Here is a 136,999-nt window from a genome sequence, read left to right as displayed (position 1 = left end):
ATTAAAAAATGGCATGGATAAGACCAGGGGTTCAAAAGTTAGTAAAAGTATCTTTTAAAACCCCTAGCTTTCCAGCTCAGACTGTTTTTTACAGAGCCTTCTCTGTGCTGGAGAAGTAATCCAATTATCTCCAGCACAGAGACAGACTCCATTAACCACATGGTTACAGAAAGACATAAAACACTTTAAAATACAGAAAGTTACTTTTTATCCATAACACACAGACATTTCACATATCCCCAGATAGCTGGGATCTGAGCGCACAAAACTACCGAATAGCGCGCAGATCCTATTCACACAGTACAATTGCCATGGAGCTAAAGTCTTTCCCATAGTCTTTCATTATATGAATAGGCTCCATGGTATGGCTATCTGGGGTATCACATTCCCATAAAGTCTGGTCCATAGTCCAAAGGCAAGAGGCGGGCAATCAGCCCCCTCCAAGGACACGTGGCGAGGTCGGTTTCGCCACACCCTGACACTCTTCTCCTGACACCGCCTGGCACCCTGCCATCCAGTGGCCAGCTGTGCGATGTACCTTACATGCCCATTCAACGTATGAGTCCCCAGTTGTTTTAGCAGTGTCTCGGAACCTCCTCCGGTATGCCTCGGTGTAACGGCATACCGGGAAAGTAAAGCTTCCCTGACGGTCACATAATCCCCGATCTCCTCATCAGGAATGGCCCGAAAAGCGTCGTTGGCCTGGCTGGATAACTTGCCAGACAGTATAGCAACCCAGTCTTCCAGGGGTACCTTGTGCAGGGCACATTGCCGCTCAAAATCAGCAAGGTACCCATCAATCTCTCCTTCTGTCTCACTGAAGGCTTTAAATGCTGCAAATGGCACTTTCTTTTTGTCCCCCGGGTTTGCTGTGACTGGGGCTGCTGCAGCACTGTTTTGGCGTAGCAGGTTGGCCTCCACAGCGGCTTGAACCTGGGTGATAATCTCTGCAGAGGGGTTGGGGCCATAATGGGCCAGCCTAATTCTTACCACCCGGTCAAATCTTGCCTCCTCGGGGTTCTGTCGTCTGGGATGGGTCCATTGGTTCCCTCTGCCGCTGGTACTCCATCCATTTCCAGCAATAAAGCAATAATGTCCCTCTTCTTGAGGTTACTGGCCTGTCCGCCTCTTTGTTCTAATAAGTCTTTTAGGGTAGCTCTTCTCAGGTTTTGGTATTGTAGTTCCATTTAATCCTGGTCGTAGTGGTCTCTTTGGGCGCTGAGGATCATCCCGTCGCTTGCCACCAGTTGTTACGGTACCGTCTTCCGAGCTCCAATCGTACGAATCGCCACTTACAGCCGAACAGCAATAGGACCTAAGCGGCATATAATCCCCATAAGCAGTCTTTAGTCGCTGGTAATACCGGTTCCCCCAATAACGAGACCAAGCTCCATTATGAGGGTAAAACATGAACTGTGGACTGGCTCATCCAGCCTGGCTTTTATTACAATAATACACATACAGGCCACACCCAGGGGGAGGCATAAAATCACCAATCACATACATGGTTCAGCCCACACATCCCCTCCCCTCAGATAACATTAAACCCAATTATCCGGTACACTTTTTCAGCCAAGTTCTGGATGTACCCCAAAAACCGGGGGTACACCTTTAAATCCAGCATCGCTGGATAGCCCTTATTCAGGGGGAAACATATCCAAAATTCAAGTCATTCGGATGAACAGTTCGGGAGATATGGGGTTCCAAAGATTTGACCGACCGCATGGGTAAAGTATCCGAAAACAGTTCCATGCATTTTGGCCCTGCGGTCGGTCACAGAAAATGGAATGAAACAGACAAATTACTGGTGTTATAGAGACTAAGGGGGATTCGCATGAATCCCTAGTTCGTGAGTTTCTTTCTACCGAACGGCGGGCCATTCGGTAGTTTCCCCACGAAATCCTGGAAGTCTGGAGGTCTCAGCGGTGTTTGCCTAGTCGAGTGTCCGATTTCAGTTCCAGACACTCGACGGCAAAACACCGCTGTTCGGTAGTTTAAGATGGCCGCCGCCACGTGTTCGGCTCCCGAATGGCGGCCACCCAGAGGACACAGACCACACTGCACTGATTGCCAATTACCTGTTTGCAACATTGTTGAAAACGGTAATTGGAGGCACACTCTATCCTGGGTGGTCTGGTTGTTCGGTAGTTTCACTCAATATACTGAATGGAGTGATTCTACCGAACAATCAGATGAATGCTGCATACAAATCACCCAAGATAAACTTAACACATATATAAATACATATATAATATTACAGGCAGTACACTAGAATATGCTTCACAGTCTTAAAGGGACAGTAGTCCCAAAAGTCCCAATGTGTCCATAGATGCTGTTAAAAGGGCCAGTAGCAGCAATATACAGTACAATATGCCCCAAATAACCCATGGGCCATAGTCAGCAGGTAGGAGGCTAGCAAACAGGCTTCTCCAGGGCCCAGTGGCGAGGTTGGTTTCGCCACAGTACCAATCCTTTACATTATCTCCCAGGGACCATAAGCACTGGGCAAAGCAGACGAACCCAGTATGTTTAGTCCAGACGGATGGGTCTGTCACAGTGAGATTTGTGTAAGGGTTATTGGCAAATCCCACTTGAGCCAGAGGCCATTGCTAAGTCAGGCTCTACCAGTTTAAGGTTATGCCATTCGGGATGAAGAATGCCCCGGCTACGTTTCAGCAAATGGCTGACCGTCTCTTGGAGGGATTTCAGGACTTTGCATGTGCGTATCTAGATGACATAGAAATCTACAGCTGCACATGGAAAGACCATCCCCAACACTTATCTTTGGTACTTGGGAGAATTCAGGCAGCGGAGCTTACATAGAAGCCCAACAAGTGCCATACTGGTATGGCCGAGGTACAGTACCTCGGCCATAGAGAGGGCTTTGACCACCAATGGCCTAAACCGGCTAAAGTAGAGGCCATAGCGAACTGGCCACAACCCTGTACCAAGATCCAGGTAATAGCTTTTCTAGGGACAGCCGGCTACTAGCGCAAGTTTGTTCCTGTGTACAGCGCCCTGGCCAAACCCCTCACTGATCTTACCAAGAAATCCCTTTTTAGACAAGTAGTGTGGTCCCCGGAGTGAAGCACCTGTGTTGGCTGCCCCGAACCATACAAAAAAGTTTCTCATCCACAAAGATGCCTCTATGTTTGGGCTGGGAGACATGCTAAGCCAGGTGGGGGACGACGGAATCAAACACCAATTGGCATAGCTCAGCTGAAAACTTTTACTCTGAGAAGTCAGCTGTGCCACAGTGGAGAAAGAGTGCTTGGCCCTTGTATGGGCATTAGAGAAACTGCAGCCTATCTCTATGGATGTCCCTTCACTCTAAAGACTGACCACAACCCCCTCATCTTGTTTAACCAGGTAGCCGGGAATAACCCCCGCCTTCTGTGCTGGAGCCTGGCCCTCCAACAGTCTCATTTAACCATGTAGCACAGACCAGGGAAACAGAACAGCATTGCGGATCACGACAGATGGAATTGGAGCCCTAATTCATCCTCCCGGACATCCCCCAGCCAACCCGTCGGGGAATGCCGCAACATGGAACTGGGGGGGAGCAATGTGACAAACTGCCATGACACCCTGTTATTTTTCAATGCCCAAGTTATATTCCCTTGGATTGTGTAGTACTATCTACCGAACGCAGATCACCCCCTGGCTCATTATCTTCAGAGTAACCACAAAGTTAAGTGCTCTCTCTGGGCAGCCGCCGTTCGTATCACCGAAAGACACGTGTTCTGGAAAACGGCGACCATCTTGTTTCCCGAATGCAGTCAGTGGTACTTGGTCGTTGACTGTCTGGAACTCTAAGACGGATACTGTAACTCTAACTCTGTAGTTTGGGACACCTGGAAAAGCGTCCTGCAAGATGCATATGTCAGCACGTCGGATACCAGCCCCTACAGAGGGCCGGAGACGCATCATAGGAGTACGTGCACCTCTACATGTGGGATGGACAGCCACTGGGATCTATGTGGAAGTGGATGTGTCTGTGGCGAAACCAACTTCGCCACTGTGAACTGGAGAAGCCTGGTTGCTAGCCTCCTGCCCGCTGACTATGGCCCCTGGACATATTGCACTTTAAAGACTATATTTGGGCATGTAATAATTTATATTGCTGCTACTGGCCCTTTAAAATCAGCGATGGACATTTTGGGACTACTGTCCCTTTAAGACTGTGAAGCATATTCTATTGTACTGCCTGTATATTGTATATGTATTTATGTATGCAGTTAACCTGGGTTATATATATATGCAGCCTTCATCTGATTGTTCGGTAGAATCACTCCATTCCTTGTATTGAGGAAACTACCGAACAACCAGACCACCCAGGACTAAGTGTGCCTCCAATTACCGTTTGCAACAATGTTGCAAACGGGTAATTGGCAATCAGTGCAGTGTGGTCTTTGTCCTCTGGGTGGCCGCCATTCAGGAAACTAACACGTGGCGGCAGCCATCTTTAACTACCGAACAGCGGTGTTTTGCCGTCGAGTGTCTGGAACTGAAATCGGACACTCGACTAGGCAAACACCGCTGAGACCTCCAGACTTCCAGGATTTCGTGGGGAAACTACCGAACGGCCCGCCGTTCGGTAGAAAGAAACGTACGAACTAGGGGATTCATACGAACTCCCCTTAGTCTCTATAACACCAGTAATTCGTATGTTTCATTCACCTGTTTGTGACCGACCGCAGGGCCAAAATGCATGGAACTGTTTTCGGATACTTTACCCATGCGGTCGGTCAATACTTTAAAGTCCCATAACTCCCGAACCGTTTATCCGAATGGGCTGATTTTAACGTATGTTGTTCTTCCAGACTAGGGCTATCTGGAGATATTGGATTTGTGGATGTACCCCAAGTATTTAGGGTACATCCAAAACTTGGGTAAAACTATGTCCCTGTTAATTGTGTTAACAGATATGTTGGAGGGAGGAGATGTGTGGGTTGTACCTTAAACTGGATTGGTGTACTGTAAACCCCTCCCTTGCATGGGAGAATCTCATATAAGCCTGTGTGTGAATAAATCAGTGTTGTTGCTGTTTAACCCTGAAGCTGGAGTGTGTCTCTTTCTTCAGTATGCCGACTGCCAGGAGTGTAAGCTGTTCATATTGCTTTTCCTGTTCGGCTGCTTCCAGGGTTAGTGTGTCTGCTGTTCGAGAGTTGGTGAATTCGTGCAGTTTGGGAGTTCGGGAAGTTGGTGCTTATGGTAGCTGCTGGTCTATCTAAAGGGGATTATCGCCTAAACGGATTTTTCCCCTTTCATGCTGAAACGGTCCGTTACAGTGTCCTTTATAGAGATGCGCGGCTATCTTGGTTAGGGCATGTGCAACTTCATTATGTCCAAAACCCGATGTATTGCCATCATAGTGATACCGGAGAAACTGACGGAAGCCAAGCACAGAGAGATGGACACAGGTTTCTTCAGGAAGGAAGAGATTCTTTATTCGGTTCACCGATCGGGACTCAGAGGGACTAATGTCACCAAAATACAGCAAGTTCTGAGCCCCGGACAATAGTGCAGGCTCCTTATATAGGCACATAACTCCTCCCATAATAAGCTCCACCCGCACATTCTCTTGACCAATCAATACAAATAAGAATTAACTTCCTGCTTGACCGCATGGCCTGTCCAGCACAATGGAGGAGGGGAATACTACATCCTGTATTCTTGCACATGCTCCGTACACTACTGATCGTATCTTGCCTCATGCAACCAACTGATCGATACGTCAGCATATGCACGTACACATGCCACGTGGTAATCTCGGCCTACTAAATTTATTTTTACCGAGATTCCACCACATTCCCCCCTTTGATGCCTCTTGATATTTCACAATTACTTGAGGCATCACTTAACCTTGGTTTGCATATACCTCAGGTTACCATGAACCAGACCAGACTTTTCCTAGGATGTGAATCCCTTAACACTCCTCTTCCTGCATTGGTTCTCCCTGATCTAGAGCCTCATATTTATATATGGCCATTATCTGTGCTGCAGCCTTCCTTTCTGCTATATTTTCTATCAGGCTTTGCACAGACCTAACTACTAAGGGGATAAGACATGGCAGGAGTAGACACAACATTAAAATCAGTAGGACTCCGCCTACCAATGCCTTAAGCCCACCAAACCACTCATACCAGCTACCAAACCAACTACTTGGATTATACCCTTTCCATACCTGAGTAGGCACATGCGCTAGTTTAACCATATGGCTAGTAAGCTCAGCTATTGCTTGCCCTTCGTCATCTATTTGAAGACAGCAATTGCTCAGGTTAAACTTCCCACATACACCTCCCTCTACTGCCAATAGGTAATCCAAGGCTAATCTATTTTGGTATACTGCTGTCCTCATCCTGGTATTATGCTTCGCTAGAAGATTGAGCGCTTGTGAGGTCTCGTTAGTAATAATCTCAACCACCGCCTGTAATCTTATAATACGGTTGAGCATATAAATTGGGGTTCTATATCCAAAAGTACCATCATCTGGCCACGTGGCTGGCCCATAGTAATCTATAATACGCTGGGGAGGCCATTCATCATCTTCCCAGGCACCTATCTCTATGGGTCCCCTTTTCTTCCTATGATTCACATCATACACTTTAACACCTAAAGTCTCACCTGTTTCAATAGGTAACAAGAAGAAGGATGGTTTGAGCATACCCAACACACATGCCCCTTCCCAGTCCTGTGGCAACTCCGAATAGGCTTTCTTACCACAGATCCAGTACAAATTTGCTGGGGCTCTCCAACTAGATGTGATGGATAAATCAAACCATACGTCCCTTAAATTGGCATATCTTGCAAACGGGTTAGATGGTTCTGAGACATTTGAAGCCGACCACCAAGTTGTATTCTTTGTATCATCATCATAAGCTTTTTGCCCTAGACAAGTTAACTCTCCTACAGAAGTATTATACATCATTCCTTTCCTTGCTATGCAAACATAACCTATGATGGAGGTCTTTAATCTCCACTCAGATTTACCTCTAACACTCATCTGATAATCGGCTTGTGAAGATATTAATTGTTCAACTGCCTCAGAACCGGACATTACCTCCTTTGCTTCCCAAGGCCATTGGTCTCCCATGTTAGTACCTCCACACACATAGCAGTTGGTAACATTAAGACTACCGGCAATACTTTCAGCTAAATCAATGAACAGGTTTTTAGCGTTATGGGGGATCTTATTATCTATACTAATTTCTTCATAGAAGGAATCGTATACCTGATGAGTTTGGGAGGTTACCGTATCAGTCTCTATCCCTATAAATAATATTGTCCCAGGGTCTAAACCCGTCCCGTATATTTGAAACCCAAATAAATTACCATATTTATCTAAGAACTTGTCGGGGTTATTTATAAGAATATGGACCGGATTGCATTCCATAGACTTACAGTATGGATTGGTAGGCAACTTAGTCACAATCATGTCCTTGTCTGCTGTCTGTCCCCAAGTTGCCCACCCCACACAAGACCAATATGGGCAAAAGTTATAATCTCTATTTGGGCATCTAGGACTCACATACTTATTTTTACTGCTGGGACAAATATATTTATCATTAGACCCATACGTTCTCTCCCATCTAAGATCCCCACATACATTCCACGGCTTTCTACCACTTGATATCGCCTTACATGCATCAAATAGCAGAACACCCGAAGAATGTACGGATTCTAATATCGTTTTATTAATTAGGGTCCCCTGAGGATCTCCATTCCTGAGAGTCAACCAAATTGTACTGGGTTGATACTCTGGACTGAAGCACTTAGGTTCTCCTACTCCTAAATGGCACACACTATATTCTATATTTAAGTATCTACATCTTGATACATCTCCTTTACACTCGTATTGCGAATGCCAAATTAGGGTCTGGGAAATATGGTTACCTGTTCTTGTAGTCTTAATGCATACCTCACAGCTAGGAGTGTCGGTACCTCTACCTTCCTGAATATAAAAATACATATATAAAAACATTATCAGAAACACATCTTTCGTCAGCATCCTCAGTCTTGGTCCGTGCGATGGCACCTCAGCTTCCAGGATGTAAGGGCTGCAGGGAATGGAGTTCTGCTCGTCTTCACAGGGGTCTCTTCAAGACTTTTCCTGACTTATACACTGCACGTCGGTGAGCGGACAGGCTTTATTATGGCCTTCTCACTCACTTACCAATCTCTGAAACAATAAAATTTGTAATCCACAAGGTTCCTCGTCACTCCGACTGAGTCGTGCGCTTTAACCGGATCTTGCAGGGATTCTCTGGATCTGCTGTAGCATGCCAAGAATCGACCGCTGCTGGTTTAACCCTGGAGTGATGTATCCACGGAGTCACTTCGGCCACTTTTATCGCTGTATGGGTAGACAAAAGAACAATATAAGGACCTCTCCACTTGGGCCCTAACGGTACATTATTCCACTCTTTAATCCACACTTGGTCTCCTGGGTGGTAACTATGAACTGGGGGATAAATATTCACAGGTAATCTATCTTGTACCCATTTCTGTACCTCCTCCATAGTCTTAATTAACTCTACAACCTGCTGCCGAGTAATTCCTTCTCCCAACTGACTCAAATCCCCCCTTAAGTTACCAAGTACGGGAGGTGGTCGCCCATACATGATTTCAAAAGGAGAGAGGCCCATCCTTCTGGTAGGTGTACTGCGGATTCGCAATAGAGCTATGGGCAAAAGAACGTTCCACTTAAGTTGGGTTTCCTGACACATTTTAGCCAACTGGTTCTTAATAGTTCTATTCATTCTCTCTACTTTACCAGAACTCTGGGGTCTATATGCCGTATGAAGCCTCCACTTTATACCAAGCATATGAGTCAGTTGTTGTAGGCACTGATGAACAAAAGCTGGACCATTGTCCGATCCTATAGAGCAGGGTAGTCCATATCGGGGTATTATTTCTCGTAACAGGAATCTCACAACTTCTCCTGCTTTCTCTGTACGAGTAGGACATGCTTCTACCCAGCCTGAATAGGTGCACACAACTACCAGTAGGTAGCGATGTCCACCAGATTTAGGCATTACTGTATAGTCAATTTGTAGATCGGACATGGGGAGTCCCCCCATAAACTGGACTCCTGGTGGCTTTACTGGTCCTTGCCTTGCATTATTTTTAGCACACGTTACACATCTCCGTACCATGGCTTGAGTCAAGTTGGACAATCTTGGTATGTAGAAATGTTTTCTGAGAGATTCTTCTGTGCTGTCTCTCCCAGAATGTGTCCCGTTGTGATAGTTTTGGACAATTTCTACCGCTAGTGATGCTGGAATAACTATTCTCCCATCTTCTAACTGATACCATTTGTTTTCCAAATACTTTCCAGGTTCAGTCTTTAACCACTCCTCTTCTTGAGTTGTATAAACTGGAGTCCATTGAGACAGTGGAGTTGGTATAAGAGCAGCTATATGCTCCACATATTCCTGTCTTTCTGATTCAGCGGCACGCTTAGCTGCATTATCTGCCATCCGATTTCCTTTGGTTACATCACCATCTCCTCTCAGATGCGCTCGACAATGTATGATACCGACTTCTTTCGGTTCCCATACTGCTTCCAATAGTTGTAGGATTTCAGCTGCGTACTTGATTTCTTTGCCCTCTGAATTCAATAGTCCTCTTTCTTTATACAAAGCTCCGTGGGCATGAGTGGTTAAAAACGCATACTTGGAGTCCGTGTAGATGTTCACTCTTAAACCTTCAGCCAATTGTAACGCTCGTGTCAGTGCTATCAATACTGCTTTTTGTGCTGATGTTCCTTTTGCCAGTGGCCGAGCTTCTATCACCTTGTCTATTGTTGTTACTGCATATCCTGCATAGCGGATCCCTTCTTTCACATAACTACTGCCGTCGGTGTAATATTGAACATCGGGGTTCTGGATGGGAAAATCACGAAGATCTGGTCTACTTGAAAATACTTCATCCATCACTTCCAAACAATCATGTTGACTTTCAGTAGGTTGTGGCAAAAGGGTAGCTGGATTTAAGGTATTAACAGTCTCTAAATGCACTCTTGGGTTTTCACACAACATTGCTTGATACTTGGTCATACGGCTGTTACTAAACCAATGATTTCCTTTGTAATCCAACAACGTCTGTACTGCATGTGGAACTCGTACATAAAGTTCTTGACCCAGAGTGAGTTTATCGGCTTCAGCTACCAGCAGGGCGGCTGCAGCTACGGCTCTTAGACATGGTGGAAGTCCGCTGGCCACTGCATCCAGTTGCTTAGACATATAGGCAACAGGTCTTTGCCATGATCCCAAGTACTGTGTCAATACTCCCACAGCCATTCTTCTTTGCTCGTGTACATACAGGTAGAATGGTCGTGTGTGATCAGGTAGACCTAATGCTGGGGCACTCATCAAAGCCTTCTTCACATCTTCAAATGCCGTTTGTTGCTCTTGAGTCCATAAGAAGGGGTCGTGCTCTGTACATTTGATAGCTGCATACAGAGGTTTTGCCAATATCGCGTAACTGGGAATCCATATCCTACAGAAGCCTGCTGCCCCCAAGAATTCTCGCACTTGTCTTCTATTCTTGGGTATCGGTATTTGGCACACAGCTTCTTTTCTCTCTGGCCCCATAATTCTTTGACCTTCAGAGATATGGAATCCCAGATATTTGACAGTTGGCAAACACAACTGAGCCTTCTTTCTAGACACCTTGTATCCTGCCTTCCAGAGAATGTGGAGTAGATCGTGTGTTGCTTGCTGACATATTTCCTTTGTAACTGCTGCTATCAACAAGTCGTCTACATATTGTAATAGTACACACTCTCCTGGGATGGACTCGAAATCCAGTAGATCTTGACTTAGAGCTGAACCAAATAGGGTAGGTGAATTTTTAAACCCTTAGGGCAGTCTTGTCCAGGTCATTTGGCGTTTCGAGCCCGTTACAGCGTTTTCCCATTGGAAAGCGAAGATACATTGGCTTTCTGCGGCAATTCGGAGGCAAAAGAAGGCATCTTTGAGGTCTAAAACTGTAAAATAGGTAGCCCCGCCCGGAATTAAAGCAAGCAGGTTATACGGATTGGGCACAACTGGATGTATACTAACAACCGCATCATTGACTGCTCTCAAGTCCTGCACAGGTCGATACTCATCTGTACCGGGCTTTTGAACAGGCAGCAATGGGGTGTTCCAGGGGGAAGTGTCAGGATCGGGACAGGGATCCAACACGCAGAGTACAAACAGTAGCCAGATACGTATACCGGACCTTAGAATGGCCGGACTAACGTAAGTAGTACAGTATAGAATGGTCAAAGACAAGCCGAGGTCGAGGGTAACAGAAGACAGGTAAGCGAGAGACAAGCCGAATCAAGGGTAACAGAGATAAGCAGAGTAAGGTAAACAAGCCGGGTCAAAACCAAAAGGGATAATAGAATACACAAGCACTGAGTGACTAGAACAAGCTAGAACCACGACAGGGCAATGAGCTAATGAAAGAAGCTCTGTTAAATACCCTGTTCAGAGCAGTAACCACGCCTCCAAGGCGTCCTGATTGGTCCTGCAGCCATTGACTGACAGGTTGTTCCGGGGGAGTGTCCTGATGACTACTTCCTGCCTAGATGCTGTAAAAGGCAGTCACTCCCTCGCGGCCGGCCTAGCATGACCGGATAGACCGCGGGGAAGGGAGCCATCAGACCGTCTGGATGGAGGAACAGCTAAGTCTCTACCTCTTTCGGAGGTAGAGACCACAGGTACCCTGACAGTACCCCCCCTCTCAGATACGCCCACCGGGCGGAATGAACCGGGACGAGATGGGAAGCGAGAGTGATACGCCCTGCGGAGACGGGGAGCATGAACATCCTCCTGAGGTACCCAACTCCTCTCCTCAGGACCATATCCCTTCCAATCAACCAGATATTGTACTCTCCCCCGGGAGATTCGAGAATCAATAATAGAGTTAACCTCATACTCCTCCTGACCCTCCACCTGAACGGGGCGAGGAGGGGCTATTGTGGAGGAAAATCTGTTACATATGAGTGGTTTCAGCAATGAAACGTGAAACGAGTTCGGGATGCGTAAGGTATTAGGAAGAGCTAAACGATACGCAACTGGATTGATACGGGTCAGCACCCTGTAGGGTCCAATATAACGAGGACCGAACTTCATGGAGGGCACTTTTAAACGGATGTTCCTCGTGCTCAGCCATACCCTATCACCTGGAACAAAGACCGGAGCCGCCCTTCTACGTTTATCAGCGTGTTTCTTGACCAACATAGAGTTGTGCACAAGGATTTGTCGAGTTTGATCCCACAACTTCCTCAAATTGGCAACATGAACATCAACCGACGGCACCCCCTGGGAAGGGGAATCCGAAGGAAGAATAGACGGATGAAAACCATAATTCATGAAGAAGGGGCTTGAATGAGTAGAATCGCAAACGAGATTGTTGTGTGCAAACTCCGCCCAAGGAATCAAACCGACCCAATCATCCTGGTGTTCAGAAACAAAGCATCGTAAATATTGTTCGATTTTCTGGTTGGTACGTTCAGCAGCTCCGTTAGACTGAGGATGATAGGCAGAAGAAAAGTTTAATTTAATACCAAGTTGAGAGCAGAAGGACCTCCAAAAGCGGGAAACAAATTGGGAGCCTCTGTCCGATACAATTTGAGAGGGTATCCCATGTAGGCGAAAAATCTCCTTAGTGAATATCTCTGCCAATTCGGGAGAAGACGGGAGTTTAGGCAGGGGAATGAAGTGTGCCATCTTAGTAAACCTGTCAACCACGGTGAGGATAACAGTCTGTCTTTTAGAGATAGGTAGATCGACAATAAAGTCCATGGCCAAACAGGACCATGGTTTTTCTGGAACCTCCAAGGGGTGCAGGAATCCACATGGAAGCGTATGGGGTTGTTTGGTTTTAGTACAAACTTCACATGCAGCGATGAACTCCTCAATATCCCTCCGTAAAGCAGGCCACCAGAAGTCCTTAGAGATCAACGCGTACGTTTTGCGAATACCAGGATGTCCCGCCATCTTGCTATTATGTAAACACTGTAAAAGTTCCAGTTGAAGAGCAGGAGGAACGAAATGACGGCCCGCAGGAGTCTGTTTAGGTGCTAGATGTTGCAACTTAATGATCTCGGCCAGTAATGGAGAATGAATCCTGAGATTCGTATTAGCAATGATATTGCATTTCGGAACTATAGAAGAAAGAACTGGTTCAGGTACAGTAGAAGGTTCATATTGGCGAGATAATGCATCGGCTTTAGAGTTTTTAGAACCAGGTCTGTAAGTCAGTACATAATTGAAGTGAGTCAGGAATAAGGACCAACGAGCTTGTCTAGAGGATAAGCGCTTAGCCTCCCCAATATAGGACAAGTTTTTGTGGTCCGTCAAAATCGTAATAGGGTGTAGGGTCCCCTCCAACAAATGTCTCCACTCCTTTAAGGCTTTAATGACTGCTAACAGTTCCCTTTCCCCGATGTCATATCTGCTCTCAGGCCCAGAAAATTTCTTAGAGAAAAAACCACAAGGGTGTAACGGTTTATCCACCCCTAACCTTTGAGACAGAACAGCCCCAACTGCTGTCTCAGAGGCATCGACCTCGAGCAAGAAAGGCAGAGTCGTATCAGGATGGACTAGAATGGGAGCCGAGGCAAAAAGTTCCTTGAGAGTCTTGAAAGCACCAAGAGCTTCCTTAGACCAGAACTTAGTATCAGCCCCTTGTTTGGTCATATTGGTAATAGGCGCAATGATAGAGGAGTATCCTTTAATGAAGCGCCTATAGTAGTTGGAAAAACCAATAAACCTTTGGATAGCCTTGAGTCCTTTGGGCAAGGGCCAGTCTAAAATAGATTGGAGTTTTACAGGATCCATTTTAAAACCCTCTCCAGAAATCACGTATCCAAGAAAGTCTACCTGAGACTGATCAAAACTGCACTTTTCCAATTTGCAATATAGACCATGTTGCAGCAGCTTGTGTAATACCTTTCTGACCTGTCTATGGTGAGTCTCAATCTCCTTAGAGTGTATTAGTATGTCGTCCAGGTAAACAATAACACAATCATGCTGAAACTCCCTAAGTACCTCATTAATCAAATCTTGAAATACTGCAGGAGCATTGCATAGTCCAAATGGCATAACAGTGTATTCGTAATGGCCATACCGGGTATTGAATGCCGTCATCCACTCGTGACCTTGCTGGATTCTCACCAAATTGTAAGCCCCTCTGAGATCTAACTTGGTGAAGATTTTGGAGCCCTTAAGACGATCAAATAACACGGTAATCAGTGGGATAGGATAGGCATTTCTGACAGTTATTTTATTCAAGCCTCGGTAATCGATACAAGGTCTCAGCGTGCCATCCTTCTTCTTAATGAAAAAGAACCCAGCCCCGGCCGGAGAAGAAGACCTCCTGATGAATCCCTTTTCTAAATTCTCCCGAATATACTCCTCTAGAACCGAGTTTTCCTGAACAGACAAAGGATATACATGGCCCCTCGGAGGCATAGTGCCGGGTAGCAGCTTAATCTTACAGTCAAATGACCTGTGTGGAGGCAAAGAATCGGCATTCTTCTTGTCAAACACTGCCCTTAAGTCTAGGTAAAGGTCTGGGATCTGTCTTTCTGTGGACTGAGTAGGATTCTCCGGTATGTTAATATTAGCTAATGGAGAAACCTTGCACAAACACCGATCCTGGCAGCCCTGGCCCCACGAGAGTATCTCTCCTAACTCCCAATCGATAATAGGGTTATGTTTTTTCAACCATGGGTACCCCAGAACTATGGGAACGGAAGGAGACGAAATGAGCAGAAGAGATAAATTCTCCACGTGTAGGATACCAACATTTAAATCAATGGGTACGGTCTCACGAAAGATAACAGGGTCTAGTAGTGGTCTACCATCTATGGCCTCAACGGCCAAAGGTGTCTCCCTTAGCTGGGATGGAAAATTGTTCTTACTAGCAAAGGCTTGGTCGATAAAATTCTCAGCAGCACCGGAATCTATCAATGCCATAGCCCTTACTACTTCCTTCCCCCAAGTTAAGGAAACTGGTAGCAGAAGCCTGTGATCCTTATAATTAGGAGTAGAGGACAAAATAGAAACACCCAAGGCCTGTCCTCTAGAGGGACTTAGGTGCGAGCGTTTCCACAATACATACACAAACCCTCTCTTCTCCTGTGCTGTCTTTCCTCCTCAGAGAGGCGGGTATACCCTATCTGCATAGGTTCAGTAAGCAAAGATATCGTGGAGTCAGGACTTGGAAAAGCAGGAGCTAACCTAAAAGAAGGTCTCTGGTTCCTCTCTCGAGTGTTCTGTCTCTCTCTTAGACGTTCATCTATACGAGAGATGAACGAAATTAAATCCTCTAAATTCTCAGGGAGTTCTCTGGTAGCAACCTCATCAAGGATTACATCAGATAGGCCATTCAAAAATACATCCATATACGCCTGCTCATTCCACTTGATTTCTGCCGCCAGAGACCTGAACTCTAGTGCATAATCCACCAGTGTTCGGTTCTCCTGTCTCAGGCGCAACAGTAATCTGGCTGCATTAACCTTTCTACCTGGAGGGTCAAATGTTCTTCTAAAAGCAACTACAAATGCGTTATAGTTATAAACTAATGGGTTATCGTTCTCCCATAGTGGGTTGGACCATCTCAGAGCTTTCTCAATGAGTAGGGTGATAATAAATCCTACTTTTGCCCTATCTGTAGGATAAGAGCGAGGTTGCAATTCAAAGTGGATACTAATTTGGTTTAAAAAACCACGACACTTCTCAGGAGCCCCACCATAGCGTACTGGGGGGGTAATGCGAGAAGAAGCACCCACTGTGGTTACCTCTAGACCTGAACAGACAGGAGAAACAGGGGTATTACGTATCTCCTCTGGTGGGTTATTGGCACAAGCTAATAGAGCCTGTAGCGCAAGCGCCATCTGATCCATTCTGTGATCCATGGCTTCAAACCTAGGATCAGGAGCAGCCAGCTGACTGTTTGTACTTGCAGGATCCATTGGCCCTGTCGTAATGTCAGGATCGGGACAGGGATCCAACACGCAGAGTACAAACAGTAGCCAGATACGTATACCGGACCTTAGAATGGCCGGACTAACGTAAGTAGTACAGTATAGAATGGTCAAAGACAAGCCGAGGTCGAGGGTAACAGAAGACAGGTAAGCGAGAGACAAGCCGAATCAAGGGTAACAGAGATAAGCAGAGTAAGGTAAACAAGCCGGGTCAAAACCAAAAGGGATAATAGAATACACAAGCACTGAGTGACTAGAACAAGCTAGAACCACGACAGGGCAATGAGCTAATGAAAGAAGCTCTGTTAAATACCCTGTTCAGAGCAGTAACCACGCCTCCAAGGCGTCCTGATTGGTCCTGCAGCCATTGACTGACAGGTTGTTCCGGGGGAGTGTCCTGATGACTACTTCCTGCCTAGATGCTGTAAAAGGCAGTCACTCCCTCGCGGCCGGCCTAGCATGACCGGATAGACCGCGGGGAAGGGAGCCATCAGACCGTCTGGATGGAGGAACAGCTAAGTCTCTACCTGACAGGAAGTACAGAATTTTAGGATACCATACCGTATGAACTTATCCAGATAAGATTGAATGTTCTTCTTAGCCTTCTGTGGGTGTGATATTGTCGTAGGCTCACTGGATAAACCCCAAGTTTTAGTTCGATTTTAATAGGTGGAATATTGCGGGCCAGTCCTGGTGGGTTGTTCTCTGCCCAAACTCCTGGTATGTTGAATAAGGATTCATCACTCCTAGGGTTTTGGCTAGTCAACGCTGTATAAAGTCGCCACTCTTCTTCCTTTGGTACGGATAATGTCATAATACCTGAAGGTCCATTAAACTTTAAGGATGTTGTTCCGTTTGGTAGGAACGTAATCTGCGCTTGTAATTTGGAAAGCAAATCACGTCCCAACAATTGGACTGGACATTCAGGCATGTAAAGGAATTGATGTTTTACTACGTGGCCTCCCAATGTACAGAGTCGACTTTTAAGAACCGGTTTTGCAGCACTTCTTCCAGTTGCTCCTATTACGGTAATAGTTCTTCCAGATGGAGGAGCAACTAGGTTAGTCACCACCGAATGTTCAGCACCAGTGTCGATCATGAATGCACTCCTTTTTCCCCCTATTGACACATCGACCATAGGCTCCGCTCGACCAAGGGGGGTGGAGCCCGGTCGGTATCAATAGTCCTCCATGACCGTGTCAGCCAATCCTACGAAGTCCCTACCTTCTCTATCGCGGGACCTTTGCGCTGCGGGATAGTACCTATCCTCTCTTACACTTCCTCTGTTTCCATTACTTCCTCTATTACCATTACTCCCTCCGGGGCCTCCTCTACCTCTCGCTCTGCCTCTAAAGTTTCCATAACCTGCCCTGGGTGGGTCTCTCTCGTACTGCTCTCTTTGCGGACACTCGCTTCTCCAATGCCCTTCTTCCCTGCAATACGCACACTGATTCCTACTCAGGGGCTCCCTATTCCACCTACTATCGCCTCTATCTGGGCCCCGTCTATCTACGCCTGCGATCGCTACCGCTAGCATATCAGCCTTTTTACGCATCTTGCGCTCTTCCTCTTTCTTACTTTCTGATTCCCTATTCATGTACACCTTATTTGCTACCTCCATTAGTTGGGTGATGGACATTCCTGCAAACCCTTCTAACTTTTGTAGCTTGCGCTTAATATCTCCGTAAGCTTGGCTGACAAAGGCAGAGTTTACCATTCGGGAATTATCAGCGTCTTCCGGATTAAAGGGGGTATACAAGCGGTATGCCTCCAATAATCGGTCATAAAAGACACTGGGCGCTTCATCACTTTTCTCAATCACCTCAACTGTCTTCGACATGTTTATGGCTTTCTTCCCTCCGGCTTTCATGCCAGCAATTATAGCGTCTCTATAGGCTTTTAGTTGACGCATGTCTGCGCCATTAACGTTCCATTCGGGATCGGTATTAGGATAATGCGTTCCGGCCCATGCTGCTGGATTGGCTTGATTTAAAGTACGGGCTTCTTCCTCTAGTGCTTTAATGGCCGCTTGGTTAATCCTAGTCCTTTCCTCATTATTGAACAATGTCATTAATAATTGCTGGCAATCAGCCCATGTCGGATTATGTGTCTGAACTATCGAGGTGAACAGATCAGTCATAGCTTGTGGTTTCTCAGTGTACGAGGAATTGTGGGTCTTCCAATTCAAGAGATCGGTAGTCGTGAACGGGACATATACGAAGACTGGGTCAGCATATACCATTTGACCTGCGGCATCGAGATAGGCTGACCCAGGATTCAAACGAAGAGGCATCTGATAATGTTTGGGTTGTTGGGTACCGGTCAGTTGTCGGGTTAGTATAGGGCTACGTGGAGGGGCGTCGGTTATGGGTTCCGGTCGGGGGGTAGTAAGACGTGGGGATGTAGAGGCTCTATTGTGGGGAAGGCCGGTGAATAAAATATTCCAAGCCGAGCTAGAAGAAGCTTGACCGGAAACTTGAAGTGGCGCCAAATCAGGATAATGGGATCTAACGGGGGTTGGTTCCGGAAGGGGAGGTTTAGTACGACGGGGGGTGGATTCTGAACTGGAGGAGGAAGCGGAAGCGGATGGGGACAATGGGGGAAGGGGTGTAGAACTTCCTGTACTTGTATCACTTCCTTCTACAGGGAAGTAAGGGGGCGGCATAGGGATCTCGGACTCAGGGGGCGTGCCCAAAATGGGCCTAACCGTAGTCCTAGTGGACAAACAAGTTCTGGCCACCATGAGGCGACATTGCTCCTCGTGGCATATCCGAATCCATCTTGGCGAGTCGTTTACGGCCTGTCTCCAACAATCAATATATGGAAACTGTCCGTAAAGTTCAGGCCTACCTGATACAGCCACGTGTACACGCTGTACCAGAGTTGGATCCAAACTGCCACGTGACGGCCATGCCGCAACCAAAGTAGGCCACTCCCTAGTGCACAAAGTGACCAAACGTACAGGGGACATTTTAACCCCAAAATCACATGTTGTAAATCCCTTTTTAAAATTCTTTACCATACAACCTAAGGGATCCAAAATCGTCGACTCCGACGCGCCCATACTTATCAATGGAGCGTCGTTGACAACGAATACTATGCACACGTTCTATTCAACAGTCACACCCGTTTCTTCCGGCAACAGCACCACGTGGTACAGTTACCAAGTGAAACGTACACAATAACACAATGAACACTCAGGGAATTCCCGTACACACACAGCTGTTACACCAGTCACTAAGTAATCGATATTATGCCCTTTGGCGAAACTATACAGTCACCCACGCTATAATTCTCTATATATGAATTACCCGTCTATAACACACCCCAGTAACATCGTCTTTTACAAACAGCGGTTACAGTACGGTTAGCATAGGTCAAAGCACAATTTAAGGTCACAATACAATTATTAGTGGTTATGGTGTTAAACATGCAATAGACGACAATGATTAGTACTTATATACAGTGTCAGTAAATATACAGGGTTATGGTACAGTGCACTATAATACAGCAACACACTATTAACACTCTCGCTAGACGGCTGAGCTCGCACTATCTAACAAGATATACACTTTACTAACAATCTTTAACACATATACAATCCCAACTAAACTATTGGCCAGTACCTTGATGGACTACCTAAAACTATCTACATCCGTTTTGGTTAGCCACACTGCCCAAGCACCACATATAGCGAACTAGAGGGCGGAATTTACAACAGAACCCTTTTAGTCTTTCTACTCTATCAATAGTCTAGTGGGTTCCAAATTTACACGCCTTCCCACTTAGCCAAGATAGGTTGAGATCTAGCAAACGATAATGTACATCAGAGTCTGCTTAGTCTCCCGGTCCCTCCGACCTAGCAAACGAATTGTACACCCTAGAACGCTAGTCTAGACAAGACACCGGTGTCCGGCTAGGGCTATTTACACAGAACCCCGCCTGACTCCAAACCAAATCAAACGTTCTTACTAAAGAGCGTTCGATTGAGCGGTGCGCCTTCGCTCCTTCCCTCCGACAGAGGGGGCAGATTCCATACACAGATTTAAACCCCTTATGGGCCTACCGCACAATCGGTATACCCCTAGTGGGTCCGCCGTCTAAAACAGCGGTCGTCTTACCTCCTCGTTCCTGAACCTGAGTTCACACTCATCGACGGGGACACCCCAGCACTTCTTACGTAGAGGCCGATGATCTCCTGGACAACAGACCAGTGGCGCCGAGACGAAGGGAGGTCCACGCAGAAGTTCAGGGGTGCAGCCATAGAGAACGTGGGCAAAGATAGACCGTCTCACGCCTCTGCCTCTCAGCTACCGTTGAACGATGAGCGTCCCGGCCAATGCACCAAATGATACCGGAGAAACTGACGGAAGCCAAGCACAGAGAGATGGACACAGGTTTCTTCAGGAAGGAAGAGATTCTTTATTCGGTTCACCGATCGGGACCCAGAGGGACTAATGTCACCAAAATACAGCAAGTTCTGAGCCCCGGACAACAGTGCAGGCTCCTTATATAGGCACATAACTCCTCCCATAATAAGCTCCACCCGCACATTCTCTTGACCAATCAATACAAATAAGAATTAACTTCCTGCTTGACCGCATGGCCTGTCCAGCACAATGGAGGAGGGGAATACTACATCCTGTATTCTTGCACATGCTCCGTACACTACTGATCGTATCTTGCCTCATGCAACCAACTGATCGATACGTCAGCATATGCACGTACACATGCCACGTGGTAATCTCGGCCTACTAAATTTATTTTTACTGAGATTCCACCACAATAGTGGGGGCGATTTGTATCCCATTCAGACCATATATGGACAGAGGAACTATTTAGGTAATTAATACACCTGTATTTACAGAGTATTTAAGCTCATATTGTGAGTATTGCTTTAGATTATATCTGAGGAAGACCTATAGGGTTGAAATGCGTTGTGCTTGTATTTTAATATTTTTGAATACAAATATATGGAATAAAGTGTGTTTACAACTACTGCAACTACTTTGTTCCTGCTTCTTCTGGATATTACATCCTCTCAACAAAGATTCCAGCTATCCCAATAGTGGATAAAAGGCAACAATAGCTCAGAGCCAATCTCTAAACTGGCTCTGTAAAATGTGTGTCAGGATCCTCATAGACAACTGTTCTAGTTTTGTTTATTTCTGATCCTTTAAAGGGACACTCCAGGCACCCAGACCACTTCTGCCCATTGGAGTGGCCTGGGTGCCAACTCCCTGCAAGTGTAATTATTGCAGTTTTTTTTATAAAATGCAATATTTACCTTGCAGGGTTAACTCATCCTCTAGTGGCTGTCTACTAGACAGCCACTAGAGGACATTTCCGTGTTTATAGCACAGGTTTTGAGGACGTCCAGCGTCGCTCAATTCCCCATAGGAAAGCATTGAAAGCATTTTCAATGCTTTCCTACGGAGAGCTCTAATGCGCGTGCACGGCATTGCCGCACACGCGCATTAGGTCTCCTCAACCGGCGGGGGGGATCAGTCTCACCCACCGGCTGACGTAAGGAAGAGGAGGAGCGGCGGCAAGCAGAAACCACCGCCGAGGGACATCGGCGGGGGTCTCAGCAACCGGGGATCGGGGGTGGGAGGGAGAGGGGACCTGCAGTGCCAGGAAAACGGATTGTTTTCCTGGCACTGGAGTGTCCCTTTAAATCATGTTCCAGCTCTCCACCACTAGTTGCCTCCCTAGCGACTATTCACCAGAGTCTCTCACCTGCATAGCATGAAATCAAGTTCTGCTATAAAAGGCCACACCCGACAAAGCAAGTGGCCTTCACATTGAAGTTGATGTTCTTACTGAAAGACTTCAGATCCTGACTCCTGAGAAGCAACCTGTGACTTGCGTTTATTGCTTCCAACCTGGTTTACTACCAACCCTGCTCCATACCAACCTGGATTGTTTACAACTCTACTTTATCCTGCCAACCTGATTTACTTCCCACCCTGCTTCATACCAACCTGGATTGACTGCAACACTGCTTTATCCTGCCAACCTGGTTTATTTCCAACCCTGCTCCATACCAACCTGGATTGCCTGCAACCCTGCTTTATCCTGCCTACCTGATTTACTACCAACCCCGCTTCATACCAACCTGGATTGACTGCAACACTGCTTTATCCTGCCAACCTGGTTTATTTCCAACCCTGCTCCATACCAACCTGGATTGCCTGCAACCCTGCTTTATCCTGCCTACCTGGTTTATTTCCAACCCTGCTCCATACCAACCTGGATTGCCTGCAACCCTGCTTTAGCCTGCCTACCTGATTTACTACCAACCCCGCTTCATACCAACCTGGATTGACTGCAACACTGCTTTATCCTGCCAACCTGGTTTATTTCCAACCCTGCTCCATACCAACCTGGATTGCCTGCAACCCTGCTTTATCCTGCCAACCTGGTTTATTTCCAACCCTGCTCCATACCAACCTGGATTGCCTGCAACCCTGCTTTATCCTGCCTACCTGGTTTACTACCAACCCTGCTCTATACCAACCTGGATTGCTCACAACCCTGCTTTATCCTGCCTACCTGGTGTATATAAACCAGCATAACCCCTATCTGGACATTGCTGCTTACTCTTATTTACAAGGTGTTGTTTTCTTTCCCTGAAACCTTATTATTCTTCCTATACTGTTATTTGAAAACCACCTGTTTATTATATTTATAGAGTATATTGCCTTAAAGTTTATTTCTCTCACTTCCATTCTCCCTATTATTTCATTCAATAAGTTAAAGGGACACTATAGTCACCAAAACAACTTTAGCTTAATGAAGCAGTTTTGGTGTATAGAACATGCCCCTGCAGCCTCACTGCTCAATCCTCTGCCATTTAGGAGTTAAATCCCTTTGTTTATGAACACTAGTCACACCTCCCTGCATGTGACTTACACAGCCTTCCTAAACACTTCCTGTAAAATCATCTAATGTTTATACTTCCTTTCTTGCAAATTATGTTTAATTTAAAAATTCTTATCCATTGCACTGTTAATAGCTTGCTAGACCTTGCAAGAGCCTCCTGTGTGTGTGATTAAACTTCAATTTAAGAAGCAGAAGATCCAAACTTTCAAAGTAAATTACACCTGATTTGAAAGTGAAACCATGTTTTTTTTTCATCCAGGCTGTGTGAGTCACAGCCCGGGGAGGTGTGGCTATGGCTGCATGGACAGAAACAAAAGTGATTTAACTCCTAAATGGCAGAGAATTGAGAAGTGAAACTTCAGAGGCATGATCCATACAACAAACCTGCTTCATTAAGCTAATGTTGTTTTGGTGACTTTAGTGTTCCTTTACCCCTTAAGGACACACGACATGTGTTACATGTCATGATTCCCTTTTATTCCAGAAGTTTGGTCCTTAAGGGGTTAAAATGCTGTTATGTCAAAACCTGCCAATAAAGCCTCTTTTGTTAACTCTGGCCAAAGCCTCCAATCTGACCGGAACAAGATCATGACTATGTATACAATGTATTAACCCGGGATATTAGCAGGAGATAGCGACGCTGTATACAATGTATTAACCCGGGATATTAGCAGGAGATAGCGACGCTGTATACAGTGTATTATCCCGGGATATTAGCAGGAGATAGCGACGCTGTATACAGTGTATTATCCCGGGATATTAGCAGGAGATAGCGACGCTGTATACAATGTATTAACCTGGGATATTAGCAGGAGATAGCGACGCTGTATACAATGTATTAACCTGGGATATTAGCAGGAGATAGCGACGCTGTATACAATGTATTAACCCGGGATATTAGCAGGAGATAGCGACGCTGTATACAATGTATTAACCCGGGATATTAGCAGGAGATAGCGACGCTGTATACAATGTATTAACCTGGGATATTAGCAGGAGATAGCGACGCTGTATACAATGTATTAACCCGGGATATTAGCAGGAGATAGCGACGCTGTATACAATGTATTAACCCGGGATATTAGCAGGAGATAGCGACGCTGTATACAATGTATTAACCCGGGATATTAGCAGGAGATAGCGACGCTGTATACAGTGTATTAACCCGGGATATTAGCAGGAGATAGCGACGCTGTATACAATGTATTAACCCGGGATATTAGCAGGAGATAGCGACGCTGTATACAATGTATTAACCCGGGATATTAGCAGGAGATAGCGACGCTGTATACAATGTATTAACCCGGGATATTAGCAGGAGATAGCGACGCTGTATACAATGTATTAACCCGGGATATTAGCAGGAGATAGCGACGCTGTATACAATGTATTAACCCGGGATATTAGCAGGAGATAGCGACGCTGTATACAATGTATTAACCCGGGATATTAGCAGGAGATAGCGACGCTGTATACAATGTATTAACCCGGGATATTAGCAGGAGATAGCGACGCTGTATACAATGTATTAACCCGGGATATTAGCAGGAGATAGCGACGCTGTATACAATGTATTAACCCGGGATATTAGCAGGAGATAGCGACGCTGTATACAATGTATTAACCCGGGATATTAGCAGGAGATAGCGACGCTGTATACAATGTATTAACCCGGGATATTAGCAGGAGATAGCGACGCTGTATACAATGTATTAACCCGGGATATTAGCAGGAGATAGCGACGCTGTATACAATGTATTAACCCGGGATATTAGCAGGAGATAGCGACGCTGTATACAATGTATTAACCCGGGATATTAGCAGGAGATAGCGACGCTGTATACAATGTATTAACCCGGGATATTAGCAGGAGATAGCGACGCTGTATACAATGTATTAACCCGGGATATTAGCAGGAGATAGCGACGCTGTATACAATGTATTAACCTGGGATATTAGCAGGAGATAGCGACGCTGTATACAATGTATTAACCCGGGATATTAGCAGGAGATAGCGACGCTGTATACAATGTATTAACCCGGGATATTAGCAGGAGATAGCGACGCTGTATACAATGTATTTGTAACGGACCGTTTCAGCATAAAAGGGGAAAAATCCGTTTAGGCGATAATCCCTTTTTAGATACACCAGCAGCTACCATAAGCACCAACTTCCCGAACTCCCAAACTGCACGAATTCACCAACTCTCGAACAGCAGACACACTAACCCTGGAAGCAGCCGAACAGGAAAAGCAATATGAACAGCTTACACTCCTGGCAGTCGGCATACAGTCCCCTTTCCCCCAAGAAAGAGACACACTCCAGCTTCAGGGTTAAACAGCAACAACACTGATTTATTCACACACAGGCTTATATGAGATTCTCCCATGCAAGGGAGGGGTTTACAGTACACCAATCCAGTTTAAGGTACAACCCACACATCTCCTCCCTCCAACATATCTGTTAACACAATTAACAGGGACATATTTTTACCCAAGTTTTGGATGTACCCTAAATACTTGGGGTACATCCACAAATCCAATATCGCCAGATAGCCCTAGTCTGGAGGAACAACATACGTTAAAATCAGCCCATTCGGATAAACGGTTCGGGAGTTATGGGACTTTAAAGTATTGACCGACCGCATGGGCAAAGTATCCGAAAACAGTTCCATGCGTTTTGGCCCTGCGGTCGGTCCCAAACAGGTGAATGAAACATACGAATTACTGGTGTCATAGAGACTAAGGGGAATTCGTATGAATCCCCTAGTTCGTACGTTTCTTTCTACCGAACGGCGGGCCGTTCGGTAGTTTCCCCACGAAATCCTGGAAGTCTGGAGGTCTCAGCGGTGTTTGCCTAGTCGAGTGTCCGATTTCAGTTCCAGACACTCGACGGCAAAACACCGCTGTTCGGTAGTTAAAGATGGCCGCCGCCACGTGTTTGTTTCCCGAATGGCGGCCACCCAGAGGACAAAGACCACACTGCACTGATTGCCAATTACCCGTTTGCAACATTGTTGCAAACGGTAATTGGAGGCACACTTAGTCCTGGGTGGTCTGGTTGTTCGGTAGTTTCCTCAATATAATGAATGGAGTGATTCTACCGAACAATCAGATGAATACTGCATATATATATAACCCAGGTTAACTGCATACATAAATACATACATGACATTAAAGTATCAAAGGCAGGATTACTGTAATACGCTCCACAGTCTTAAAGGTACAGCATCCCAAAAGTCACCATAGATCCACGGATGGCCCTTAAAGGCCCAGTAGCAGTAATATACATTATTTCCTGCCCAAATATAGTTTTTCCAGTACAATATGTTGAGGGGCCATAGTCGCAGGGCAGGAGGCTAGCAACCAGGCTTCTCCAGTTCACAGTGGCGAAGTTGGTTTCGCCACAATTCTCCCCTTTACCAATTAGACTAACAGGGTACCTGACCTCCGGCCGGTCAGTGCCCTGGTTAGTCCAGCAACCCACCCACAAAACAGAAGTAGTAGAGCAGCCCACCCATAATACACAGTTACTACCTCTGGGGGAGGGAGAATCTTGTCTGGGTTCAGGTGCCTCACCACGGCTGTGAGGGGCACTGGTAGGCTGCCTTGGTGGGTTGCTGAGGGGGCAGAGACCAGCAGTACTCTGTCCTGTTGCCAGCACTACCACGGGAGTAGTCTGGTGGGAGCCTGGTTGCTGGAGACCGACTGTCTCCCCTTTAGATATATCGCTCTGTGGCTGGGGAACAGGACCGACCGTCCCTACCCCTGGTGCTGTAAGTGCAGAGACTACGGTCCCATCTGCACAGATGTGGGGCTTAACATCTCCCCTTGGTGGGTTAGGCTGCCGCTGGAGAGAGGGTGTAACCAGCTCCTCTCTCTGGACGGTAAACTGCCGCTGGGGCGGGGGGTTAGCAGGCTCCTCTCCCTGCCACTCTCTCTGCTGGTGGAAAGGGGGACCAGTTGTCTCCCCTTTCATTCTCTTGTCCGGCTGCTGGGGTGCGAGACTGACTGTCTCTGCTCCCTGCAGGACACACTGCCGCTGGGGAGGATGTACGACACCATCAGCTCCCTGGGGTACACACTGCCGCTGGGGAGGAAGGACGGCACCTTCAGCTCCCTGGGGTACACACTGCCGCTGGGGAGGAAGGACGACACCTTCTGCTCCCTGGGACAGACACTGCCGCTGGGGAGGGAGGACGCTGCTCTCCTCTCCCTTCACTTCACACTGCCTTCTTGGCATATCACTTTGCTGCTGGGGGGCAGGAACAACAACCTCTGCCCCCTGTAACACAGCCTGCCGCTGGGGAGGAAGGACTGCACCTTCGGCTCCCTGGGGCACACACTGCCGCTGGGGAGGGAGGACGCTGCTCTCCTCTCCCTTCACTTCACACTGCCTTCTTGGCATATCACTTTTCTGCTGGGGGGCAGGAACAACAACCTCTGCCCCCTGTAACTCAGCCTGCCGCTGGGGAGGAAGGACGACACCTTCATCTCCCTGGGGTACACACTGCCGCTGGGGAGGAAGGACGACACCTTCATCTCCCTGGGGTTGCTCACAGGACCAGTCTAGGAACTCTGCTACCTCGGGTACTGCTGGTTGCTGTTGGGCGGGAGGACCGGTTGTCTCTTCCCAGGCCTCATTGATGAGTCGCAGGTAATCCCCCTCCAGGTTCCATTCCTTGGTGACCAAATATCGTAGGTCTGCCTCGAGGTCCATAGCGCCAAAGAGACCCAGCATGTTCTCTCGGATGCCGTACAGGTCCCAAAAACGATAGTCGGTATCTTCCCCAAAGTCCTCGTCACCACTATTATCCCAAAATAGACCGGGGCCAGTGTATTCTCCGCCTTCTGGGAACTCATACTCTGCCATCCTGGGGACACACTGAGCCGCGTACCACTGTAGCGCCTGGTACGCGTTGTCGAGCGTCAGTTCTGTGTATACTAGAATCTCGAGTCTAGTCACCCACTTTCCTGTGGTCTGGTTTCTCAGGAGGGGCATCCGCTCTGCCATTCTAGCCAGGATTTGCTGCCTTCTGCTGCGGCGCCGCTCCCCTCGTGAATACGGTACTTCTTCCATGGCTTTGTCCCACAATTCGGCTCTGGCCCTCTGTCTGTACATCAACCTGAGCTCCTCTGGGACTACTCCAGACCACAGGCCTACGTAACTGGACATTTCATCCTGAAGCTTCTTCTCCATTTTCTGAGTTCCTTTGTAGATAGGGTCGCTGTACGGATACTAGCGTTGCCCTCAATTTGTAATCCAGAAATAGTGTTGTCTGTAGCTGTCCCTCTGGTTGTAGGAACGATCCCACCGCTGCCACCAATTGTAACGGACCGTTTCAGCATAAAAGGGGAAAAATCCGTTTAGGCGATAATCCCTTTTTAGATACACCAGCAGCTACCATAAGCACCAACTTCCCGAACTCCCAAACTGCACGAATTCACCAACTCTCGAACAGCAGACACTCTAACCCTAGAAGCAGCCTAACAGGAAAAGCAATATGAACTGCTTACACTCCTGGCAGTCGGCATCAAGTCCCCTTTCCCCCCAAGAAAGAGACACACTCCAGCTTCAGGGTTAAACAGCAACAACACTGATTTATTCACACACAGGCTTATATGAGATTCTCCCATGCAAGGGAGGGGTTTACAGTACACCAATCCAGTTTAAGGTACAACCCACACATCTCCTCCCTCCAACATATCTGTTAACACAATTAACAGGGACATATTTTTACCCAAGTTTTGGATGTACCCTAAATACTTGGTGTGGCAAACCTAGCCACTTCTGAACTACATTCAGTACAGGTTGTCCGTAGGCTGAAGATATACTGTGTAACGTTAAATGTATATGTATTGTCCTATGGCCGTTCGCATGCTGGCAGCCGTATGCTGCCAGCATACAAAGCATTCATACGACAAAACACGGCTATCCTGGCCGTTCGCCGTACGAATGTGGACTCCCCAGGTAGACCACACATTCACAGGTCGTGTGGCACCAATTAACCGGTTGCAACATTGTTGCAATCGGTAATTAAGGGCTCTCCTAGGTGGCCGTCGTTCGACTACCGACCATGCGGCGGTCGGCCATCTTGGATCCTTTGTCTCTGCAGCGGTGTTCGGTCGTCGAGAGCCTGGAACTGAAAACGGCTACTCAATGATCCGAACACCGCTGGACTTCTAGAGCGTTCGGGAGTTCCGCGTTCGGTACATTATGTGTCCCGTACTTATTCGGTACTTTTAAACCCACTTTAATGTTTAACTGTATTATGTGCGGCGTTCGGTCAATTCAGCTGGGATCAGAGCGGTATTCTCACAAAGTGTGCGCTCCGACCCCAGCTATCTACCGAACGTTCAGTTATTCCGAAGTACCGAATATTGTGTGAATTATAGATTTTAAAGTCAATTGTCGGTTTTGCTGCACGAGGGGATAATCCACTTAATCGTCCATTTTAGTGGGAGTATCCTTCTCGTGCAGCAATGCCTGTTGGGAAAGTCACAGTGCATGTTGGGAGAAATCCCCTGGAATTACTGTATGGAAACCCCTTGCATGGGGAACTGTATAAATATGCTGCCTGTGAATAAACCGAGTTAGTTGACTCCCAAACTGTGTTTCGTCCGGTTATTGGGAGGATTGGGAATATTGCCGTGCTTTCTATTCTGACTGTGGATTTCCTGGATATACCAACGGATATCGTATGCTATTACACTGCATTCCGTTACAATTGGTGGCAAGCGACGGGATCCGAACCTTACAGCCGAAAAAGCAGCGTTCGTGTAAACTGGAACTACCGAACAAGGAAAGCAAGGGCAATTCGTATGGAGATTGATTATACCATACTAAAACGACAGACTTTAAAAGAGCTACTGGAAGCCAGGGGTAAGATAGCCAGCAACAAATCTAAGGCTGTGCTGATCGCTGAACTGATGGAGGGAGACAGAGCCCGCAGCGCTACACCCCCACCAGCCATGGAAGAGACCCCATTCCAAAAAGAGCTACGAACCAGGTTGGCGTTCCTACCGCAACCAGTACCGCTGGAAATATTGACCGTGATGGTATCGGATGTACAGGATTATCTGATGGCGACCAGCACACCAGCGACACCGCCTAGGGCAGAGTCTGTTACTGCCTCCACCTACGGACAGGTAAAGCCCAAAGTCCCACATCACGCATTTAAAGCGTTTTGTGAAGAAAAGGACGAAATTGATGGGTATTTGCAGGACTTTGAGCGGCTGTGCGATTTGCACGATTTGGAACCCGCAACATGGGTGCCGCTGCTGGCAGACAAATTATCGGGTAGGGCGGCTGAAGCCTACCGTGCTGTACCCCGAGAGGACAGCAAGGATTACCCTAAAGTAAAGAGGGCGATCTTGGAGAGGTATGCTATTACCCCAGAGGCATACCGGCGGAAATTCCGGGGCTTGCGCAAGCCTGAGAAAGATTCTCATGCAGAATGGGCGCACAAGCTGGACCAAGCATCACTAGGCTGGATACAGGCCAGCAACGCTACTAACATGGAGGAGTTGAGGCAGTTAATGCTACTGGAACAGTTTTTTAATGGTTTGTCCCCAGAAGCACAAGAATGGGTGAGAGACCGTAAACCACTCACCCTACCCGAAGCCGCTAAATTGGCGGCTCAGCATTTTGATGCCAGGAGGCATCACGGTGCCCAAAATAAGTGCCTCGGATTACAGGGCCCCCCAATAATTTTATCCCTACCGGCCCCACCGCACCCCTGCACAGGCCGGCACTGAATACTCCACCACCCCCCTCCCGATACAACGGCCGGGCTAACATTCAGTGTCACACCTGCAAGCAGTGGGGACACATTTCTCGAGAGTGCACCCAAAACCGGAGCCGACAAGCTTGGAATCAGGTGCGACAAAATTTGGCACCCAGGGCTGCTGCGCACCATTACCAGGTAGCACCCGCCACCCAAGAATTGCTGAGCGCTCAAATTGAGGAGCCTCTAGGGGTTCTGCACGAAGTAATGTCAGTCCGAGCCACCGACAACCGACAACATCATCGGCAGTTAGTAACCCTGGAGGGGAAGGAGGTACAAGGGCTCCGGGATTCGGGAGCCACTTTAACTTTGGTTGCCCCACATTTGGTACCAGGCGCAACCCACACTGGCGGCTCCGTGGCAGTACGGGTGGCCGGGGGAGCAGTATACCGGCTACCTACTGCCAAAGTTCATTTGGATTGGGGTGTGGGAGAGGGGACCGTAGAAGTGGGGCTGATGCAGAATTTACCTGCCGATGTTGTACTGGGGAATGACTTGGGCCAAATGACTTCCGCTTTTATCCCCCAGGCTCCGTACCAGGAGGCCCTCCCCGTAACCACCCGGCAACAGGCTCGCACCACGGCTACACCGATACACTCTGAGGCTCAGGTAAGAGACCATGTTCCCCAACTGACCACCATGTCCTGGGATACCCCGACTACCTTCGCGACCGAAGTCCAGACCGATCCCACTCTCCAAGTATATAGGGACCGGGCACAAACAGACCAAGCAGGGTTAGAGGGGGAGCGTTTCATCTGGGAGAAAGAGTTGCTATACCGTGTCACGGCAAAAGATGTGGGGGGGTCTGTCACCTTAACTAATAAACAGCTAGTGGTACCCCAGAAGTATAGACAGGAGCTGCTGAGGATTGCTCATGACATCCCCTTGTCAGGACACCTAGGGATGACCCGTACCCGATACCGTTTGACACATGCCTTCTTCTGGCCCGGGATCTCTCAGGATGTGCGCCAGTATTGCACCTCCTGCGACGTCTGCCAGCGTGTAGGTAAACGAGGGGATCGCCACAAGGCCAGGCTATGTCCCCTACCCATCATAGCAGAACCCTTCAGCCGAGTAGCGGTGGATATCGTAGGGCCCCTGCCAAAACCCAGTCCCTCTGGCAAAAGATATCTTAACTATAGTGGACTACGCCACCAGGTACCCCGAAGCTGTGGCCCTCTCTAATATCCACGCTGAGACCGTAGCGGAAGCATTAATGAAGGTATTTTCCCGAGTAGGGTTTCCCCAAGAGATAATCTCAGACCGAGGGACCCAATTTACGGCCGAAGTTACCCAACATATGTGGAAGGTGTGTGGCATTAAGCCAATAGTTAATTCCGCCTACCACCCCCAGTCCAATGGGCTATGTGAGAGGTTCAACGGGACACTGAAGCAGATGCTTCGGACGTTCGGGGAAACCCACAAAGACTGGGAGAGGTTTCTGCCTCACCTACTCTTTGCCTATAGAGAGGTTCCCCAGGAGTCGACAGGATTCTCCCCGTTTGAACTACTATTTGGGAGGAGGGTGCGGGGACCCTTGAACTTGATTAGGGAACACTGGGAGGGGGAGAGTACCACTAACGAAACCCCTATCATATCATACGTCCTGGAGTTCAGGGACCGTCTGGAGGCGCTAACTCAGGCCGTACACACCAACCTCCAGGCGGCCCAGCAACGCCAGCGACGCTGGTACGATAGAGGAGCCAGGGACCGCAGCTTTCAGGTGGGACAGAAGGTTTTGATCTTAAAGTCCGTCCGCACAGATAAGCTGCAGGCCATCTGGCAAGGCCCATATCAGGTAGTGGAGCAGCGATGCGACACTACCTATGTGATCGGCCCCTGCTCAGGGGTAGGGAAGAGGCGCATGCTCCACGTGAACATGCTCAAGCCCTACCATGAGAGGATCGAGGATGTGACGGCAATCTGTGCCTCCTCCTTAGAGGATCAGGAAAACTTACCCTTACCCGACCTACTAGAACCCGAGGAACAGATAGAGCCCTCCCGGGGAGTTCAGCTGGGGGAGCGGCTAAGCCCCCAGGAGCGTGCCCAGGTACAGGAGCTGATTGTAGCCAAAGGGACTACCTTCTCCAATTTACCTGGATACACTCTGCTAGCCACCCACCGAGTGGAGACCCCGGGACAGCTACCTATGCGCCAGGCTCCATATAGGGTTCCGGAATCCGTCCGTACCCATATGAAAGCCGAACTAGACGAAATGTTGCAGCTAGGGGTTATCGAACCCTCCGATAGCCCCTGGGCATCGCCGGTAGTCCTGGTACCTAAAAAGGATGGCACCACCCGATTCTGTGTTGACTACCGGAGGCTAAATGACAAAACGGTGTCTGATGCCTACCCGATGCCCCGAATAGACGAGCTGTTAGATAAGATGGCACGGGGCCAGTATCTCACTACCATTGATTTGTGTAAGGGGTACTGGCAGATCCCACTAGCCGATGATGCCATTCCCAAGTCGGCGTTTGTCACTCCGTTTGGCCTGTACCAGTTCAAGGTCATGCCTTTCGGGATGAAAAACGCTCCGGCTACCTTTCAGCGGATGGTAGATCGGCTACTGGACGGTTTTCAGGAGTATGCCTGTGCCTATCTGGATGATATAGCCATCTTTAGCCAGACCTGGGAAGACCACCTACACCACATAGGGGCGATCCTAGATCGCATTGGGGAAGCTGGGTTAACACTAAAACCTAGCAAGTGCCACATAGGTATGGCCGAGGTGCAGTATCTGGGCCACCGTGTAGGGTGTGGGCAGCAGAGGCCCGAGCCAGCCAAGATTGAGGCCGTAGCCAAGTGGCCTACCCCCAGGACTAAGACCCAGGTGCTGGCGTTCTTCGGGACGGCCGGCTATTACAGAAAGTTTGTTCCCGACTATAGCACCCTGGCCAAACCCCTAACCGACCTGACGAAAAAGAACCTTCCCCGACTGGTTGTCTGGGCCCCAGAGTGTGAGCAGGCATTCCAACGACTCAAGACAGCTCTCACTAATGCTCCTGTGTTAACTGCTCCTGATCCAACTAAAAGATTTCTTGTTCACACAGACGCTTCAATGTTTGGATTGGGGGCAGTACTGAGCCAAGTGGGAGCCGATGGCGGAAAACACCCCGTAGCCTATTTAAGCCGCAAGTTGCTGCCTCGTGAAGTGAGCTACGCCGCCATCGAGAAAGAATGCCTGGCCGTGGTGTGGGCCCTTAAAAAGTTACAGCCATATTTGTACGGACAACCTTTTTCCTTACTCACAGATCACAACCCGTTAGTGTGGCTAAACCGTGTGTCTGGAGACAATGCCAGGCTGCTGCGCTGGAGCTTGGCGCTGCAGCCCTTTGACTTTACTATCCATTACCGGCCAGGAAAACAAATCGGTAACGCTGACGGGTTATCCAGACAGACTGAACTCGAGAAGTGATCTGTGAGTACTCTCCCGGACATCCCCAAGCCGATCCGTTGGGATCAGACTGTGTATGCCGGCTTGGTTCTGGGGGAGCATTGTGGCAAACCTAGCCACTTCTGAACTACATTCAGTACAGGTTGTCCGTAGGCTGAAGATATACTGTGTAACGTTAAATGTATATGTATTGTCCTATGGCCGTTCGCATGCTGGCAGCCGTATGCTGCCAGCATACAAAGCATTCATACGACGAAACACGGCTATCCTGGCCGTTCGCCGTACGAATGTGGACTCCCCAGGTAGACCACACATTCACAGGTCGTGTGGCACCAATTAACCGGTTGCAACATTGTTGCAATCGGTAATTAAGGGCTCTCCTAGGTGGCCGTCGTTCGACTACCGACCATGCGGCGGTCGGCCATCTTGGATCCTTTGTCTCTGCAGCGGTGTTCGGTCGTCGAGAGCCTGGAACTGAAAACGGCTACTCAATGATCCGAACACCGCTGGACTTCTAGAGCGTTCGGGAGTTCCGCGTTCGGTACATTATATGTCCCGTACTTATTCGGTACTTTTAAACCCACTTTAATGTTTAACTGTATTATGTGCGGCGTTCGGTCAATTCAGCTGGGATCAGAGCGGTATTCTCACAAAGTGTGCGCTCCGACCCCAGCTATCTACCGAACGTTCAGTTATTCCGAAGTACCGAATATTGTGTGAATTATAGATTTTAAAGTCAATTGTCGGTTTTGCTGCACGAGGGGATAATCCACTTAATCGTCCATTTTAGTGGGAGTATCCTTCTCGTGCAGCAATGCCTGTTGGGAAAGTCACAGTGCATGTTGGGAGAAATCCCCTGGAATTACTGTATGGAAACCCCTTGCATGGGGAACTGTATAAATATGCTGCCTGTGAATAAACCGAGTTAGTTGACTCCCAAACTGTGTTTCGTCCGGTTATTGGGAGGATTGGGAATATTGCCGTGCTTTCTATTCTGACTGTGGATTTCCTGGATATACCAACGGATATCGTATGCTATTACACTGCATTCCGTTACACTTGGGGTACATCCACAAATCCAATATCTCCAGATAGCCCTAGTCTGGAGGAACAACATATGTTAAAATCAGCCCATTCGGATAAAGGGTTCGGGAGTTATGGGACTTTAAAGTATTGACCGACCGCATGGGCAAAGTATCCGAAAACAGTTCCATGCGTTTTGGCCCTGCGGTCGGTCCCAAACAGGTGAATGAAACATACGAATTACTGGTGTTATAGAGACTAAGGGGAGTTCGTATGAATCCCCTAGTTCGTACGTTTCTTTCTACCGAACGGCGGGTCATTCGGTAGTTTCCCCACGAAATCCTGGAAGTCTGGAGGTCTCAGCGGTGTTTGCCTAGTCGAGTGTCCGATTTCAGTTCCAGACACTCGACGGCAAAACACCGCTGTTCGGTAGTTAAAGATGGCCGCCGCCACGTGTTTGTTTCCCGAATGGCGGCCACCCAGAGGACAAAGACCACACTGCACTGATTGCCAATTACCCGTTTGCAACATTGTTGCAAACGGTAATTGGAGGCACACTTAGTCCTGGGTGGTCTGGTTGTTCGGTAGTTTCCTCAATATAATGAATGGAGTGATTCTACCGAACAATCAGATGAATACTGCATATATATATAACCCAGGTTAACTGCATACATAAATACATACATGACATTAAAGTATCAAAGGCAGGATTACTGTAATACGCTCCACAGTCTTAAAGGTACAGCATCCCAAAAGTCACCATAGATCCACGGATGGCCCTTAAAGGCCCAGTAGCAGTAATATACATTATTTCCTGCCCAAATATAGTTTTTCCAGTACAATATGTTGAGGAGCCATAGTCGCAGGGCTGGAGGCTAGCAACCAGGCTTCTCCAGTTCACAGTGGCGAAGTTGGTTTCGCCACAGTATTAACCCGGGATATTAGCAGGAGATAGCGACGCTGTATACAATGTATTAACCCGGGATATTAGCAGGAGATAGCGACGCTGTATACAGTGTATTAACCTGGGATATTAGCAGGATATAGCGACGCTGCATACAATGTATTAACCCGGGATATTAGCAGGAGATAGCAACGCTGTATACAGTGTATTAACCTGGGATATTAGCAGGAGATAGCGACGCTGTATACAATGTATTAACCCGGGATATTAGCAGGAGATAGCGACGCTGTATACAATGTATTAACCCGGGATATTAGCAGGAGATAGCGACGCTGTATACAATGTATTAACCCGGGATATTAGCAGGAGATAGCGACACTGTATACAATGTATTAACCCGGGATATTAGCAGGAGATAGCAACGCTGTATACAGTGTATTAACCTGGGATATTAGCAGGAGATAGCGACGCTGTATACAATGTATTAACCCAGGATATTAGCAGGAGATAGCGACGCTGTATACAATGTATTAACCCGGGATATTAGCAGGAGATAGCGACGCTGTATACAATGTATTAACCTGGGATATTAGCAGGAGATAGCGACGCTGTATACAATGTATTAACCCGGGATATTAGCAGGAGATAGCAACGCTGTATACAGTGTATTAACCTGGGATATTAGCAGGATATAGCGACGCTGCATACAATGTATTAACCCGGGATATTAGCAGGAGATAGCGACACTGTATACAGTGTATTAACCCGGGATATTAGCAGGAGATAGCGACGCTGTATACAATGTATTAACCTGGGATATTAGCAAGGGATAGCGACGCTGTATACAATGTATTACCTGGGATATTAGCAGGAGATAGCGAGGCTGTATACAATGTATTAACCCGGGATATTAGCAGGAGATAGCGACACTGTATACAATGTATTAACCCGGGATATTAGCAGGAGATAGCGACGCTGTATACAATGTATTAACCTGGGATATTAGCAGGAGATAGCGAGGCTGTATACAATGTATTAACCCGGGATATTAGCAGGAGATAGCGACACTGTATACAATGTATTAACCCGGGATATTAGCAGGAGATAGCGACGCTGTATACAGTGTATTAACCCGGGATATTAGCAGGAGATAGCGACGCTGTATACAATGTATTAACCTGGGATATTAGCAGGAGATAGCGACGCTGTATACAATGTATTAACCCGGGATATTAGCAGGAGATAGCGACGCTGTATACAGTGTATTAACCTGGGATATTACCAGGAGATAGCGACGCTGTATACAATGTATTAACCCGGGATATTAGCAGGAGATAGTGACGCTGTATACACTGTATTAACATGGGATATTAGCAGGAGATAGCGACGCTGTATACAATGTATTAACCTGGGATATTAGCAGGAGATAGCGACGCTGTATACAATGTATTAACCTGGGATATTAGCAGGAGATAGCGACACTGTATAAAATGTATTAACCCGGGATATTAGAAGGAGATAGCGACACTGTATACAATGTATTAACCTGGGATATTAGCAGGAGATAGCGACGCTGTATACAGTGTATTAACCCGGGATATTAGGAGGAGATAGCGACGCTGTATACAATGTATTAACCCGGGATATTAGCAGGAGATAGCGACGCTGTATACAGTGTATTAACCTGGGATATTAGCAGGAGATAGCGACGCTGTATACAGTGTATTAACCCGGGATATTAGCAGGAGATAGCGACGCTGTATACAATGTATTAACCTGGGATATTAGCAGGAGATAGCGACGCTGTATACAATGTGTGGCGAAACCAACCTCGCCACTGGGCCCTGGAGAAGCCTGTTTGCTAGCCTCCTACCTGCTGACTATGGCCCCTGGGTTATTTGGGGCATATTGTACTTTATATTGCTGCTACTGGCCCTTTAAAATCAGCGATGGACATATTGGGACTTTTGGGACTACTGTCCCTTTAGGACTGTGGAGCATATTCCAGTATACTGCCTTTAATATTACATATGTATTTATGTGTTGAGTTTAACCTGGGATATGTATGCAGCATTCACTGATTGTTCGGTAGAATCACTCCATTTATTATATTGAGTGAAACTACCGAACAACCAGACCACCCAGGAATAAGTGTGCCTCCAATTACAGTTTGCAACAATGTTGCAAACAGGTAATTGGCAATCCATGTAATGTATTCTTTGTCCTCTGGGTGGCCGCCATTCGGGAAACAACCACGTGGCGGCGGCCATCTTAAACTACCAAACAGCGGTGTTTTGCCGTCGAGTGTCTGGAACTAAAATCGGACACTTGACTAGGCAAACACCGCTGAGACCTCCAGACTTCCAGAAATTCGTATGGAAACTACCGAATGACCCGCCGTTCGGTAGAAAGAACCCCATAAACAAGGGAATTCATTCAAACCCTCTCCAGGCTATATAACACAGGCAATTCGCCTGTTTTCATTCCCTTGTTTGTGACCGACCGCAGGGCCAAAATGCATGGAACTGTTTTCGGATACTTTACCCATGCGGTCGGTCAAATCTTTGGAACCTCATATCTCCCGAACTGTTCATCCGAATGACTTGAATTTTGGATATGTTGTCCCCCTGAATAAGGGCTTTTAAAGGTGTACCCCCTGTTTTTGGGGTACATCCAGAACTTGGCTGGAAAAGTGTACCGGATAATTGGGTTTAATGTTATCTGAGGGGAGGGGATGTGTGGGCTGAACCATGTATGTGATTGGTTATTTTATGCCTCCCCCTGGGTGTGGCCTGTATGTGGATTATTGTAATAAAAGCCAGGCTGGATGAGCCAGTCCAGAGTTCCTGTTTTTACCCTCAAAGTGATGTGTCGTCTCATTATTGGGGGGAAGGATTTATTGCATGCTGTTCCAGTTGACTGCTAGGAGTACAAGCCTATTCGTATGGTTCCTATTCAATGGTCTACAGCATTCATATGCTTGGGAGAATTTAAAAGGTTTCTCGGATTCGGTGATTGTGGTGTCTGCCAGAGTGCTTGGAGTCCTCAGGAAGCGCTAGGAGCATCCATTAACGGAGGTACCCGGTCGGGGTGCCAGGTGATCCGTTACATTGGTGGCAAGCGGTGGGATGGCGTCCTAGTGTGAGGTAAAGCAGCTCGGAGACACAGTTCGTTTGGATTACAAAGGGAGGGCAACGCTAGTACCCGTACAGCGCCCCTATCTACAAAAGAAGCAACGTCGGCAGGGCAAGCATGGCGCCCAGTTACAGTCAACAGGAGTTTGACGCTATGATGAAAATGCTGCTGGCTTTCTTTGGACCAGAACCCCCGGAGGAGAAATACATACAGAGCACAAGGAAAATAGCGGCAGCGTATCTGCAGGGTCTAGCAGACAAAAAAAGCAGCTGAAGGTGTCGTCCTTCCTCCCCAGCGGCAGCTTAGCACACCAAGGGGAGATAGTAAGCCCCTCACCAGCGCAGATGGGACCGTGGTCTCTGCGGCCAAGCTACAAGGAGCTGAAGGGGCCGTCCTTGCTCCCCAGCGGCAGTCTACGGTTCAGGGAGAGGAGCCTGTTATCCCCTCTCCCCAGCGGCAGCTTAGCATACCAAGGGGAGACAGTAAGCCCCACACCAGCGCAGATGGGACCGTGGTCTCTGCGCCCAAGTTACAGGGAGCTGAAGGGGCCGTCCTCCCTCCCCAGCGGCAGTGTGATTTGTTGGGAATTGGGAGCCCAGTCTCCATTCCCCAGCGGCAGTGTGAATTGCAGGGAATTGGGAGCCCAGTCTCCATTCCCCAGCGGCAGGCTGAGTTACAGGGGGCAGAGGTAGTTGGTCCTACCCCCCAGCAGCAGAGTGATATGCCGGGAAGGCAGTGTGAAGTGCAGGGAGAGGAGAGCAGCGTCCTCCCTCCCCAGCGGAAGGCTGAGTTACAGGGGGCAGAGGTAGTTGGTCCTACCCCCCAGCAGCAGCGTGATTTTTTGGGAATAGAGAGCCCAGTCTCTATTCCCCAGCAGCAGGACACTGAATTGGGAGGAGAGACAGTCGGTCTCCCTCCACAAAGACTGAAAGTAGGCATGGGAGAGGAGATTGTTACCTCCTCTCCCCAGCGGCGGATCATCAATGGGCAGAGTGTTCTAATGGGAGAGGAGCTGGTTACCACCTCTCCCCAGCGGCAGCTTAATGTACCAGGGGGAGACTGTAAGCCCCACACCTGTGCAGATGGGACCGTGGTCTCTGCACTTCCAGCACAGGGGGTAGGGACGGTCGGTCCTGCCCCCCCACAACAGGGCTGTTTAGCCAAAGGGGAGACAGTCTGTCTCCAGCAGCAGAGCTGTGTAACTAAAGGGGAGACAGTCGGTCTCCAGCAGCAGAGCTGTGTAACTCAAGGGGAGACAGTCGGTCTCCAGCAGCAGAGCGGTGTAACTCAAGGGGAGACAGTCGGTCTCCAGCAGCAGAGCTGCGCAGCTAAAGGGGAGACAGTCGGTCTCCAGCAACCAGGCTCCAACCAGACTACTCCTGTAGTAGTGCTGGCACCAGGGCAGAGTACCGCTGGTCTCTGCCCACTCAGCAACCCACCAAAACAGCCTACCAGTCCCCCACACAGCCGGGGTGAGGCACCTGGACCTGGACAAGTTTTTCCATTACTCAGGTGTAGTAACCATTTATTGTGGGTGGGCTGTACTGCTGTTTCTGTTTTGTGGGTGGGCTGCTGGACTAACAAGGGCACTGACCGGCAAGAGGTCAGGTACCCTGTTAGTCTGTTTGGAAAAGGGGAGAAATGTGGCGAAACCAACCTCGCCACTGGGCCCTGGAGAAGCCTGTTTGCTAGCCTCCTACCTGCTGACTATGGCCCCTGGGTTATTTGGGGCATATTGTACTTTATATTGCTGCTACTGGCCCTTTAAAATCAGCGATGGACATATTGGGACTTTTGGGACTACTGTCCCTTTAGGACTGTGGAGCATATTCCAGTATACTGCCTTTAATATTACATATGTATTTATGTGTTGAGTTTAACCTGGGATATGTATGCAGCATTCACTGATTGTTCGGTAGAATCACTCCATTTATTATATTGAGTGAAACTACCGAACAACCAGACCACCCAGGAATAAGTGTGCCTCCAATTACAGTTTGCAACAATGTTGCAAACAGGTAATTGGCAATCCATGTAATGTATTCTTTGTCCTCTGGGTGGCCGCCATTCGGGAAACAACCACGTGGCGGCGGCCATCTTAAACTACCAAACAGCGGTGTTTTGCCGTCGAGTGTCTGGAACTAAAATCGGACACTTGACTAGGCAAACACCGCTGAGACCTCCAGACTTCCAGAAATTCGTATGGAAACTACCGAATGACCCGCCGTTCGGTAGAAAGAACCCCATAAACAAGGGAATTCATTCAAACCCTCTCCAGGCTATATAACACAGGCAATTCGCCTGTTTTCATTCCCTTGTTTGTGACCGACCGCAGGGCCAAAATGCATGGAACTGTTTTCGGATACTTTACCCATGCGGTCGGTCAAATCTTTGGAACCTCATATCTCCCGAACTGTTCATCCGAATGACTTGAATTTTGGATATGTTGTCCCCCTGAATAAGGGCTTTTAAAGGTGTACCCCCTGTTTTTGGGGTACATCCAGAACTTGGCTGGAAAAGTGTACCGGATAATTGGGTTTAATGTTATCTGAGGGGAGGGGATGTGTGGGCTGAACCATGTATGTGATTGGTTATTTTATGCCTCCCCCTGGGTGTGGCCTGTATGTGGATTATTGTAATAAAAGCCAGGCTGGATGAGCCAGTCCAGAGTTCCTGTTTTTACCCTCAAAGTGATGTGTCGTCTCATTATTGGGGGGAAGGATTTATTGCATGCTGTTCCAGTTGACTGCTAGGAGTACAAGCCTATTCGTATGGTTCCTATTCAATGGTCTACAGCATTCATATGCTTGGGAGAATTTAAAAGGTTTCTCGGATTCGGTGATTGTGGTGTCTGCCAGAGTGCTTGGAGTCCTCAGGAAGCGCTAGGAGCATCCATTAACGGAGGTACCCGGTCGGGGTGCCAGGTGATCCGTTACATTGGTGGCAAGCGGTGGGATGGCGTCCTAGTGTGAGGTAAAGCAGCTCGGAGACACAGTTCGTTTGGATTACAAAGGGAGGGCAACGCTAGTACCCGTACAGCGCCCCTATCTACAAAAGAAGCAACGTCGGCAGGGCAAGCATGGCGCCCAGTTACAGTCAACAGGAGTTTGACGCTATGATGAAAATGCTGCTGGCTTTCTTTGGACCAGAACCCCCGGAGGAGAAATACATACAGAGCACAAGGAAAATAGCGGCAGCGTATCTGCAGGGTCTAGCAGACAAAAAAAGCAGCTGAAGGTGTCGTCCTTCCTCCCCAGCGGCAGCTTAGCACACCAAGGGGAGATAGTAAGCCCCTCACCAGCGCAGATGGGACCGTGGTCTCTGCGGCCAAGCTACAAGGAGCTGAAGGGGCCGTCCTTGCTCCCCAGCGGCAGTCTACGGTTCAGGGAGAGGAGCCTGTTATCCCCTCTCCCCAGCGGCAGCTTAGCATACCAAGGGGAGACAGTAAGCCCCACACCAGCGCAGATGGGACCGTGGTCTCTGCGCCCAAGTTACAGGGAGCTGAAGGGGCCGTCCTCCCTCCCCAGCGGCAGTGTGATTTGTTGGGAATTGGGAGCCCAGTCTCCATTCCCCAGCGGCAGTGTGAATTGCAGGGAATTGGGAGCCCAGTCTCCATTCCCCAGCGGCAGGCTGAGTTACAGGGGGCAGAGGTAGTTGGTCCTACCCCCCAGCAGCAGAGTGATATGCCGGGAAGGCAGTGTGAAGTGCAGGGAGAGGAGAGCAGCGTCCTCCCTCCCCAGCGGAAGGCTGAGTTACAGGGGGCAGAGGTAGTTGGTCCTACCCCCCAGCAGCAGCGTGATTTTTTGGGAATAGAGAGCCCAGTCTCTATTCCCCAGCAGCAGGACACTGAATTGGGAGGAGAGACAGTCGGTCTCCCTCCACAAAGACTGAAAGTAGGCATGGGAGAGGAGATTGTTACCTCCTCTCCCCAGCGGCGGATCATCAATGGGCAGAGTGTTCTAATGGGAGAGGAGCTGGTTACCACCTCTCCCCAGCGGCAGCTTAATGTACCAGGGGGAGACTGTAAGCCCCACACCTGTGCAGATGGGACCGTGGTCTCTGCACTTCCAGCACAGGGGGTAGGGACGGTCGGTCCTGCCCCCCCACAACAGGGCTGTTTAGCCAAAGGGGAGACAGTCTGTCTCCAGCAGCAGAGCTGTGTAACTAAAGGGGAGACAGTCGGTCTCCAGCAGCAGAGCTGTGTAACTCAAGGGGAGACAGTCGGTCTCCAGCAGCAGAGCGGTGTAACTCAAGGGGAGACAGTCGGTCTCCAGCAGCAGAGCTGCGCAGCTAAAGGGGAGACAGTCGGTCTCCAGCAACCAGGCTCCAACCAGACTACTCCTGTAGTAGTGCTGGCACCAGGGCAGAGTACCGCTGGTCTCTGCCCACTCAGCAACCCACCAAAACAGCCTACCAGTCCCCCACACAGCCGGGGTGAGGCACCTGGACCTGGACAAGTTTTTCCATTACTCAGGTGTAGTAACCATTTATTGTGGGTGGGCTGTACTGCTGTTTCTGTTTTGTGGGTGGGCTGCTGGACTAACAAGGGCACTGACCGGCAAGAGGTCAGGTACCCTGTTAGTCTGTTTGGAAAAGGGGAGAAATGTGGCGAAACCAACCTCGCCACTGGGCCCTGGAGAAGCCTGTTTGCTAGCCTCCTACCTGCTGACTATGGCCCCTGGGTTATTTGGGGCATATTGTACTTTATATTGCTGCTACTGGCCCTTTAAAATCAGCGATGGACATATTGGGACTTTTGGGACTACTGTCCCTTTAGGACTGTGGAGCATATTCCAGTATACTGCCTTTAATATTACATATGTATTTATGTGTTGAGTTTAACCTGGGATATGTATGCAGCATTCACTGATTGTTCGGTAGAATCACTCCATTTATTATATTGAGTGAAACTACCGAACAACCAGACCACCCAGGAATAAGTGTGCCTCCAATTACAGTTTGCAACAATGTTGCAAACAGGTAATTGGCAATCCATGTAATGTATTCTTTGTCCTCTGGGTGGCCGCCATTCGGGAAACAACCACGTGGCGGCGGCCATCTTAAACTACCAAACAGCGGTGTTTTGCCGTCGAGTGTCTGGAACTAAAATCGGACACTTGACTAGGCAAACACCGCTGAGACCTCCAGACTTCCAGAAATTCGTATGGAAACTACCGAATGACCCGCCGTTCGGTAGAAAGAACCCCATAAACAAGGGAATTCATTCAAACCCTCTCCAGGCTATATAACACAGGCAATTCGCCTGTTTTCATTCCCTTGTTTGTGACCGACCGCAGGGCCAAAATGCATGGAACTGTTTTCGGATACTTTACCCATGCGGTCGGTCAAATCTTTGGAACCTCATATCTCCCGAACTGTTCATCCGAATGACTTGAATTTTGGATATGTTGTCCCCCTGAATAAGGGCTTTTAAAGGTGTACCCCCTGTTTTTGGGGTACATCCAGAACTTGGCTGGAAAAGTGTACCGGATAATTGGGTTTAATGTTATCTGAGGGGAGGGGATGTGTGGGCTGAACCATGTATGTGATTGGTTATTTTATGCCTCCCCCTGGGTGTGGCCTGTATGTGGATTATTGTAATAAAAGCCAGGCTGGATGAGCCAGTCCAGAGTTCCTGTTTTTACCCTCAAAGTGATGTGTCGTCTCATTATTGGGGGGAAGGATTTATTGCATGCTGTTCCAGTTGACTGCTAGGAGTACAAGCCTATTCGTATGGTTCCTATTCAATGGTCTACAGCATTCATATGCTTGGGAGAATTTAAAAGGTTTCTCGGATTCGGTGATTGTGGTGTCTGCCAGAGTGCTTGGAGTCCTCAGGAAGCGCTAGGAGCATCCATTAACGGAGGTACCCGGTCGGGGTGCCAGGTGATCCGTTACACAATGTATTAACCCGGGATATTAGCAGGAGATAGCGACGCTGTATACAATGTATTAACCCGGGATATTAGCAGGAGATAGCGACGCTGTATACAATGTATTAACCCGGGATATTAGCAGGAGATAGCGACGCTGTATACAATGTATTAACCTGGGATATTAGCAGGAGATAGCGACGCTTTATACAATGTATTAACCCGGGATATTAGCAGGAGATAGCGACACTGTATACAATGTATTAACCTGGGATATTAGCAGGAGATAGCGACGCTGTATACAATGTATTAACCTGGGATATTAGCAGGAGATAGCGACGCTGTATACAATGTATTAACCCGGGATATTAGCAGGAGATAGCGACGCTGTATACAGTGTATTAACCTGGGATATTAGCAGGAGATAGCGACGCTGTATACAATGTATTAACCCGGGATATTAGCAGGAGATAGCGACGCTGTATACAATGTATTAACCTGCATATTCAGACTCAGCATACATCAAACATAAACACTTCCAAAAATCAGCCAAATCCCTCCAGTGGATCAAAAGTTAGCTGGAAGTCCTTTATGACCGACCGCAAGCACAATTTCCTGCCCAAAACAGTTCCATAGATTTGGGCTGTGCGGTCGGTCAATTTCATGCCAAAAAACGACATTTCGAACGGGACTTAGTCTCTGGAGCTGCAAGTTCCGTATGGGAGAAGGTAAGGGTCAGCGGTGTTCGGCAGAATGTGTAGCCGATTTTAGTTCCACAGAATCTTTAGCATACACCGCTGACCGCATTCGAGGAAACCAAGATGGCCGCCGCCACGTGCAATTAACCGGCAGTAACCTCACAGCCTGGGAGGTAAATTGCCTGCACACTTTAGCTTCTGGGTGGTCTGCCTGTGTGGTACTTGGTTCAGTAAGCCCTATTTACTGAACCAAGTGGGGGAAAGCCAGGGGCAAGTTATTTTACCGGTCTGGGGACATAGTCTTAAAGGGGCATTGTTCACCAAAGTAACAATATGTCCCCAGACGGTTCTTAAAGGGCCATACACACCAATAAAAGTCCATACGTTTTCAGGGGCCATAGTCTTAAAGGGTATTGTTACCCAAAGTCTCAATAGGTCCCCAGACAGTTCTTAAAGGGCCAGCAGCAGTACAATAAAATACCATTCACTTTACTTAAAGGGCCAGCAGTCGCACGATAAAATACAATATGCCCCAAATATGTCCAGGGGCCATAGTCGCAGGGCAGGAGGCTAGCAACCAGGCTTCTCCAGTTCACAGTGGCGAAGTTGGTTTCGCCACATATACAATGTATTAACCCGGGATATTAGCAGGAGATAGCGATGCTGTATACAATGTATTAACCTGGGATATTAGCAGGAGATAGCGACGCTGTATACAGTGTATTAACCCGGGATATTAGCAGGAGATAGCGACGCTGGATACAATGTATTAACCCGGGATATTAGCAGGAGATAGCGACGCTGTATACAATGTATTAACCCGGGATATTAGCAGGAGATAGCGACGCTGTATACAATGTATTAACCTGGGATATTAGCAGGAGATAGCGACGCTGTATACAATGTATTAACCCGGGATATTAGCAGGAGATAGCGATGCTGTATACCATGGTTCGTCAACCTGGTCCCTACCGCCCACTAGTGGGCGTTTCAGGATTCCAGGTGGGCGGTAGGGATTTCCAGGTTGATAGTGCGGGCGGGCGGGTGCGAGCCGGCGGTACCCGTGCGACTGGGTACCGCCGTGACCATTTGCGGCTCCGCCCCGCCCGGTAAACCGCCGGGGCCGCCTTCCAAAGTGTCCATCGGGTGGCCCATGCTGTCAGGGCCACCCGATGGATGCGGATTGTAAGGGGGCCCGGTCAGCGCTGGGCGCTTTAACAGCGCGACCGGGCCCCCTGTGATGACATCAGAGCTGGGAGGAAGTGATCCCCCGGTCACTCCTCCCAGCTAAAACTGAGAGCCGCGCGGGAGGAACACCAGGGAGTCAGAGTGGGAACTCTGACTCCCATCCACCTGAGCCACCACTGGACCCCAGGGAAAGTCACCCTCCTGCACCTTAAAGGTAGGAAACAGGAGGGTGACTTAAATATAATGTGTGTGTTTGTTTGTGTGTGTGTGTCTTTGTAGGTATGTCTTGTGTGTGTGTGTGTATGTGTCTGTCTGTGTATATATGTGTGTGTGTCTGTCTGTATGTATGTGTGTCTTGTCTTTGTATGTATGTGTCATTGTATGTGTGTGTCTATGTATGTCTGCATGTGTGTGTGCATGTCTGTGTGTGTCTGTTTGTATGTGTGCCTGTCTGTTTGTATGTATGTGTCTTGTGTGTATATGTGCCTGTCTGTGTCTTTGTGTGTTTATGTATGTGTGTCTGTATGTGTGCCTGTGTGTGTGTGTGTCGTATGTGTGTCTGTATGTGTGTCTTGTGTGTGTGTATGTGTCTGTCTGTATATATATATATATATATATATATATATATATATATATATATGTGTGTGTCTGTTTGTCTGTCTATATATGTGTGTGTGTGTCTGTCTGTCTGTATATATATATGTGTGTGTTTCTGTCTATATATATGTGTGTGTGTCTGTCTGTATGTATGTGTGTCTTGTCTTTGTATGTATGTGTCATTGTATGTTTGTCTATGTGTGTGTCTGTTTGTATGTGTGCCTGTCTGTTTGTATGTATATGTCTTGTGTGTGTGTGTGTGTGTGTGTGTGTGTGTATGTATGTGTGCCTGTCTGTGTTTTTGTATGTGTGTCCTGTGTGTCTTGTGTGTGTGTGTCTTTGATGTGTGCCTGTCTGTTATAGTGGGCTACCTAGCTCAGCCTTCCTACTGGGCATTGCTATAAGGATGGTTAAAAAATAGAAAAAAGGGGAAAAAAAGGTGGGGAGGGGAATTGAGGAGGGAGAGGAGATGAGCTGACGCACAAATGAGAAATCATATTATGCGCAAACAGAGAAGTCGTCTGAATATCACTGAAAGAGACCTTCGTTTGTTCCTTACGAAAATCGAACCAGATATCAAATATTTAGTGTCGCAGCATCAACCTCAAGGATCTCATTAATCACTAGTAAAGGTAATTTCAATTTACTTTATTGTTTTCTCATTAAACTTCATAAAGTTAAAAACCTTATAAACCTGCATTAAGTAGAAATAAAAAGATAAATGTACGTACATTTATTTTTTTTAAAAACACCCTCCTTTCTTAAAAATATTCCGCATTTGCGCGAAAACTGGTGGGCGGTAAGGAAATTTTTTCAACCAAAAAGATGCATTAGTGGGCGGTAGGTAGAAAAAGGTTGACTACCACTGCTGTATACAATGTATTAACCTGGGATATTAGCAGGAGATAGCGACGCTGTATACAATGTATTAACCCGGGATATTAGCAGGAGATAGCGACGCTGTATACAATGTATTAACCCGGGATATTAGCAGGAGATAGCGACGCTGTATACAGTGTATTAACCCGGGATATTAGCAGGAGATAACAACGCTGTATACAATGTATTAACCTGGGATATTAGCAGGAGATAGCGACGCTGTATACAATGTATTAACCCGGGATATTAGCAGGAGATAGCGACACTGTATACAATGTATTAACCCGGGATATTAGCAGGAGATAGCGACGCTGTATACAATGTATTAACCTGGGATATTAGCAGGAGATCGCGACGCTGTATACAGTGTATTATCCCGGGATATTAGCAGGAGATAGCGACGCTGTATACAATGTATTAACCTGGGATATTAGCAGGAGATAGCGACGCTGTATACAATGTATTAACCCGGGATATTAGTAGGAGATAGCGACGCTGTATACAATGTATTAACCCGGGATATTAGCAGGAGATAGCGACGCTGGATACAATGTATTAACCCGGGATATTAGCAGGAGATAGCGACACTGTATACAATGTATTAACCCGGGATATTAGCAGGAGATAGCGACACTGTATACAATGTATTAACCCGGATATTAGCAGGAGATAGCGACGCTGTATACAATGTATTAACCCGGGATATTAGCAGGAGATAGCGACGCTGTATACAATGTATTAACCCGGGATATTAGCAGGAGATAGCGACGCTGTATACAGTGTATTATCCCGGGATATTAGCAGGAGATAGCGACGCTGTATACAATGTATTAACCTGGGATATTAGCAGGAGATAGCGACGCTGTATACAATGTATTAACCCGGGATATTAGCAGGAGATAGCGACGCTGTATACAATGTATTAACATGGGATATTAGCAGGAGATAGCGACGCTGTATACAATGTATTAACCCGGGATATTAGCAGGAGATAGCGACGCTGTATACAATGTATTAACCCGGGATATTAGCAGGAGATAGCGACGCTGTATACAATGTATTAACCTGGGATATTAGCAGGAGATAGCGACGCTGTATACAATGTATTAACCTGGGATATTAGCAGGAGATAGCGACACTGTATACAATGTATTAACCTGGGATATTAGCAGGAGATAGCGACGCTGTATACAATGTATTAACCCGGGATATTAGCAGGAGATAGCGACACTGTATACAATGTATTAACCTGGGATATTAGCAGGAGATAGCGACGCTGTATACAGTGTATTAACCCGGGATATTAGCAGGAAATAGCGACGCTGTATACAATGTATTAACCCGGGATATTAGCAGGAGATAGCGACGCTGTATACAATGTATTAACCTGGGATATTAGCAGGAGATAGCGACGCTGTATACAATGTATTAACCCGGGATATTAGCAGGAGATAGCGACACTGTATACAATGTATTAACCTGGGATATTAGCAGGAGATAGCGACGCTGTATACAGTGTATTAACCCGGGATATTAGCAGGAGATAGCGACGCTGTATACAATGTATTAACCTGGGATATTAGCAGGAGATAGCGACGCTGTATACAATGTATTAACCCGGGATATTAGCAGGAGATAGCGACGCTGTATACAATGTATTAACCTGGGATATTAGCAGGAGATAGCGACGCTGTATACAGTGTATTAACCCGGGATATTAGCAGGAGATAGCGACACTGTATACAATGTATTAACCCGGGATATTAGCAGGAGATAGCGACGCTGTATACAATGTATTAACCTGGGATATTAGCAGGAGATAGCGACGCTGTATACAATGTATTAACCTGGGATATTAGCAGGAGATAGCGACACTGTATACAATGTATTAACCTGGGATATTAGCAGGAGATAGTGATGCTGTATACAATGTATTAACCCGGGATATTAGCAGGAGATAGCGACACTATATACAATGTATTAACCTGGGATATTAGCAGGAGATAGCGACGCTGTATACAGTGTATTAACCCGGGATATTAGCAGGAGATAGCGACGCTGTATACAATGTATTAACCTGGGATATTAGCAGGAGATAGCGACGCTGTATACAATGTATTAACCCAGGATATTAGCAGGAGATAGCGACGCTGTATACAATGTATTAACCCGGGATATTAGCAGGAGATAGCAACACTGTATACAGTGTATTAACCTGGGATATTAGCAGGAGATAGCGACGCTGTATACAATGTATTAACCTGGGATATTAGCAGGAGATAGCGACGCTGTATACAGTGTATTAACCCGGGATATTAGCAGGAGATAGCGACACTGTATACAATGTATTAACCCGGGATATTAGCAGGAGATAGCGACGCTGTATACAATGTATTAACCTGGGATATTAGCAGGAGATAGCGACGCTGTATACAATGTATTAACCTGGGATATTAGCAGGAGATAGCGACACTGTATACAATGTATTAACCTGGGATATTAGCAGGAGATAGCGACGCTGTATACAATGTATTAACCCGGGATATTAGCAGGAGATAGCGACACTGTATACAATGTATTAACCTGGGATATTAGCAGGAGATAGCGACGCTGTATACAGTGTATTAACCCGGGATATTAGCAGGAGATAGCGACGCTGTATACAATGTATTAACCTGGGATATTAGCAGGAGATAGCGACGCTGTATACAATGTATTAACCCAGGATATTAGCAGGAGATAGCGACGCTGTATACAATGTATTAACCCGGGATATTAGCAGGAGATAGCAACACTGTATACAGTGTATTAACCTGGGATATTAGCAGGAGATAGCGACGCTGTATACAATGTATTAACCTGGGATTAGTGATGTACCGAACTGTCCGCCGGCGAACAGTTCCAGGCGAAATTAGCGTGTTCGCGTTCGCCACGGCGGGCGGACACATGCGCAGTTCGATCCGCCCCCTATTCGTCATCATTGGGCAAACTTTGACCCTGTGCCTCTCGGTCAGCAGACACATTCCAGCCAATCAGCAGCACTCCCTCCCTTCCACACCCTCCAACCTCCCTCCCAGCATCCATTTTCGATTCATTCGGAAGATGCATGCTTAGTGAGAGGAGGGAAAGTTTAGCTGCTGCTGATTAGATAGGGAAATTGATAGCTAGGCTAGGGTATTCAGTGTCCACTACAATCCTGAAGGACTCATCTGATCTCTGCTGTAAGGACAGCACCCCTGCCAGCTTCTGTGTCAGGTTGGATGCCTTGCCCATTTGCACAGTCAGTGCCACCACTCATATCTGTTTTAACAATAGCGTAAGCTTTAGATTTTAAAGAAATCATTTTTTTTCACTGTAATAGAAGATCAGTTAGTTGTCTGCAAGCGTCTGGGTGTCAGGCCTACTTCAGCGTGTGCTCTGCAGACCTGTGCCAGCGTGCTTTGACAGTTGCCAATCATATCTGGTGTCTCTTTAGCGTGCTTTTACAAAGAAAAAAAGGTTTCCAGTGTAAGCTAATAGCAGACAGTCAGTGTCCTTCAAGCGGCTCTGTCAGGCCTTCCTTCAGCGTGTGCCCTGCACAACCCTGCCAGCGTACTTTGACAGTTGCCACTCATATCTGGTGTCTCTATAGCGTGCTTTTACAACCAAAATTTTGTTTACACTGTAATAGAAGAGCAGTTGCCTGCCTGCCAGCTTCTGTGTGAGGTTCACATTGGATACTGTGCCTACTTGACCAGTACCACCACTCATATCTGTTTTAACAATTGGTTAAGCTTTACATTTAAAATAAATATTTTTTTTTCACTGTAATAGAAGAGCAGTTGCCTGCCTGCCAGCTTCTGTGTGAGGTTCACATTGGATACTGTGCCCACTTGCCCAGTGCCACCACTCATATCTGTTTTAACAATTGGTTAAGCTTTAGATTTAAAATAAATAATTTGTTTTCACTGTAATAGAAGAGCAGTTGCCTGCCTGCCAGCTTCTGTGTCAGGTTGGATGCCTTGCCCATTTGCACAGTCAGTGCCACCACTCATATCTGTTTTAACAATTGGTTAAGCTTTAGATTTTAAATAAATATTTTTTTTCACTGTAATAGAAGAGCAGTTGCCTGCCTGCCAGCTTCTGTGTGAGGTTCACATTGGATACTGTGCCCACTTGCCCAGTGCCACCACTCATATCTGTTTTAACAATTGGTTAAGCTTTAGATTTAAAATAAATAATTTTTTTTTCACTGTAATAGAAGAGCAGTTGCCTGCCTGCCAGCTTCTGTGTCAGGTTGGATGCCTTGCCCATTTGCACAGTCAGTGCCACCACTCATATCTGTTTTAACAATTGGTTAAGCTTTAGATTTTAAATAAATAATTTTTTTCACTGTAATAGAAGAGCAGTTGCCTGCCTGCCAGCTTCTGTGTGAGGTTCACATTGGATACTGTGCCCACTTGCCCAGTGTCACCACTCATATCTGTTTTAACAATTGGTTAAGCTTTAGATTTAAAATAAATAATTTGTTTTCACTGTAATAGAAGAGCAGTTGCCTGCCTGCCAGCTTCTGTGTCAGGTTGGATGCCTTGCCCATTTGCACAGTCAGTGCCACCACTCATATCTGTTTTAACAATAGCTTAAGCTTTAGATTTTAAAGAAATCATTTTTTTTCACTGTAATAGAAGATCAGTTAGTTGTCTGCAAGCGTCTGGGTGTCAGGCCTACTTCAGCGTGTGCTCTGCAGACCTGTGCCAGCGTGCTTTGACAGTTGCCAATCATATCTGGTGTCTCTTTAGCGTGCTTTTACAAAGAAAAAAAGGTTTCCAGTGTAAGCTAATAGCAGACAGTCAGTGTCCTTCAAGCGGCTCTGTCAGGCCTTCCTTCAGCGTGTGCCCTGCACAACCCTGCCAGCGTACTTTGACAGTTGCCACTCATATCTGGTGTCTCTATAGCGTGCTTTTACAACCAAAATTTTGTTTCCACTGTAATAGAAGAGCAGTTGCCTGCCTGCCAGCTTCTGTGTGAGGTTCACATTGGATACTGTGCCTACTTGCCCAGTGCCACCACTCATATCTGTTTTAACAATTGGTTAAGCTTTACATTTAAAATAAATAATTTGTTTTCACTGTAATAGAAGAGCAGTTGCCTGCCTGCCAGCTTCTGTGTCAGGTTGGATGGCTTGCCCATTTGCACAGTCAGTGCCACCACTCATATCTGTTTTAACAATTGGTTAAGCTTTAGATTTTAAATAAATATTTTTTTTCACTGCAATAGAAGAGCAGTTGCCTGCCTGCCAGCTTCTGTGTGAGGTTCACATTGGATACTGTGCCCACTTGCCCAGTGCCACCACTCATATCTGTTTTAACAATTGGTTAAGCTTTAGATTTAAAATAAATATTTTTTTTCCACTGTAATAGAAGAGCAGTTGCCTGCCTGCCAGCTTCTGTGTCAGGTTGGATGCCTTGCCCATTTGCACAGTCAGTGCCACCACTCATATCTGTTTTAACAATTGGTTAAGCTTTAGATTTTAAATAAATATTTTTTTTCACTGTAATAGAAGAGCAGTTGCCTGCCTGCCAGCTTCTGTGTGAGGTTCACATTGGATACTGTGCCCACTTGCCCAGTGCCACCACTCATATCTGTTTTAACAATTGGTTAAGCTTTAGATTTAAAATAAATAATTTGTTTTCACTGTAATAGAAGAGCAGTTGCCTGCCTGCCAGCTTCTGTGTCAGGTTGGATGCCTTGCCCATTTGCACAGTCAGTGCCACCACTCATATCTGTTTTAACAATAGCTTAAGCTTTAGATTTTAAAGAAATCTTTTTTTTTCACTGTAATAGAAGATCAGTTAGTTGTCTGCAAGCGTCTGGGTGTCAGGCCTACTTCAGCGTGTGCTCTGCAGACCTGTGCCAGCGTGCTTTGACAGTTGCCAATCATATCTGGTGTCTCTTTAGCGTGCTTTTACAAAGAAAAAAAGGTTTCCAGTGTAAGCTAATAGCAGACAGTCAGTGTCCTTCAAGCGGCTCTGTCAGGCCTTCCTTCAGCGTGTGCCCTGCACAACCCTGCCAGCGTACTTTGACAGTTGCCACTCATATCTGGTGTCTCTATAGCGTGCTTTTACAACCAAAATTTTGTTTACACTGTAATAGAAGAGCAGTTGCCTGCCTGCCAGCTTCTGTGTGAGGTTCACATTGGATACTGTGCCTACTTGCCCAGTGCCACCACTCATATCTGTTTTAACAATTAGTTAAGCTTTACATTTAAAATAAATATTTTTTTTTCACTGTAATAGAAGAGCAGTGTCCTGCCTGCCAGCTTCTGTGTGAGGTTCACATTGGATACTGTGCCCACTTGCCCAGTGCCACCACTCATATCTGTTTTAACAATTGGTTAAGCTTTAGATTTAAAATAAATAATTTGTTTTCACTGTAATAGAAGAGCAGTTGCCTGCCTGCCAGCTTCTGTGTCAGGTTGGATGCCTTGCCCATTTGCACAGTCAGTGCCACCACTCATATCTGTTTTAACAATTGGTTAAGCTTTAGATTTTAAATAAATAATTTTTTTCACTGTAATAGAAGAGCAGTTGCCTGCCTGCCAGCTTCTGTGTCAGGTTGGATGCCTTGCCCATTTGCACAGTCAGTGCCACCACTCATATCTGTTTTAACAATAGCTTAAGCTTTAGATTTTAAAGAAATCATTTTTTTTCACTGTTATAGAAGATCAGTTAGTTGTCTGCAAGCGTCTGGGTGTCAGGCCTACTTCAGCGTGTGCTCTGCAGACCTGTGCCAGCGTGCTTTGACAGTTGCCAATCATATCTGGTGTCTCTTTAGCGTGCTTTTACAAAGAAAAAAGGATTCCAGTGTAAGCTAATAGCAGACAGTCAGTGTCCTTCAAGCGGCTCTGTCAGGCCTTCCTTCAGCGTGTGCCCTGCACAACCCTGCCAGCGTACTTTGACAGTTGCCACTCATATCTGGTGTCTCTATAGCGTGCTTTTACAACCAAAATTTTGTTTCCACTGTAATAGAAGAGCAGTTGCCTGCCTGCCAGCTTCTGTGTGAGGTTCACATTGGATACTGTGCCTACTTGCCCAGTGCCACCACTCATATTTGTTTCAACAATTGGTTAAGCTTTAGATTTAAAATATTTTTTTTTCACTGTAATAGAAGAGCAGTTGCCTGCCTGCCAGCTTCTGTGTGAGGTTCACATTGGATACTGTGCCCACTTGCCCAGTGCCACCACTCATATCTGTTTTAACAATTGGTTAAGCTTTAGATTTAAAATAAATAATTTGTTTTCACTGTAATAGAAGAGCAGTTGCCTGCCTGCCAGCTTCTGTGTCAGGTTGGATGCCTTGCCCATTTGCACAGTCAGTGCCACCACTCATATCTGTTTTAACAATTGGTTAAGCTTTAGATTTTAAATAAATAATTTTTTTCACTGTAATAGAAGAGCAGTTGCCTGCCTGCCAGCTTCTGTGTCAGGTTGGATGCCTTGCCCATTTGCACAGTCAGTGCCACCACTCATATCTGTTTTAACAATAGCTTAAGCTTTAGATTTTAAAGAAATCATTTTTTTTCACTGTTATAGAAGATCAGTTAGTTGTCTGCAAGCGTCTGGGTGTCAGGCCTACTTCAGCGTGTGCTCTGCAGACCTGTGCCAGCGTGCTTTGACAGTTGCCAATCATATCTGGTGTCTCTTTAGCGTGCTTTTACAAAGAAAAAAGGATTCCAGTGTAAGCTAATAGCAGACAGTCAGTGTCCTTCAAGCGGCTCTGTCAGGCCTTCCTTCAGCGTGTGCCCTGCACAACCCTGCCAGCGTACTTTGACAGTTGCCACTCATATCTGGTGTCTCTATAGCGTGCTTTTACAACCAAAATTTTGTTTCCACTGTAATAGAAGAGCAGTTGCCTGCCTGCCAGCTTCTGTGTGAGGTTCACATTGGATACTGTGCCTACTTGCCCAGTGCCACCACTCATATCTGTTTCAACAATTGGTTAAGCTTTAGATTTAAAATATTTTTTTTTCACTGTAATAGAAGAGCAGTTGCCTGCCTGCCAGCTTCTGTGTGAGGTTCACATTGGATACTGTGCCCACTTGCCCAGTGCCACCACTCATATCTGTTTTAACAATTGGTTAAGCTTTAGATTTAAAATAAATAATTTGTTTTCACTGTAATAGAAGAGCAGTTGCCTGCCTGCCAGCTTCTGTGTCAGGTTGGATGCCTTGCCCATTTGCACAGTCAGTGCCACCACTCATATCTGTTTTAACAATAGCTTAAGCTTTAGATTTTAAAGAAATCATTTTTTTTCACTGGAATAGAAGATCAGTTAGTTGTCTGCAAGCGTCTGGGTGTCAGGCCTACTTCAGCGTGTGCTCTGTAGACCTGTTCCAGCGTGCTTTGACAGTTGCCAATCATATTTGGTGTCTCTATAGCGTGCTTTTAAAACCAAAATTTGTTTTTCACTGTTATAGATTGAATAGCAGTTACTTGTCTTCAAGCGGCTCTGTCAGTCCATCCTTCAGCGTGTGCTCTGCAGAACTGTTCCAGTGCACATTGCCAATCATATCTGGTGTCTCTATAGCGTGCTTTTAAAACCAAAATGTGTTTTTCACTGTTATAGATTGAATAGCAGTTACTTGTCTTCAAGCGGGTGTCTCAGGCCTACAGTGTGTGCTCTGCAGAACTGTTCCAGTGCACATTGCCAATCATATCTGGTGTCTCTATAGCGTGCTTTTAAAACCAAAATTTGTTTTTCACTGTTATAGATTGAATAGCAGTTACTTGTCTTCAAGCGGCTCTGTCAGTCCTTCCTTCAGCGTGTGCTCTGCAGAACTGTTCCAGTGCACATTGCCAATCATATCTGGTGTCTCTATAGCGTGCTTTTAAAACCAAAATTTATTTTTCACTGTTATAGATTGAATAGCAGTTACTTGTCTTCAAGCGGGTGTCTCAGGCCTACAGTGTGTGCTCTGCAGAACTGTTCCAGTGCACATTGCCAATCATATCTGGTGTCTCTATAGCGTGCTTTTAAAACCGAAATTTATTTTTCACTGTTATAGATTGAATAGCAGTTACTTGTCTTCAAGCGGGTGTCTCAGGCCTACAGTGTGTGCTCTGCAGAACTGTTACAGTTCACATTGCCAATCATATCTGGTCTCACAGTAGCTTGCACGCATAGTACCACTAATCCCCCAAAAAATGACAGGCAGAGGCAGGCCACCCCGCAGGGGCCGTCGTGGTCGTGGTGCTGTGATTCCCTTTTGCCCTAGAATAATGCCCAGTTTTCAGAAGCCACGTACCCTGAACTTGAAAAGTTCTGAGGACATAGTTGACTGGCTAACACAGGACACCCAATCTTGTACAGCCTCCGCTCGGAACCTTGACGCACCATCCTCCTCCAGCTTAGCTTCAGGCACCTCTCAAGATAGCACTCACCCGCCTACCGCCACCACCAAAACTAGCACCACAGCCGCTTTACTTGGTATGTCAGAGGAGTTATTCACACACCCGTTTGAAGAAATTAGTGATGCGCAACCATTATTGCTAGAGGATGTAGATAACAGGGATATGTCTCAGGCAGGCAGCATTAAACACATGGAGGTACGGTGTGATGATGATGATGTTGTACCCGCTGCTGCTTCCTTTTCTGAGTTGTCAGATACAAGCGAAGATGGTTGATGATGACGATGCGTCCATGGATGTCACGTGGGTGCCCGCTCGGCAAGAAGAAGAACAGGGCGAAAGTTCAGATGGGGAGACAGAGAGGAGGAGGAGACGAGTTGGAAGCAGGGGGGGGTCGTCGCAAGGAGCTAGTGGCACAGTGAGACAGCATGCATCGGCACCCGGGGTCAGCCCGACAGCACGCCAATCAACGCATGCTGTGTCCACCACCAGAATGCCGTCATTGCAGAGCTCAGCAGTGTGGCATTTTTTTGTGTGTCTGCCTCTGACAACAGCGATGCCATTTGCAACCTGTGCCAAAGGAAACTGAGTCGTGGGAGGTCCAACACCCACCTAGGTACAACTGCTTTGCGTAGGCACATGATCTCACATCACAAACGCCTATGGGATCAACACATGAGTACAAGCAGCACGCCTACTCTAAGCCGCCATCCTCCTCCTGGTCCAGCATCTTCAGCCACGTCAACCACTGCTGTCCTTCTTGCCCCCTCTCAACCATCCGCCACTCCGTCTCCCGCCTTGAGCAGTTCCCGCTCATCTGCCCACAGTCCTGTGTTTCTGTCAAGGACATGTTTGAGCGTAAGAAGCCAATGTCACCAAGTCACCCCCTTGCCCAGCGTCTGACAGCTGGCTTGTCCGAACTATTAGCCCGCCAGCTTTTACCATACAATCTGGTTGAGTCTGAGGCGTTCAAAAAATTTGTAGCTATTGGGACACCGCAGTGGAAGGTACCCGGCCGGAATTTCTTTTCACAAAAGGCAATCCCCAACTTGTACTCGATTGTGCAAAAGGAAGTCATGGCATGTCTGGCACACAGTGTTGGGGCAAGGGTCCATCTGACCACTGATACCTGGTCTGCAAAGCATGGTCAGGGCAGGTATATCACCTACACTGCGCATTGGGTAAACCTGCTGACGGCTGACAAGCAAGGAATGCGTGGCATTGCAGAGGAGTTGGTGACACCGCCACGAATTGCAGGCAGTCCTGCTGCCACCTCCTCTACTCCTCCTACTCCATCCTCTTCCATAACCTCCTCGGCTGAGTCCTCTTGTGCCGCTGCTTCTTGCTCCACATCAACGGCACCCCCCCAGCTCCCCAGGTACTATTCCACATCCCGGATACGGCAGTGTCACGCCGTCTTGGGTTTGACTTGCTTGAAAGCAGAGAGTCACACCGGACAAGCACTCCTGTCCGCCCTGAACGCACAGGTGGAAAAGTGGCTGACTCCGCAGCAACTGGATATCGGCAAAGTGGTGTGTGACAACGGAAAATATTTGATAGCGGCATTGAAGTTGGGCAAGTTGACACATGTGCCGTGCATGGCACATGTGTGTAATCTGATCGTACAACGCTTTGTGCATAAGTACACAGTCTTACAGGACGTCCTGAAGCAGGCCAGGAAGGTGTGTGGCCATTTCAGGCGTTCCTACACGGCCATGGCTCACTTTGCCGATATCCAACGGCGAAACAACATGCCAGTGAGGCGCTTGATTTGCGACAGCCCTACACGTTGGAATTCAACACTCCTAATGTTCGACCGCCTGCTCCAACAAGAAAAAGCTGTTAATGAATATTTGTATGACCGGGGTGCTAGGACAGCCTCTGGGGAGCTGGGAATTTTTTTGCCACGTTACTGGACGCTCATGCGCAATGCCTGTAGGCTCATGCGTCCTTTTTTTTTTTTTTTTTCAACGTATATTAAAATTTTTAGTATACAAATGTAAAAACATATCCCATGCTTTACCCATTTTACAGTACAACTGTACACATGCAACATAAAAGAAATCACTGAAATTCAACATCACAAAGCTTACATGGGCTTTGAGGTGTTTGCCAAAATGCATGTATTTGTAGCCCAGATATAACAGTGGCTATAATTAACCTATGTAAACTTGTCACATCTGGCACACTTATACATTACTAAACACAGAATAGTAGTGAACTAAAAAACAAATTAAAAAATTCTGGTATTTGAAGAATATATTCAAATCATTCGTTTTCTGCCTACATTTTGTCATTCAGTTTTCAATTCAGTACAAATAGATGTTCAGTGAATAAACAGCTTAATATGGGGTTGTTGCTTGCTAAAAACAGACAGTTATGCTTTCTTCAGAAAACAATTATTGAACATTTGAAACTCCCATAGAAATTATGGCTTTCAACTTACTGAGACAAATTAAAATTTCAGCTTTGATGTTCAGCACATTACATGTATTTTTTTCAATATTTCGCTAAAACATAACAGTTAAAAAAAAACAAAAAACGTAAATATAACAAAACTACAACATTTATGCAAAAGGTTGAGGTCCTGCAGTAAAATGTTGATCAGATAAGAAGTTAGGTGGTATTATTTGTGAAAGCGGGTAAGAGAAGAGATTGGCTGGGTCAATGGACAATGGATTTACTGCATGAGTAGGGGGCAACATACCATGCCAGCCAGGGTAGGCTGCTTCTGGATACAATGGAAAAGATGGATATGGGAGACCTGCTGGAACAATATTTGGCACATGGAGAGGTGGCATAATATTAGCACCCTGACTCTCTCCTATAATTACAGAGAATTCTCCTGGGAACTGAAGGCCATTGCTCAAATTTTGGAGCATATTCATGATCTCAGGCATGCCAACTTCCTCTCCTGTATCCTCAGAATTCTGATTCCACTGCTCAAAATTTGGGAAACCTGGAGGAGGGAGCCCTTGCTCGGCCATTTGTCTCTCCTCTCGTTCAACATCTGCTAATATGTCAGAGAAAATATCATCTGGGATATCCAAACCTTCTTTGTGTTTCTTGGAAGATTTTTTTGGGATAAGCTGTCCAGGAAGGATGGCTTGGAAGAAGCAAGATCAGAAGCAGAATAGGATGGTTGTCTTCCAAACCTGGACCTCCCAAAGGACGCAATCTTTGAGGGATGGGTTGGCCGGCAGGTAGAGGCACTAGGAACGCCTCCATGCCAGGACTTCTGATGATTGCATATCTCAGCTTCCGATTAAGATAAGAATACAGCCGAGCATATGAAACTGCATCACTTGACGTTCTTTGATTCAGTCGGATCACACACATGTCCTTGGTGCACTCTGGCCAGATACGATCCACATATTCCCAAACAGACTCTTGCAAAATGCATCCTTCGGATGTTAACACTTTTGGTAAATCCTGGCAAAGATGACTGCTATAACCAGACTCTGGCGTGGCTGTAACTTTAAACTGCTTTATAGAGAACATGTGAAGGAATCCCTTCCACACACTTGAGTCTGCTGGATCTGTGAGTCTAGTATCTGGATCATACAATTTCTTGTTCTTCTTTTCAATGCATGAAGAATGTTGATTGCAATTAGTTATATGGTGTTTCCATATTTTCTCATTACCCATTGGCTTAAGTCAGCATCACCTGGGGGGTTTATCAGCCCTTTGCATATAAGGCAGTCCTGATCTAAAAGGTGGCTCTTGTGTTGGGATGTTGTGTCCCTTTTCTCTGAGATGCAATCCTGCTGAGAATCTTGAGGCTGCCACACAGAATCAGACAGATCCTCTAGGGTCAAGTTCTGATCGGGCACGGTATCAATTTCAATTAACCCCTTGTGTGTCAGCTTTGTCATCTGAATCTGGTATGGCTGTCTTTCCTCTTTCTCGATTAGTTCCAGTGCATGTTTTCTCTTTTGAATTCTCCAGTTGGCCAGCTCCTGTGCAGCCATTTACGTTGCACTCATTAGAACCAAACATTGTGGGGTGATTTATGGCCCCCACCCACCGCGCAGGGGTGGGGGCCGAGGGGGGGAGGACAGTAGGTCCCCCCATTGTGATTTTTGGCCCCCACCCACCGCGCAGGGGTTGGGGAGGACAGTAGCTCCCCCCAGTGTGTATCATGGGCTTTGAGGACAGGTGTCAATCCATACCTGCCAAGTGACCCTATGTAGGGGTAACAGTCCCTATTCTGCTCTGTGTCAGTGTGTATCATGGTCTCTGTGGACGGGGAACAGTCTCTATTCTGCTCTGTGTCAGTGTGTATCATGGACTCTGTGGACAGGGAACAGTCCCTATTCTGCTCTGTGTCAGTGTGTATCAGGGGCTTTGAGGACAGGTGTCAATCCATACCTGCCAAGTGACCCTATGTAGAGGGGACAGTCTCTATTCTGCTCTGTGTCAGTGTGTATCATGGTCTCTGTGGACGGTGAACAGTCTCTATTCTGCTCTGTGTCAGTGTGTATCATGGTCTCTGTGGACAGGGAACAGTCTCTATTCTGCTCTGTGTCAGTGTGTATCAGGGGTTTTGAGGACAGGTGTCAATCCATATCTACCAAGTGACCCTATGTAGGGGGAACAGTCTCTATTCTGCTCTGTGTCAGTGTGTATCAGGGATCATTAGGATAGGTGTCAATCCATATCTGCCAAGTGACCCTATGTAGGGGGAACAGTCCCTATTCTGCTCTGTGTCAGTGTGTATCAGGGGTTTTGAGGACAGGTGTCAATCCATATCTGCCAAGTGACCCTATGTAGGAGGAACAGTCCCTATTCTGCTCTGTGTCAGTGTGTATCAGGGGCTTTGAGGACAGGTGTCAATCCATACCTGCCAAGTGACCCTATGTAGGGGGGACAGTCTCTATTCTGCTCTGTGTCAGTGTGTATCATGGTCTCTGTGGACGGTGAACAGTCTCTATTCTGCTCTGTGTCAGTGTGTATCATGGGCTCTGTGGACAGGGAACAGTCTCTATTCTGCTCTGTGTCAGTGTGTATCAGGGGTTTTGAGGACAGGTGTCAATCCATATCTGCCAAGTGACCCTATGTAGGGGGAACAGTCCCTATTCTGCTCTGTGTCAGTGTGTATCAGGGGTTTTGAGGACAGGTGTCAATCCATATCTGCCAAGTGACCCTATGTAGGGGAACAGTCCCTATTCTGCTCTGTGTCAGTGTGTATCAGGGGTTTTGAGAACAGGTGTCAATCCATATCTGCCAAGTGACCCTATGTAGGGGGAACAGTCTCTATTCTGCTCTGTGTCAGTGTGTATCAGGGGTTTTGAGGACAGGTGTCAATCCATATCTGCCAAGTGACCCTATGTAGGGGGAACAGTCCCTATTCTGCTCTGTGTCAGTGTGTATCAGGGGTTTTGAGGACAGGTGTCAATCCATATCTGCCAAGCGACCCTATGTAGGGGGAACAGTCCCTATTCTGCTCTGTGTCAGTGTGTATCAGGGGTTTTGAGGACAGGTGTCAATCCATATCTGCCAAGTGACCCTATGTAGGGGGAACAGTCTCTATTCTGCTCTGTGTCAGTGTGTATCAGGGATCATTAGGATAGGTGTCAATCCATATCTGCCAAGTGACCCTATGTAGGGGGAACAGTCCCTATTCTGCTCTGTGTCAGTGTGTATCAGGGGTTTTGAGGACAGGTGTGTAGCGGAACGCAGTAAGCCTGTCCTGCAAAATGCCTGTGTGACTGTAATTGTTATATTTTTACCTATGTTGAAATTGCTATTCGCCTATTTAATATGTGAATTGTATGTTATTCGGTAGTTTCCATCCGTACTATATACTTATGGAAACTACCGAACGGAGAGACCACCCCGGAGAGAAGTGTGCCAGCAATTAAGGTTCACATTCTCTCCAAACCGCAAGTTAACCGGCTCATTAACAGTGTGTCTGGGTGGCCGCCATTCGGCATGCGTACACGTGGCGGCGGCCATCTTACGCATGAAAATCTCAGCGGTGTTTTGTCGTCGAGTGTCTGGAACTCAAATCGGACACTCAAACAACCAAACACCGCTGAGACCTCCAGAGCTCCGTAACTGCCGAACGGAGAGACTTACCGAATCCCCATTCGGTAGTTACAAAGTACCGAATGAGGGAATCACTATCTAGGTGAATTAAAGTATGGATGGCAATTATAAATGTCTGTTTTAACTGCCGAACGGAGACCGACCGCAGGGCCCATTCTCATGGAACCCTTTTCGGATACCAACTCGTGTGCGGTCGGTCAAACTTCACCTTCCTGTAACTGCCGAACATACTGGTCCGATCTGGGTGAATTTTGGATATTATATTCACCCAGATCAGGGCTACCTAGCGGTACCCTAATATTAAGGATATGTGATGGTTTAGGGGTACATCCAAGTTGGGGGTAAAGTACTGTACAAGTTAAGGGGATTATGACTCACTCTGAGGGGAGGAGATGTGTGGGAGGTAACAAGCACTGCATTGGTTACTGTCATAATTACTGTAGTTCCCTCCCTTGCATGGGAGCAGGCTTTATAAGAAACCTTGGAATAAACGATTGTCAGTTCTACTCCTGAAACTGTGTGTCGTCCAGTTATTGGGAGTGCTGTGGGGATTTCGCTGTACCTTTTTACCTGCTGGAAACTCTGCTGTGGATTTACTAATGACTTGTTCCTGAGCCTTCCTTGGATCTAAAGTGGAGAATAGCTGCGAGAAATCAGCTCTCCGCTACATTGGTTGGCAGCGCTGGGATCCAGACTCACAGAGGAACAAGGATTAATGGAGATTGACCTTTCTACGCTAAAGAGAACCACATTGAAAGACCTTCTGGAAGCGAAAGGTGTTTCTGCCAGCAGCAAATCCAAAGCAACGCTTATCACCGAAGTAATGGCAGAGTACAGAGCAGAAGAGGTCCAGGCCACGGATCAAAGACCTGAAACAGAACAGGAGGAGTTCCAAAGGCATTTACAATTCAGACTGGCCTTTTATGGGGAAAACCCACCAACAGAGATCATCTCTAAAACAATGACAGAGGTGCAGGAGTTTGTGATGAGAAACAGGAGACCACGAACACCGGAAAGAAGTGCAGCAGGAGCTGTGGCACAAGAGGGTAAGCCTAAAATTCCCTATCAAGCGTTTAAAACGTATGTGGAAGCAGAGGAGGATATAGATGCCTTCCTCCAAGATTTTGAGAGACTGTGTACGCTGCATAACATACCAAGGGAAGAGTGGGTACCCATATTAGCAGGACGGCTGTCAGGAAGGGCAGCTGAAGCTTACCGCACTGTGCCTGATATTGAAATTAGGAACTATAGCCGGGTAAAAGAAATTATCCTGGCCCGGTATGCAATAACAGCAGAGGCATACCGGAGGCGCTTCAGGGAATTGAAAAAGGCGGACAAAGATTCGCACGCAGAGTGGGCTTGCCGACTAGAAAGGGCAGCTCTTGGGTGGATGCAGTCGAGTAAAGCGCGGTCCATGGAGGACTTGTTACAAATGCTGCTGTTGGAGCAGTTTTATGAGGGGATATCCTCAGAACTACAGGAATGGGTGAGGGATCGTAACCCCACCACCCTCACCGAGGCTGCCAAAAAGGCAGATGATTTTATGGACGCTCGCAGACAAACCAAGGCAGTGAGTACCAAACCTGTCATGCGACCACTAGGGGGGAATTCCTTCTCTCCTAACCCTCAACCCCCACCAAGACAACCCCCTCCACCAGCACCAGCAGCAGCGCAGCAGAGATACCGCACACCTGCTTCTGTGCAATGCCACCGATGCCAGAAGTGGGGACATTTCCAACGAGATTGTCCGCAGTCTAGAGACCGCACCACCTGGATCCGACCAGGGCCTCCACCACCACCACCGAGAGCAGCAGCGCATCACTACCAGGACGAGGTACCACTTCCCTACAGCTCTGCCGTCCCAGTCACGACTGTAGAACAGTGGGAAGTGCTGCATGAGGCCAACCCCTTACAAGCACAGGCAGATAATCGGCAACACCATAGGCAGACCGTGTATCTGGAAGGGAAGCCTATGCAGGGGCTCAGAGACTCGGGGGCCACCATCACCCTGGTGCAAAGCCATTTGGTTTCGGACAAAGCTAAACTGAATAAGACTGTGGCTGTCAGGGTTGCAGGGGGAGCCGTGTATCGGCTGGACACAGCCAGGGTACACTTGCATTGGGGTGCGGGGTTTGGGAATGTGGAAGTGGGGCTAATGCCGCAATTACCTGCTGAGGTGGTCCTAGGGAATGATCTGGGCAAACTCACCTCCGCATTTGAACCGCAAACTACTGAGGAAGCACACCCAGTAGTCACCAGGCAACAGGCCCGCACCCAACACAACAACGCACTGCCGGAGGTCCAGGTAAGAGATTCCTCCCCTTCCCTAGACTGTATCCCTTGGGCCCCTCCTGACGAGTTTGTAGCCGAGGTGATCACTGACCCTACCTTACAAGTATACCGAGACAAGGTCACCTCTATCCAACCGGGGGCAGAGGGGGAAAGATTTGTATGGGACAGGCAGTTATTATACCGGGAAACGAGTAAAGAGATAGCTGGGTCAGACCCCATTACTGCAAGACAGCTGGTGGTACCTCAGAGGTACCGAACCGAATTACTCCGGATAGCGCACAATATTCCGCTATCCGGACATTTGGGGGTCAGCCGTACCAGATATCGGCTGACCCAAAGTTTCTTCTGGCCAGGGATTAGCCAGGAGGTGCGCAGGTATTGCAATACCTGCGATACGTGCCAGAGGGTAGGAAAGAGAGGGGATAAGCGTAAGGCGAAGCTGCACCCCCTACCCATAATTGAGGAACCCTTTCATAGGGTTGCAGTAGACATTGTAGGCCCCTTCCGGAAGCCTAGCCCATCAGGCAAACGGTACATTTTGACCGTAGTGGACTACGCCACTCGCTACCCCGAGGCGGTAGCCTTAACTAATATACATGCAGAGACGGTGGCTGAGGCGCTGATGCAGATTTTCTCCCGGATGGGGTTACCCAGGGAGATCATCTCGGATCAGGGCACTCAGTTCACGGCAGAGGTCACCCAACAGCTCTGGAAGTTCTGTAAAATTAAGCCCATAATTAGTGCTCCGTACCACCCCCAGACTAATGGGCTCTGCGAACGGTTCAATGGCACCTTAAAACAGATGCTCCGAACCTTCGCAGAGACCCACCGAGACTGGGAAAAATTCCTGCCGCACTTACTGTTTGCTTACAGGGAGGTGCCGCAGGAATCTACGGGGTTTTCCCCCTTTGAACTGCTATTCGGGAGGAGAGTAAGGGGGCCCCTGGACTTGATTAGAGAACACTGGGAGGGAGACCGTAGCGCTGACGGCACCCCTATTGTACCATATGTGTTGGCCCTCCGAGATCGCCTGGAAGCCCTCACAAAGACGGTAAAGGAAAACCTACAGGCAGCTCAGACACGTCAGCGCACCTGGTACGATAGAGGCGCCAGGGACCGCAGTTTTCAGGTCGGACAGAAAGTTTTAATTTTAAAACCTGTCAGACACGATAAGCTACAGGCCGCCTGGCAAGGCCCTTATAAAGTGGTAGAACAAAGATGTGACACCACTTATATAATTGGCCACTGCGCAGGGAATGGGGGGCGACGCATGATCCATGTGAACATGCTGAAGCCTTACCAAGAACGATCAGAGGAGGTGACAGCTATCTGCGCCCCCACCTCTGAAGAAGGCGACAGCCTACCCCTCCCCGATCTGTTAGAAGACGGACAGCTGGCTGGGGATTTAGGAGCGGTTGTACTGGGGGATCGGTTGAGCACACAGGAGCGTATCGAGGTACAACAACTACTGCAAGAAAAGCAGGAGACCTTTTCTAATGTACCTGGATACACCCCTCTGGCTACCCACCGAGTAGAAACCCCTGGTCAACTTCCCATGCGCCAGACTCCGTACCGCATCCCTGAAGCGGTACGGGAGAATATGCGCAAAGAGATTGAAGAGATGATACAGTTAGGAGTCATTGAGCCCTCAGATAGTGTGGCGAAACCAGCTTCGCCACTGTAAACTGGAGAGGCCTGGCTGCTAGCCTCCTGCCCTGCGACTACGGCCCATGGACATATTGCTCTATAAACACTATAGTTGGGCATGTAATAATTTATATTGCTGCTACTGGCCCTTTAAAATCAGCGATGGACATATTGGGACTTTTGGGACTAATGTCCCTTTAAGACTTTGTAACATATCACAGTAATACTGTCTTAAATATTATGTAGGTATTTATGTGTTCAGTTAAACTGGGGATATGTAGAAATGGGTGTTTTATGTGTTAAATGTATCAGTATGTAAGTTTATGTCTTTTACTGTCTTTTTGCAACCATGTGGTTAATGGAGTCTGACTCTAGTCCTAGATAATTGGATTACTTCTCCAATTATCTCCAGGGCAGAAGGGAGGAAGCCGGGATGCATTGTGGGGGATGTTTTACTTCTGTTTGAGCCAGATTGTGCCATGCTGCAAGCCAGGGCCCAAAAGATACTTTTAGTAACTTTTAAACCCCTGGTCGGATTCATGCCATTTTTTTAATATGTTGTTCCCCTGAATGGATTGATTGTGGATATGTATTTTTATGTGAATGGGATGTATGGTTTTAAAGTTATGAAAGTTGTGTAAAAGTATATTTTACACTGTATGCATAATGGGATTATGTGTCACACTAAGGGGAGGGGATGTGTGGGAGGTAACATCTATGTCATTGGTTCTTTTATGCCTCCCCCTGGGTGTGGCCTGTATGTGTACTCATGTAATAAAAACCAGGCTGGCTGTCCCAGTCTAGAGTTCTTGCTTAACCCTCAAAGCGATGTGTCGTCTCGGTCTTTGGGGGAATGGGATTGTATGCTGACTGCCAAGAGTGTAAGCCGATGTCTGCTTTTCTTGTTCAGCTGTCCCAGTGTTCGTGTGGTTCCAGTCGGGAGAATGGTGTTTGCCGTAGCTGCCTGTGCATCTGGAAAGGGGGATATCGCCTAAACTGGGTTTTATCCTCTTGTAAGTGAAACGGTCCGTTACAGATAGCCCCTGGGCCTCTCCAGTAGTCCTCGTACCAAAGCGGGACAGCACGACCCGTTTTTGCGTGGACTACAGGAGATTGAATGAGAAGACCGTATCCGACGCATACCCGATGCCTAGGATAGATGAGTTGCTGGACCGGATGGCCAGGGGTCAATACCTTACCACTATTGATTTGTGTAAAGGGTATTGGCAGATTCCCTTGGCCCCGGACGCCATCCCTAAGTCCGCCTTTGTCACCCCATTCGGCCTGTACCAATTTAAGGTCATGCCGTTTGGGATGAAAAACGCGCCGGCTACCTTCCAGCGGATGGTGGACCGCCTCCTAGATGGGTTCCAAGACTATACCTGCGCATATCTCGATGATATTGCCATATTTAGCGATACCTGGCAGGAACACTTGGCCCACATAGGAGCGGTTCTAGACAGGATCAGGGAGGCTGGTTTGACCCTAAAACCAGCGAAATGTAGCATTGCGATGGCCGAGGTACAGTACCTGGGCCACAGAGTAGGCTGTGGTAAACAAAAGCCGGAACCAGCCAAAGTAGAGGCAGTATCACAGTGGCCTACCCCGCAAACTAAAACCCAGGTGTTAGCCTTCCTAGGGACAGCAGGGTATTACCGGAAGTTTGTGCCCAACTATAGTACCCTGGCCAAACCCCTCACTGACCTGACACGTAAAAACCTTCCCCGCCAAGTAACCTGGACCCCGGAGTGTGAGCAGGCATTCCAACACTTGAAAGATGCACTTGTTAATGCCCCTGTCTTGGCCGCTCCCAATCCAACTAAACGTTTTCTTGTTCACACAGACGCTTCTATGTTTGGATTGGGGGCAGTATTGAGCCAAGTCGGGGCCGATGGCGGAGAACATCCAGTGGCTTACATCAGTCGCAAACTTTTACCCCGGGAAGTAAGCTACGCCGCCATCGAGAAGGAATGCCTAGCTGTGGTGTGGGCCTTGAAGAAATTACAACCCTATTTGTATGGACAGGCTTTTTCTTTGCTCACGGATCACAACCCGTTGGTCTGGCTGAACCGGGTGGCTGGGGACAATGCCAGGCTTCTGCGCTGGAGTTTGGCGCTGCAGCCCTTTGACTTTAACATTCAATACCGCCCGGGTAAGCAAAATGGAAACGCCGACGGGTTGTCACGACAAACTGATCTGGAGAAATAATCCGTGAGCACCCCGGTCATCCCCAAGCCGATCCGTGTGGGATCAGACTGTGTATGCCGGCTTGTGGGCAAGGGGGAGCAGTGTAGCGGAACGCAGTAAGCCTGTCCTGCAAAATGCCTGTGTGACTGTAATTGTTATATTTTTACCTATGTTGAAATTGCTATTCGCCTATTTAATATGTGAATTGTATGTTATTCGGTAGTTTCCATCCGTACTATATACTTATGGAAACTACCGAACGGAGAGACCACCCCGGAGAGAAGTGTGCCAGCAATTAAGGTTCACATTCTCTCCAAACCGCAAGTTAACCGGCTCATTAACAGTGTGTCTGGGTGGCCGCCATTCGGCATGCGTACACGTGGCGGCGGCCATCTTACGCATGAAAATCTCAGCGGTGTTTTGTCGTCGAGTGTCTGGAACTCAAATCGGACACTCAAACAACCAAACACCGCTGAGACCTCCAGAGCTCCGTAACTGCCGAACGGAGAGACTTACCGAATCCCCATTCGGTAGTTACAAAGTACCGAATGAGGGAATCACTATCTAGGTGAATTAAAGTATGGATGGCAATTATAAATGTCTGTTTTAACTGCCGAACGGAGACCGACCGCAGGGCCCATTCTCATGGAACCCTTTTCGGATACCAACTCGTGTGCGGTCGGTCAAACTTCACCTTCCTGTAACTGCCGAACCACTGGTCCGATCTGGGTGAATTTTGGATATTATATTCACCCAGATCAGGGCTACCTAGCGGTACCCTAATATTAAGGATATGTGATGGTTTAGGGGTACATCCAAGTTGGGGGTAAAGTACTGTACAAGTTAAGGGGATTATGACTCACTCTGAGGGGAGGAGATGTGTGGGAGGTAACAAGCACTGCATTGGTTACTGTCATAATTACTGTAGTTCCCTCCCTTGCATGGGAGCAGGCTTTATAAGAAACCTTGGAATAAACGATTGTCAGTTCTACTCCTGAAACTGTGTGTCGTCCAGTTATTGGGAGTGCTGTGGGGATTTCGCTGTACCTTTTTACCTGCTGGAAACTCTGCTGTGGATTTACTAATGACTTGTTCCTGAGCCTTCCTTGGATTTAAAGTGGAGAATAGCTGCGAGAAATCAGCTCTCCGCTACAAGGTGTCAATCCATATCTGCCAAGTGACCCTATGTAGGGGTAACAGTCCCTATTCTGCTCTGTGTCAGTGTGTATCATGGTCTCTGTGGACAGGGAACAGTCTCTATTCTGCTCTGTGTCAGTGTGTATCAGGGGTTTTGAGGACAGGTGTCAATCCATATCTGCCAAGTGACCCTATGTAGGGGGAACAGTCCCTATTCTGCTCTGTGTCAGTGTGTATCAGGGGTTTTGAGGACAGGTGTCAATCCATATCTGCCAAGTGACCCTATGTAGGGGGAACAGTCTCTATTCTGCTCTGTGTCAGTGTGTGTCAGGGCTGGGCTTTGAGGACAGGTGTCAATGTTAGGTGATTTCTGCCCTTTATGGATTAAAAGCAGACTCTGCATCAACTGTGCAATTTTCCATGGGAGTTTTGCCATGGATCCCCCTCCGGCATGCCACAGTCCAGGTGTTAGTCCCCTTGAAACAACTTTTCCATCACTATTGTGGCCAGAAAGAGTCCCTGTTGTTTTTAAAATTTGCCTGCCCATTGAAGTCAATGGCGGTTCGCGCGGTTCGCCGGTTCGCGAACATTTGCGGAAGTTCGCGTTCGCCGTTCGCAAACCGAAAATTTTGGGTTCGCGACAACACTACCTGGGATATTAGCAGGAGATAGCGACGCTGTATACAATGTATTAACCTGGGATATTAGCAGGAGATAGCGACGCTGTATACAATGTATTAACCTGGGATATTAGCAGGAGATAGCGACGCTGTATACAATGTATTAACCCGGGATATTAGCAGGAGATAGCAACACTGTATACAATGTATTAACCCGGAATATTAGCAGGAGATAGCGACGCTGTATACAGTGTATTAACCCGGGATATTAGCAGGAGATAGCGACACTGTATACAATGTATTAACCTGGGATATTAGCAGGAGATAGCGACGCTGTATACAATGTATTAACCTGGGATATTAGCAGGAGATAGCGACGCTGTATACAGTGTATTAACCCGGGATATTAGCAGGAGATAGCGACGCTGTATACAATGTATTAACCCGGGATATTAGCAGGAGATAGCGACGCTGTATACAATGTATTAACCTGGGATATTAGCAGGAGATAGCGACGCTGTATACAGTGTATTAACCTGGGATATTAGCAGGAGATAGCGACGCTGTATACAATGTATTAACCCGGGATATTAGCAGGAGATAGCGACGCTGTATACAATGTATTAACCCGGGATATTAGCAGGAGATAGCGACGCTGTATACAATGTATTAACCTGGGATATTAGCAGGAGATAGCGACGCTGTATACAATGTATTAACCTGGGATATTAGCAGGAGATAGCGACGCTGTATACAATGTATTAACCCGGGATATTAGCAGGAGATAGCGACGCTGGATACAATGTATTAACCCGGGATATTAGCAGGAGATAGCGACGCTGTATACAATGTATTAACCCGGGATATTAGCAGGAGATAGCGACGCTGTATACAATGTATTAACCCGGGATATTAGCAGGAGATAGCGACGCTGTATACAATGTATTAACCCAGGATATTAGCAGGAGATAGCGACGCTGTATACAATGTATTAACATGGGATATTAGCAGGAGATAGTGACGCTGTATACAATGTATTAACCCGGGATATTAGCAGGAGATAGCAACACTGTATACAATGTATTAACCCGGAATATTAGCAGGAGATAGCGACGCTGTATACAGTGTATTAACCCGGGATATTAGCAGGAGATAGCGACACTGTATACAATGTATTAACCTGGGATATTAGCAGGAGATAGCGACGCTGTATACAATGTATTAACCTGGGATATTAGCAGGAGATAGCGACGCTGTATACAATGTATTAACCCGGGATATTAGCAGGAGATAGCGACGCTGTATACAGTGTATTAACCCGGGATATTAGCAGGAGATAGCGACGCTGTATACAATGTATTAACCCGGGATATTAGCAGGAGATAGCGACGCTGTATACAATGTATTAACCTGGGATATTAGCAGGAGATAGCGACGCTGTATACAGTGTATTAACCTGGGATATTAGCAGGAGATAGCGACGCTGTATACAATGTATTAACCTGGGATATTAGCAGGAGATAGCAACGCTGTATACAATGTATTAACCCGGGATATTAGCAGGAGATAGCGACGCTGTATACAATGTATTAACCCGGGATATTAGCAGGAGATAGCGACGCTGTATACAATGTATTAACCTGGGATATTAGCAGGAGATAGCGACGCTGTATACAATGTATTAACCTGGGATATTAGCAGGAGATAGCGACGCTGTATACAATGTATTAACCCGGGATATTAGCAGGAGATAGCGACGCTGGATACAATGTATTAACCCGGGATATTAGCAGGAGATAGCGACGCTGTATACAATGTATTAACCCGGGATATTAGCAGGAGATAGCGACGCTGTATACAATGTATTAACCTGGGATATTAGCAGGAGATAGCGACGCTGTATACAATGTATTAACCCGGGATATTAGCAGGAGATAGCGACGCTGTATACAATGTATTAACCCGGGATATTAGCAGGAGATAGCGACGCTGTATACAATGTATTAACATGGGATATTAGCAGGAGATAGCGACGCTGTATACAATGTATTAACCTGGGATATTAGCAGGAGATAGCGACGCTGTATACAATGTATTAACCTGGGATATTAGCAGGAGATAGCGACGCTGTATACAATGTATTAACCCGGGATATTAGCAGGGGATAGCGACGCCGTATACAGTGTATTAACCCGGGATATTAGCAGGAGATAGCGACGCTGTATACAATGTATTAACCCGGGATATTAGCAGGGGATAGCGACGCCGTATACAGTGTATTAACCCGGGATATTAGCAGGAGATAGCGACGCTGTATACAATGTATTAACATGGGATATTAGCAGGAGATAGCGACGCTGTATACAATGTATTAACATGGGATATTAGCAGGAGATAGCGACGCTGTATACAATGTATTAACCCGGGATATTAGCAGGAGATAGCGACGCTGTATACAATGTATTAACCTGGGATATTAGCAGGAGATAGCGACGCTGTATACAATGTATTAACCCGGGATATTAGCAGGAGATAGCGACGCTGGATACAATGTATTAACCTGGGATATTAGCAGGAGATAGCGACGCTGTATACAATGTATTAACCCGGGATATTAGCAGGAGATAGCGACGCTGTATACAATGTATTAACCTGGGATATTAGCAGGAGATAGCGACACTGTATACAGTGTATTAACCTGGGATATTAGCAGGAGATAGCAACGCTGTATACAATGTATTAACCCGGGATATTAGCAGGAGATAGCAACGCTGTATACAATGTATTAACCCGGGATATTAGCAGGAGATGATGGCTGTAAATAAGTGAGTACTGATTAGATTGGGATTGAACCCTGTATTGGCCTTTCCAGGAATCAGATCCGCGCCTCTAATAAATTGCAGTGAGATAGCTCTGTCCACCGACATTGAGTCATCTCACTACATTAACAGCTGCCATCCATCATCGAGCCACCACCTCATCCATCAATACACATTGGCCCACCACCTCATTCATTTATTCAACCACCCCTTGTATCCCAACCCCTTCTCCTCTATAGTACCATCCATCCTCCCTATTCCTCCAATCATCTCTATTGCACCTCCAAACACACATCTAGATCTATTGATAGTTGACTCTCCTATACTTCCCACCATCTCACAATTTTCCATTAAATCCATATATATCTGTATCCCATAGTTATTACCTAGATTTCTTTATCCACCCTATACCTTCACCAATTTCCCCATAACTCCATCCATCTCCATTAAACTGTTACTCATCTCCCTTATACCTCTATGTATCTCCCCTATACCTCCACCCATCTTCCCATAACTCCATCCATCTCCCCTATATCCTCACCCTGCTGTAGCATGATGACTAGAGTTGAGCGAACCCAAACCGTAAAGTTCGGGTTCGTACCGAACATTATGTTTTTTGGACCCCGGGTGTTCGGGTTGGAGTTCGGTGTTCGGTGATTTAATAACACGTTTTGAAAGGCTGCAGGGCAGCCAATCAACAACAGTTTGACTTGTGTGCCCTTAGAAGCCATCACAGCCATGCCTACTAATGGCATGGCTGATTGGCCAGTGCAGCATGTGACCCAGCCCCTATATATAAGCTAGAGTCGCGTAGCGCCGCACGTCACATGAGCTCTTATTAGTGAAGGGGGAGGATGCTGCAGCTGTGAGGGACAGATTAGGAAAGAATTCTGGTGTTGAATCTGCAAACTGCAGCGATTATTCAAACTCCAGCGATTATTTTAGTGGGTGCTATACTACATTTCTGTGCCCTGCCCTGAGCCCAGTGCCACAGAGAGTGCAGTGCACTTGCAACTGCATGTGTGCCAGGCACATTACATTAATCCTGTTCTGGTAGCTCAGTGGGCAACATCTAGGCATTTTTAAATACTGCATTTTTTTTGGTGCTAAATAGTACATTTGCGTACTACATTTCTTGCAGTCCAATAAAACCCTTAAATACTACTGTTACATTGTTGGTTTAAAAAAAAATCAAACTTTTTGGTGCTAAATAGTACATTTGCGACCTGCGGTGCACTTCATATCTGAGAGTCAAATAGAACCGTCAAATACTGCTGTGACATAGCAGTTTTAAAAATTATAATTTTTCTTGGTGCTAAATAGTACATTTGGAGCCTGCGGTGCACTTCAAATCTGAGAGTCAATTAGAACCATCAAATACTGTGGTTACAGCGCAGTTTTAAAAATTCACATTTTTTTGGTAAATAGTACAACACTGTGTGTGCAACACTGGCTACTTACCTCTTCTCAAGAAAGTCTAAAGACTTTTTAAAAAAGTGAAAAATAAGTTGTGGCGGAACCCACCTCGCCACTGGACATTGGAGGGGCCTGGCTGCCTGCCTCTTACCCGCTGACTATGGCCCCTGGAAAACTGGTACATTTAAAGATTTATATTTGGGCTTGTTATACTGTATATTGCTGCTACTGGCCCTTTTAACAGCATCTATGGACACATTGGGACTTTTGGGACTACTGTCCCTTTAAGACTGTGAAGCATATCCTAGTGTACAGCCTGTAATATTATATATGTATTTATATATGTGTTAAGTTTAACCTGGGTGATTTGTATGCAGCATTCATCTGATTGTTCGGTAGAATCACTCCATTCATTGTATTGAGGAAACTACCGAACAACCAGACCACCCAGGAATAAGTGTGCCTCCAATTACCGTTTGCAACAATGTTGCAAACGGGTAATTGGCAATCATGTAATGTGTGCTGTGTCCTCTGGGTGGCCGCCATTCAGGAAAACCACCACGTGGCGGCGGCCATCTTTAACTGCCGAACAGCGGTGTTTTGCCGTCGAGTGTCTGGAACTGAAATCGGACACTCGACTAGGCAAACACCGCTGAGACCTCCAGACTTCCAGGATTTCGTGGGGAAACTACCGAATGACCCGCCGTTCGGTAGAAAGGAACGTACGAACTAGGGGATTCATACGAATTCCCCTTAGTCTCTATAACACCAGTAATTCGTGTGTTTCATTCACCCGTTTGTGACCGACCGCAGGGCCAAAATGCATGGAACTGTTTTCGGATACTTTACCCATGCGGTCGGTCAAAACTTTGCCTGCTCATAACTCCCGAACCCCTGGTCCGATCTGGGTGATTTTTGAGTATGTTGCTCACCCAGATCAGGGCTATCAGGGGATACCTGTTTTAGGGTTGTATCATATGTATTTGGGGTACATCCAGGAATTGGGGAAAAGTGTGTACTATATAATTGGGTTAAGTATTATCTAAGGGGAGGAGATGTGTGGGCTGAACCATGTGTGTGATTGGGTGTTTTATGCCTCCCCCTGGGTGGGGACTGTTTGTGTAGTAGTGTAATAAAAGCCAGGCTGGATGAGCCAGTCCAGAGTTCCTGTTTTAACCTCAAAGTGATGTGTCGTCTCATTATTGGGGGAAGGATTTATTGTATGCTGTTCCAGTTGACTGCTAGGGGTACAAACCTATTTGCATGGTTTGTCCTATTCGGCTGTATACAGCATTCATATGCTTGAGAAGGTTCATATGCTGCATCGGTTCGGTGATTATGGTGTCTGCCAGAGTGCTTGGAGTCCTCAGGAAGCACTAGGAGCATCCATTAACGGAGGTACCCAGTCGGGGTGCCAGGCGATCCGTTACATTGGTGGCAAGCGGTGGGATGGCGTCCTGGTGTGAGAGGAACAACACCCTGGAGACACAGGAATTATTATGGAGTGGCATAGAACCAGCGAGTCCCTGGACAGTGCTCCAGGTGGAAGAGGAGTTTAACCGGAGGTTACAGAACCTCTTAGCACCACTGGTAAAGCCAATAGTAGAGGCAACCAGGTTGGACTGCAGTGACAGCGCACGACAAGAGATGTGGGAAGAAACCCTAGAGGGTGTCCAGCGTTGGCGAGGGGAGCGTCTTCCCAGCAAGGAGCAGCGGTTACAAGGTAGAGTGGCCCTACGGATATCTATGCTGGGAGAACAGGCTCAGGAGGAATGGGTGATGCAACTTGATTCACTGGCATGGAGAGAACTGGGTCTCGAGGACGCATACCAAGCGCTACGTTGGTACGCGGTTCAGCGGGTGCCTGGAATGGCCAAATTTGGCAAACCCGAGGGCGAGGATTATAATGGCCCTGGCTTATTATGGGGGACATTTGCAGAACCAGAATTTGGGAGTGCGGCAGAGTCACGGCTTTGGGACATATTTGACTACAGAGAAGCCGTGCTGGATCTCCCTATGGCCGAGGACCTAAGGCCAGACTTGACTGAACTGGCTGTCCAGGAATGGGAGCTGGAGCAGGATTACCAACACCTGTTCAGCGCCAGTCAGTTACCATATACCCCACAAGTACCACCAGAGCAGTGGGAGATCGAACAGAATTATGCGGACTTATATGATCCAGTGACACCGCCTGTCTCTAACCTGATGGGGCTTCTGGACTGTACACCATTGGGAGCGGTGAGTTTTGTTCCCCCTCCCCAACAACTAAGCCCGCCAGTAGGAGACCTGCATTTAGTACCTCCTACTGCCCAACCAGCCCCAGAAATGGGGGACCTTATCGACTGGTCCTGGGAAGACCCACAGATGGCAGGTGGAGATGGGACCGTGGTCTCTCTGCCGGCCCTACAGGGAGGCTGGGCAGTTGGCCCAGATCCCCAGCGGCAGTGTGTATTACAGGGGGCTGAAGGTGCCATCCTTGCTCCCCAGCGGCAGCCTAACACACCAAGGGGAGACAGTAAGCCCCACACCAGCACAGATGGGACCGTGGTCTCTGTGCCCAAGCTACCGGGAGCTGAAGGAGATGTTCTTGCTCCCCAGCGGCCGTCTACGGTTCAGGGAGAGGGGTTTGTTGTTTACTCTCCCCAGCGGCAGCACAGCTCACCAAGGGGAGACAGTAAGCCCCTCACCAGCACAGATGGGGCCGTGGTCTCTGTGCCCAAGTTACAGGGAGCTGAAGGAGCCGTCCTTGCTCCCCAGCGGCAGTCTATGGTTCAGGGAGAGGAGTTTGTCATCCCCTCTCCCCAGCGGCAGCTTAGCACACCAAGGGGAGACAGTAAACCCCACAACCGTGCAGATGGGACCGTAGTCTCTGCACCTACACCACTGGGGATAGGGACAGTCGGTCCTAGTCCACAACAGCCAGACAAAATATCGGAAGGGGAGACAGTCGTTTTTCCCCAACCACAGCTGTGTTCAACCAGGGGAGAGGACACCCTGGTTACTTTTTCCCCAAGCCTTGGACTTACAACTGGACACGAGTGGCAGGGGGCCATCTGGACAACTACCCCCTGTAAGGACAGCCAGCCGACTATCAGAGCCCCAGACCGACTGGAGGTCTGGAGTCTGGATAGTCTAAATGGGAAAGGGGAGAAATGTGGCGGAACCCACCTCGCCACTGGACATTGGAGGGGCCTGGCTGCCTGCCTCTTACCCGCTGACTATGGCCCCTGGAAAACTGGTACATTTAAAGATTTATATTTGGGCTTGTTATACTGTATATTGCTGCTACTGGCCCTTTTAACAGCATCTATGGACACATTGGGACTTTTGGGACTACTGTCCCTTTAAGACTGTGAAGCATATCCTAGTGTACAGCCTGTAATATTATATATGTATTTATATATGTGTTAAGTTTAACCTGGGTGATTTGTATGCAGCATTCATCTGATTGTTCGGTAGAATCACTCCATTCATTGTATTGAGGAAACTACCGAACAACCAGACCACCCAGGAATAAGTGTGCCTCCAATTACCGTTTGCAACAATGTTGCAAACGGGTAATTGGCAATCATGTAATGTGTGCTGTGTCCTCTGGGTGGCCGCCATTCAGGAAAACCACCACGTGGCGGCGGCCATCTTTAACTGCCGAACAGCGGTGTTTTGCCGTCGAGTGTCTGGAACTGAAATCGGACACTCGACTAGGCAAACACCGCTGAGACCTCCAGACTTCCAGGATTTCGTGGGGAAACTACCGAATGACCCGCCGTTCGGTAGAAAGGAACGTACGAACTAGGGGATTCATACGAATTCCCCTTAGTCTCTATAACACCAGTAATTCGTGTGTTTCATTCACCCGTTTGTGACCGACCGCAGGGCCAAAATGCATGGAACTGTTTTCGGATACTTTACCCATGCGGTCGGTCAAAACTTTGCCTGCTCATAACTCCCGAACCCCTGGTCCGATCTGGGTGATTTTTGAGTATGTTGCTCACCCAGATCAGGGCTATCAGGGGATACCTGTTTTAGGGTTGTATCATATGTATTTGGGGTACATCCAGGAATTGGGGAAAAGTGTGTACTATATAATTGGGTTAAGTATTATCTAAGGGGAGGAGATGTGTGGGCTGAACCATGTGTGTGATTGGGTGTTTTATGCCTCCCCCTGGGTGGGGACTGTTTGTGTAGTAGTGTAATAAAAGCCAGGCTGGATGAGCCAGTCCAGAGTTCCTGTTTTAACCTCAAAGTGATGTGTCGTCTCATTATTGGGGGAAGGATTTATTGTATGCTGTTCCAGTTGACTGCTAGGGGTACAAACCTATTTGCATGGTTTGTCCTATTCGGCTGTATACAGCATTCATATGCTTGAGAAGGTTCATATGCTGCATCGGTTCGGTGATTATGGTGTCTGCCAGAGTGCTTGGAGTCCTCAGGAAGCACTAGGAGCATCCATTAACGGAGGTACCCAGTCGGGGTGCCAGGCGATCCGTTACATAAGTGTTATTGTGATTGCTTAATATACATTTCTATATTGTGTAAAGACACAACTACAAAGTTAAAAACCAAACACCAAAACAACGTGCCAGACAATCTACCTGTGCATGGCTAGTGTGATACAATAAGTCTACATCTTAAAAATTCAATAACCCACAGAAGATGGGCGAGAATTTTTTTTTGCAAATGGAACTTTGATTCGAATTTACTACATCGGTCACTTGTAATATTGTTTCACACCTACAACACTTATTAAAAAGATCTACGTGATAGAAAACAGATTGATATTTTCTACACTAGAAACTACCAGATAACAAGCTGCTATATTTAAACCAGTTATCAATAGCTAAGAGGTACTTCAACAATATTGTAATTCTGGGGCAAACTGAGAGGTCATGCTGGAAAAACACAGGTGCCAACTGCTGTGGCTTTCTGCAGTGTGCATACCGGCAAGGAGGGCAGGGTTGAGGAGTGGGTGGAAGATGATGTGGAGGATGATGAGGTTATAGACCCCACATGGAATGAAGGTCATGCGAGTGACGCGTGCAGTTTGGAGGAAGAGGCGCTGGTCGCACGGAGGCACCAGCACAGCATAAGAGGGAGCAGGGTTCAAAAGCGGAGCGGCCGTCCCCTAGCGCTCGTCGGCATGTTTTAGCTCTAGAATTACCAGTTATCCAAGTAACAGATGGAGCGATCAAAGGAACCATAACTGATTTAATGAGCCATTTGCAGTTTCACTGTAGCGGCTGTGGGCGCTTTCGGCGTTCTCACCCTGCTGCTGCTCGCCTGTCGGCGCTGCAGCGTAACTTCGGCCTTCCCGCTCACCGTCTCATATGCGACATGCCCACAAGGTGGAAGTCCACCTTGCACATGCTGGAGAGACTGTGCGAGCAGCAGCAGGCGATAGTGGAGTTTCAGCTGCAGCACGCACGGGTCAGTCGCTCTGCACCAGACTTGCCCTCCAATTGATCAGAGTTAAAGGATTTCAAGTGGACTCATTAAAATTACAGGGCCTCGAAAGAGTCCTGTATTGTTATTTATTGTCACTACCTCTCTGCGTCGGGAGTGGGTAATTTGCGCGCCTGCTGTCTTCTTTGGATGTGGTAGCCATTTCTCAGGCTTCCTCTCCGGAATCGAACCCTGATTCCCCGTTACCCATGGTCACTACGGTAGGTACAGAAAGTAACATCGAAAGTTGATAGGGCAGACATCCGAATGCATTGTCGCCGTCACGGGGACGTGCGATTGGCACGAGGTTATCTAGAGTCACCAAAGTGCCTGCGCAACGACTGCCGAGTTGCCCACATTCTAACTTGTGCTGATTACTGGGTGGCAACCCTGCTGGATCCCCGTTACAAGGACAACGTGCCATCCTTAATTCCCTCACTGGAGCGTGATTGGAAGATGCGCGACTACAAGCGCACACTGGTAGACGCGCTGGTGAGGGCATTTCCAACTGACACCGGGGGCTCAGTGGAAGCACAAGGCGAAGGCAGAGGAGGAGGAAGAGGTCGCCAATGCAGCTGGGGCACAGCCAGCACCTCACAAGGCAGGATTAGCATGGCCGAAATGTGGAAAAGCGTTGTCAGCACGACACAGCAACCAGCACCACCAGCTGATATGGAACGTCTTAGCAGGAGGCAGCATTTCAGCAACATGGTGGAACAGTATGTGTGCACACGCCTACACGTACTGACTGATGGGTCTGCCCCATTCAACTTCTGGGTCTCCAAATTGGGCACATGGCCTGAGCTTGCCCTTTATACCTTGGAGGTGCTGGCCTGCCCTGCAGCCAGTGTATTGTCTGAACGTGTGTTTAGCACAGCAGGGGGCGTTATCACAGACAAGCGCAGCCGCCTGTCTACAGCCAACGTGGACAAGCTCATGTTTATTGAACCCACCAGATTTGTCTGTACCTTGTGCAGAATAGACATTTATACCGGACTCACCCAGCCATTGTTATACTCAAGTGCACTTATTCTTTGCTTTTTTTTTATATGTCCCAATATTTTGGCTACCCCAATTAAAAACAAAAAACAAAAAACAAATCCAAAACAAATAAAAAACAGTGTTGGCTACCTCCTCCTCCTCCACCTCCGCTTCCACCTACACCGCCATGGTCACCGCCTTCTTAACCTCCTACTCCACACCCACCTCCTCCTCCTTGTTCAAGATTATTATTTTTAATTTTTATGTATTTTATGTTATTTTAAGTGATTTCCCTATCCAAATTAGTATGCAGGGCACTTGTCCTACTCTTATCCCCATTTTACTTCCTTTTGCAGCCCTCTAGCCCTTTCCAGGACTTTTTTATAGCAACTTTAGTGCCCAAAAGTTCGGGTCCCCATTGACTTCAATGGGGTTCGGGTTCGGGGTCAAGTTCGGGTCAAGTTCGAGCCCGAACTCGAACTTTTTGACAAAGTTCAGCCGAACTCGGCGAACCCGAACATCCAGGTGTCCGCTCAACTCTAATGATGACTCATCACCCCTACAATGCTATTACCCTAATATCTCCATTCATCTCTCCTATATTTCCATCCATCTCATCTTAACAATCCATCGCTCTTATATGTACATACTTGTCTAATTTCTCCATCTTAAGCTTAATACATGTTTTTCTGGGTTTTTTTTATGCACATTTTTATACATTGTTAGAATATATGGGAAAATATGAAATTGTGCAGGATAGTCTAAAGACAATGAATCTAAAATGATATATACCAAATCAAACCTTTATTGTACACAAGTCATGTTTGGAACTGCGCTCTTATCATATAGAACTATGACTATATAAACTGCATGATTATTAGACAATCAGTAATGGTTACATGCATGATTCCTTCTGAGAGTTTAGGGCGTCAGATTCCTCGTCTTTTATGTCCTTTGAGTAAATATTACTTTTCACGGAATCCTCAAGGATTTCTTTCTCCTGGGCGTTTTTTCCAGCAGTCTTTGAAATCTGCTTCTTGACCAAATATATAAAGACAATGGCTACGAGAAACATTGGGGCGCGAATTCCAACCGTCAGACCCAAGAAGGTGTTTCTGGAGGGAGGACGCAGAGACACACAGAGAGTTCAAGAATCGTTAGTAGCAATTAGTGTAACGATGTAGGCATGTGATTCTTGGTGTGAGATAAAAGCACCGACACTATGCTGAGCACCACACTCCCACCCCCCAAATTAGCTGTAAATCTTTCTATCAGAGCTGACCCATGAGTCTGTCCAATGTAGAGACTGATACACTCAATTGGTGACAACCAAACAGCTGAATTTGGAAAAATCTTCCAAATTGGTATAAAATTTGTCACTTGATTATCAGTTCACTGCAATGGACAGATTATTGACTGAACCCCTTAATACAGACTTTTCTCAGAGACACCCTAATAAGGATGGAGTGTCTGTCCTCAATATAATTTTATCTTTACCGTCATTCCAGCTTCTACCCTGATGCTGCCTTACAGGATGTTACCTACAGTGTGAAGACCTTTGATGATAAACATGCAGTTTTTACATTTGTTATCATTCCCCCTTTGATATACAGATAGTTATTTCCTTTCACTGCGACTGCCAGTACTGAGAGAGATTGTGTAATTCAGTGGTTCCCAAACTTTTTAGGTTCAAGTCGCCCTTACTATTTTTCCAAGGCACCCCAAGTCAAAAAATGTCTATGTTGTATATATGTACAAGGCTGCGGCATATACTGGGCCCCTAATCTTGGGAGTGGCACTGGTAGATTATTTAAAGAAACTATCCAGGCACAATAACAATAACCAGTAGTGCCGTAGTGCCCTCCCAGGGTAAGTAGTCAAACTGTTTAAGAATAGTTTGACAACTTACCTGGGTTCTGCCGGGATAGGGGCTGTAGAGTGTGTGTGTGTGTATATGTGTGTGTGTGTGTGTGTGTGTGTAAGGGGTGCAATATGTGTGTGTGTGTGTGTGTGTGTGTGTAAGGGGTGCAATATGTGTGTGTGTGTGAGGGTTGCAGTGTGTGTGTGTGTGTCAGGGGTGCAATATGTGTGTGTGTGTGTGTGTGTGAGGGTTGCAGTGTGTGTGTGTGTGTGTGTGTGTGTGTGAGGGGTGCAGTGTGTGCACAGGGGTGCATTGTGTTTATGAAGGATGTAGCTTGTGTGTGTGGAGGGGCAGTTTCTGCCTGAGGGTTACAGTGTGTGTGTGTGTAAGGGGGCAGGTTGTGTGAGGGGTACAGTGTGTGTGTGTGTGTGTGTGTAAGGGGGGCAGGTTGTGTGAGGGGTACAGTGTGTGTGTGTGTAAGGGGGCAGGTTGTGTGAGGGGTACAGTGTGTGTGTGTGGAGGGGGGTCCAGTGTGTGTGAGGGGTACAGTGTTTGTGGGGGGTTTCAGTGTGTGTGAGGGTATGGGAGGGTAATGTGTGTGTATGGGGGGGTAATGTGTGTGAATGGGGGGTAATGTGTGTGAATGGGGGGCAGTGTGTGTGTATAGGGGCAGTGTGTGTGTGTATGGGGGGGTAATGTGTGTGTATGGGGGGCAGTGTGTGTGTATGGGGGGAGCTATTGTGTGGTCTGGGGTCTGTGGGGGTAGGAGGGCAAATAAATAAATATATACTTTGTTATTGTTTTTAATTAAAAATAAAAATGATATCCCCCCTCCCTGCTTACCTTTGCCTGGGACATTTCCTGTAATCCCTGGCGGTCCGGTGGGGAAGCCCTGGTGGTCCCAGTGGAGAGAGTGAACTCTAGCAGCCTCAGGAGATTTGCGAGATTTGGAGCATACCCGCGTCAACGCTCCGAGCTTTCGAGAGGAGAACCCGGTGGAGCTGCAGGTTAGAGCTCCCCCAGGTCCTCTCTCCCTCCCCTGCCGGCTGTCAGCAAAGTGCTAGCGGACCAAAGAGGGAGATCTCTATCATCATAGCAGCAGGGAAAATAACTCGCGGCTCCCCTTTGTGCCCGTCGCGGCATCTCCGAGCACCGCGGCACACAGTTTGAGAACCACTGGTGTAATTAATACATTATCATTAAACGGCTAATTTGTACCTGAATGAGCTTGCGTCATACATCCTGCAGGCTCCTTTTCCTCCACAGGACTTGGTCCCCCATTTCAAACATGTCTTATCTATGAGCGCCCCAAAATATATCGGGGCTGGAATCCCAGCTGGAAAGGCAAGAATGAATATTATATTTACTGTTTCCATAACTCACCAATTAAAACTCACATATTAATTAAGTAAAGAGGAGCAGTCACTTCCCTACCATATCACTGAATAAAACATGGAAAATCCCCTATAACTTGTGGGCGGTTTTCTCTATTTTGTTTTAAATGTAAAGAAAGATTTAGCAAATAACCACATAATCCAGTTCAGATAAGGCACAGCCAGGGCACACAATGCAAATGAAGAGAAGAAATTGAAACATTGTTTAATTTATCATCTTCTCTATATGCTCTGTCTATGCAAACTGCCAGGGGCAAAGGGCGGAGCTTATAACAATGACTGACAGCCAAGATGGAGGCACCCAGTTACAGCATAAGCAACTGTGAATTTAATTTTGTTTTTCACACCCTCACAAATACATGTTTCTTAAATATAGGAATACGTAAACATAACATTGAAAATTGTCCAGTCTCCATCAAGATAAGATAATCAGAGCTTGTGTCTGGTTGCACACTAGATAGAACAGATATTCCAAACACTGGCGTGAGTACGAGGTGCTAATGCTCCATTTTATATAATTATTAAAGGATGAAACATGAGTTAAGGGACACTATAGTCACCTGAACAACTTCAGCTTAATGAGGTTGTTCGGGTGAGAACTATAGCTCCCTGCAGCCTCTCTCATGTAAACACTGTATGTTCTGAGAAAATACAGTGTTTACATTGAATGCTAGGAACACCTCCAGTTACACTCCACTCAGATCTGCTGTCAGCAGAGCACAGGGCAGCACTGTGCACAGCATCCTGTGATTCAGTATCTCCTCCCTCTGCATGCAGACACTGAACTTTCCTCATAGAGATTCATTGATTCAATTCATCTCTATGAGGAGATGCTGATTGGCCAGGGCTGTGTTTGAATCATGCTGGCTCTGCCCCTGATCTGCCTCCTTGTCAGTCTCAGCCAATCCTATGGGGGAGCATTGTGATTTGATCAGGCTACCACTTCTGATGATGTCAGCAGACTGCTTGTTTTTCTGAGTCTAACAGCATGCAGATTTACAGCTTCTGGCTTGAATACAGTAAGATTTTTACTGTATTTATGGAGGCATGAGGGGCCCAGGGGGGCTAGATGGTGGTGTTAAAACTATAAGGTCAGGAATACATGTTTGTGTTCCTGACCCTATAGTGATCCTTTAATCTATCTTAAGTAGAATAAAAAAGGACTGAAACTAGTGTCCTTATTGGTGACAAATTAAAAGAGAGACAGTGTTGGAATGGGAAGAGAGTCCAAGCCTCACTGTCTATTTAAACAACTGTTACATGACGGATCATGACTGTCACATGACGGATCATTACAGGCGCACATACCGAGAGCTCTGATGAGTAACATGTAGACTCCAACTGCCAGGGCTTTTAATTCTGGGCTGACACACCTAGAAGACACACGCTATTATTTTCCTGAATGTTTGCCTGTTCGTAGCGTTTCTGGAAATCCAGCAGTAAGGGTACCAATAGTAGTTTCATTGTAGCCACGTGAGATACATTTATATACATTAAGGACTTACCACAGGACGATGATATATGCAGCCGCTCCGCCTAGTGCGTACACGAACGTGATTAATGCCTGGCTGATTGTATAGTATAGAAACATTTTGCCGCAGATTTCGTTTCGAGGACACGTCCCTAAACGGGCAGTGAAATTACTGGACTTGAATCCCATTGCTTCAATGCATGAACAGTTATAATAAACCTGCAATAAAAAGGAGATTCAGACAACACACTTCACAAAAATTCTGAGAAATACCAGGCAAAATGTCTGTGGACTAAATGTAGTACAATCGACTTGTACTAAATGATTTGTCAAACCTACAAATTGCTAAGTGAACTCTGAACTTGAGTCCATTCAAATCAATCAGAAACGGGGAAAATTAGGAATTTGCTCTGAAATTTAATTCTGACCAGTTTTTAAGTCAGTCCCAAATTACCCCCTATTCATGGACCTCCCACCCACCTACATGTGTGAAGGATGGGGGAGCATTAACCTTCCTGGTAAAAATAGGTTAATGTGGACTCAGTGCCAGAGTGCAGCTGCTGCCATACCACATTCGGTATTTATTTTGGGTTGGTCCTTGTGGGGTAATTCGACCATTTATATTAAAGGAACACTATAACTATGAGCCCAAGGGGACTCAATGAAGGATTCTCTTTGTCACCCTTCCTGTAAGAATAATCTTCCAATCCTTTAATAAACATAAATCGAATCTGTACCATCCATTTTTAAGGGTGTGTTTTCTCTTAAGATAATATTTGTGGTGAATATTTTTTGTCCCACATGATTAAACTGGCAAAACTCGAGTTTTAAACTCAAAAGGCTACATCCTGAAGGATCCTATTAAATCCTCAGTATGATACAGACCCTTCTTTACAGACCCTTGCTTGTATTCCACTTAAATTACATTGACATATTTTATAACAGCAATGATAAGATGGAGACAAAGATAACACACACACATATATATATTGATACCCTGCTCATTCAACACATATACATTTTTATATATATATTTCTTTGCATATCATCTTAAGCCCTATTTGATACCATATTTTCAGCTTTATAGAATTAGGATTTCTCTGAATCCCCAGGGCATCCATTGATATTCTTTTGGTTGCATGTCACTTTGATACATGTTTTCATAACTTGTTTCTATTTCCTCCCTTTATATTGGATATTCTGTATCATACAATGAATATATATCTCTACAAATGTATATAGATCTTTAAAACGTATTAGCAAGGTATCTTTCTATTCTATAAGATTTTTCTAACCCCACTAATGATCTATTCATATCCCCTTCTATCTGGTAGATCCGAGCGGTTAATTGATTTTCGCTCGCGATAGCCTCACAGCCACCGTCCAGATGACGTCATCTTTTGCATGACGTGTTCACCGGGGGTATGTGTTTCATCCCGCTTAAAAGGCGGGCTGGTTTGGGTTTGGAGAGTAACGTCGTTATGCCTTTTATCCTCTCCAATATCCCAAGGTCATTTTTTTTCCTTATATTATTTGGGTACATGCCCGTCTATACCCACATAGTCCTATCCTTGGACTTTTGGGATTCCATTTGTTCTGATCCCATTAGTTCGTTCTTTTCCACACTTTTATATTGCATCATACTGCAGTGGTTATGGTGCCATGACATCCCGCCATTGTAAGTAATTACACTGTTTTAGAACCGTTTGATTTCTTCCCTGGGGTCCTCAGGGTGCTTCTCCCCACCTCCACCACTTCATACAGAGACCCACTAGGTCTCGTTCCGAGCTACGTCTGGCTGTGCATGATGTGGCTTATTGAGAGCGATTAGCTAGCCCTGCACTGCAGCTTAGGAGATATTCCCTGCTCCAGAGCGTCAGGGTCTCCATTGGAAATAGTGGAAGAGGGAAGAAACGCCCTCTAGCGGATACCAGGTATGAAGTCAAATGTCTCTAAAACCAGTTCATGGTGTAGTGGTTATGGTGATTGTAGTGTTCCTTTAAATCGATGTGTAGGAGGGGGAGAAGTGTGTTGGCATTTGGTGCGGGGCTTATTTCCTTTCAGTATCATGTTATGTGTTATACTGTGTGTCACTGTTTATTGTATAGACAGGATTCTGGGCAGGTCCAGCTTACTCTCTCTTTTCCCGTTCCCACGGATCCTTTGCATCCAGCCAAACACGCAGACATGTACGTTACATCGTTCTCTCCGCACACGGGGTCCCACCGTTTTAATGAACACGTGCAGTCAGCATTGCAGGGGGAGTAGAGGAACTGATCCTGAAACGCATCCAGTTGGCTCCTGCAATAAAACCCAACAAACAGTTTGTTATCAGGAATATTACTGCGCGGAGGGCGTTCCGGCGAGAATTGATTCTACAGGTTTCACACAGCGTACCCCCCACACTCAACTTTACAGAAACATATTCCTAAAACAATGACACATAAATCACACACCAAGTTATTCATACTGCAATTAGTGCTAAAATACTATAATATCGTCAGTGTTCTTCACTAGAGTGAGAATTCAAACTGAATGTCACATTTAAGGCCAGAGCAGCCAAACTGAAAGCCTAGAGGATTTAGAGAATGTTTTTAATTTCGGCTATTTTGACCTTAAATTTGAAATTTACTTTGAATTTACTTTGAATTCTTACTTTAGTAAATAATGCTTTATGAATGTATTATGTAATGTAGCACTATGGCATTGAAATAAATCCCTCAGATCTGCCACAGCATTAAAACACCGACAGGTGAAGTGAATATAATTTATTATATTGTTACAATGGCACCTGCCGAGGGGTGAGATATATTAGGCAGCAAGTGAACAGTCCGTTTTGGAATGTCATGTGTTGGAAGCAGGAAAAATGGGCAAGTGAAGAGATCTGAGTGACTCTGATATTGGTCAAACAGTGATGGCTACACAACTGGGTCAGAGCATCTCCAAAACGGCAAGTCTTGTGGGGTGCTTCTGGTGTGCAATGTTTAGTACCTACCAAAAGTGGTGCAAGGAAGGACAACCGCTGAACCAGCATTTAGGGTTATGTGCAGCCAAGGCTCATTGATTCATGTGGGGAGCAAAGGCTATCCTGTTTGGTCCAATCACACAGAAAAGATACTGTAGCTCAAATTGCTGAAAAACGTAATGCGGTCCATGATAGAAATGTGTCAGAAGACATATAGTGCATCAAAGTTTGCTTGCATGGGGCTATGTAACTGAAGTCCCATGAGAGTGCCCAGGATAACCCCTGTACACTGCCAAAAGTGCCTTCAATGGTGACATGAGCAACAGATCTGGAGCAAAGGAAGAAGGTTGCCAGGTCTGACGAAGCATGTTTTGTTATAGATAAGGTGGATGGCTGGGTGTGTGTACATCAGTTACCTCGGGAAGAGATGGCAGCAGGATGCACTATGAGAAGAAGGTAGGTCAGCGAAGGTAGTTTTATGCTCTGGGCAATGTTCTGCTGGAAAACCTTGGGTCTGAGCACTCACGTTACTTTGACATGTACCACCTACCTAGAGATTGTTGCAGACATGGCAATGGTGTACCCTGATGGCTATGGCCTCTTTCAGTAGGATAATGCACCCTGCCACACTGGATCAAAATTTCAGGAATGGTTTTAGGAACATGACAAAGAGTTCAAGGTGTTGCCTTGGCCTTCAAATTCCCCAGATTCCAATCCAATTGAGCATTTGTGGGATGTGCTGGAACAACAAATCTGATCCATGGAGGCCCCACCTCGCAACTTACAGGACTTAAAGGACCTGCAGCTAATGTCTTGTTGCCAGATACCATAGGACACATTCAGAGGTCCTGTGGAGTCCATACCTCAACACTTCAGCGCTGTTTTGGCAGCACAAGGAGGGCATACACAATATTAGACAGGTTAATATTGTGGCTCATCAGTGTATGCTACTTGCAATTTTGAAAATCTTCATTGAATATCTCCTACATTTTAGGCAATTTCTTATTTCAGGTCTGTGGTTTAAAAACCCGTGGTTAATTTTCTCACTGCTACTAGCCCACATTCACTTACCCATTGTATGAAACAGTAATTCCTGCTACATCACTGTTTTCACATCCAAGTATAAACACCACAAGCGAAAAGAGGAAGGCCAAAAAACCTGTTCCGAATGACATCTTGGAAGCTGAGAGGAGACCAAACTTGTACCGCTTCATAATCAGACCACCTAAAAAGACCCCCAGGGCAGCCGCTGGCAAGGTGGAGATCCCTGAAAAAGAAAAAACAAATTATGTTTATAAAACCAGAATTCAGGATCAATACCCGGAACAAAACAACATTGAACTGCTATTGTTCTCAGAGTGTGTTGGGACCCCATATGTAGTCGGTGTTTTCACAGTCTTTACATACAAGTTGCTCCCCAACCAAACAGGAAAGAGAAAGTGTCTCGGCCATTTTGATTTATGCCTTTACTTGCAACACCTTTACAATAACAGAGAACACACAAAATGGCTTTCATCGAGCAGTAATCACATTTCTTTAAATTCTGTGCACCACACACAGCTTTCTGTGTTTTATGTTTGTTTTTTAAATTTGTAACTCTCTAAGAACACTCACAATATTTAGAGCCTTTATGAGTTGGCTCTAAACTTTGACAGCAGACACATCAAACAGATGTAGGTATGTAGGTATAGGATCAGGTCCCTCAGAAGGTATCAGAAGTCCTCTGTTTGGAAATCAGGAATCAGGTAACCAAATAAAAGGTGAGTACTTTTTATTTAACAATATAAAATAAATTCAATAAAAAAGGCACAAGGGGTTTTGACCTAGTGCAATAGGTCTTCCTCAGGTTTGCACTAGGTCGAAACGCGTTGTGCCTTTTTTATTATGAACAGTGATATAAAGGTTTTTAATCTATACAACCCCTACCCAATTGCATGTTCTTACCAGAGGTTTTGCATTTTCATTTAGCTGCCATGTGAATACATTTAAAGTCCATTTAGATATTAACTGTTTTATTAGAAAATTATGTTTAAAACATGTTTTAATAAAGAATAGATTTTAGAGTTAAACAATGTAAGGATGACCAAGACTATGCAAAAAATCAGGATGAAAATGAATTCCACATCTTCAAACGAATTTATAGAAAAATCACCTCAATTTCCTCAACTTTAAAATCACAAATTATGAAGGTATTTGAACGAGCATGTTTAGAAGAACTCTCTTAAAGTAAGCCCTTGTCTAAATACCAATATAAACTGTGTTATAAATTAAAAGGACCCTCTAGTTGTCAAGAGAGGACTCTTCAATAATTATAAACCCCCGCAGATAAAGACGGTGGAGTGGTTATCATAGATAAAGATATATGTACAAGGAATTAATCTACAATGACAGGATGTTATTTTTATATGATATACATATAAAAACTAAATAGAAAACCTACAGGTGAAATCAAAGATATATAAATGTAATAAAGAGTATAGAAAGTAATATATTGGATAATGGGGAATATTTATTTTTACGTATAAAAAACCCCAGAATTCTAGTTATGTCCTACCTAAGTTACATAAAACAAGATTAATCCTCCAGGTAGCCCTATTGCATAAGGCACTAATTCTGTGTTTTCTCCCCTTCCCCAATATATTGATGCGTATTTACAACTGTTAGTAAGGAATTCTCATCCTATCTACAAAATTCCAACAGTCTTTTAAGTATTTTACAGAATGTTCAATGGCAAGACGAGCATCTTTTAGTCACATGTGATGTAACCAGCCTTTATGCTGCTATTGAACATCAAAAAGGATGTGAGGCAGTTGAATATTTTTTATAAACAGAGACATTTTTAGATTCACAAATTAATTTTATTTTACATGGCATAGTTATGATTTTAACTAATAATTATTTTTGGTTTCAGGATGAATTTTATCTTTAGATTAGGAGTACATCAATGGGGACCAAATTCGCACCACGTTTTGTTAATTTGCTCATGGCCTATTGTGATTTTTTATTTTATTTTTTTACCATGGCCATGACTTTGGTGCAGATTGGTCCGCTATAAGAGGTACTGTGGCGGGACCGCTGCCTATTTGTGAATTGCTAGGAGATCTTCCCGGGGAGGACCCTGGGAGGGGGCATGGAGTGGCGGGAACAGGGGACAAAGGGATTGGGGTTCCGGTTCTGTTATTCGACCCCCGGGAGGGAGAGGATCATGGGAGGGGACATTGTCGTTGTTTGTGATCCACCCCCTGCATGGGAAGAGCATTAAGCCAAGTGTGACCAATACAGTGGTTGTTGTACCCCTGGAACTGTGTGTCATCCAATTACTGGGGGAAATGGGTCTCTTCTTTCATTAATAGCAGAGGTGACCAGCCAGGTTACCAAGGGCCCACTACAGGTGCATCAATTTTTATTATATAGAAGTGGTCTATAGAACATATTTTATACGTTTCTTAACTCCAATATTTGGTTAAATTAACCCAAAATATAAGTAATAGGAATTTAATTTTTTTAGATTTAGATATTTATGTTTCTAATAAAGATCTAAAGACCCAGACCCATTTTAAATAGGTACATATCAATTGTTTTGTATATATTGATAGCTGTCACTAGTAACCCTGTGTGGCAGAAATGCATCTGCCATGTGTTCTTGGAGAGGCCTGCTTGCCAGCCTCCTGCCAAAAGACTATGGGCCCTTTAAAAACTATGTGAACAGACTTGGTTCGTGGGATTTTATATTTGACTTGAGAACCGAACAGGCGCACGAACCAGAAACCACTCCAGAGCTTGTTAAGCCTAATTGACAGTTTGTAACACTTTACACTGCAGTGTTCTAAGTGTTCATCTGGGTGGCCGCTGTTTGCATGAACGACCACGAGGTGGAGGCCATCTTGTTCCTGCGAACACAGGCAGCGGTGTTTGGTCGTCGAGTTCATGGAACTGTTTTCTGACACTGAAACCCCCGAACACTGCTGGACTTCCAGGGTCACCTGCGTTCGGTTCTACACAACTTAGAGGGCACTGTTCGATGCGAACGTTCCCACGAAGAAAGGTAAACAATCTCCAGGGTAAGAACATTGACTATGTTCGGTAGTTTGTTCGGTTTTTAAACTACTGAACTAGACGGACCACAAGCCCTGATTCTCTGGAACTGTTTTGGGCATGGGACCGACTGCCAGGAAATTCCTGAACCCCTGAACCGATTTGGGTGATTTTTGTATATGTTGATCAACCCGATTGGGGCTATCAGGGGAGGCAACATTTGTGTGCATTTTGTGTGTTTAAAGGTATTTTGGGGGGGTTTGTAAAAACGTATGTTTTCCGTGCCTGGAGATAATTGAGTTTAATACAGTGCTGACTCAATTATCTCTCAGGCACAGGGGAGGGATTGACCAATTTTGTATGGGAGTGTCCTGGACCTGAGAGCCAATGTAATTATGTGTATGCTTTTACTGTAGTCTACTCTCGGGTCCAGAGGGGAGTGCCCCTTGCATGGGGACCTGCATATAAGGCCAGTTGTGGCTGCCATTAAACAGAGTCGACCAGGGCCGGCGCCACCTGTAAGGCGACCTAGGCAGCCGCCTAGGGCGCAACTTACCAGGGGGCGCCGGATCCCTGTCCCCGGTGCACCTCCTCATTCTGCGCCGCCTGAGCGCTTTAACAAGCCCCAGGCGGCGCAGCACTGCTGCATGGAGGGCGGCCGGGTTTCAGTGACCGGCAGGAGGGAAGCGCAGAGCGAGTGAGCACTGAGTGAGCACTTCCTGTCAGTCCGCCGGCGGCCGGGTACAGGAAACAGAGGTTCCTGTCCCGGGTTCCGCGCCGCCCGGCCACACTACATGGGCAGGAGGGGAGGGTAAGGACCACTATGGGAGGGGGGGAATAACGGACCACTATGGGATGGGGGGGGAATAACGGACCACTATGGGATGGGGGGTGGGGAATAACGGACCACTAGGGGAGGGGGGGTGGGGGGGGGAATAACGGACCACGAGGGGGGGGAATAACGGACAACTAGGGAAGGGGAGGGAATAACGGACCACTAGGGGAGGGAGGGAGGGGGGGTTGGATAAGGACCGGGGGGGGGGTGGATAAGGACCATGAGGGGGGGAAAGGACCACTAGGGGAGGGGAGGGAGGTAAGGACCACTGGGGGTGGGTAAGGACCAGGGGGGGGGCTAAGGACCAGGGGGGTAAGGACCATGAGGGGGGGAAAGCACCACTAGGTGAGGGGAGGGAGGATAAGGACCACTAGGGGAGGGAGGGAGAGGGGGGATAAGGACCACTGGGGGGGGGTAAGGACCAGGGGGGGTAAGGACCACTAGGGGAGGGGAGGGAGGATAAGGACCACTAGGGGGGTAAGGATCATGAGGGGGGTAAGGACCACTAGGGGAGGGAGGGAGAGGGGGGGATAAGGACCACTAGGGGAGGGAGGGGGTGGATAAGGACCACTGGGGTGGGTAAGGACCACTGGGGGGGGGGGTAAGGACCACTAGCGGAGGGGAGGGAGGATAAGGACCACTAGGGGAGGGAGGGAGAGGGGGGATAAGGACCACTAGGGGAGGGAGGGGGTGGATAAGGACCCCTGGGGGTGGGTAAGGACCAGGGGGGTAAGAACCACTGGGGGGGGTAAGGACCACTAGGGGAGGGGAGAGTAAGGACCACTAGAGAAGGGGGAGGAAGGACCACTAGGGGAGGGGAGGGAGGGTAAGGACTACTACGGGAGGGGAGGAGGGAGGAAGGACCACTAGGGGAGGGGAGGGGAGGGTAAGGACCACTAGGGGAGGGGTGAGTCAGGACCACTGGGGGAGGGGGGTGAAGGAACACAGGGGGAACAGGGGTGGGAAGGTAAGGACCACTGAGGGAGGAGGAGGGGAGGTCCACTAGGTGTTTGGGAGAGGGAGGACCACTAAGGAGGGGAAGGACCACCAAAGAGGGGTAAGGAGGGAGGACTACTAAGGAGAGGGAAGGAGGGTAAGGACCACTAAGGGGGGGGGGGAATTACCACTAAGGGGGTGGTGGGAGTAGGGGAACGTCTACTAAGGGGTTTGAGAGAGGGAGGACCACTAAGGGGGGGAGAGGGGAGTGAGAAGACCACCAAGGGGGGACTGCAGAGGGACAGGGGGCCAAGGGAGAGCACTAAGTGAGACACACACACACACAGAAACATACAATGCATTCCTACTCACACACAATACATCCCTTACGTTCTCTTACATAATTAATGCACCCCTTACAGACACACACTGCATTCAATTACATACACAGAAACAAACCTTGCACCCCTTACACACACACACACACACACACACACACACAGAAACATACAATGCATTCCTTACACGCAAACACACACTACATCCCATATAAACACACTACATCCCTTACACAAATTGCACACATAAAAAATCCCCAACTCATGGATGGGCCATGTAGGTGGATTTATGGGTGGGCATTGTAGGCGTATGCCCCCTGGGGGCCCAGACCTTGAGCTGTGTAAGGGGCCCTAAAAAATTGAGCTGCTTCCTGTTCGTTAATTGTTGTGAGCACTGTTAAAAACAGTCTCCAGAGAGCCTCTTCTACACCAGACCTGTGGAGCCAGACTGAGCCCATCATCAGCCTCTTGTCCTCATCTGGTGGTAAGTAGGCAATTCAATATATTATTAGTGGCACTAATCTCTAATTTACCGCACATTAAATGGATACTATAGTCACCAGAAGCACTACAGCATAATGTAGTGGTTCTGGTGTCTATAGCCTCTGCCTGTAGGCTTTTTAATGTAAACACACTGTCTTTTCAGATAAAAGACACTTTGTGAAGACTGGCGTTGGCCCATATGGCAGAGCATATGGGCGGGGCATTGTGATGTCACATGGTGGGCAGGACATATGGGGGGGGGGCGGCAAAATTGTTTTTGCCTAGGGCGGCAAAAATCCTTGCACCGGCCCTGGAGTCGACTTACCCTTCATGAAGTCTAGGCTCATGTTTGGGGGATTGGGAGCTATATTCACACTCTGGTGATTGCTATACTCCTTATACTACCTGGGTTTATAATCACTTGCTCTTGTAAGAGCTATTCTGCTTTGCTCCCTGGAACCTCGAGATTCTCCTCTGCCGGCTAATGCAGGGCTGGCACTCCATTAGATCTCCCCGGTCCGCAGGCACATTGTTGGCAGCCAGCAGGGGAGGGAGGGAGAGAGGACCGAAAGCTCAGCCTGCAGCTCTTCTGGGTTCTACTCTCGCGACCACGGAGCGTTGCCACGGTTACCACGGCAACGCTCCAAATCTCGCGAGAGTGAACTCTAGCCCTGGAGCTATGGGCTAGAGTTCACTCTCACCACTGTGACCACCAGGGATTCCCCACTGGACCAGCAGGGATTGAGACATGTCCCTCCTCCTCCCCCAGTAAAGGTAAGAAGGGAGGGGGGACATACATTTATTTATTTTATTGCCCCCCATACATACACTGCCCCCCCATACATACACTGCCCCACAAACACTGCCCCCCATACACACAATGCCCCACAAGCACTGCCCCATACACACACTGCCCCCATACATACACTGCCCCACAAACACTGCCCCCCATACATACACTGCCCAACAAACACTGCCGCCCATACACACACTGCCTCACACACACACACACTGCACAACCATAGATACATTGCCCCCGACACACATACACTACACACATTGCCCCACACACACACGGCCCCCTCATACACACATTGCCCCACAGACACATACAGTGCCCCACACACACTGCTGCCCCCCCATACACACATTTCCCCACACATACATACAGTGCCCCACACACACATACAGTGCCCCCCATACATACACTGCCACACACACACATACAGTGCTCCCCATATACACAGTACCCCCCCATACACACACTGCCACCCATACACACATAGCCACACATACACACGTACACTGCCCCTATACACACGTACACTGTCCAATATACACATTGCCCCCATACACATACAGTGCCCCCATACACACACTTCCCCAAACACACATACAGTGCCCCCCCAAACACACACACACACACATACAGTGCCCCCCATAGACACTCTGCCACACACACACAAACAGTGCCCCCATACACACACTGCGCCAAACACACATACACTGCAAGCCTCACACACACACTGCAACTCTCACACACTGCCACCCTCACATACACACTGCAGCTCTCTCACACACACACTGCCCCACACATACACTGCCCCATAACACACACACTGCAACCCTGACATACACTGCCGCCCTCACTCACACACACTGCACCTTTCACACACACACTTCACCCCTCACACATACCACTGCTCCTATGCCTTATATCCCAGCAGACCCCAGGTAAGTTGTCAAACTGTTCTTAAACGGTTTGACTACTTACTCTGGGATGGGATCCTGGCACTACTGGCACCATAACTACTACACTGAGCTGTAGTGGTTATTGTGCCTGGATTATTTCTTTAAATAATCTACAAGTGCCCCCCCCCCCCCTGAGATCAGGCTCTGGAACCGCCACTACCTGGACTAGGAGAGGTCTACCCACTGGAAGCTGGATGCTGGTCTTGGGTCCAGGGTGGGTGGAGGACAGCGAGACCCCAATCAAGCTGTGGTGGTTTGTGGGGTTTAAGGTGCTTATGGTGTCCGGTGCAGTGCTTATGGTACTCAAGGATTACTAAGACGCAGCGATTGACAGAGGTACCCGATCGGGGTGCTAGGCGGCCCGTCACACCTTGGCTGACCAATATCCCAAAGGGACATTTTTTGTAAGGTAACGGAGAAACTGTTACAATCAATCAAATTTTTTATTACGATCTTTAGTTTTAAAGAAACTATTTTTCTAAAAAAAGTACGATGTGGAAAGTTTACAAAAAGATTTAGATCAGATTTAGATCAGATAGGTCAAATGGATAGATCTCCACTATTAGAATAAAGAAGAAATGACGAAAATATTAATAAACAAGTTCTACTTATTGTTAATTGCTCAAGTAATGTAGGTATTCTTTACAGAATAGTGAGTCTCGGTATATTTTACAACAGGAACATGACTTTCAAGACAATATAGGTTTTAAATCAACATTTAATTATAGAGGGGCACAACACTTTAACCCCTTAAGGACCAAACTTCTGGAATAAAATGGAATCATGACGTGTCACACATGTCATGTGTCCTTAAGGGGTTAAACTTCTAGCGATGTGAAGACAAATAATGGAAATTGGAATAACTTTTTAACTAACTGGTCAGCACAAAAAAGGATGTTTTTCACTGTGGCATGTGTAATGCATATAAAAGCACTAATATTACTAATTTAAATGTAAAGAGTGTAAATCCTTTTTTATTAAGAGAATATATGATATTAAATTTCATGGGCAGATCCTGTGTTTGGTGTTTGGCACCCCCTCATGTTTTTTAATGTTTTTTTTGTCTTCTACAAAACCCTTGCTCAGTCCCCTATCTAAAAAACCCCGGCCCAGCCCCTCCTCTACAAAAACCCTGCATCCCCTTTACAAAAACCCCTGCCCCCTCTGCAAAAACCCTTGCACCTCTCTCTAAAACCCCTGCCCCTATATGCAAAAATCCATGCCCCCTCTACAAAAAACCTTGTTCCCCTCTACAAAAACCCTGCCCCATCTACAAAAAACCCTGCCCCCCTCTCTACAAGACTCCTGCACCCCCCTTCACAAAAAAACACTTGGTACCCATTAAAACTATTTTTTTAGCAAGCACTCCCCCTGCTCCTTTGCCTGCTCGCTGCTCCCCACTGATCTGGACTGCAGACGCTCTCGCCATGGCTGCACCGCCCACACAGAGTGTCAGAGCAGATCCCTGCGCTTCTGCTCAAAACACTGTGAGGGCGGAGCGTGTTGACAGCACGACATTGAGCCCCTCCACGTTCCTCCTCCTACTGCCCACCAGCGGCTCTTGTTATGAGGATGGCACCCCCGTAGCGAATAGCACTCAGAGCGGACTGCCCTCCACCCCCCCCCCCCCCCCCGCCCTAGTAGTACGCCACTGATCCAAATATTTTCTGGAAAAATATAACTTTGATCCTAAAAAATAGGAATTTTTAGGTATAGACAAGATTACTAAACATTGGAGGGGGAGGAAATATTGATAATGATTTGAGTAAAAAATAAATTAAATGGATTTTTGAAAATAAAAGTCTGATTATAGATATTGAAATGAATCTTAGCTATATAAGAAACACTTCATTTGTCTTTGATATATTCTGCTTCATTACTGATTTCATTCAGTGAAACGCGTCAAGTGAAGACTTTTTATTCCTGTTTGGACTGGTATATTTCCTGTCTTTATACTCCTTTATACTTGTTCTTATTTCATCCAGTCCTTGGAATTTTATATATATGTTTAATTTGTCTGGGTCCTCAGGTTGGGATCATTCCAAATAATCTCCAGGTCATTGTTTTAGTCTCTGTAAGTAGGATACTACCTATATACCTTCTATGGTTTGTTAGCATATTGCATATTGGTCTTCCTTGTTTCTGTTTCTTTTTATACATATTGGTGATACTTACCTGGCGCTGAGACTGCTGATCCTCATCCTCATATCCACAGACAGGGATTTTATCATCCACGCTTATAACAGCTCTTATAGCTCTATAGCTCTATTCAGTGTGAGTTCTACTAAGCTCTACTAAGTGTGAGTTTTCCTTTGGCACTTTAGTTCACGTTATTGTAGTTAAACACTACTACACATTTTTTTGTTATTTTTGTTTGTTTTTAAGATACATCCCGCGCAAGATCTTTCCAGCATTTGTATGTACCATTTTACAGATTTTTAAGCACCGTTCGCTATTTTTAGTTTATTTTTGTACATTTGCTATGCACAAGGTTAGGGGAATCCTTGTATGTGAATTTGCTGCTCACCAAGTAGATATCGATAGCCTGCTATCCCTCTGTTGATATAAGATTTAATCCCTTTTTACTTATGTTTTACACAATTGCCATTAATTAATGCTACGCCCAGATACACTTTATATCATTATGCACTTTAAGGTTGTAAATTATAAAGAGATTTTGTAATATTTATAATATATATTGGAGTTACAGTATATACACTTCTGACAAAGCGTATTATTTTAAATGTCTGTTAGTTCCAATATGTATACCATTACTTTAGCCCCCCCCCCCCCCTATATTTTCTCATTAATCTAAGTATGGGTTGTAGTATGTAATATCTTTTTACATTAAGTGTATTATTTTTCACCAGTCATAATATCAATAACAAATTATTTTATGTATTTTATCAATTATTCTCCCCTTTATGCCAATATCCAAAATGCAGAATACAGAGCTAGTTCTATGAGCCACGTCATTTGTATGCATCTCAACTGTGTTTGCATAATCTCTGATGTCGAGCTGCGTTGAAGTGGACCTCCACGATGTCACTTCTGGTGATGTGGCGTATAGTGATGGCACTTCCTGCTACTTGAGTTGAGGATCGGAGTACAAGCCCCATGATGTAGTGCAATCAGTGGAGTCGCATCGCGTCACTTATGGGTGGCGCGCAGTTCGAATGAACTACAGATCCCATGAAACTATGCGAACAGCAGAGCTGCGTTGCGTCACTTTCAGGTGGTGCATGCGGCCCCAACAAATTAAGGAAACGAGCCAGCATATCTATAGTCAATAGGATTCAAACATCTATATAAACTGGGACACTCCATAGATACACACACTTCTGAGGAAGCCCTGATGGGAGAAACTCATTAAGTGTGGTACTGCTGCCCCCTGTTAAATTCCTATTTATATTACTGTGTTTTAACTTGACTTAATATATTTTATACTTAAAAAAAAAAAAAAAAATTGGGCTTAATATATGGCGGCAATGCATCAGTGTACCTGACTCCTGCAACATGTTGGTGGATGCCGGCCAATGCGGATCCACGCCAATTTAAAGCCCCACATCTGCCCATGGTGGTGACGACGTCAGTGTGTGTGACGTCACGCGGGAGACGCGCACGCACATTCTGGGGTCAAAAGCCGATTTCGGACAATCAGATCAGTAAGAGGCTTATTTAAACGCATTTTTACTTCTCTTCATGGCCCTGTCGTGGTTTCCCTTAGTAGGTTATCCGAGAGAGTGTTCCTGAGCGTTTATTTCTCGTTTTTGACTTTGGCTTAGTTTTGACTTTCCTGTATTCTGTTATCCCTGACCTTTGGCTTTCCCTCATCGTTGTGTCTCCTTCTGTGTCCCTGACCTCGGCAAGTTTACTGACTATTCTGTGATACGTTAAGTCCGGCCATTCTAAGGCCCGGTAAGATGTTACTTTTAGTCCTTAGTGTGACACAATTCTGCGTGCTGCATCAACTAGTAATCCTGACAGTTGCTTGGTTTATGCGCAAAGTTTGAATTAACCGGACTAAACCAAGCAACGCTTTGTAACTAATTAAGGGGATGTACAGAACCTCGAGCCCCATACAATGATTTCTCTGGCTCTGAACGTCTGATAGCCCCACTATTTGCAGGGATCCTAGTAGGGACCTGGGGCTATCCAGCAATATATGTTTTACCTGTGTGACCCCTTCCCTTCCCGGGGCGCGGAGCCCCTAAGTGTTTCCCCATGTATATGGTGTGCTTTACTGTTGTACGGTTGGTATTTCCCAGGGCGGGAGATGGTTATCCCCCTCCGGTCTGGGATTGTGTTGATCCCCTGAGGGGCCATCAAGGTGGGTATATAACTGGAATAGCAGCAGTGAGGTAACATTATAAAATTACATATTATTTTAAAATAAAATTGCTTTGAAACTTATTATTTTGGTTTCTGGCTCCTTCTTTTATGAAATGTTCCACTCTCCAGTGGACCTGCAATTGAATCAAACTGCCAACATGATTTAAAGGTTGCTGTGATGTCTGCATAGCCCAGAGCTGGTTTACAATAGTCTGTAAAGATTGAGAGCTTACACATTAACCACTCTATTTCACTTTATCACATGATATTTCACACTATGATATATTATGATAACGAGATTGTGTCATTGTATGCCAGGAGGTAACTATAACCACTGTGTGTCCTGCCACCTTTGTTATTTTGTTTATTTAACTTGGTTTGTTGTAAGTGTAGAGGGTTAACATTAAACTTGGGTGATTTTATGTTTAACTGGGATATATTTTATAGCGCCAATTATCCCTCAATTATTTATTGGGAAGAATGTTTCAGTCTCCTGTGCAGGCGTGCCCATTACTCACCGGTTATAAAGTTGGCCTTGGAGATGGACTGACCGTATTGCTGCTCAATGTACTTTGGTTTGTACGTAATGAACCCCAGGAAGCTGTTCATTTGAAGGAAGGTCATAAGCAGGAGGAGGGAGTACAGGGGGGTGCACAGTAACTGTTTTAATGAGAGTAGAAATCCTGAAATACAGAAAGGAACAATGCCTTAAAACATAACATTACAAAGACTAACCTGCTCACAGTGCCTCAAGGGGGGATTCAGGCAAGAGAGAGGGCATCGCCAATGTGCATGGTCTTAAGCTGCACTGACCCCTATCATCCTAAACTCCCCCTCACTCACTGCTTCCTGCACCTCTCGTTTCCCATTATAACACACATGGAGCTTGTCACAGTGGTGACATTTTTATATGATCACAGTGAAAAAGCAGCCATCCTATACCACACTCTGCCTGGCTGAGAATGATGGTAGCTGCAGGCCAAAGCATCTAGAGAGCAGAAACTCCTACCTCCAACTCCCAAACCCTAATCTAGCCCGTATGTCCAGGACCCTAATTGCAAATATAAATACCCAGGAATGATCACAAAAACATTTCACAGTTGCCACTTTGACGCTCTCACTTGGTAGGCAGTATTGTGGAAGAATAATGTCACCTTTCATTGTCAGTTTTCTGTGCTGCTCAGAATTACTGGGCTCTTCCTTATTTTCATTAATTTTCATTTTTTCCTCAATAATCCCATCGACTTCACTTTGTTTTTTCAGACTTTTGGGCAAAAAACAAAACGGAATACCCGACAAAAGCGTTATCCCGGCAGCTACGAGAAATCCCAGCCACCAGGCTCCAACCCAACGGGTATCTCTTGGGTCGATGGTGATACTGTCTGGAAGAGAAGAGACAGCATGGAGTCAGGAACCAGGTTTGCCTCGTACTCTGAATGTCTTTACCTTTCATAAACTCTTAACCAGCAGGATCAGAAGACGTCCCTAGTACAGAGAGGAGCAGTTAGTAGAGCAGGGCTTCTCGTCTCTTAGTGGAGATGAAATAAGATCCCACATTGCCAGTTTGCCCCCTTTTACCCTGAGTATTGACATGGTTTATTTGTACCCCAGGTAATATTTGCCACTATGCCAAAAAAATACTCTTTCCTTCCAGCATATTATGTCTGACCGGATATTTATATGGGGGAAATTTATATATGAGATTTGAAGGCCCTCAAGCCCCTAGACCAATAATCACAGAACCATAGGTATAAAGGGAGGCGTTTATTGGCGACTAAGGGTTGGTGGCATCGTAGCCATCAGATGGGGTATTTAACTATTTAGAGTCAGTGGTAAGGTTCAATTAAACATTATGTCAGAGTCTGGGAAAGGAGAAGGTTTGCAGGCCACCACTCGCTGATTGACTCTCTCTTCCCTCCGAACATTGAATTGTGAATGGCGTTTGGTGAACAATGAGATACAGAAGACTTAATACCATTAAAGTCTCATGGGGGGTTTCATAGACCTCATGGGATGTTATGTTTAATTTTCCTGGTATAGTGTGGGGTTAGTATCAGATCACAGACAGGTGTTCATCACTTACCACACTCCGTCCCTCATTTATAGCCATCAGACTGACTCAAAACACTGGTAAACACTGAATACATGGGATTAATCAAAGAGCATGAGAGGAGAATCCCTATGGAAAATAAAGTTTCTCACCAAAAAAAGAACCATACCAATCTCACACCCATCTCATTTTACTCTTCCTCTAAATCCTCCTTCAATACTGCCCTCTGGAACGCACGCTCTGTTTGCAATATTACAAAATCCACTGCTGTCCACGACCTCTTCATCTCTCGTTCCCTCGATTTACCAACCTTAACAGAAACCTGGCTCTCCCCCTCTGACACTGCTACCCCTGCATCTTTATCCTTTGGTGGTCTTCAACTTACCAACAATCTAAGAAACTCTGTATGTAAAGGTGGTGGTGTAGGGTTTCTCCTCTCACTTCAGTGCTCCTTCAAACATCTACCCACGCCCCATTCCCTCTCTTTCCCATCATTCAAAATTCATTTCATTGGCCTTTTCAAACCTTTCTCTGCTAACATTGCTGTTATTTATCGCCCCCCCTGGTTCCCCTCTCCTCTTCCTTGAGCACTTTGCTGCCTGGCTACCCTAATTCCTCTCTTCTAATATTCCATCCCTAATTCTCAGGGACTTCAATATTCCCATTAAACCATCCTTGACCTCAGCAGCCTCTAAACTACTTTCAATTACTTCCTCCCTTGGGCTATCACAGTGGGCTAATTCTCCCACCCATGTAGCTGGCAATACCCTCAACCTAATTTTCTCTTATGCATGTACAGTATCTAATATCTGCAACACTCCATTTCCTCTCTCTGATCACCACCTCTTATCGTTTGCTCTCAAGTACCCCCTCACCCAACAACTTCAGCCTAACCCCCCTCAGCTCAGGAGGAACCTTAATTCTATTGACCTCTAGCAGCTGTCAGCTGATTTTAATTCACAACTGCTATCCATCCCTTCCCTCCCCTGTCCCTCACTGGCCATCTCCACATATAACACTACCCTCACCTCTGCCTTGAATGCTGCAGCCCCGTTTTAAACATGCACGTCGGAGAGGACACGCCCCCAACCGTGGCATACTAAATCAACACGCTACGTGCAAAGAAGCTCCGGTTGTGCTGAACGCTCCTGGAAGAAGTCTCGCACCCAGTCAGACTTTCTCCATTATAGATTCATATTGTGTTCATACAGCACAATCCTTACCCTCGCCACACAGTCATACTTTTCCTCTATCATTAGTTCATGCTCCCGCAATCCCAGGCATCTCTTTGACACCTTTTACTCTCTTCTTCGCCCTGCTGTGGCCACTCGCCAAACTAACCTTACAGCCAATAGCTTTTCATGCTACTTTACCGACAAGATTAAACAGCTAAGGAAAGATTTCTACCCACCTTGCCATTCTCTTTCTCAACCACACATTGATCATGCCTTTCCTACCCTTCCGACTTTCTCCCCGGCTACTGAACAAGAGGTGGCTGTGCTTCTCCTTTCCTCTCGCCCCACTACTTGCCTGCTCGATCCTGTCCCATCTCACCTTATAAGATCTGACTCCCCCTGTCTTGTGCCTTCCCTAACACACATCTTCAACTGCTCTCTCTCTTCTGGCGTTGTCCCTGCTGACCTTAAACATGTCCCTGTAGTACCTATCCTGAAAAAAACATCTCCCCCTCTTACTATCGTCCCATATCCCTGCTCCCTTTTTTCTCAAAGCTTCTGGAAAGAATTGTCTTTGTCCATGTGTCTCACTTCCTTAATTCCAACTCTCTCCTTGACCCTCTTTAATCTGGCTTTTGCCTTCTCCACTCTACTGAGACTGCTCTTATCTAAGTTACTGACGACCTAATCGTAGCTAAATCCAAAGGTCACTGCTCCATACTAATTCTTCTTGACCTCTCTGCTGCCTTTGACACCCTTGATCATGCTCTCCTTCTTCAAACTCTTCAATCACTTGGTCTCTGTCTTTTCGTGGTTTTCCTCATCTCTCCCAACGCTCATTCAGTGTCTTCTTTTCTAAAGATACCTCCTCCCTTCGTCCTGTCTCGGTTGGAGTTCCCCCTAGGCTCAATCTTTGGTCCTCTTCTATTTTCTCTTTATACTGCCTCTCTTGGCAAACTTATTACCTTATTTGGATTCCACCTGTATGCTGATGACACCCAGATGTATCTTTCCTCCCTGGACCTCTCCCCTGCCGTCCTGCAATGCGTCACTGCTTACCTTTCTTCCATCTCTGACTGGATGTTCTCCCGCTTTCTGAAACTCAATCTCTCTAAAACTGAGCTCCTTGTCTTTCCTCCTCCTAATACTGATCCTTCACTCTCGCTCTCCCTTCCCTTCAAGTCCATCCTTGCAAGCGCGCTGTCTTGGCGTCATACTTGACTCTAGCCTCATGTTGCCAAATCCTGAAGATTCCATTTAAAAAACATAGCCCGCATCCGCCCCTTTCTTACACAAGCTGCTACCAAGGAGCTTGTCCATGCTCTAGTAATTTCCTGCATGAATTATTGTAACCCTCTCCTGATCTTCCCAAAAGCCGTACTGCACCGCTACAGTCCATAAAGAACGCTGCCACCACACTGATTTTCCTCTCTAGTCGGTCCTCTCACACCTCACCCCTCTGTCAGTCCTTACATTGGCTTCCTGTATCCTATAGGAGTCAATTCAAAGTGCTAATCCAAACCTATAAAGCACTGAACAATTCTAGCCCCTCTTATATCTCTTTACAGATCCATAGGTACGCCCCTCCTCATTCCCTCCGCTCTGCTCGTTTCTTTCTCCTGTCTGAGGGCGGCTCCCTTACTATAGAATAGCCTGCCTACCGCCATCAGACTCTCCCCTAGTCTTCAATAATTTAAGAAGGGCCTTAAAACCCATCTCTCTCCTAAAGGGAAGCACTTTACTCTCTCCTCCAGCTCTGCGTCACTCCCACCTTTTTTGATTGATATTTCCTGTGTGTTTTATACCCCATCTCCTATAGACTGTAAGCTAGTTTGAGCAGGGTCCTCTTCAACCTATCGTTCCTGTAAGTTTTCTTGTAATTGTCCTATTTATAGTTAAATCCCCCCTCTCATAATATTGTATACCGCTACAGAATATGTTGGCGCTATATAAATGGCAATAATAATAATAATAATACAATTAATAGTCTGTATACAAGTTTGTCAACAGAAATCATTGGCTGAGCAAATTGTGTCCACTTAGCTGTAATATAGTAACATTAAGTAATTTATTACATATCAGGTTTTATTTTATAACAAGAAGATAAACAATATTGTATTAAACTATAAAACTATATAAAGTGTACAGGTAATGACTTATAGCAGCTCACCAAGATCTACAAATCCAATGTCAACGTAGAGTTTGGCACAGAAGGACCCCAGCATAAAGCCCGTCATTGGACCAAATAATGCCACCGTATGCAGGCATGCTGTTCAAAGCAAGAAAGGAAATAACAGAATATCATTACTTGTCAAAAATTGACTCTGAGACTCGACCCCTGGGTTAGGGTTCGCTCTGAGTAAAGCCAAGCTAATCACCCTATCACCCCAAATTTCATACACTGATATTACTGTCATATCGCAAACTGTGTTGTTTTCTTATCTCGCTTTCCTTGAATCCCATTTAAATTTAGAAACTTACAAATGCAACTAATAAAAAAGCTCCAAACGCTAAATGCTGATCCAGGAATGTAATCTCTCCTACTCAATGTCTAAAGGATGTCTAAAGTGGAGGTATCTCCCAGAGGGGCGGGAGTGGTATACGCCCTGATACCTATCGTTCTGTCTGTCTATTTATCTATCCATCTGTGGCGGATACACCGCTTGTTCGGGTGATTTATACTTATACTGTGTGTTTTTTCTCCTTGACCTTCTTCTATTGTACCTGCTCCCCATTCAGGTGCGCTCCTACGAAAGGAACTCCTTCGACTCCCGAACGTGGACAAAACCGAAATCCCATTTAGAACGCTAGTAGAACGTTCTCACCTCTAGCATAATTGCGAAACCGCAAGGAAAGCAATTAATGAGTGCTCCCCTGGGTGGCCACCATTTCGTACAGACGAACGCCAGCCAGGGGGAGCATTCGAACCCAAAACAGAGACGCTGCCCTTGCAGGTTTAAACACAGGAAGAAAAAGGAAATTGCTTGGAGAATGTGCCAGTGTGAGTTCGCCTGGGGTTGGTGGGGGCACTTTTGGGACGCTGGCTAGTTTGGCTTGCTCTCCAAGGCCTGGGAGACAAAGGGATCTCTTTATCCATGCTTTGGTTCCCAGGCACAGAGGATCATGGGATGAAGACCCCCCTGTCGTCCTGGATGGGAAACCCCTCACATGAGTGGCAGGCTTTCCATATTTGGGAGACAAAGGGACAGCCACCCCCCGTTCCCACGCTTGGGCTCCCTGCAGGAACCTGGGATATAACTCCTGTTTGTGTGAGTGGAAGACCCCTTGCATGGGGCTATGCATAAAATCCATGTGTGGCTCAATATAATTGTGTAGTACCTCCAGAACTGTGTGTCATCCAGTTACTGGGGGGAAATGGGTCTCTTTATATTACTATAAGTGGCTCCTGAGCGGCTGAAGGAAGGAATTAGTGGAGGTAACCGGTCAGGTTACCCATGGTCCGCTACACCATCCATCCACCAAGTCTGCATACCCTGGCAGAATTTGTGAAATTTTGGCATGGATTTTGAAAATATAACTGATCATGCAAAAAAGTTTATTTTATTGAAGGTTAGTGATTACATGAAGCCATTTATTATCACATTACCTCCTTTTTAAATCACCCAAATGGCCCTGATCAAAAGTCTACATACCCTTGAATGTTTGGTCTTGTTACAGATACACATACAGGTGAATATGTCAATCGGTTGGTCAAGTTGCCAGAAAGAAGCCTTTACTGCACAAATGCCACCAAAAAGCCCAATATGCCCAACACCTTGACACGCCTCACAGCTTCTGGCACACTGTAATTTGAAGTCACCACCATAAGCGCTATGTTTGGAGAGGGGTCAACAAGGCCTACAGTGAAAAGAGTACCATTCCCACTGTGAAGCATGGTGGTGGCTCACTGATATTATGGGGTGTGTGAGCTCTAAAGGCACGGGGATCTTGTGAAAATTGATAGCAAGATGAATGCAGCATGTTATCAGAAAATACTCTTTTGCACAAAGGCTGCGCATGGGAAGCTCTTGGACTTTCAAGCCTGACAATGACCTCCAGTGGTTACAGCAGAAAAAGGTGAATGTTCTGGAGTCTGACTTTAATATCATCGAGTCACTCTAGGGAGATCTCAAACGTGCGGGTCATGCAAGACGACCAAAGACTTTGCATGACCTGGAGGCATTGTGCCAAGACAAATGGGCAGCTATACCACCTGCAAGAATTGGGGGCCTCATAGATAACTATTACAAAAGACTGCACGCTGTCATTGATGCTAAAGGGGGCAATACACAGTATTAAGAACTAAGGGTATGAAGACTTTTTAACAGGGGTAATTTCATTTTTTTCCTTGTTGACATGTTTTGTTTTATGATTGTGCCATTCTGTTATAACCTACAGTTGAATATGAATCCCATAAGAAGTAAAAGAAATGTGTTTTGCCTGCTCACTCATGTTTTCTTTAAAATGGTACATACATTACCATACTTGTCTATCACATATTTTACCTATATAAAGAGGAGTGTTCTCTGGTCTTGAAAAATCATCAATATAAGAAACTCCCAAAGGGGTGATTGGTGTTTCTCCAATGCCTCGTAACATATTTCCAATTAACATGAAAATCCACCAGTAAGACTTTATTTCCTTTGTACAATCTGAAAAACATAACACCGTGATAGATAAGGGAACCATGGTAAAACAGACAAATCAGGAATCATATGCCACACCTGCACTTTTCAAACAAAGAGGTTCACTCCGGGCTCCCACATACATTAGGTGTATGTGGCGGGACCGCTGCCGTTCGTGAATTGTATGTACTATCCCCTGTGTCCACCCCATGTAATAGTGATGAATTCCTTTGCTTCCTGAATGGGGACCACCCCGCTACCCCATTTAGAATGTTGCATCAGAACATTCACACCTCTTAACGAAGTGTCAAAATCTCAAACCGCTAGGGAAACCTCGGCGCATGCCGACTCTGAGTGGCGGCCCGTTCGTTAGACAAACGCCATCCAGGGGGTGCATTCGCAGATTGCTTCCCACCATGTTTGGTTCCCGAATGAGAACCTCCCCAGTGCCTTTGGATTGTTCAAACCAATCAATTAGAAAGTTAGCAACTTGCAACACAAGTAGCAAGGGAAGTAATTAATAAGTGCTTCCCTGGGTGGCTGCCGTTCGTACAGACGAGCACCGGCCAGGAGACGCTTCCCTTGACTGGTTTCACCCAGTGAGCCTGCGAACAGAGGCAGTTTGTGACGGTTGCCATTCTGGGGGTCCCTGAGATTGGTGGGGACACTCTTTGGGGACAAGGCGGTTTTGTGGGCTTTCTGTGGCTTGGAGTCACAGAGGTGGGAAACTTTCCCGTGCTGGGACTTGCAGGTACAGAAGCTCATGGGATAAAGATCCCCTGGTCACCAGAGGTGGGAAACCCTGAGGATGGGTGGCGGGAACAGGGGACAAAGGGACTGGGGTTCCAGTTCCGTTATATGACCCCCTTGCATGGGGGAAAGTATAAAGCCGCATTTGGCCATTTGGAACTGTGTGTCGTCCAGTTACTGGGGAAAATGGGTCTCTCTCTTCATTAACAGCGGGGGTAGCCAACCGGGTTACCCAGGGCCCGCTACAGTGCACTGTGTAGGTTAGGTTACAGTTAGTTATACTGGGCGAGTTTATATTATTAAAGGGACACTCCAGGATCCCACACACGTTAGGTGCACTGTGTAGGTTAGGTTACAGTTATACTGGGTGGGTTTATATTATTAAAGGGACACTCCAGGCTCCCACACACGTTAGGTGCACTGTGTAGGTTAGGTTACAGTTATACTGGGTGGGTTTATATTATTAAAGGGACACTCCAGGATCCCACACACGTTAGGTGCACTGTGTAGGTTAGGTTACAGTTATACTGGGTGGGTTTATATTATTAAAGGGACACTCCAGGCTCCCACACACGTTAGGTGCGCTGTGTAGGTTAGGTTACAGTTATACTGGGTGGGTTTATATTATTAAAGGGACACTCCAGGATCCCACACACGTTAGGTGCACTGTATAGGTTAGGTTACAGTTAGTTATACTGGGTGGGTTTATATTATTAAAGGGACACTCCAGGCTCCCACACACGTTAGGTGCACTGTGTAGGTTAGGTTACAGTTAGTTATACTGGGTGGGTTTATATTATTAAAGGCACACTCCAGGCTCCCACACACATTAGGTGCACCGTGTAGGTTAGGTTACAGTTAGTTATACCGGGTGGTTTATATTATTAAAGGGACACTCCAGGCTCACACACACGTTAGGTGCACTGTGTAGGTTAGGTTACAGTTAGTTATACTGGGTGGGTTTATATTATTAAAGGGACACTCCAGGCTCCCACACACATTAGGTGCACTGTGTAGGTTAGGTTACAGTTAGTTATACTGGGTGGGTTTATATTATTAAAGGGACACTCCAGGCTCCCACACAGGTTAGATGCACTGTGTAGGTTAGGTTACAGTTATACTGGGTGGGTTTATATTATTAAAGGGACACTCCAGGCTCCCACACACGTTAGATGCACTGTGTAGGTTAGGTTACAGTTACACTGGGTGGGTTTATATTATTAAAGGGATACTCCAGGCTCCCACACGTTAGGTGCACTGTGTAGGTTAGGTTACAGTTAGTTATACTGGGTGGGTTTATATTATTAAAGGGACACTCCAGGCTCCCACACACGTTAGATGCACTGTGTAGGTTAGGTTACAGTTAGTTATGCTGGGTGGGTTTATATTATTAAAGGGACACTCCAGGCTCCCACACACGTTAGATGCACTGTGTAGGTTAGGTTACAGTTATACTGGGTGGGTTTATATTATTAAACGGACACTCCAGGCTCCCACACACGTTAGGTGCACTGTGTAGGTTAGGTTATAGTTATACTGGGTGGGTTTATATTAATAAAGGGACACTCCAGGCTCCCACACACGTTAGATGCACTGTGAAGGTTAGGATACAGGTAGGATAAAGGAGAGAAGAAGGATAATGAAGAGGAGGATAAACTAGAGAAGGAGGATAAAGGAGAGATGGACGATAAAGAAGAGAAGAGGATAAGGAAGAGAAGGAGTTGGAGAATGTAATAAAGGACAAACTTTTGATTCCTCCCTTTTCCCCGGGCCCCATATTTCCTGCCGTCCCAATTCCCTTTAAACATGGCTAGCTGCACACAAGTACTGACTGATGTCTGACCAGGCAAGAGAGGCCTTGTTTATAGACACGTCAAATCAAACATTAAATGTTGCCCTCATTAGGCCATGGGGGATCTCGTCCACTATTGGCGTCTGCCGCCATTTACTGTTTCCATGGCTGATTTTGGGATTACAGGCCCACAAACATTTATTAGAGAAGGGGGTGTTCTCTAGCACAGAGTTTGTCAGATTTAGCACTATTAATATTCCTGCAGTCAGATAAATCGGCAATAAATAATCCAGACATGACACTGAAAGCCTTATTACCTCCTTGGCTGTTTTCAATAAACGTTTGATTATCCAGACATGGGGAAACACTGAGGGAAACATTACTCCGTGACACAGTATGTGAACTCACAGATTCATATTTATAGCTGAAATAAAACACATATAACATTCCTCAAATCACTGATATAAATAACATATCCTTAGATCACTGTGTCTGTAACTGATTATATGTTTGTCACTGTATATATGTCTCTTTTTGTCACTGTGTCTGTATATGTGTCCCTCTCATTTTGTCTTATATCTCTGTTTCCAGTGTGTCAGTATATGTATCTCTGTTTGTCACTATGTATGTATGTCTCTGTGGATCACTATGTATGTATATGTATGTCTCTGTGTATCACTGTGTCTGTCTATGTATGTGTCTGTGATTCACTGTGTATATATGTGTCTCTGTGTGTCACTGTGTCTTTATATGTATGTCTCTGTGTATCACTGTGTCTGTCTATGTATGTCTCCGTGATTCACTGTGTATATATGTGTCTCTGTGTGTCACTGTGTCTTTAAATGTATGTCTCTGTGTATCACTGTGTCTGTCTACGTATGTCTCTGGGATTCACTGTGTATATATGTGTCTCTGTGTGTCACTGTGTCTGTATATGTATGTCTCTGTGTATCACTGTGTCTGTATATGTATGTATCTGGGATTAATTGTGTGTATATATGTCACTATGTATTTCTATGTATGTCTCTGTGTATCACTGTGTCTGTATATGTATGTCTCTGTAATTCACTGTGTATATATGTGTCTCTGTGTGTCACTGTGTCTTTAAATGTATGTCTCTGTGTATCACGGTGCCTGTATATGTATGTCTCTGTGATTAATTGTGTGTATATATGTCACTATGTATTTATATGTATGTCTCTGTGTATCACTATGTATGTATATGTATGTCTCTGTGTATCACTGTGTCTGTATATGTATGTGTCTGTGATTCACTGTGTATATATGTGTCCCTTGTGTCACTGTGTCTTTAAATGTATGTCTCTGTGTATCACTGTGTCTGTATATGTATGTCTCTGTGATTAATTGTGTGTATATATGTCACTATGTATTTATATGTATGTCTCTGTGTATCACTGTGTGCACCTTTGTCACTGTGTCTGTATATGTATGCCTCTGTGTATCACTGTGTCTGTATATGTATGTCTCTATGATTAATTGTGTGTATATATGTCACTATGTATTTATATGTATGTCTCTGTGTATCACTGTGTGCACCTTTATTTGTCACTGTGTCTGTATATGTATGTCTCTGTGTATCACTGTGTCTGTATATGTATGTCTCTATGATTAATTGTGTGTATATATGTCACTATGTATTTATATGTATGTCTCTGTGTATCACTGTGTCTGTATATGTATGTCTCTGTGATTAATTGTGTGTATATATGTCACTATGTATTTATATGTATGTCTCTGTGTATCACTGTGTCTGTATATGTATGTGTCTGTGATTCACTGTGTATATATGTGTCTCTGTGTGTCACTGTGTCTTTATATGTATGTCTCTGTGTATCACTGTGTCTGTATATGTATGTGTCTGTGATTCACTGTGTATATGTATGTCTCTGTGTATCACTATGTATGTATGTATATGTATGTCTCTGTGTATCACTGCGTCTGTCTATGTATGTGTCTGTGATTCACTGTGTATAAATGTGTATCTGTGTGTCACTGTGTCTTTATATGTATGTCTCTGTGTATCACTGTGCCTGTCTATGTATGTCTCTGTGATTCACTGTGTATATATGTGTCTCTGTGTGTCACTGTGTCTTTAAATGTATGTCTCTGTGTATCACTGTGTCTGTATATGTATGTCTCTGTGATTAATTGTGTGTATATATGTCACTATGCATTTCTATGTATGTCTCTGTGTATCACTGTGTCTGTATATGTATGTCTCTGTAATTCACTGTGTATATATGTGTCTCTGTGTGTCACTGTGTCTTTAAATGTATGTCTCTGTGTATCACTGTGTCTGTATATGTATGTCTCTGTGATTAATTGTGTGTATATATGTCACTATGTATTTATATGTATGTCTCTGTGTATCACTGTGTGCACCTTTGTCACTGTGTCTGTATATGTATGCCTCTGTGTATCACTGTGTCTGTATATGTATGTCTCTATGATTAATTGTGTGTATATATGTCACTATGTATTTATATGTATGTCTCTGTGTATCACTGTGTGCACCTTTATTTGTCACTGTGTCTGTATATGTATGTCTCTGTGTATCACTGTGTCTGTATATGTATGTCTCTATGATTAATTGTGTGTATATATGTCACTATGTATTTATATGTATGTCTCTGTGTATCACTGTGTCTGTATATGTATGTCTCTGTGATTCACTGTGTATATATGTGTCTCTGTGTATCACTGTGTCTGTATATGTATGTCTCTGTGATTAATTATGTGTATATATGTCACTATGTATTTATATGTATGTCTCTGTGTATCACTGTGTGCACCTTTATTTGTCACTGTGTCTGTATATGTATGTCTCTGTGTATCACTGTGTCTGTATATGTATGTCTCTGCGATTAATTGTATGTATATATGTCACTATGTATGTATATGTATGTCTCTGTGTATCACTGTGTCTGTATATGTATGTCTCTGTGATTCATTGTGTGTATATATGTCACTATGTATTTATATGTATGTCTCTGTGTATCACTGTGTCTGTATATGTATGTCTCTGTGATTCATTGTGTGTATATATGTCACTATGTATTTCTATGTATGTCTCTGTGATTCACTGTGTCTGTATATGTATGTCTATGTGATTCACTGTGTATATATGTGTCTCTGTGTGTCACTGTGTCTTTAAATGTATGTCTCTGTGTATCACTGTGACTGTATATGTATGTCTCTGTGATTAATTGTGTGTATATATGTCACTATGTATTTATATGTATGTCTCTGTGTATCACTGTGTGCACCTTTATTTGTCACTGTGTCTGTATATGTATGTCTCTGTGTATCACTGTGTCTGTATATGTATGTCTCTATGATTAATTGTGTGTATATATGTCACTATGTATTTATATGTATGTCTCTGTGTATCACTGTGTCTGTATATGTATGTCTCTGTGATTCACTGTGTATATATGTGTCTCTGTGTGTCACTGTGTCTTTAAATGTATGTCTCTGTGTATCACTGTGTCTGTATATGTTTGTCTCTGTGATTAATTATGTGTATATATGTCACTATGTATTTATATGTATGTCTCTGTGTATCACTGTGTGCACCTTTATTTGTCACTGTGTCTGTATATGTATGTCTCTGTGTATCACTGTGTCTGTATATGTATGTCTCTGCGATTAATTGTATGTATATATGTCACTATGTATGTATATGTATGTCTCTGTGTATCACTGTGTCTGTATATGTATGTCTCTGTGATTCATTGTGTGTATATATGTCACTATGTATTTCTATGTATGTCTCTGTGTATCACTGTGTCTGTATATGTATGTCTCTGTGATTCATTATGTGTATATATGTCACTATGTATTTCTATGTATGTCTCTGTGATTCACTGTGTCTGTATATGTATGTCTATGTGATTCACTGTGTATATATGTGTCTCTGTGTGTCACTGTGTCTTTAAATGTATGTCTCTGTGTATCACTGTGACTGTATATGTATGTCTCTGTGATTAATTGTGTGTATATATGTCACTATGTATTTATATGTATGTCTCTGTGTATCACTGTGTGCACCTTTATTTGTCACTGTGTCTGTATATGTATGTCTCTGTGTATCACTGTGTCTGTATATGTATGTCTCTATGATTAATTGTGTGTATATATGTCACTATGTATTTATATGTATGTCTCTGTGTATCTCTGTGTCTGTATATGTATGTCTCTGTGATTCACTGTGTGTATATATGTCACTATGTATTTACATGTATGTCTCTGTGTATCACTGTGTCTGTATATGTATGTCTCTGTGATTCATTGTATGTATATATGTCACTATGTATTTCTATGTATGTCTCTGTGTATCACTGTGTGCACCTTTATATGTGCACCTTTATTTGTCACTGTGTCTGTATATGTGTGCCTCTGTGTATCACTTTGTCAGTATGTGTATGTCTCTGTCACTTAGTCTACATAAGTGTATCTATCTCTGTCACTGTGTCTGTATCTGTGTATCACTGTGTCTGTATATGTTTGTCTCTGTGACACTCTTTGTCTATATATGCGTATCTCTGTTTTCCTCTTGTGTCTGTTTGTCACTGTGACAGACATGACTTACGGTCCCATGAAAAAATGAGGCAAAGCAGTCATCAGACTTCCTACTGTCATCACAAGGCAGCCACCAGCAATTATCCGTGGCCGGTGAAATTTGGCTCCAAAATAACTGACCAACACTAGCACTAGTAAATTACCTGCAAAAAGACATGGATGGTGATTAGTAATGGTTATTGAATGGGAATGTTTGTGAAATAATCCATATAGAATGAAATTACCAAATTCGAAACTCCCATCAATAATTCCCACGATGGACGAGGAAAGGTCAAAACGTCTCTCAATCTGAGTAATGGAGCTTTTCATGTAACTTCCTGAGAAAGCTTTGGCAAAATAGGCAAAACACAAAGAAGCCAGAAACAGCTGAAAAAAATTAGCATTAGCATCGATATGTAAAGCGACCATCTATGTTGATCAATTATTATTTCTCATCACCTGGATTGCATATATTCCCATAACATATATAAAATAATAATGTACATATAAATGTCATTCTTTGCATTAGAATTAAAGCGGCAGTATATCCCACTTTCCAGTGGTTGCACAAATAGAAACATGGTGGGTTATATTCCCTAAAATGGAAACATGGTGGGTTCTATTCCCTAAATGGAAACATGGTGAGTTCTATTCCCTAAAATGGAAACATGGTGGGTTCTATTCCCTAAAATGGAAACATGGTGGGTTCTATTCCCTAAAATGGAAACATGGTGGGTTCTATTCCCTAAATGGAAACATGGTGAGTTCTATTCCCTAAAATGGAAACATGGTGGGTTCTATTCCCTAAAATGGAAACATGGTGGGTTATATTCCATAAAATGGAAACATGGTGGGTTCTATTCCCTAAAATGGAAACATGGTGGGTTCTATTCCATAAAATGGAAACATGGTGGGTTATATTCCCTAAAATGAAAACATGGTGGGTTCTATTCCCTAAATGGAAACATGGTGAGTTCTATTCCCTAAAATGGAAACATGGTGGGTTCTATTCCATAAAATGGAAACATGGTGGGTTCTATTCCCTAAAATGGAAACATGGTGGGTTATATTACCTAGAATGGAAACATGGTGGGATCTATTCCCTAAAATGCAAACATGGTGGGTTCTATTCCCTAAACTAAAAACATGGTGGGTTATATTCCCTAAAATGGAAACACGGTGGGTTCTATTCCCTAAAATGGAAACATGGTGGGATCTATTTCCTAAAACGGAAACATGGTGGGTTCTATTCCCTAAAATGCAAACATGGTGTGTTCTATTCCCTAAAATGGAAGCATGGTGGGATCTATTCCCTAAAATGGGAACATGATGGGATCTATTTCCTAAAATGGAAACATGGTGGGTTATATACACTAAAATGGAAACATGGTGGGTTATATTCCCTAAAACGGAAACATGGTGGGTTCTATTCCCTAAAACGGAAATATGGTGGGTTCTATTCCCTCAGATGGAAACATGGTGGGTTATATTCCCTAACATGGAAACATGGCAGGTTCTATTCCCTAAAATGGAAGCATGGTGGGATCTATTCCCTAAAACGGAAACATGGTGGGTTTTATTCCCTAAGATGGAAATATGGTGGGTTCTATTCCCTAAAATGGAAACATGGTGGGTTATATTCCCTAAGATGGAAACGTGGCAGGTTCTATTCCCTACAATGGAAACATGGTGGGTTCTATTCCCTAAAACGGAAATATGGTGGGTTCTATTCCCTCAGATGGAAACATGGTGGGTTCTATTCCCTAAAATGCAAACATGGTGTGTTCTATTCCCTAAAATGGAAGCATGGTGGGATCTATTCCCTAAAACGGAAACATGGTGTGTTTTATTCCCTAAGATGGAAATATGGTGGGTTCTATTCCCTAAAATGGAAACATGGTGGGTTATATTCCCTAAGATGGAAACGTGGCAGGTTCTATTCCCTACAATGGAAACATGGTGGGTTCTATTCCCTAAAATGGAAACATGGTGGGTTCTATTCCCTAAAATGGAAACATGGTGGGTTATATTACCTAAAATGGAAAAATGGTGGGATCTATTCCCTAAAATGGAAAAATGGTTGGTTCTATTACTTAATTGAAACATGGTGGGTTCTATTCCCTAAAATGGAAACATGGTGGGTTCTATTTCCTAAAATGGAAACATGGTGAGTTCTATTCCCTAAAATGGAAACAATGTGGGTTCTATTCCCTAAAATGGAAAAATGGTGGGATCTATTCCCTAAAACGGAAACATGGTGAGTTATATTCCCTAAAATGGAAACATGGTGGGTTCTATTCCCTAAAATGGAAACATGGTGGGTTCTATTCCCTAAAATGGAAACATAATGGGTTCTCTTCCTTAAATGGAAACATGGTGGGTTCTATTCCCTAAAATGGAAACATGGTGGGTTATATTCCCTAAAATGGAAACATGGTGGGTATTATTCCCTAAGATGGAAACATGGTGGGTTCTATTCCCTAAAACAGAAACATGGTGGGTTAAATTCCTTAAATGGAAACATGGTGGTTTATATTCCCTAAAATGGAAACATGGTGGGTTCTATTCCCTAAAGGGTAAACATGGTGAGTTATATTCCCTAAAATGGAAACATGGTGGGTTCTATTCCCTAAGACGGAAACATGGTGGGTTCTATTCCCTAAAATGGAAACACGGTGAGTTCTATTCCCTAAAATGGAAACATGGTGGGTTCTATTCCCTAAAATGGAAACATGGTGGGTTCTATTTCCTAAAATGGAAACATGGTGAGTTATATTCCCTAAAATGGAAACATGGTGGGTTCTATTCCCTAAAATGGAAACATAATGGGTTCTCTTCCTTAAATGGAAACATGGTGGGTTCTATTCCCTAAAATGGAAACATGGTGGGTTATATTCCCTAAAATGGAAACATGGTGGGTATTATTCCCTAAGATGGAAACATGGTGGGTTCTATTCCCTAAAACAGAAACATGGTGGGTTAAATTCCTTAAATGGAAACATGGTGGTTTATATTCCCTAAAATGGAAACATGGTGGGTTCTATTCCCTAAGATGGCAAACATGGTGGATTATATTCCTTAAATGGAAACATGGTGGGTTATTTTCACTAAAATGGAAACATGGTGGGTTATATTCCCTAAAACGGAAACATGGTGGGTTCTATTCCCTAAAACGGAAATATGGTGGGTTCTATTCCCTCAGATGGAAACATGGTGGGTTATTGTTACGACACTCGCCGCCTGGAGAGTGAAGCCGCCGTTTAGCCGATAATCCCCTTTCTCCAGAAATGCAGTTCCAGCATAACCGATCATAAGACTCCCGACCGGAGCATACGAATGCGGTAACTCCCGATCAGCAATCCATCCGAAATCCTTCCACAGCTAGAAATAAACGAAAACGCTGTCCCAATAGTCAATCCCTCCACAAACGAGACAAAGCTCCGTTTTGAAGGTCAAGCAGAATGTGTTTAATGGGGGCTACCTGCCCAGTATTTATGCAGGTCTCCACCAGGTAGACACTCCCCTAGGGGACCTGGTGGAAGACTGTAAAATATATTTAACAGTAGCCAATCGCAGTGGCCATAACACAAGCCCTCCCCATTTTACCCATAAGACATTTCTTCCTATCCCGGAGATAATTAGGGAGAAATCTAATTAACTCCGAGGATAGGAACCATCGCCATTTTAAACACAAACATACAAAATGCAATAAAATACATAAAATCCGAAATACCGAAGATATAGTGTTCGTGCAACGTATCCCCAGATAGCCTGAATCTGAAGGCATATTCCTGCCGAATAGCGCTCAGATCCGAAGTACACAGTCCAATCGCCATGGAGTCAAAGTCTCTCATAAGTCTTTCGGTGTACGAATGACTCCATGGGCCGGCTATTGGGCAGAAGGTACTAGTGCTCAAACCTGTGAAGGCGAACAAGATGCAGGCATCTTGGCAGGGCCCGTATAAAGTATTAGCCCAGGTGTGCGATACTACGTACCTTATAGCCAGCTGTTCAGATGACAGGATCCAGCGATCCTTTCATGTGAACATGCTAAAGGAATATCAGGAACGACCGGAGGATATAGCCGCAGTGTGTGCCCCCGCTGCAGACGATACCGAAAGCTTACCCCTACCCGACCTATTAGCCAGAGGTGCCCAGACGGATCTGACTGAGCTCGTACAGCTAGGGGACAGGTTAAGCCCCACGGAGAAGGAACAGGCGAAACAGCTTCTGTGGGAGAAGCAGGCGACGTTCTCCCAAGAACCCGGCTACACTACCCTAGCTGTACATAAGGTAGAGACCCCTGGACAGAACCCCTTACGACAGCCCCCGTACCGTATCCCTGAAGCAGTCCGAGAAGGAATGCGGAAGGAGATAGAGGAGATGACCCAGCTTGGGGTCATCGAGCACTCCGATAGCCCTTGGGCCTCCCCTGTAGTCCTGGTGCCTAAGAAAGATGGGACCACCCGGTTCTGTGTGGACTACAGGAGGCTCAACGAGCGGACCACCACTGACGCCTACCCGATGCCACGGGTAGACGAGTTATTAGACCGCATTGCCAGGGGACGCTACCTGACCACCATAGACCTGTATTGCGGGTTCATCTGTTTCCATGGGATTCGTGGATTTCCTGTCCGTACGCTATTGGTTTTTCGTTTCCTAAAGTACCGAATAAAAACTACCGAACATCGGCCACCCAGGAGAGGAGTGTGCGGCTCATTAACACCTTGACCACAAATTAGAACGCTGTGGTTAACCGCAAACACCTCTCCATTCCATTTCATACGGGTGGTCGTCGTTCGTATGCCGACCACGAGGCGGCGGCCATTTTGGACACGAGGCGAATCAGCGGTGTTCGGTGCAAAACCCATGGATCTAAAAACGGACTCTTTATCTACCGAACACCGCTGGAGACGGCCGTCCCTCCTTCTATTCCCTTGGAGGCATACGAACCCTGTTCCGTTCGGGGGTTTTCTTCATCCGTATGGACTTACCCAGATAGCCGGCCCATGGAGTCATTCGTACACCGAAAGACTTATGAGAGACTTTGACTCCATGGCGATTGGACTGTGTACTTCGGATCTGAGCGCTATTCGGCAGGAATATGCCTTCAGATTCAGGCTATCTGGGGATACGTTGCACGAACACTATATCTTCGGTATTTCGGATTTTATGTATTTTATTGCATTTTGTATGTTTGTGTTTAAAATGGCGATGGTTCCTATCCTCGGAGTTAATTAGATTTCTCCCTAATTATCTCCGGGATAGGAAGAAATGTCTTATGGGTAAAATGGGGAGGGCTTGTGTTATGACCACTGCTTGACCTTCAACACGGAGCCTTGTCTCGTTCTTGGGGGGATTCACTGTATGCTGTTGGAGATTTGACTGCTAGGAGTGTAAGCTGATGTCTGCTTTTCCTATTCATCTGCTAGCAGCTATTTGTGAGGTTCCAGCTGGAGTGCTACCTTATTCACCTATATCCAGTTTGTGAGTTCTGATGTTCTGCAGTAGCTGTGCCTTTCTGAGAAAAGGGGATTATCGCCTAAACGGATTTTAACCCCTCATATGCTGAAACGGTCCGTTACAGTTATATTCCCTAACATGGAAACATGGCGGGTTCTATTCCCTAAAATGGAAGCATGGTGGGATCTATTCCCTAAAACGGAAACATGGTGGGTTTTATTCCCTAAGATGGAAATATGGTGGGTTCTATTCCCTAAAATGGAAACATGGTGGGTTATATTCCCTAAGATGGAAACGTGGCGGGTTCTATTCCCTACAATGGAAACATGGTGGGTTCTATTCCCTAAAACGGAAATATGGTGGGTTCTATTCCCTCAGATGAAAACATGGTGGGTTCTATTCCCTAAAATGCAAACATGGTGTGTTCTATTCCCTAAAATGGAAGCATGGTGGGATCTATTCCCTAAAACGGAAACATGGTGTGTTTTATTCCCTAAGATGGAAATATGGTGGGTTCTATTCCCTAAAATGGAAACATGGTGGGTTATATTCCCTAAGATGGAAACGTGGCAGGTTCTATTCCCTACAATGGAAACATGGTGGGTTCTATTCCCTAAAATGGAAACATGGTGGGTTCTATTCCCTAAAATGGAAACATGGTGGGTTATATTACCTAAAATGGAAAAATGGTGGGATCTATTCCCTAAAATGGAAAAATGGTTGGTTCTATTACTTAATTGAAACATGGTGGGTTCTATTCCCTAAAATGGAAACATGGTGGGTTCTATTTCCTAAAATGGAAACATGGTGAGTTCTATTCCCTAAAATGGAAACATGGTGGGTTCTATTCCCTAAAATGGAAACATGGTGGGATATATTCCCTAAAACGGAAGCATGGTGGGATCTATTCCCTAAGACGGAAACATGGTGGGTTCTATTCCCTAAAATGGAAACATGGTGGGTTCTATTCCCTAAAATGGAAACATGGTGGGTTCTATTTCCTAAAATGGAAACATGGTGAGTTATATTCCCTAAAATGGAAACATGGTGGGTTCTATTCCCTAAAATGGAAACACAATGGGTTCTCTTCCTTAAATGGAAACATGGTGGGTTCTATTCCCTAAAATGGAAACATGGTGGGTTATAATCCCTAAAATGGAAACATGGTGGGTATTATTCCCTAAGATGGAAACATGGTGGGTTCTATTCCCTAAAACAGAAACATGGTGGGTTAAATTCCTTAAATGGAAACATGGTGGTTTATATTCCCTAAAATGGAAACATGGTGGGTTCTATTCCCTAAGATGGTAAACATGGTGGATTATATTCCTTAAATGGAAACATGGTGGGTTCTATTCCCTAAAATGGAAACATGGTGGGTTATATTCACTAAAATGGAAACTTGGTGGGTTCTATTCCCTAAGATGGAAACATGGTGGGTTATATTCCTTAAATGGAAACATGATGGGTTATATTATCTAAAACTGAAACATGGTGGGTTCTATTCCCTAAGATGGAAACATGGTGGATTATATTCCGTAATGGAAACATGGTGGGTTCTATTCCCTAAAACAGAAACATGGTGGGTTATATTCCCTAAAATGGAAACATGGTGGGTATTATTCCCTAAGATGGAAACATGTTGGGTTATATTCCCTAAAATAGAAACATGGTGGGTTCTATTCCCTAAGATGGAAACATGGTGGGTTATATTCCTTAAATGGAAACATGGTGGGTTCTATTTCCTAAAATGGAAACATGGTGGGTTCTATTCCCTAAAATGGAAACTTGGTGGGTTCTATTCCCTAAGATGGAAACATGGTGGGTTATATTCCTTAAATGGAAACACGGTGGGTTCTATTCCCTAAAATTGAAATATGGTGGGTTCTATTCCCTAAGGTGGAAACATGGTGGGTTCTATTCCCTAAGATGGAAACATGGTGGTTTATATTCCTTAAATGGAAACATGGTGGGTAATATTACCTAAAACTGAAACATGGTGAGTTATATTCCCTAAAATGGAAACATGGTGGGATCTATTCCCTAAAATGAAAACATTGTACGTTATATTACCTAAAACTGAAACATGGTGAGTTATATTCCCTAACATGCAAACATGGTGGGATCTATTCCCTAAAATGGAAACATGATGGGATCTATTCCCTAAAATGGAAACATGGTGGGTATTATTCCCTAAGATGGAAACATGTTGGGTTCTATTCCCTAAAATAGGAACATGTTGGGTTCTATTCCCTAAAATGGAAACATGGTGGGTTATATTCCTTAAATGGAAACATGGTGGGTTCTATTCCCTAAAATGGAAACATGGTGGGTTCTATTCCCTAAATGGAAACATGGTGAGTTCTATTCCCTAAAATGGAAACATGGTGGGTTCTATTCCCTAAAATGGAAACATGGTGGGTTATATTCCATAAAATGGAAACATGGTGGGTTCTATTCCCTAAAATGGAAACATGGTGGGTTCTATTCCATAAAATGGAAACATGGTGGGTTCTATTCCCTAAGATGGAAACATGGTGGGTTATATTCCTTAAATGGAAACATGGTGGGTTCTATTTCCTAAAATGGAAACATGGTGGGTTCTATTCCCTAAAATGGAAACTTGGTGGGTTCTATTCCCTAAGATGGAAACATGGTGGGTTATATTCCTTAAATGGAAACACGGTGGGTTCTATTCCCTAAAATTGAAATATGGTGGGTTCTATTCCCTAAGGTGGAAACATGGTGGGTTCTATTCCCTAAGATGGAAACATGGTGGTTTATATTCCTTAAATGGAAACATGGTGGGTAATATTACCTAAAACTGAAACATGGTGAGTTATATTCCCTAAAATGGAAACATGGTGGGATCTATTCCCTAAAATGAAAACATTGTACGTTATATTACCTAAAACTGAAACATGGTGAGTTATATTCCCTAACATGCAAACATGGTGGGATCTATTCCCTAAAATGGAAACATGATGGGATCTATTCCCTAAAATGGAAACATGGTGGGTATTATTCCCTAAGATGGAAACATGTTGGGTTCTATTCCCTAAAATAGGAACATGTTGGGTTCTATTCCCTAAAATGGAAACATGGTGGGTTATATTCCTTAAATGGAAACATGGTGGGTTCTATTCCCTAAAATGGAAACATGGTGGGTTATATTCCCTAAAATGGAAACATGGTGGGTTCTATTCCCTAAGATGGAAACATGGTGGGTTATATTCCTTAAATGGAAACTTGGTGGGTTCTATTCCCTAAGATGGAAACATGGTGGGTTATATTCCTTAAATGGAAACATGGTGGGTTATATTACCTAAAACTGAAACATGGTGAGTTATATTCCCTAAAATGGAAACATCGTGGGATCTATTCCCTAAAATGAAAACATGGTGGGTTATATTACCTAAAACTGAAACATGGTGAGTTATATTCCCTAACATGCAAACATGGTGGAATCTATTCCCTAAAATGGAAACATGGTGGGTTGTATTACCTAAAACTGAAACATGGTGGGTTCTATTCCCTAAAATGCAAAAATGGTGGGATCTATTGCCTAAAATGGAAAAATAGTTACATAGTTACATAGTTACATAGCTGAAAAGAGACTTGCGTCCATCAAGTTCAGCCTTCCTCACATATGTTTTTTGCTGTTGATCCAAAAGAAGGCAAATAAACCCAGTTTGAAGCACTTCCAATTTTGCAACAAGCTAGGAAAAAAATTCCTTCTTGACCCCAGAATGGCAGTCATATTTATCCTTGGATCAAGCAGTTATTACCCTACGTTGAAAGATTATATCCTTGAATATTCTGTTTTTGCTAGTATGCATCTAGTAGCTGTTTGAATATCTGTATGGACTCTGATAAAACCACTTCTTCAGGCAGAGAATTCCACATCCTGATTGTTCTTACAGTAAAAAAACCTTTCCTTTGCCTTAGACGAAATCTTCTTTCTTCTAGTCTAAACGCATGACCTCGTGTCCTATGTAAAGTCCGGTTTGTGAATAGATTTCCACACAATGGTTTGTATTGGCCCCGAATATATTTGCATAATGTTATCATTTTCCCTCTCAGGTGACGTTTTTCTAAACTAAATAGGTTTAAATTTGTTAACCTTTCTTCATACCTGATATGTTCCATTCCTTTTATTAATTTTGTAGCCCGCCTCTGCACTTTTTCTAGTGACATAATATCCTTCTTTAGAACAGGTGCCCAAAATTGCACTGCATATTCAATGTGTGGTCTTACCGGTGATTTATAAAGAGGCAAAATGATATTCTCATCCCGAGAATGAATGCCCTTTTTCATGCATGACAATACCCTACTGGCCTTGGCCACTGCTGATTGACATTGCACATTGTTGCATAGTTTGTTGTCTATAACAATTCCCAAGTCCAAGTGGTGAGTTATATTCCCTAAAATGCAAAAATGATGGGATCTATTCCCTATAATGGAAACATGGTGAGTTATATTCCCTAAAATAGAAACATGGTGGGTTCTATTCCCTAAAGGGTAAACATGGTGAGTTATATTCCCTAAAATGGAAACATGGTGGGTTATGTTCCCTAAAATGGAAACATGGTGGGTTCTATTCCCTAAAATAGAAACAGGGTGGGTTCTATTCCTTAAATGGATACCTGGTAGGTTCTATCCCCTAAAAGGGAAACATGGTGGGTTCTATTCCCTAAAAGGGAAACATGGTGGGTTATGTTCCCTAAAATGGAAATATGGTGGGATCTGTTACCTAAAATGGTGAGTTATAACGGGAATTGTAGAGAACTGTCAAGGCATAATCGACAAACTCTAACAGTTCTCCTTCTTTCCTTTTCTCCAGTTATTCTGGATTTGTCCAGAATTCCCTCACAACTCTTCTAATAGGAATGCCCTATGTTTTCTGACTCCTCCATATCTGGAATACCGCGCAAGATCATGAACTCCACCCTTCAATAATGCAGAGGCAGAACTCATAGAGCCTTTGTTTTGATAGCACAGATGTTTTGACTTCCAGTGTAAATTAATGTGTGTGGTCTGTCGTGACAGTTAACTGGCGATTAGTACAGTCAGTGAGGCAGCAGAGTGAGAGAAGGCAGGAGGTCAGGGTTCAATGTGCAATATTTCACAGGTCTATTTACCAAATAACCAATTTGTCTAGATGGACACATTTTTTTTGCCAGTTAGTGATAATTGATAATAACAACATTTTGCCTGCTGAAAGCACTAGCAGTTAGTAAGCAAACAGTTGAAACCATTCCTGTTAATCATGTGGCCAGCTGCCCCATTAACAAGCAAAAAAAGAAAATAAACAATAAAGACAATGGGATTTAATATGATAGCCATATTACTAAAGGGAGATTTAATGACTCTCTTATGCCCACACCTCCTTGCCACAAGTGGAGGCATATTTATTAGGAATTGAGCAGCCACAGCTAAAAACTAAACTAGCCACGGGGAAACTATTGGTGCCACATCGCTAGAAGGGACACATCACATGGGGATGAGGCAAGTAAATGATGTGGTCCTACCTGTGGGCATTGGGTGGGGTAAATATTCAATAAAGCCGAGTTAACAGGTCAGTGGAGTGTCCCATTAATAATCAATAATATAGAAGGGTACGGATTAAACCTTATATGAGGCCTATAGTCTGTCCAGAATATCTCCAACCTCAGTTAATGTTGGTCTGTTACAACCCACACTACAGCATGGGTCGACAGAGTCAGTAGCTTGGGAATCACCTAACGGCAAATACTTTACTGCGGAGACAGTTTATTTACTCATGATTAAAGTAAAGGTTATTGATCTAACTGTTCATACACTGATGTATCGAGATCAGCCGACGTCTGGAAAGTTATTCAGAACTTCACCCTCCGACCATTCCCTTCCACAACTAGAAAGGTGAAGGGCGAAAACTGCTAGATATCTCTATTAAGGACAATATATTCACTTATGATTTTACCCGATCACCAAACTGTCATGGAATGAAAATTGAAATTCCCAACAAAATGGGAATAGAAATCTCTTGCTGGTTCTCCTAGAGCAGTTTGACCAAAAACTCAGGGTAACAAGTAACTGCTTATCACATCTCTATTTAATGCATCTCAGTTATTTTGTCCAAACTAGTCTCCAGGTACACCTACCAGTCCAGGTTTAAGGGATTACCCAGTTGTATCTAATGTGTTTTTAGAAAAAAACAAAAACACCTTAGACACAACTGGATAATCCCTAAATCCTGGACTGGTAGTGATGCCTTGAGGACTGTTTTGGGAAGCACTGATTTAGTCATAAATCTGAACTCTGACACAAGGAGAGACTGTCACAATCAATGAAGGTGGATACAAGGTCAATCTACCTGAAATATCTTCCAGTTCTCAGTTTGGAAATATGTTTCCACCTTAATGTGTGTTGTCAGTCACCCATTGTTGTGACCTTACTACACGTGAAGCCACAGAAATGTCTGTTAATAATCTACACAAACAGAGCAACCATAAAACAACACAGGGACAAAATATATCCTTAAATGCAAAACACTGGTAATGGTATCTGGAACAAAGTGCAGATTGCATGAATGAACCCTTTTCCAATTTCCAACTAAGCGTCAAGAATAGGATAAACCGTAAGATCCTAATCAGGTCCTGTAAATAGCTATGTGTGTGGTTAGATCCCAATTTCTCATTTGATCTACGAGATAATAAAGATTAATTGCATTGTTTGCACTCTCTGGGACACGGATAAAAACAATGTATTGTTTCGGCTAGAACACTTGACTAACCAATCATTTGTTTAAATTCCAGAGATTTAATGAAAGCTAGGAGTTGTTAGACTATCTGGGAGCCATGATCACATCTGTCCTCTGGGACATTAGCTGGAGATTCCGTCCTGCTTTAGAGGGCTTCCATTTTATGGGAAGAGGATATGAATTATCAAGATTAGCTTTTTCCTAAAAAAGCAAATTTGCTGGATCCTTCAAATCAGACAATGTGATATAGACTTTCAAACTGTTTACCTTTAGAGTGTCACAGCATGATTCCTTTTTGGGGGGGATTTTCTCCTCATTTTTAGTTACGGGCGGAATTGGCGTTGAATGTATTTTGTTCAGTTCACTGGAATTGTTGTCTACGGTCATGTTGCAGAGTATACTGAGATGCTGAATGGACAACTAAGAGAAGGAAATTGAAGGCAGATAGATATATATATAAAAAAAAGAAAAAGTTCTGGAAAGACATGTATAAAAGACACAGTTATTGCTGAATGAGGAAGTTTGGGGTGGGGATTTCTAAATTAATTAAACAATACGAGGAGTTTACAGAATAATTTCTCCCTGTTTCTCTGCATCCTGTGTATGAAATACTATTCACTTACCTCTTACATTACCTACTCCTCTTATTCAAAAATGGACATTCCCCTTACCCTAAGAACTCATTAGACCCTGATAGATCCTCTCCAGGAACCTTGGAAGGAGGAAAACTGATAGATCCTCTCCAGAAACAGTGGAAGGAGTAAAACTGATAGATCCTTTCCAGGAGCCTTGGTAGGAGGAAAACTGATAGATCCTCTCCAGGAACCTTGGAAGGAGAAAAACTGATAGATGCTCTCTAGGAACCTTGGAAAGAGGAAAACTGATAGATGCTCTCTAGGAACCTTGGAAAGAGGAAAACTGATAGATGCTCTCTAGGAACCTTGGTAGGAGGAAAACTGATAGATCCTCTCGAGGAACCTTGGAAGGAGGAAAACTGATAAATCCTCTCGAGGAACCTTGGAAAGAAGAAAACTGATAGATCCTCTCGAGGAACCTTGGAAGGAGGAAAACTGATAAATCCTCTCGAGGAACCTTGGAAAGAAGAAAACTGATAGATCCTCTCCATGAACCTTGGTAGGAGGAAAACTGATAGATCCTCTCCAGGAACCTTGGTAGGAGGAAAACTGATAGATGCTCTCTAGGAACCTTGGTAGGAGGAAAACTGATAAATCCTCTCCAGGAACCTTGGAAGGAGGAAAACTGATAGATCCTCTCCAGGAATCTTGGTAGGAGGAAAACTGATAAATCCTCTCCAGGAACCTTGGAAATAAGAAAACTGATAGATCCTCTCCAGGAACCTTGGAAAGAGGAAAACTGATAGATCCTCTCCAGGAACCTTGGAAGGAGGGAAACTGATAGATCCTCTCCAGGAACCTTGGAAGGAGAAAAACTGACAGATCCTCTCCAGGAACCTTGGTAGGAGGAAAACTGATAAATCCTCTCCAGGAACCTTGGAAGGAGGAAAACTGATAGATCCTCTCCAGGAACCTTGGTAGGAGGAAAACTGATAGATCCTCTCCAGGAACCTTGGAAGGAGGAAAACTGATGGATCCTCTCCAGGAACCTTGGTAGGAGGAAAACTGATAAATCCTCTCCAGGAACCTTGGAAATAAGAAAACTGATAGATCCTCTCCAGGAACCTTGGAAAGAGGAAAACTGATAGATCCTCTCCAGGAACCTTGGTAGGTGGAAAACTGATAGATCCTCTCTAGGCACCTTGAAAAGAGGAAAACTGATAGATCTTCTCCAGGAACCTTTGTTGGAGGAAAACTGATAGATCCTCTCCAGGAACCTTGGTAGGAGGAAAACTGATAGATCCTCTCCAGGAACCTTGGAAGGAGGAAAACTGATAGATCCTCTACAGGAACCTTGGTAGGAGGAAAACTGATAAATCCTCTCCAGGAACCTTGGAAATAAGAAAACTGATAGGTCCTCTCCAGGAACCTTGGAAAGAGGAAAACTGATAGATCCTCTCCAGGAACCTTGGTAGGTGGAAAACTGATAGATCCTCTCTAGGCACCTTGAAAATTGGAAAACTGACAGATCCTCTCCAGGAACCTTGGTAGGAGGAAAACTGATAGATCCTCTCCAGGAACCTTGGTAGGAGGAAAACTGATAGATCCTCTCCAGGAACCTTTGTAGGAGGAAAACTGATAAATCCTCTCCAGGAACCTTGGAAATAAGAAAACTGATAGGTCCTCTCCAGGAACCTTGGAGGGAGGAAAACTGATAGATCCTCTCCAGGAACCTTGGTAAGGGGCTATTTAGAGTGAGTGTGTTTTAAACCACTTGATCCAGAACCGTTAGTTGGTTAATAACACCATAATCCATACAGCAGCATCTCACGGCAATGAGCAACATGTCAAGAGGCCTTCAGTAAACAGATAATGTAAACATTACATACAGCTAGACACAGAATAATATCTCTCAATGACAGGAGAGCAGGACGTACAACAGTAAAAGGGTTAATCAAATAAACTTTGGATGTTTACCAAAATACTGATTTAAAGGGCAGTTTAGGAGACGTCAGGTCAATTAATTCGATTGTAAAACATTATTAAACAAAGCATCTGTCCGCAGCAACCAAAGAACACCTGTAAATTGCAAAAAGTGCAAAACTGTAATAAATGTACCGATTCATGGAGTCTGGTTATCAGATTCTAACATTATAGTAACATACAAGAACAGGGGAAACACAAGACATGTCCCCAGTAACAAGCAGTGTTTAGTGCTATGTGCGACGTGTTAATCAAATGATGAGTGGATAGTAAATTATAATTATTTAAGCACATTGTCTCAGCTCACGATGAAATACACTGCATCGTGTACACACTATTTTCTGCAAGTGATATTTATCTATACATTTTTATTTCTGGTTTATTAACGCAATGCAATGATTCGCTCTCTGACTAAAGGCGCAAATAAGGACGATCAGTGGTTACTAAAGGTTTTCTTCACAAACTGTCCAATTTTATGATTTGATTTTAAGTTGCCAATGGTTAGTATGAGTCCCCAAAGTCTGCAAAATAATAAAAAGAACTGCGACAATGACACTTACGCCTAATTTATAATAATTCGCCATGGATTGTAGCCTGACCAAAATTATATTGATCAAATCAAAGTTTGAAAGACGGCTGCCATGTGAGCGTTTCAAACAGACAGATATATCTCCACTGATAACAGATGTTTTGTGTTCCCCAAAGCGGATCAGACAGGGGGTGGTTAGTGACATCATCAGTACGCACCCATGTCAATTGGCTACAATAACAATCAGCGCATTTCCACCATTGAGAGTTTTTATGGATTGCACTTTGTTTTCACATGTAAAAAGTATGGGGGGGGGGGTACTAGGCTGCACTTTAAAAATGATGTTTGCGTCAGAGCCTCTCACAGTGGCCATGGGGGTACGCACAAGCTCCATAGCACAGTATGAAGGGGCATGTATCTGAAGAACAACATCCATATTACCCCAAACTAGGTGCTTTATGTCACAACCTTTACTTCTATGAGAAAAGCAACATTTAAGAAAAAAAAATAAAAAAACTTCACCAGAAATCATGAATTTAGATTTAGCAAAGAAGAATTATAGGAGATAACATAATTATTATACATGCATTCAATCTAAAGGAAACATTCCATACCTTTGTCACACGCTAGCCCATCAGCTTGTCCTGACTCTGTCTAGTGTAGCCCATATGTGTAGGTCAGTTCTGTAATCATTAACCTGAGTGTGTCCTGGACAAACAGAGTCAATGAATGTTTACTGACCCTCCACAGCCTGCTTTAAAGGATTAGGTGTCCTCCTGAAGAATGCTATACTCAATAAAATGGACTATTGAAATAGCCACCCAGCAGTCTTTTCCTTTTTAGATTGTTATTCCCTCAGTCAGCTCAGTATTAAATGATCACGGTCAGCTCTGGGTAGTCGCTGTTACACTGGGCCCGAGCGATGTGTCCCAACATCAAAACATGACAAGAAGTAAGAGGCCACCAAAACCATCCACGGTGAATTATCAGTCATTATTCTGAATACTCAGGGATCTGTAAACAGCCCTGGAATGAGCTCCTCGTGTCAATCTTACAGCACTGGCCAATATTGAATTTCTAAGAACACAGAGAATGGATAAAAGTCAGTAGCAAACGCTTAGGTACTCAATTCAACCATTCAGATCTTGAATATATTTTATCGCACATGTAACATTACAAAGAGAACAGTTTTGGACAACAATCCCGAATTATGTGTAAATACTCATTTTCGCTATTCTGTATAGTCCAAGGTCTTCGTAAATATAACACGCTCTGTCCCAAGCAAAAAATAAATAAACAAAAGATAAATAATCAGCAATAATTGTAGTTTGTGCTTGGAATGCAAATTGTTGGCACTGTAAGAGCTAAGAAAGGAATGGATGCAAATAGTACAGAATGAATGTAAATAATCAGAATTGATTTAATTGTAGTTTTATTTATTTTACTGGTATCAGCACAGCTCCAAGATTTATAGAGTGGGGGGGCTGGGGGAGGAGGGGTGGTGGGAGGGGGATAAGTCAAAGGGATTCGGACTGTGGAAGAGGTGAGACAGTATTGTTAGGAAATTATTTATTTTCTTACCCACAATGGGTCCAAACCAACCAATCTGTTCTGTTTTTTAATCTCCTCAACACCACCTCAACCTTAGCTTTGTGTGGCCCCTAAATAAAACATATTACCTGTTTTCTAATCCTCCTCAACCTCCAGACTCTTCTACTTACCTCAAGAACACCTTCAGCCCTTCATAGATATTCTTAACAAGTGCCAGACCTGCAAGTCTTGTACCAATAAAAATAATCTTTCCATACATGGACTGTTCCATATGCTCTGAGATGTCCTGATTGTACCTTTCTATATATTTGTATTTATTTTACAATTTGTATCTATTTACTAATGAATCTAAACACAGAGATACAACAAGTTCTAGGACAAAAAAAATCAGACATTTGTTACGATGAGTTCTGCCCAGCACCAACTTTGACATGATTTGACCCCTAACCTTGTAGACATCATGCCACCAGAATAGGCTCCTTGCTGTGTTAATCTACCCCGTCCCACATTGGATCAATAACATTGAAATAAAAATTTCTGATCACCTTGTGCCAGTTCTCTCCTGATTTCTTCTCATCAATGCTTCACAACAAACTAAAAGTCTTTTAACAGCACTTTTGTGTGAGCAGCGAATTCCTGCAGTTAGAAAAATAACTCTCTAATGAAGCAAACTTTACTAATCCTGTAAGAAGAGGGCCAGTCTGCTCCGGGTGACTCTGGCCTCTCTGGGAACATTCCAGCTTGGAATTAACCATAGGCGCTGGGGTGGACATCTTGCCTAATCTCGGCTACAGTAAGAATGCAGACAGATCACTGCAGGGGATCTACAGGGTAAATCTACACTTACATAGGAAGTATGAGTACATAACGAAGGTTTATAAGATCTGAGTATACCACAGCCTGCACTCATTTCAGATCTATGAAGAATTACTATGATGGGGAGAATTCATTGGACTGATTAGAAAGCAATGATGTCTGGCTGGAGCAGTGTATTGTCTGCCCTAAATAAGAGCCATTTGTCTGGATACAATCAGGGTTGGATACAATCGGGGTCGGATACAATCGGGATTTCTTGTTATGATCCATACTGGGGCAAAGTGCCTAAACTGGAACAGCAGGACAGTTTTCTGGTTTCCATGGTGACAATACATTAAAAATTTAGTAATTATTAAAAAAAAACTGCAGTAAAATACTTGACATTGTTATCGTCAAGGTGAATCCTACGCTAACAATTCACATTATTTCATCCAAAAGGCCAAATCTCTTATGAGTCAGACACGTTTAAACCGAGCTTAACCCCTTAAGGACACATGACATGTGGGACATGTCATGATTCCCTTTTATTCCAGAAGTTTGGTCCTTAAGGGGTTAAAGCACGTTTTAAAGACGTTTACAAGGCACTAAAAATCTCTGTTCTTTAATTGTTTGACCCCTTAAGGACCAAACTTCTGGAATAAAAGGGAATCATGTCATGTCACACGTGTCATGTGTCCTTAAGGGGTTAAAGGGATTTGGAATAGCGCACAGGTTGGATTTATTTGGGCTGATGAATACCATATCTATACATACCATTACTGCCCCCCAAAGAGCGCTTATTTCTGTGTCTCTTCACAGATATCACTAAAGCGAAAGTTCCTACTTCCACAATATTAATATCGAATCCATGTGCCCTTAGACGGAATTCCATGGCTGAGAGTGTCAGCTGACACACCTTATTCAGTAGTGGTTATGGTGCTTTTCAGGTTGACTCACAATGAATAACAGATGCGGACTGCTTGTCACAATATTTTTTGCTGTCTCATGCCAGATTGAAAAGCTCTCTAACCCCGTAATCAGAAAGTAAATATTCCACTGGGAGAAAGTTGAAATACTTGTATGCCATCAAAGTTCGCAAACATCACAAAACTTAGTGAAAATGGTGTATTCCCAGATTTTAAGGGAGGAGGAGAGTTTATATTGTGTAAGGAGAATTCCAGGTCACAGGGTGTAAGATCATCTGTAAACAGAGTTAGAGAGCTTTTAAATACAAGTTAATGGAATGGCCAAAGCACCATAACCACTGTAACTGTTTAGTAATGGTTTGGAAACGTACACTGAGTCTGCAGAGCAATGGTTGCTTTCTCCTCTGTGTCCTGGAGGCTCCCCGCACTGAGCTAAGCCCAACTGTGCAGGGATAAGCTCATTGTCTGAGAACGCTTAACCTACACTCTGAACCAATGAGCCGGTCCTGCGTGGGAGGGTCTAGTTCAGGGGAGCTTAGTATTCTAAGTATAACAGTTTGACTAATTAAACTGGGAGCGCCAGGCTACTTCTAGCACCATAACCACTACCATTTTTGCTATGCTGGCAAAGTGTGCTGGCAATTTGTAGGAATTGAGACAAATTAATTGTTTGCTCAATATTGGATAAGACAACTGAATACGTATGTGCATGAAGCTAATCAATGGTTATAA

General features: G+C 45.3%; 1 protein-coding gene and 1 long non-coding RNA gene across 3 annotated transcripts; both read right to left on the bottom strand.

Moving 5' to 3' along the window:
• Positions 1-83,110: 83,110 nt before the first annotated feature.
• On the bottom strand, positions 83,111-133,698 carry LOC134602112 (solute carrier organic anion transporter family member 1C1-like). Of its 2 annotated transcripts, XM_063446640.1 has the most exons (15): positions 133,610-133,698; positions 130,176-130,316; positions 117,949-118,090; positions 117,735-117,867; positions 113,440-113,546; positions 110,461-110,607; positions 108,126-108,224; positions 103,885-104,112; positions 103,249-103,413; positions 91,091-91,286; positions 89,190-89,355; positions 87,089-87,273; positions 86,892-86,956; positions 85,408-85,525; positions 83,111-83,443 (listed from the first exon to the last, which is right to left on the bottom strand). In XM_063446640.1, the coding sequence occupies exons 2-15, from the start codon at positions 130,293-130,295 to the stop codon at positions 83,224-83,226; spliced, it is 2,091 nt and encodes a 696-aa protein (XP_063302710.1). In that variant the 5' UTR covers positions 130,296-130,316; positions 133,610-133,698; the 3' UTR covers positions 83,111-83,223. The 2 variants fall into 2 exon arrangements, with proteins under 2 accessions (XP_063302710.1, XP_063302711.1); XM_063446641.1 differs by lacking the exons at positions 117,949-118,090; positions 133,610-133,698 and having other exon boundaries at positions 130,176-130,262.
• LOC134602115 (uncharacterized) lies at positions 96,968-98,770 on the bottom strand. Its single transcript, XR_010090415.1, has 2 exons — positions 98,565-98,770; positions 96,968-97,072 (listed from the first exon to the last, which is right to left on the bottom strand). It is a non-coding gene; the product is annotated as an uncharacterized LOC134602115 (long non-coding RNA).
• Positions 133,699-136,999: the final 3,301 nt, after the last annotated feature.

Source organism: Pelobates fuscus, chromosome 3 (assembly GCF_036172605.1).
Source record: "Pelobates fuscus isolate aPelFus1 chromosome 3, aPelFus1.pri, whole genome shotgun sequence".
Classification (NCBI taxonomy): domain Eukaryota; kingdom Metazoa; phylum Chordata; class Amphibia; order Anura; family Pelobatidae; genus Pelobates; species Pelobates fuscus.
This window is presented reverse-complemented; position numbering and strand designations above follow the sequence as displayed.

Coding starts and splice junctions, on each gene's coding strand:
- LOC134602112 (XM_063446640.1), bottom strand. CDS start 130,295: ATGACCGTAGACAACAATTCCAGTGAACTGAACAAAATACATTCAACG. Junction 110,608..113,439: donor TATTGAAAACAGCCAAGGAG/GTAATAAGGCTT, acceptor TATGTTTTTCAG/ATTGTACAAAGGAAATAAAG. Junction 87,274..89,189: donor TGGGAACGGGAAAAGAGAGA/GTAAGCTGGACC, acceptor TTTTTATTGCAG/GTTTATTATAACTGTTCATG.